Source organism: Nyctereutes procyonoides, unplaced genomic scaffold (genome assembly GCF_905146905.1).
Source record: "Nyctereutes procyonoides isolate TBG_1078 unplaced genomic scaffold, NYPRO_anot_genome, whole genome shotgun sequence".
Classification (NCBI taxonomy): Eukaryota; Metazoa; Chordata; class Mammalia; order Carnivora; family Canidae; genus Nyctereutes; species Nyctereutes procyonoides.
The window spans coordinates 8217170-8361348 of NW_026575043.1; the positions used below are offsets into that span (position 1 = coordinate 8217170).

Sequence of the window (144179 nt, forward strand, 5' to 3'; positions counted from 1 at the left end):
AAAAGGAAGTTCTAGAATTGAAAATACAATATCTAAAAACAAAAATTCCCTAGATGGGCTTAATATTGGAAGAGACAGGGATCCCTGGGTGGCACAGCGGTTTGGCGCCTGCCTTTGGCCCAGGGCGCGATCCTGAAGACCCGGGATCGAATCCCACATTGGGCTCCTGGTGCATGGAGCCTGCTTCTCCCTCTGCCTATGTCTCTGCCTCTCTCTCTCTCTCTGTGAGTATCATAAATAAAAAAAATTAAAAAATTAAAAAAATATTGGAAGAGACATTGCAGAAAAAAGGATTCATGCAATGAAACTAGGCAAGTGGAAATTATGTAAACTATAGCAGAGAGACAATTAATTAATTAACTAATTAATTAAAAATAGTGTTCATGACCTACAGGACAGTATGAAAAAAATCTAAAAATAAGGCAAATGGAGTTCCAGAGAAAAAGGTACCTGAAAAATAATGGCTGACAGTCTGCCATATTTGACTTAAAAATATCATCCCATGAATGTGAGAATCTCATCAAATTCCTAGTGGGATGAAGGGCAGAGAAAATTAATTTTAAGCCATTATGGGAAGCTGCTAAAAACTAAGATAAAAGATAAAGAAATAGTTACATATTTTCCCTTTGTCTATGACATATATTAAATATTTTATCACCCCAAAGGTGCTTTAGACATCAGCAGGGAAGCCATTCCCACCACTGGCCCAGAGTCCTGTTTCAAAGAATTGGGCCTCTTCCTTTTTAGGGACCTGGATGCCACGGCCCAGGGCCATCCTCACAGAGTCTGGTTATGATGCTGCCACCCCAGCAGGCATGGAGGACAGAGCATCAAAGCAAAGAGGATTATTCTTGAGCCTTACAATCCAATGGAAATCTGCCTTGCTAGATTTTTTCTTCTTCCCAATTTCTTCCTTTTGTAATGTGAATGTCCTGCCATTGGAGTTTGGAGGCATATGACTCATCTAGTTTCACAGGCTCACAGCTGTCAAGGAGTTTTGCCTCAGGATGGATCATGTGTTCAGACTCATGCATAGCTGGTTTAAATATTTAGATGATATTTTGACCTTTAGACTTTAAAATTGATGCAGGAATAAATTAAAATTGTTGGGACTATTGGGATAGAATGAATGTATTTTGCATGTGAGAAGGACATGAATTTAAGGGGGGGCCTGGGGTAGAATGTTATAAACCAAATATATATGTTCTCCCAAATTCATATATAAAGCCCTCACCCATGGTGTGGGTGTATTTGAAGTAAGGAAGTAATTAAGGTTAGATAAGGTCATACCAGTGGGGCCCTGACAAATAGGATTAGTGTCCTTAGAAGAAAACAACACCAGAGAGCTCTGTATCTCTCTCTCTCCATGCATACTCAGAGGATGTGAGGACAAAGCAGTCGTCTGCAAGATAGGAAGAGAGCTGTGACCCCAAACAGAGCCCAGCCAGATCTTGATCTTGGATTTCCAGCCTCCAGAAGTAGGAGATACACATTTCTATTGTGTAAGCCACCTGCATGAGGTATTTTGTTATGGCTATCTGAGCAGGGTAAGGGCACAATCTTGGCTAGAATTTTCCTAGTTATGTAGTTGTTTCCTTACATACTGGGAAGGAAACTGGGGAGATCGATTACTACACAGGCGCCATTGTCTTTAGCTATGGAAGAGATATTTGTTAAATTCACTGTGATTTCTTTTTTAAAAAAAAATTCTAATATAACCCATTTGGTTATCCTGATTTCTTGGAACTTTTTCAATTACTTTCTTCTTGTGTTATTTTTCTTTTCCCTTACCAATTTTGGATTTAATATTTTTTATATTTCCTTTTCTTTTTTCTTATATATATTTTCTTCCTCAACTTTTTTCTGTCCTTCAAATGTAGACATTCCACTTTTAATACCTTATTTATGGCCACTGAAATTTTATCATGCCTATCTAAATTAACAAAATCCAAACATAAAAATACCTTTTATCTTCATGCTAAACAAGATACGATCTTGTCTTTTCTCTCTGGCTGTTCAAGATATTTTCTTTGTCCTTGGAGTCTTCTGGTTTTACAAAGATATGTCATAAGGAATTTTTCTTGATTTATCCCTTTTGGGGCAAGTTGTGCTTATTACATCTACAGATCCATGCTTTTCTGAGATTAGATGCTACTTTTCCTCCGTTCCCTCCATGCTGTCCTCAAGGGGCTAAGAGTAAACTCACGTTGGTCCTTGTCATTCTATGTTCCAACATCTCTTAACTTCTCATGTTTTCTTAAATCCTTATTCCTCTTTTATTGTATTTTGAAGATCTATCTATCCATCCATCCACCTGTCCATCTATCTATATATTTCTTAAAGATTTTATTTATTTATTCATGAGAGACACAGAGAGAAAGACAGAGACATAGAGGGAGAAGCAGGCTCCTCAGAGAGAGCCCGATGTAGGACTTGATCCCTGGACCCAGGATCAAACCCTGAGCCAAAAGCAGACATTCAACTGCTGAGCCACCCAGGTGTCCTATCTATTTATATATTTTTTTGTAGCTATATCCTCTGGTTACCAGTTTTCTTTTCAGTGTGTAAAACTGCTGTATCACTCATCCACCAAATCTTTTATTTCTATGAATACATTTTTCAGTCCTGGAAGACTTTTCTTCTAAATCTTTCTTTTTATTGTCAATAATTTCTTGGTGAAAGCAAATTATATCGAATATATATTGAATTACATATTGAATTTATATTGACTATTTCACTCAATCATTTCATGTAGCCATAAAATATATGCATCAAGTTAAACATCTGTAGTTTTTGTCAGTCAAAATCTGTTACTTCTTGTTTATAATTACTGATGCTAATAGTAGTGGTTTTGGTGATTTTGTCCATAAATTATTTACTTGGTCTTCACTGGGGTGAGTCCTTCAGGACTAACATATTGATTAAATACAGTGTGATTTTCTTTTTCCTCAAACCTGAGTTTAGTCCATTTGGTAGTCTTCATTGTTGTTATAGGCAACTATTTCTACTAATTTCTACCTGCTCCATTTTTCTCTTAGCATTTTTAGATTGAATATGTTTTAAAGATTTATTTATTTATTTTAGAGAGAGAGAGCATGGGGGGAGGGCAGAGACAGAGAGAAGAGAATCTCAAGCAGACTCCTCACAGAGCCCAGAGCCCAATGCAGGGCTTGATCTCACAACCCTGAGATCATGACTTAGGCCAAAATCAAGAGTTGGATGCTTAACTGCGTCACCCAGGTGCCCCGGGTTGAATTTTTTTTAATCTTTTTTTTTCTTCCTCAATTTTTTTCTCTCATTCAAAATTATACATTTTATTTTATTTTTTTTAAAGATTTTATTTAGGGATCCCTGGGTGGCGCAGCGGTTTAGCGCCTGCCTTTGGCCCAGGGCGCGATCCTGGAGATCTGGGATCGAATCCCATGTCGGGCTCCCAGTGCATGGAGCCTGCTTCTCCCTCTTCCTATGTCTCTGCCTCTCTCTCTCTCTCTCTCTGTGACTATCATAAATAAATAAAAATTAAAAAAAAAAAGAAATGCCTTTAAAAAAAATAAAGATTTTATTTATTTATTCATGAGAGACACACACACACACACACACACAGAGGCAGAGACATAGGCAGAGAGAGAAGCAGGCTCCACGCAGGGAGCTCAATGTGGGACTCAATCCTGGGACTCCAGGATCATGCCCCGGGCCAAAGGCAGGCACTAAACCACTGAGCCATTCAGGGATCCCCATACATTTTATTTTTTATCTCTTTCAGGTTATTGAGCTTTATGGTGCATGTTTAACATAGTAAAATCTAAAGTTAAACAATACCTTTATCTGTATCCTAAACTATATGAAATTTAGAACATTTTACATCTGATTGTCTTCCCTCACACTTACATCTTATAAATTTCCATTTTACTAGTTCCTCTCTGGCTCCATGATAATTCAGCACCTTTCCACTCTAGCACATTTCCTCAATGCTGGCCTCAGCTCCTGTATTCCTATCCTGACTCCTGAGCTCTTCTATCTCAGTTAACAACTGACCCTAGACCCAGATTGACCGACGGTGTTTATGTTTCTTTCTCTGAATGTTTCCCCCTTTTGTAAGATCAATGATACCTCCAAGAATAAGTTTTTCTTCCCCCAGGGTTTAGTTACTGTGAGAAAGTAAATCCCCCATAGCAATGTCCATTTATGATACATTGATTATGAATCTTTTATTTCAACAATTATTCCAGTCACATCTCTGATCCCTAATTAGTTCCTATAAATAGTTGTTATTTCATAACTACTACTTTTGTTTAATAACTTATATTTGGGATCCCTGGGTGGCACAGCGGTTTAGCGCCTGCCTTTGGCCCAGGGCGCGATCCTGGAGACCCGGGATCGAATCCCACATCAGGCTCCCGGTGCATGGAGCCTGCTTCTCCCTCTGCCTATGTCTCTGCCTCTCTCTCTCTCTCACTGTGTGCCCATCATAAATAAATAAAATAAAATAAAATTAAAAAAAAATAATAACATATTTTACACACCTAATTTCTTCTTTTTTAAAAAAGATTTATTTAAAAGAGAGAGACAGAAAAAGAGTGTGGCAGGAGAGGCAGAGGAAGAGGGAGAGAAGCAGACTCCCTGATGAGCTTGGAGCCCAATGTGGCGCTCAATCCCATGACCCTGAGATCATGACCTGAGCCAAAAAAAAAAAAAAAAAAAAAAAAGACCTGAGCTGAGATCAAGAGCTGGCTGCTTAAATGCCTGAGCCACTCCAGTGCCCCTGTTTTGTTTTGTTTGTTTGTTTTTAATTAAAAGTCCCCTCTACCTTTTTGGCATATGTTGACATTATCTCATTTTCCAAAGCATTTTCTTGTATTGTTATAAGTACTAACGTACAGTTCAGTAAGTAAAGCCATTAAAAGTCTTCATAATTAAATTTCTATTTGGAGAGGAATAGTAGCTGAGAAAAATTTCACATTCTATCATCCTATGATTTTTATTTTTTTATTTTTTAAAAAATTTTATTTATTTAATTTTACTTTTTAAAATTTTTATAAATCTATTTTTTATTGGTGTTCAATTTGCCAATATATAGAATAACACCCAGTGCTCATCCCGTCAAGTGCCCACCTCAGTGCCTGCACAGCAGGTCCCTCCCCCAGAAGACCAGCTAGACCAACAGGGGAAAAGCTGAGAAAAAAATTCAAGATTGCTACGTGCTAACAGAGATGTCACAACTTTGCAGTATATACATCATTGTTCCTGCTTGTTTTTTTTATTCTGTTTATGTTATTTAAACCCTTGAACACTTACCATGGTGTCATTGTGAAATGGACTTTGCATCATACCATGACTCCTCAAATATTTTTAGTATTAAACGAACAGGAAGGAAATGGTAAAATGATTTTATCCCAGCTACCATTTGAGTTCCATTAAATGCCAGAAGCATAGAGCATGCTGATTCAAGGACCTTTATCCCAATTATTTTGTGATAGAATGAAATCCACTCAGCACAGGCTTCCTCTGAAGTAGGATGAATACCATCAAATTCTTCAGTGGATCCTTAAACACGTTTTCATGTCCCTCACATAGATAATGAAAAATATACAGACCCCTGTGGAGTGCCACTTATCTTCTGTTCCTTCTTTACCTGAAGACGCCTTTCTATGAATTTATGCTCTGAATAGGAACCTCCAGTTCACTAAGTAGCCACCTCATAGTCGTGCATTATTCCAACTGTGCAAGCAACAGCTGTGAACGAGAGAAATGCATCTCATCATAGAGCTTATGGAGCTCAATATGTTAGTTCTGTTTATTCAAAAGACCACCTGTGTTTCTGGGGAAATTGGAGAAGTTCCAAAGGAGAATGAAGACACAGCAGACAGTAATGAAACCTTCCTAGTTGTAAGGCGAAGCATCATAGCTCTGGGTTAAAAACAATGTGACAGTCCTATGGGAAACTTGATTTCTGATATCTATAGCAGAGCATTTTGGGCTAGAATATTAATTAGCAAGTAGATGGCTGAAATGCCCAGTTCCCTTTTCTCACATATAAAATGAATATGAAATCACAAACACATACAACACACACACACACACACACACACTCGTTTCTCTTGAATAGATAATTCCTCTATCTCCTTCAAGTTGTTGAGGGAAATTGAATTACCTGGTGGCTCTTCAGCAAACTTTCCCCATCAGTAATATTATTGTCATGATGATGATTCCTGATGTAAGAGAAGAATAGTGGAGGGAAGGTTGAGTAGTGAATGAATGATTGAACCATGTACTGTGATACCTGGCATTCTTATACTACAGGCTGCTGAAGAAGGGCAAGTGCAGGATTTGGCTGACAGGAGTATCTGAATTGAGTATAGCCTCAGGATAGGAAAAATGCAAGTAGTTCCTTCTTCCGCTTTCCCAGCTGTGTCCATTAGGAGCCTAAGTTTGGAAGATACCTTGTTGTAATCACGCAGAGATGCTCTGGTTGAACAGTGTTGTTATTGTTGGTGGATCTTTCTCCAACTTTCTCCTGCCCCCTTCAAAGCTCTACAGCAATAATGACGGTATTTCTCCACCTCTTCAAAACTTTTGTGTCCACCCTCGCTAGCCTGGGCATTGTGGGAACGTTTTTCAGGTTGTCTGTTTATATATCCTCAAGTGCAACTTAAGCTCCCCAGAGCAGCTTAAGGTTATTTTACATTAGAGAAAGCTGTGACTTGGGACTGAATTGATTCGCAAGTTGCTTCTTTTGGGTACCTCCAGAACACACTTTTCATCCTGGTTTGCCTAGCTTTGATATGAAAGCATAGATCCATGGTGGGGAAGAGAAAACTTTTCAAATAATGGGACATGCTCTCTGTTCAGGTTCTTTATTTCTTTGCACATCTTCTATAGCATTTCTTGCATGACTCATGAACCATTTTTGTTTTAAATGAGGTTTGGTAAAAGTTCAGGTTATGAAAGGAGGCAACAGATATAAATGTGTTTTTTTTTCCAGGCTACTTCTTGCCAAAAGCCAGCACATCAAAGAAAACAGAATATAGTCTCAGCAGAATATTGTAGTGGAAGGCAGAGGGCAAACATACGCAGGATTAGAGTGTAATGCAGAAAAAAAAGTGTGAAAAATGCACGATGGCAAGGCAAAGCTCTTGGTGTTTGAAACGTGTTGTACATATATGTGTAAGTGTATACATATATATATATTCATTTCTTTTGCTTCCCCTTGTATTTGCAATATGAAATTCTTGATGCTGCCAGAGACACGGTCTGCCACACAATGAGTATTTGTGTGGATTGCATTCTGGGCCAGGGCGCCTGAGCATTCTAGTTGTGGCTAGTTAATTGGTAGTGCAAAGGAAATGCCTAGACTTGTCTGGGAGAAATTTCTCAACGGCTCCTCTTGCAGCTGGTCTACCTCAGAGTGGGTTTATAAGGCAAGATCTGGGGTGGGGTGGCAACCCCTGTTACAAGCTCTCACCACTGAAATCCCTCTCCACCACGCCTGTTTCAGGAAATATAATTTCCTTTGCCATTTTCTCTCTCTTCTGTCTTTACCAGTGTAACAGTGTGAGTTACTGAAAAATTAATTGGGGGGCACCTGGGTCGCTCAGTGGTTGAGCATCTGCCTTTGCTCAAGTTGTGATCCCAGGGTCCTGGATCGAGTCCGGCATCAAGTTCCCCATGGGAGCCTGCCTCTCCCTCTGCCTATGTCTCTGCCTCTCTCTTTGTGTCTCTCATGAATAAGTAAATAAAATCTTAAAAAAATTAATTGGGGTCCTATCCTTTTTGTTGCCCTATACCCTTTCACAAAAAGAATGAGAAGATAAATTTGTATCCCTTTTAAGCAAAAGTAACATAAATCGTGTTACTCAAAGGGTGGTCTAGGGACCAGCAGCATTAGCACCACCCAGGAGCTTGTTAGAAAAGTGTATTCTTTGGCCCTACCTCAGGCCTACTGAATCAAAATCCCTGAGGTGGAGACCAGCAATCTGTGTCCTAATAAATTCTCTAAGTGAGTTTTATGAACTCTGAAGTTGGAGAAGGTGTGGAGAGAGAGGAGATAACCTTTGTGTTTTGAACCCATCCAAGTATGTCTTCCTGGATTATTCTCAGAGAGAAGAGGGCACTTGGCAAATGGTGCCCATTTACACAGAACGTCCCAGTAGGTGTCAGAATGTTTGAGGAGAGGCCTGGAGACCAATCACCAGGTGTTCAGCCTTCAGAGTGGCAGTGAAGATCTTGGTTTATGAGTTTGGCTTAGAACGTACAGACACTGCTACCAGAGCCACCCAGTTATTTGTGTGCCATGTGAGCTTGGGCAGTGAGCATCTCTGGGGAGGCTATCAAGAATAGAAAGCCTAAAAAAAAAAAAAAAAGAAAGAAAAAAAAAAGAAAGAAAGCCTGGGATCTCTGGGTGGCTCAGCAGTTTAGCACCTGCCTTCAGCCCAGGGCATGATCCTGTAGTCCCAGGATCGAGTCCCACATCGGGGTCCCTGCGTGGAGCCTGCTTCTCCTTCTGCCTGTGTCTCTGCCTCTCTCTCTGTGTGTGTGTCTCTCATGAATAAATAATAAAATCTTTTTTAAAAAAGAGAGAAAAGAATAGAGAGCCAGAGGTCCCTCCCCATGGCTCCTGGACTGTGTTAGCCCAGGGCTTCAGATAATCTCAGGAAAGTAGGGATATAAGTATGGATTTCCTTCAATTTTTGGCTTGTATGGAACACACATTATTTAGTTTGCTTTCAAAAACAAATTAGATATACATTTGAGTATACATAAAAAACCTTTTATTAGACTTAAGAGTAAGAAGAAATACTATTCAGGAACGCATATCAAGTATGGGAATATCTTTTTCCCCCTCCGTTTTTAGTAAAAATAGGGCATTCTACTATTTGACATCTTCTGAGAACTGCCCCACTGAAGTGTTTAGTAAATTCTCTTTGGTTAACGTAGCTGGCTAAGGAAAACATGTATTGTCCTTATTTGTTTCTATATGAAAATTGTTTTTGAACGCACTTGCGGATAAAAGAAAATGAAAATGACGTGGCTGATTGGTTTGCAGTTGACCTGCAGAAACCCATACGTGTTGTAGTAGAAAGAGGGCAGAGCTTAGAGACTTGGCTTTGACTCCCCCACTCTGCTGCTTATTAGCTATGTGACCTCAGGCAAGGCGATTTCTCATTTCTATGGTTTGGTTTCATCATAATCTTGTAAGGCTTCATTTTCTTGAGATTCATATAGCTTGCTCTTTCTTATCATAGAGGTTTCTGCTTAGACATCACCTGCTGAGAATGGGCCTCCCTGACCTCCATATTTAAAATAGTCTCCATCTCCAGTGCCATTCTGTCGTCCTGTTCTACTTGGTTTCCTTCTTTGTGTTCACTTGGATATTGTGTTATTTATTCATACAACAACTTGCTTATAGCTTGTTTGCTCCCTAGAAAGTAAGCTCCATGAAGACAGGAACTTTATGTATCTTGTTCATCCATGACCAGAAGGGTGCTTGGCAACAGTAGGCACCCATATATATTTGTTGAATGAATGATCGATAAGATGGCTACAGTAGCATAGACCTTCTGGTGGTTTTGCAGCAATTAGATAACCTAATCTAGGTGGATACATACTCATGCCATTGCAGAGATCACCCTGCAATATGGTTAAGAACTAACTCTCTCAGAATTAGAGAGATTTGGGTTTGATAGCTGGTTCTCCTATTGACTAGTAACAGTAAACTGGGGCAGATTACATTATTTCTGTTGGCCTGTTTCTTGTCTATAAAATGGACTAGTATCACCTAACACCTCCTCATAGGCCTAATATGTGAATTAAATAAAACAGTATCCAGAAAGGCTTAGAGTGCGTAGTACATAGGAAGAAGTAGCTGGGTGAATGAGTGAATGGATGAAGCTCAGGAAAGTACTTTAAAAAAGGCATAAACCTATAGCAATATAAAGTATTAGTATTCATAGGATTAATAATAAGCCCCAAAAAGCTTTTTTGTATGAGGTCCCCATGCCAATCTCCCACTGGAGGAGAAACATACCCAGTGTGGTCACAAGAGTTACCACATAATGTACTGGGAAACACTGAAGGGACCTTTCCCAGCTTCTTTGTCCTAGGAAAACATTGATTACAACCTGTTTCACATGGGGAAAGAACAGCATCAAACCAGAGTGCATGTCAAGCGACCTCTATTCTGGTTCTGGTTCTATCACGAGTAAACTTTATAATTCCTGCCAAGAATAACCTTTGGATTCCAGGTTATTTATCTTAAAATGAGAATGAAAATGTAGAAACAGATGATCTTGAAGGCTTTTATCAATTGTGAACATGCCATTCACTTATTTCGTTTCTTATCTCTTATCTGTAAGGATTTTTGATTTCCTGAGCCACCATCTAACTATGGTGTGCAAAGTCTTCCCAGTCCTGACACATCAGTTAGCACCTCCCCACACAGCATATCTCAGGTCTTCATTCCCTATGCCATGATTTCTAGTAACATGTCTTATTGAAATTGTATGTTGTAGGGGCACCTGGGTGATTTGGTCAGCTGAGTGTCAGACTCTTGATTTAAACTCATGTCATGGGGCAGCCTGGGTGGCTCAGCGGTTTAGCGCTGCCTTCAGCCCAGGACCTGATCTTGGAGACCAGGGATCGAGTCCCATGTCAGGCTCCCTGCATAGAGCCTGCTTCTCCCTTTGCCTATGTCTCTGCCTCTCTCTCTTTCTCTCTCTGTCTCTCATAAATAAATAAAAATCTTTAAAAAAAATAAAAAAATAAACGCATTTTGCAATCTTGAGGTCCTGAGATTGAGCCCCTGACAGGCTCTATACTGGGTGTGGAGACACCTTAAGATTCTCTCACCCTCTCCCTCTGCTCCTCCCCCCCCACCCCCCGCCGGCTGCCCCTACTTTCATGCACAGGCTCTCCCTCAAGAAAACCCCAAAAAAACAAAAAAGGAATTGTGCATTGTAAGTACTGAAACTGTCATCATTCTGTTGCCAGTTTTACTTACATTAGGAGGACATTGAAATACCTTTGTCAGGAGGACAAAGAGGGGTTGTCTTTTTTTCTTTTGTTTCTTTTGTCTATTCCATGAGAAAAAAATTTAAATAGATATATAAAATATAAAAATATAAAATTTATATTTTATAAATATTATAAATTTACAAGTAAATGTATATAAATAAAATACATAAATATGTAAAATATATAAAATATATATATTCTGTAAAAGGAATTATAAGAACTAGGAAGTCAGAGTGAGAGATGCTGCCCAAATGGACTTCAAATCAACCCTTGAGTTTGTATCAAATGCTTCTTCTGTACTATCTGAGTGGGAATAAAATGAAGTTAATAGAGTGCCTATAACATGCCTTATAAAATAAGGTTTTGAAAAGGAGAAACTTTGAAAGTATCTCCTTAAGCTCCCCATCTGCCTAGTTTCAATTCAGAACACAAAGCGCTCTGCAGAAAAGGCTACCTCGCTGACCATGATGCAGAAATCCTATGGAATCCAGGGCCTCCAGGCCTTCTAAGATGCAAGTCTCAGTTCCTTGAGAGTTTGGCTGACACCCTCCACTGGGGTTACCATGTTCACTCCTGAGCCATAACAATACTGAGCTTCTCCATGGCTTTGTGGAAACAGATAAGTTACTTCCTTGAATTGATTTTTCCCTTCCAGTCCTCCAGCTCAATAATTGCCTGAACCACATAAACTGGTACTTCATTACCCCAGAGCACAATCCCAATATTCGTACAAAATGAGGCCTGATTTATTATTTATGCAATCCTATCCTTTCACCTACATCAGAATTTCTGACATTTCATTTGTCTTTCCATTCACATCAAAAGTTGTTATATTTTCTTCCCCCCACCCACCCAGAATCTTGAGTTTGTGATCATAAGAGGTTGTGGAAGGGGGGGAAACACTTCAAAAGCAGGTTGATGAAGTGATTGTATCTGTAAAGAACCAGCATAATGTTCCATGTCGCATGGTTACCCAATGTTAATGTGTACTGATGAGCACCAAGGTGATAGAGGTCTTTTTTTAAAATGAGATAGGAGACTCAATAGAGCATTTTAATGCAGCCTCATCTCACTCATCCTCAATTATTAGGGCTACATTCACTACTGTTTTTTAAAATGTGCATGCAAATGGCATCATTAGTCTATAATTAATGCTGCTTGTCCCTGGGAGCTCTGCAGTGGCCTCTGGGTGATGTGAAGGACACTGTCTGTGTGGGCTGCCCTGTGTTCTCACTACTGTTATTTACTATGTGCGGTGAGCGTGGGCATTACACGGGCTTCTGTTCCATGTCATGCTTCAGTGCTCCCTTCCGGTGAGCAGGCAATAAAGTCAAATTTAAAGGAATCGTGGTCTTCCAAAGAGGTCAAAATAAGAGCTGAGAGCATTTTACACTTTTCCTGTGCGTACCAGATGCCTTGCTAAGTGCCTTCCCATATAGAATTGAATCAGGGCCCTTGTCCATTTGGGGGGGAAAGCGTCCATCCACAAACAAAGGCTCACACTTGTTAGCATATGATTTTGCATATGATTTGCATGTTAATGGTCTAATGTCAAAACACTCAGTTATCTACCTGTCCCTGTTCCTTCCCCTCTATTGTCAAGATGGGCTGATGAGTCTTATTAAAATTAACTCTTAGGTTTCTCCAGCCTCAACTGCAGCAAAATGAAAAGCCACTATGATGACAGAAGAGGTTGTAGATTGTTCTGATTCTACCAGAAGCTCTGTCATGGTGGGAACAGGCTTAAGTGAAGAAGTCAGTTGCATGGATGAAATTCTCTGTTTGCAAGATGGGAGATTGATGGTTATTCATCTTGGTCTCCAAGCCCAGAAAGCTTTTTCCTTCTCATAGCCCTGAAGCTCCAAGCAACAGCTATTTGAATGCTCTGTCACTTATCTCCACCAAATGGACTTATTTTAAACAAACAAACAAACAAATAAGTCTGTGATCACATATATAAGAGGTGCTCATATTTCTATACAACTATTTCAGATGCTTAGGAATAAAAAGAAACAAAATGAAGCACATATCAAGTAGAAAATTTTAATGAAGAGCATATTTGTTCAAGGATGGCATTCTAGACATCATTTTGATGGGTAGAATGAAGGTTTGTTAACAAAAGGTATTTTCCTCAAATTAGTAGGAAAGAGAGACACTGCATCTGGAAATACTTGCTAATAAGGATGAGATTTCGGAGTCCAATTAACTCAAAAGTGAGTGCAGTTCTCTGGTCTAGTTAGAACTGGTACATACAACCACACACACACACACACACACACACACTCCTTTCTGATAATTTAAAGAATTATTTAGGGAAAATGGCAATGTTTGTATGTTATTGCTAAGATATTTAAGGTTATTGTTAAGTCTAAGCACACTGTAAGAAACACAAAGAGATATAATGGAATCCCTGCCTTCAATTCAACTATGATCTAGCCAGGAAGACAAGTCAAATTCATATGAAAATATAGCTAAAATTTTACAGACCACAAATGCATAAGAGTCCAAGGAAGGAAGTAATGGTGATAGGGAAGTTCTTCATGAGTCTCAGGAGACAGCAGAGACAATTATATTATCATTCATTTGTCCATTTATTCAGCTAATATTTATTAAGGGCCTAGGTATTAGGCACTATGCCTGGTGCTAGATATAAACCAATGAGCGGGGCACAGTTCCTGTTTCCTGATTCAATAATAAGTAATACATCCTTTAATTTGTGTAGTATGGAAGAGTTTATGGAATGCTTCTGGTATTTGATATTTACCTGCATAATCAACACAACCTTAAGATGATGATATTTGTTACCCCTACTTTAATGAATAATATTTTCAGAGAGGGAAATGAATGTTTAATGCCCCACAGAAATATGGTGGCTGAGGCAGGCTTGAACTCTCCTCTTCTGATTTCAGATCTTTTACCACCTCAAACTATATCAGAGTAGAATGATTTAATGGAGTGATGGTTTCATGTATAGGAAAAGTAGGAAAGATATCTAGAGAATTTGCTAAGACTGAGACTTCACAAACTCTTCACAAGTAGGCTAAGAAATTTGACAATGGGAACCAGTAAATTTTGAATGAAGAAATCTTAGTAAAGGGAGTAATACCTTCATAAAAATGAATCCTATGATCCTACGCAGACCTAGGGCAAGATGGAGAAATTGTTGGCAACAGATTAGCCACTATCCCACCACCAAGTAACAACCCAGTTTACTCCAAAATAGATTGAGCGAGCTCGCTTTCAGGGCTAGAGGCTGCCAGAGAATGGGGAAAGGGGCAAATATGAGAATGTTTACTGAAAAATAATTGGCATATTGATGACTGCTTTGATATGAAATTAGAGAAAAGGATAAGAATAAAGTCAGTCTCCATCATATACAGATATAAATTCAAAATGAATTAAAGACCTAAATATGAGACCCGAAAACATAAAAATCCTAGAGGAGAGCATGGGCAGTAACTATTTTGACATCAGCCATAGCAACTTCTTTCTGGATATGTCTCCTGAGAAACAAAAACAAAAATAAATTATGGGGACACTTTAAAATAAAAAGCTTCTGCAGAGCCAAGGAAACAATCAACAAAACTAAAAGGGAAGCCATGGAATGAGAGAAGATATTTGCAAATGATATATCTGATAAAGGGTTAGTATCCAAAATATGTAAAGAACTTATAAAGCTCTCACACCAAAAACAAGCCAATTTTTTAAAATTGGGCAGAAGACATGAATAGACATTTCTGCAAAGAAGACATACAGATGGTCAAAAGACACATGAAAAGATACTCAACATCACTCATTGTCAGGAAAATGCAAATCAAAACTACAATGATCTATCACCTCATATCTGTCGGAATGACTAAAATTAACAACACAAGAAACAACAAGTATTGGCAAGGATGTGGAGAAAAAGGATTTCCGCTGCACTTATACACTGTTGGTGGGAATGCAAACTGGTTGAGCCAATGTGGAAAACAGTATGGAAGTTCTCCTCAAAAGGTGAAAAATAGAACTACCTTATGATCCAGTCACACTACTGGATATGTAGTCGACTACAAAAACACTAATTCAAAGGGCTACACGAGCACTGAGGGGGGCACTTGACGGGATGAGCACTGGGTGTTATTCTGTATGTTGGTAAATTGAACACCAATAAAAATTAAATTTATTATTTAAAAAAAAACAAAGGGCTACATGCACCACTATGTTTATGGAAGCATTATTTACAATAGCCAAGACATGGAAGCAGCCCAAGTGTGCATCAGCCAAGTGACGAATGGATAAAGCAGAGTGGTGTATATATAATGGAATATTATTCAGCCATAAAAAGACTGAAATCTCACCATTTGCAACAACATGGATGGAGCTGGAGTATTATGGTAAGTGAAATAAGTCCTAGAAAGACAAATACCATATGATTTCACTCGTGTGTAATTTAAGAAACAAAACAAGCAAAGGGGAAAAAAGAGAGGGAGACAAATCAAGAAACAGACTCTTAACCATAGAGAGCAAATTGGTGATTACCAGAGAGGATATGGGTTGAGGGATGGTTTGAACAGGTGTTGGGGATTAAGGAGTGCTCTTATCCTGATGAGCCCTGGGTGCTGTGTGGAAGGGTTGAGTCGCTATATTGTACACCTGAAACTAATATTACACTATATGTTAACTAACTGGAATTAAAAACTTAAAAAAGTCAGTGTCTAAATTTTGAATTTGATAAGTTGAGAATCATAGTTGTCCTACTATGAAAAAAAAGAGAAAAAGTAGGAGCAATTGGTAGGAATCTTATCTCAAGGGACATGATATGTTTCATTTTAGAGTGTGGAGAAGGAAATGATATTGTAATACTCAATGAATAACTCACAGTTGTCAGCTGATGTTGAAGCCTGGGGTTTAAGAGACAGATTAGAAATACGGATTTGAGCAACTTTTTCAAAGAAAGCATCATTTCCACAGTGGAAACCTTGCTGCTAGGTGAGATCTATAGGAAATGTGGACAGTGAAATGAGCAGAGGACTAACGATTGAATGAACGTTGTCCAAACACCTGGCTTCTTGACGAAAAATTTTCCTTTTTTTGATTGATCCTCAATCTTTTAGAAATGCCAATTTAGCTGTTGTTACATCTCTGTATACTTCAAGTAGTTAATGAATATAGTTCTGGACAGAGGGATCCCCATAAGCAATATAATTTCTCCTGAAAAAAAAATTTCTCCTGGTTCATCCTGGGCTTACCTCTGGGCCAAAAGCAGTAAATGCTGATTTAAGGACCTGGAGGTAAAATCAGGATGTGTCCTGATAATATTAAATAGTGTGAGCATGGTATAGTAAGAATTAACATTTGATTTTTTACCTCAGTTCCTGTCACAGATCTCCTAAAATGTTTGAAATCCCCTGAGTAGTAACAATTTTTTTTGTGTATGTGCTAATGAGATGCCTCCTGGCTGGGACCCCTAGATAGCTTCTGAAGGAAGACCGATTCCCAGAAAGACCAAGCTGTGACTAGAAGTTTGGAAACTTTAGCACCCCCCCCCCACATCTCTGGGGAGAAGAGGGGGCTGGAGATTGAATTCAATCACCAATGACCAGTGATTTAATTAATTGTGCTACATAATGAAACTTCCATAAAAACTCATGAACATGGAGTTTGGAAGCTCAGTTGGTAAACACATCGATCAAACAGCTGGGCAGATGGGGCATTTGGAGAGGGCTCAAAAGTGTTATGCCCTCCTCCACCCTCATACTTGTGAGGGGTATCTCTTCCTTCTGGCTGTTCCAGGGTTGAATCCTTTATAGTACAATATGCAGAGAATTCACATAGAATGGTGATTAGAATATTACCTCCAAATGTCTGAAAATAGATTCTGGTAAAATGTGTGGTGGCGGAAGTACATTTGAGGTTAAGGAACAAAACTACAGTTTGAGGATATGGAGACCGGGGAGACCAATCACTTGTCTGAAAGCATTGGCAGAAAAGAAAGGAGCTATATGGCTAAAGAGTGTGTGGACACCCTTGATTCGGCCAACTGTTACTGGGGCATCCTCTGTAGGGAGCCTGTAACCCTGCCTCAAGGATGTGGTTGTGAGCAACATTCTAAGTTTGATTGCTATGAAAGATTTGATCCAGCATGGAAAACAAATATCAATGAGGAATTGTAATAGGTATGGAGGAGACTGGGAAGGTGTGCCAAGATTTTTTTTAAAAAGAGAAAAAGAAAGAAAAAGAAAAAAAAATATTTTTAAGCCTGGGAAATGGTAGACCTCAATTCCAATCCGCAGGATTTGTGTATGTGTGGGAAGGGCATAGGGACTGTCCAAATAAACCTGTTCATTTTTACATGAAAGCTGAGGTGGCTCTTCTAGATCTCAGACTAGTTACCAGCAGGGCAGGGGCAGAGCCCTGGGGCCTCAGTCCCCGACTTACTTCCTTCTCCTTCTCCCCACTGCCCTCCTGATTTTGTACACGGCCACCACGCTGCAGGCTTATATTCTCAAAAACTTGCCATCCGTCTGCTTTCTGCCGTGGTGTTTCTTACGCTTGTTGGACTCCTTCTCTTACGTCTCTGTGTTGCATGCTATCCTTCCCTTGAGATTTGCTACAAATGTCATTCCCCCCATGAAGACTTCCTTGAAGACCTTCCTATAGTTTTCGCTCCTGCTGAGCTAGTAGAGCTTACTGACTCATCCTTGTATTGTCCTTACGTACGGGCTGTTCTGAATGTCTGGCCAGATCAACAGTGCCGTAGAAGGAATATGCCTTATACATTTACTCTATCCATATGCTCTATTGCATCTTTCCATCTGATCTTTGATGTTTTTGGTCTAACTGGACCAAAGATTTTAGCACCAGTGAGCTGGAGTGGCCTTTTTCCGCCTTTGTACTCATATTCCTAAATCACCATCCTCATAGATCTGTGTTACAGAAAGTATAATATATGTGGGTAATCGTAACAGGAAGTGAAGAGTAAATATCAATAGTTTGAATTGAAGACTAAAGTTAATTTAAAACCTAATTATCAGAGACTTCCTCAAGACAGAGTGTGTGACTTAAGTTAATAAACTTCTCATAACAGGAATTCCTGAAATGGAAGTCTTTTTCTCACACAGAACATACTTTATTGACTCTTCTGTGGGCTGAATTTATAGTTAGGACTAAAAAATTCAGTAGGCTTAATTCACAGGAGTGTCTCAACACTGGAAACAACCTTTCATCAAGGAGGAAGAATGCTACTAATCCAGTGCAGTTCTAGGAGCACCAGGAAGGCCCTCTCCCCACCCATTCCCTCCAGCCCCAAAATACCAGTTCTCACTTGACTATTAATAATACAAACAGTATTGGCTTAGGTGGTTGTACGTAACTCTTGGTTTCAGCTCAGGTCATTATCAGCGTCGTGAGATCGAGCACCATGTCTGCTTGAGATTCTCTCCTTCTGCCCTTCCCCTGGGCATATTCTCTCTCTCTCTCTCTCTCTCTCTCTCTCTCTCACACACACACACACACACACACACGCATAAATAAATAAACCTTAAGAAGGTAATAATAATACAAATAGCTTTAAGCAGTTGTAATAGTCTCACAAAGGCCTAAAACTTTACACAGAAAATCATAGAGAAAACTTGCATTAAATACGGTCCTAGAAGTAATGCATTGACTTAAGTTAAAGCTATTTTAAAATAGAGGGTAGGAGAGAACAAAAAGGAGCTCTGTAACTTTGAAAGCTGGTGGGGGAGGAAGAAGCATGATCTAAAGAAGATGGGATGGGCAGGGCTGCTGAAAGCTCCAGAGACAATTCAACACACTTGACAGGGTTTCCCTGCTTAGTGAGGCACACCGAGGTTGAGATAAGGATTCTTGGTCTCCAACTCTCAGTTCCAAATTTCTTACAAGAAGTAAATAAATGTAATTCACAGAAACTGACTCTTTGTAGAACCTGGCCCAATTATTTTGCAACCACTTATTTCTAGGCTCAGAAAGCTTTCCCCAATACAAGTTGGTTATCTTGAGACTGTAATCTGATTTTCAACCATGAGAGTGAAAACGTATTTTCCTATTCTTAATTTCTAGATTGTTTGACTAAGTCACTTAAAAGTGATGCACTGGGTAAACTCTTTAAAAGATAAGTGACAAAGACTCCTTTTTTAAATTTCCAGTCTCAATAAAGCATTTAAAATCCCAATTTAAATCCATAGATAATGTAGATACTCAGGGATTCCAAAAGTAAAAAAGATGTCCCATTCTCACATGTTACTCCATGGTAAGCAGCCTCATCACAATACTCGCTGATGTGAGCACTGACTTTGCAGCTCAGCCACCTCTGGATAGGAGGAAGCAGTGCAAAGCTCAAATATAGGAGGGCCACGTGGAAGGACACACAGAACCACACCACAGCTCTTAGGAGTTTGGGCCATCTCTGTTTACAAATTTTGTGACATAAGAACAATTTTGGCCAATATTGACTATTTTTTCTTAAACAGCTGTGAAGCTACGATCCCTCTGGGAGTAGGCTACAACATCTCTCTGACTTGACAAGCTCAAGCAATTTTCAGGAAGATCCCTCATATTAATGCTTTCATAACAATTACATTTTTAAAAAGATATAAAGTCGAAAAATCTTATTCTTAAAGACAAGCTTCGGTTCTTTCAAAAAAATGTTCAAATTTCTCTTTCTTTCCAGCAAGTATCCTTAGTCATATTTTGAATTGCTGTTGAATAGATTTTTTTTTCCAAAAAATTAGAACATTGTAATTTCTTTCTCTGACTGGGCTTTACACATTTCGTCTGTACCCTGACAAAGAGCAGAATCTTGGGTTTTCCTCCCCTCCTCTGCCTTCTGGGAGACACATTTGTGGGTGCTCCATCCTTTAAAACTGTGTACCAACTGAGCCTTCCTCTGAAGGAGTTATCCGCCTCCAACTCCACATTCTTCCTCAGTGGTTGACTATGACGGGGAAAATAGGCGTACAAAGCATTTTGCATTCTCTGGATGTACCACACAGTAATTCTGCTGTCTGAAAACTCTGTAATGTCAATAATTGATGCACTTGAGAAGTGGTAATTAAATTAGTTAATTATGCTGGTAAAATTACATGCAATTATGTGACTGCAGGGTATGTTTAGTAAATTAGGCTTTCCCATACTCACTACATATTGTGGTGCCAATTTTGTTCCTTGATGATTAGGTAGCTTTTGATACTTCTTAATTGATTTAATACCTGGATCTTCATTAGACCTTGATTGCTATGCTATGTATGTCTGACATTTTTTTCTCTCTGATATTTTACTGAGATCGTACATCAGGGGAAAATATACGTACATGCTTGGGAATGATACATGTATCTATGTGAGTATCTTCACATGTTTCTCATTTAAAATGTTTGGATGTTGAAATATCACCTCCCCCATGGCCCTCCCACTGTCTGAGAAAGGGCTAATCCTAAAAGTTGACTCAAATAAAATCCAGGAGCTTAACTCTTCTTGGACACTCAAAAAAAAAAAGCAAAAATGATATTTAATTATTTTGCTTCTGAGATAACAATATAACTAGTATTAGGCAGTAATAGAAAGAAGCAGAACAGCAGAATTTTTAGGAAGGTTAATCATTTTATGTCTCAACACTTAAAATTTAAAGAAGATCCTTTATCTATGAGGAGTTAATTGAAAGGTTATACATAATAGAAATTACAAAGAAGTCCAGAGAAGCCCATTATAGGCTTCTCACGTGCATTAGTATATCCTCATAGAGCAATGAGAGTGAAGTCAGTGCTAAGGGTGGAGCTCATGGATGGAGCTTCTTGGTTCAAGATTTTAAATGACCAAGAACCAGAAGGAAGCCTGGGAATTGCTAGGTTGATTCCCTATATGTAATAGGTGAAGAAATGAAGATCCCATTGAATGCTTTGTGGGTGTTCTCACAGCGAAGCAGTGACTAGGGTTGGGTCCAGAATTCAGGTCTTCTGCCCCTCTGGCCAGTTGTAATATACCACATACTATCACTGTATTTTTCGATTTTGCCAATTCCCTGCCACTCTACACCTTTGTATTGTCTTTACTCAGAGACTAGGCACATTTTCAGAAGAGCTCCTTCTTTAACTATAACCTGAGTGTCAGGAGACAATTTTAGTTAGAAGAAAACATACCAATTGTAATTATCTATTTATATTGGGGAATCAGAAATTTAGTCTTTTCTGTTTGCTTGTTTCTTAAGAAGTCAGCTCAGCTGTCAGCATCTGCAACTTCTATATTTTGTATCCCACCCATAATGTAAACAATAAGGCACCCCTAATGGGGAGGAAGTTTCTGGAGAAGAAAATAGTCTTACCAGTGCTGGAAGGAATGGGCAGGTTTGCCCACTACTGGGGGCTTCTATCATCCCTCTGAGGACAGGGAGGTGGACAGATGGCCACAAAGCTTCTACTGGTCCCAAGTTAGAGTCCATGGCTATCTGGACAACTTCATTTCTGAAGTAGATAAGCAAAGACTACTTTGCATATCTATATTATATATATATATATTTGTGGGTTTTTTTTCTTTTCCTTCTTGATCCTTCAGTAGATGAAAAGGCATATTAAAAATAAATGATAATAATTTTAATTTATACAATGCTGTACCCTTCCTTTATGCATATGGATTTTTACATACATCCTGTGGTGACAGAGGACAAGAATTAATCCCATTCCATAGATTCTTGTTAATCTAACCCAGAAATTTAGCCATATTTGAATAGTGAATAGATACATAGAATCAACCAACCTTTTTTTTTTCAACCAACCTTTTTAAGTAAGGACAAGTGATATCTATTTCTTTTTGTGTTTTATGAATTCACGCTCTTAAGGAAACCTGCCTCTGATGTCTTCCAGGAAGTTTTCCTTAATTCCCTCCAGGCTGGAGGAAGTAGTCTCATAATACTTATTGTGTCCCCATCACTGCATTTCTGCTTTATTTTATGTTTGTCTGGTCACACATACACACACAATACTAGATGGTGAAATTCTTATTTTAAAAAATATTTATTTTTTAAATTTCAGATAGAGAGCAGGTGTGTGCATATGTGTGAGTGAGGGTGGGGCAGAGAGAGTGGGGGACAAGCAGATTCCCAGCTGAGTGTGGAGCCCAATGTGTAGCTCCATCCCAGGACCCTGAGAGCATGACCTGAGCCAAAACCAAAAGTTAGATGCTTAGTGGACTGAGCCACCCAGGCACTCCTGCATGGTGAAATTCTTGACTGGGGGTGTTCTGGTTGATTTGCTTTCTTATCATTAACCTTAAGCCCAATGCGTTGTCCTATGCTCAATGCCTAGTCCATAGTTGTTAAATGATGAATAAGTGAATATTGGCCTTTTATAAAATCAACATTCTTATCATCATCAGGTGACATTTAAACTCTTGCTTCTGCCCTTTCTCCTTAACAGGCACAAATATCTATGAAGACGAGCTACGGTGTTTTTGTTGTACTTATTACCACATATTCTAGATATTTGAGTACATTTCTCTATTTTTTTTTCTAAAAGCTAGTATCTACTAGAATATAAACTGAAAATGCCTTGGTCATTAGGTTGAAAATTTTTCTTTCATTAACTTCAAATTGACATTTATTCTTCTGCTTCTATCAGCTCCAAACGATATATGATCTTTAATGTAATTATAAAATATGTTCTAGTCACACAGAGGCATTGGTTTAAAACTCCAAATGTATTTACATATCTTTCTCTGTGTCTTATAAGAATAACTTCTATATATGTTTTTTTCATGTTTTACATTTAAACGAACGTGGACACATGTGGAAGACAAGTAAAACAAAGAAATCTTTGCTAATTCTTACAGAGAATGTAAGGATCGGGGAAACAGAGAGGTATCATGGAGGAAAAGGGGGAGCGTTGGGGAATTAGAGGAGGCAGTAGCAGAGTATTGATGGAAATCCTGCTGCTTCCCATTAGCCCTGCCAAGAAGCAGGCAATAACACCACCTGTCTGTTTGGCAGCCACAGGTACCTACACATGGTTGGTGTTTTTTTCCTCTCCAGATTTCAAGATTTAGATTGGAGACCCAACTAGTTAAATCAACAGGTAAAACAAAATGTCATGGAGAAAAAAATCACCCTCAGCATTGCTGTGTGGGGAGAAGGAGAGGCAACCAGGAGTTCTCTCCAGGCGCACTTGTGAGTTTCATAAGGGCTTCTTGTTGAAAACCTTTTCTTGGCCCTTGGGCTTCTGCAAAGCCAGCAAGCTATCCTGTAAGCTGGCATCCTGCCATTATAGCAGATGGCTGGCAGCGTAGGCAGCAAAGAGACCATGTAGGAGCATCACAAGTGAGTACTGAGGGCGAGCTCTCTAGGCATGAATCTGCAGTCTGTCTGTCCATTAGTTAGCCCTGAGCTTCTGAACAAAGTGGGGATGGGGAATATTTTCATCTAGATCTTTGTCCATGACTAACTTCAGGCAGAAATGCTGGCATTTCTTATTTGTGTTTTAGTATTGAGTTTTCTACTCCAGCCCTGGTGTGAGTGCATGGGATATTGCAAGCAGGCGATGGAAAAGATGGAGATGTTCTAAATGAAATCTTAGCATTTCTAGTTTGCTTGCCCTCTCCAGTTCATTCTGAGCACTCCTGTCAAATTCATCTCCTATAGTGCAGCTTGGATCCTATCTCATCTTCCCCAAAACTTTGTATGATAACAGTGATGATGATGATGAGGAGGAGGATTTTGACAATGATGATGGTATTGATAATGACAGTGGTAATGGCTACTATTTGTTAAACACTTACTATGTGCATGATTTTCTTATTTCATAGGCAGCCAGGGCTCAGAACTTAACTTCCCAGGAAAGATCACATAGCTATAAAATGTCAGAGCTGAGATCTGTACCTATATTTTTCTGACTCCAGGCGAAGCACCATAACTGCTGTACCCAGTATTTGCAAATATAAGCAAACTCATCCAAATATTCTCTGAAAATTTCTTGATTGTCACCACCTTACAATTTAAGAAGATAAAAACTCTTAATTTAACTCAAAGTTTAGTTTAAAAGATTTTCTTTTATTTTTGATATATGTCTCTATTTTTTAACTTATGAGAACATCTGCTCTGAGAAACTGTGTTTAAGGTAATGAGAACCAATTAAACCATATGACTTAGGAAAGTACTAGAGTAACTCTCTGTAACATGGTACAGTAGGTCGGCATAAAGGAAATGTTTGTTATCTATTTCAAGAAACTACCAGAGAATCTGTTTTAAATCAGGTGGAATTTCTGTTTTCTATTGGCTTATCTGTAATTTTATGTTTGGGATCAAATAAGAAAGAAGAAACAGAGATCAGTTGGTTTGTTTCTTCTAGAGGGTAATTGAGGTTCCGGCACGTGTCTTTCTCATTCCCAAACCCCTTTTTTAAAACAGGTGTTGATGATACTAACTTCCTTATTTTTGACCCGAATCTCTTTTTAGTAGCTTATTTCCAGGAAAGAAAGGAAATTTCTTCATATACTTGAACATAATTACTCTCTAACAGTTAGCTAGTGCTGCATGACAAATAACCATAGAAATCTAAGTGACTTACAAAGTAAGCATTCTTTCTTCCAGAGCAGAGGGTAGGCAAGAGGTATGACCATGGCCACTGTAAGCAAATATAGCCTCCTATTATCTCTTTTCCTCCAGCTGGAGTCAGTGGTTAGTTTGGGCAAGTACTTCTTCTTCTTCTTCTTCTTTTTTTTTTATTAGTTCTCTTAACAATGGCAGAAGTGCAAAAAGACAGCCCAATTGCTCAAACCTTGTTAAAAAACTTTGGTTCTATCACTTCCATTAGCATTCCATTGGTAAAGGTAAGTCCCACAATCAAACCCAAAGTGAGTAAGTATCTTCGCTTCTTTCTTTGGGTGGGGAGAAGGAAATGTAGTTCACATGGTTCGAAGTCAAGAGTGAAGAATTGGTACCATCTGTCCAATTTCTGTTCATTCCTTATTGCATGCCCTTGTGCTACTCTTGCTCTATCCAGCTGTGTGCTGAGGCAGTTATACTCTTCTATCATACCTTTCATTACTAGTTCCGCAAAATTGCAAGACTCAGCTTTTGCATCTGCTCAAAGTCCATTATTAATATTTTTTGAATGGTATTTTCCTCTTTCAGGACCATGTGATAAAATCCTTTTCCAGGAAGTACTTGTCACCATGGAGATTGCACTCTTCTTTTCTGCTCTAGCTCTCTGGAATCTAAGTGCACTTTGTGTTCTACTCTGCCATGTATAAAACATGCTCTTGTGGTGTGAAGAACAACTTGATTGAAATTGATCTGCAAATGGCTCCTCCTCTGGGCAGAATCATGAACAACCTCAGACTTCTGTGAACTACATTGACATCTTCTCTGGCTGAATCACCTTGAGGTTTTGCTTTGTAATCAACTTCTTAAGCACTTTTTGTGCTCTCATTTTTCTTTATTAAGAATCCAGTGAGGTGTGGGTGGGGAGAAGGGCAGGGCCTATAAACTTGTATGTATGAACCTACATGTATGTACTATTAAGCAGAATGTATTTCTTTTACAATTAAACAGACTACCTTTTTCTATAATGGCAGTACTGTTATACACTTCCTATGCCCCTCAATAGATATTTGAAATACTAGTTTGTGCTTTTGTTACCTTTTAAAGTGAACACACACACACACACACACACACACATTTATGACCACTGCTTATGTTTCAGCAAATGCATGTTTAAAATTCCAGATCTGAGGACCTGTGAGAAAAGTTATAATTTAAGATCTCTGTGCACATCTTATTTTCATGTTAACCAGGCAGAATGGGCTGATTCAGATGTTTGGGAGCATGAGAGCACTTAATCTGTTACCACTGCTTTGCATCATATCATGTTCTAGACTTCTTAGGAGCAATCTTTATTTATTTTTGGAGCTCACAGATTGCATTTCAACGAGTCAGGAATATTTTCCAGCTTATTTTAGTGAACTTACGCATATTTTGCCCAAATGGAAAAAAAAAAAAAACAACACTATTCTCCAAAGAGTTGCTATTAGTGCTATTCTAGTGCTAGCCTGTCATTCTATTTGATCACCCCAGGGAAAAAAGAAATTCACCTGCTTGTCTGGTTTTGTACACGCATGTGAGCAAAGGGGTGGACATGCCAAAAGAGCACATTTCTGTTGGTTAGATAAATCCAGGAGAAGTTATCACTAAAACCTGATGTTTTAATTGTGCTCCTCAAACACAAATAGTTTGTGTTGTTAGATAATCTTTCTTCCCTGAGCCCCTTAGTAGGCCCCTAAGCATTACTTCACCTTTAAGAGCTACTTAGGGCAATAAATATGCATATTTGACTCAAACCTGGCAGTCCCAGTGATGGTGGGGTTAGTTGCCTGGTTATTTGTGGTTATTTTTGCAATGCTTGCAGATTCCAAGATTGATGGTTTGTTTCATCAGAAGCATGCAGCATGCCTTTTTAGTAACTCACTGAACACAGGTGTTTCCTGATTATCTATTTGATTAACATAGTGACCAAAATTAAAGCAGAATAAATAAACCTTGCTATATCTACTTTCTCTTTCCGTACCTATTTGCACTGTTTAAAGTAGAGGAAAATTGTCGCCCCCCCCCCCCCAGTCTCATTTTCATTTAGTAGAACCTAAAATCATTGCAAACTCTTCCCAGGACCAAGTATTATTCCTGGTGCAGTCTGTTTGTTGAAAGAATAAATAAGTATATGACTGAACAATCTGTTGAATGAATAAATGAGTATATGACTGAACATATACATGCTTGTATGAATACATTTCATGTCAATGGTCGCCACAAATACCACGATCATGGATAAACCACCCCCCTTTTACTCTTATTTTAAATCCCCTTTGCCATTATGATTCTCAAGGATTCAGAGACTATTGGAAGCATCATGCATCAGGAAGGAATAGAGATAAGGAAACTTAAAAGGACCAAATCTTTCAGCCCATTAATCAAACCCATAATTCCCACTAAAGCAGGTAAAACAATGAATCGTGCTAAGAAAAAAAAATTACTCTATATTATGAGCATATTTAAAAGCTAAAATCAGAGACTGTTGTCCCAGGGCACAGGGGAGACATTTCTAAAAGGCAGGGAAATTTGAAGACCCTCATTAAGAAGATGTCGCCTGCAAGCTCAGATAAAACAGGAAAGAAAAATGTATCTGAAGTTCTAACGAAATGTAGCTCATATTCTTCCTCCCACTCTGTTTCTCTGAATGATTCTCTAAGTTACAATATGAGCAAAATGGAGCTTGAAATAGACAAAATGGGACTAGAGCTTTTTTTTTTTCATGTAATATCTTAATGGAATTGCTACTCCCTGCCTTCTGTGCAAAGATTATTTGGTTTTTCCATATACTTAGGAAGGAAAAATTTAAGTTTCCAGTTAATGTACTTATTTTCAGTAAGTACCACCACTATGTTTCTAGATACCTCATAATTAGGGTATTTAGGGGATATATTTATTTGGTTGTGCCTTATCCAGTTAGATTAGGTACCATTAGTATTTGCATGGTTTAATGGAAATGATAGCTAAAATGTGAATGAGTGCCTCCTTTGTGGGTTAAACTAAGCCTAGAAGCCAACAGCTAAAGCAGTTAAATGTGTGCCAGTTCTCATAAAAAGAGCAGCCACAGGCGATGAAGGCTGCGCTGAATGCACAGGATCAGAAAAAAAGCCTCCATGAGTCTCCTTCCCTGCAATCTGTATGCCTGCCTAACCCTTTACTAACACACCACCCTTCACCCCATTAACAGATGCAGGCACCCACGCACATCCTATAGCCAAAATCAGAGAAGATTTTTGCTTTTTCTCTCCTTTCCTCTCTAGCAAAAATATGAGCTCCCCCCCCTTTTAACTACAGTTTTGAAGAATTATGCACCACTATTTGGAATTCTCTAAATCACCATATTTCAGATTTCAGAGAAGAGCAATGCTTAGAATGATTTGCACTTTAAGCATGAAGGGTGACAGCCAAATGGCTCACGAACCCAGTTAACCACGTTAACTTCCAGTTTTTAAGGCTCCTAAAACCATAACTCATTAAAAACCAAAACCCAACCCAAACCCAACCAAAAAGACAAACAAAAAAATGCTATATATTTTTTTTTTTTATCATTGAGTTGATGGATGCAAAACCTTCTTGAGTTACGTGGATTTAGCCATTCTCCTGAAGGGATTCTGAAAGGAGCCAGAAGCTCTTTGTGTTTTACTTAGATCCTGCACCTTGTTCAGCTTTGTCTCTGATAATGCAAGGTGACCTCCAAGCAACATACAGTTGCTCATTTTTGTATTGATTCACTGAGAAGTTACCAGGTCCTGTGTTGGCTTACGAAGACTACAGAATGAATTAGGGTAAGATACAGTCTTTCTCTTCAAGGAGTTCATGATACAAGCAGATAAAAGTATAAAATGATGGATATATATATAATGTTATATGTAATATATTTATTATAATATGTATTATAATATGTATAATATATAATACATTATCATATCATATATAATAATATAGTGAAAAATTAATTGTGGAAAGACAGAAGTGGAAACAGATCATTTAACCTTAGTTGTTGGGAAGACTTTTCAGAGGAGGTAGTAGTTGAGTCCTAGGGACAGTTACCTACCCACTGGAAAGACATATCGTGTGCATAGCAAGAAGTTTGTTAGAATGAACTACCCATAAGGTAGAGGGGATTTGAGATTTGCAGCATTTCATAAGGTAGCCAGGACCTCACATGGCTACTTGAATTTATTAAAAAGAAAAAAATGAAAAACCACATTTCAAGTGTTCAGTAGCCATGTATGCTTAGTGGCTACTGTGTTAGACAGTGTGGCTATTGAACATGACAGCAGAAGTTTCCATTGGACGGTGCTGTTGTGGGTGTTAGGCAAGAAGTCGGGGTGGAGTAAAAGATAGGATTTAGTGAACGCAAAGCTGGAGGTGAAGCTCTATGAGTGGATAGCTTCATCTAGAGAGTAAAAAGTGAGCAGACAAAGTCCTGTGGTGTACACCACCATTCAAGAAGTGGATGGTGGGAGAGATGGTACAAGCAAATGTCCTTGGAATGGTCAGAAGAAGAATGGAAACTGGAAATCCTAGAGCACCAGGGTAGCTCAGTGGTTGAGCATCTGCCTTGGGCAAAGGGCCTGATTCTGGGGTCCTGGGATAGAGTCCCACATTGGGCTCCCTGCAGGGGGCCTGCTTCTCCCTCTGCCTGTGTCTCTGCCTCTCTCTGTGTGTGTCTCTCATGAATACATAAATAAAACCTTTTAAAATAATCTTTAGGATCTGGAAATCCTAAAAGTTCAGCAAGGAGAGTGTTTAGAGAAGTCCATAGCTGCTGAGGATGCCTGATACTATAGAAAATCTCATGAAAATTGGCAATTGATTGTGAGATCTACAAAATGGGAGGTCATCCATCCATGCTGTTAGTGACAATTGGTTAAGAGGAGTCGTGTGTGTGTTTATGTTGGAGTAAATGTAGGTAGAAGGTAGGCTGAGGAGTGTAGTGAACTGAATGGTGTCTCCAAAGATATGTCCACATGGCAGCCCTCAGAGGTTCAAAGAGGCAAAACCCCCAGTTCTCTCCTAGAGCCTCCAGAAGGACTGTTGCCCTGTTGACACCTTGATTTCTGACTTCTCTCATCCAGCACTGTGGGAGAATCAGCTTCTGGTGTTTTAGCCCCCCAGTGTGTGTGGATTTGTTACAACTGCCACAGGAAACCAAAACAAGGGCATTCATGAGCAAACGGGAAGTAAAAGAATGGAGATAGAAAGTTTTGACGAATGGTTAGACACACAAACATTCACAAGGAACAGACAGGTAAAGTCAGTGGTGAAAAATGAAAATGGAAGAAGTGCTAAAAACCTGATGAATTTGAGCTTATATGTCCAGCCACCAAATGGACACATGGGCTGTCCCTGTGTGTCCCTCCTGCTTCCCACACTGCCTGGCCCCACTGGCCATATTACTGCAATCTTTCTTTCTTCTCATTCTTTCCTACATATATCAGACTTTATGTTTTAGCCGTTTCAGCTAACTTCTCATGTCATGTTAAAATCCCTCTCATTCTTTTGACGTGGGAGCATATGTTTCTTGTTAGTCCTGAAACCCACTCAAATTCTTCTATTTCTCAGCTCTGGGGAGAAATTCTGGTGGCTCTGATGATTTCCCACCATAGGTTCAATTTGTCTGAGCAACACTTATGTTCTTGCTGCAGGTCAGATACATTTTTTATGTCTTCTAACCTTCCCCCAGTAGCTGTCCCCAGATGTTACTTTTGAGAACATAAGACACCTCTTTCCTTTTTCATTCATGAGAATGTTGGGATCATCCAACAAGCAAGTTATCAGCTCTTGCATGTCACAGTCTCTTTCTGCCTTTACTATCCTGTTTGACTCTTACCTTTGAGCAAAAGTATGATCTTTCTCCATTTGGAAGGCTAATCTTTCCACTTTGTCAAGGGGCTTGGCTTTTTCCCTTTTTCTGAATATACGCGTTCTTTCCCCACTCTCCATGTTTTCCTGAGATTCTGGCCATTCCCCATTTACTGTCAGTCTTTTCCTTGGCCAATCCCCGCCGGTGACCTGTGGTAACTAATCCTGATTCTCAGCCTCCTTCCTGAGCACTGTCTGCTGATCACCTCCACCTTCATAATTCACACACGTTCAGCGAGCTTAAGACTACGTTTACCATCTTTCTCTCCAAACCCACTTCTTCCCAGGAACCCACCCTCCTCCACTTTTTTTTGTTAATGCAGGAGAAATCCTCCCTCTTTGTGTAGATTTGAAACCCTGGAATCCGCTTCAAACCTGCCCTTTCCCTGATTCACTGCCATCTTTGTAGAATCATTATAGGTCATAGTGCTTCCCACACTGTAATTGTTTATAGGACACTTTTAGTTTCTGAGATAGACTCTGGAATAGAGGGAAGAACACTGGATCTGGAAAGGAAGACTAGAACTTGAACTTGAACCAGGCTTTACCTCTGTGAGGTAAAGTGCCTCTGGGACCTCTGGCGAATCACTGACCTACTTTTCACCTCAGGGTCCCTGTCTTTAAAAAGATGATAACAATATCTTTCTCAAAAGATTGTTATAAAGATTGCAGAGATTAATATGCATGAAAGTTCTATACAAATTCTGAAGTGACATACTGTGATTTAATCTTCGAGGTGGCCAGCTGTTCTCGCTCTCAGAGAGAGGAAGCTTGAACAAAAAGTAGAATCAGTAGATCAGTTTAGAACCTCTCATTTGCAATAAGCAAACTATTCTCAATGGATCAACCTCTGTACTTCTATGAACTATCAGTTTTAATCCATATGACATTGCAATTCTTAACAGGCTTCTAAAGGCAATTACTGAAAGTGCATATGGTCCAAACTAATAGTGGTTATTCCCACTTTACCTCCCTTTCATGGCTCCAGGAGAATCCAGACATTGGAAGGGCATATGGCACCCTTGACTTTGCATTTGCGAATCTTTTGCTAATGCTATTGGGGTGGAGGCAAAGGTTATGCCAACCTCTGTCTCTGGGTCTTCATTACCAGTATTTCTGTCCATCAGGTACCTAGCTTCCTCTGTGTCCTATCGTGAATGTGAGGGCGGGAGTACCTGGCCTACATACTTTAGTTACTTGGTCTCATCAAAGTACAAAACAAATAAGGTAAAACTAGCTTTATTATTGTCCTTATTAGGTTTGTTATCAATCCCATGACCTACAGTGTTTGGTTGACTCGGAAGTCTTTGACTTGATGAATCAAAATGATATTTTATATAAATTGTTAAGTTACCCCTTTGCTGTTTCTTGGTCCTAAGTGCTTAAGAACTGTTGTGGTTTTCTTTTAGCTGACAACAGGTAATCCATCTTTTAAAAAGTCACTATTATGTAGTAGCCTCATGAGTATCAACAAAATAAAATGAGATAACATATCCCTTAACTAAAATATTTTTGCTATGAAGGTTGGCCTGATAGAATCACCCTGGAGTAGAGCTATCTACCTCACAAAATGCCACTCTGCTTACACAATGTCAACTTTTGTGTGCAAAATATGAAACCATAAAAAAGAATCCCGTTTTCATATTGTGTATTGATATATATGTATGTATATGAGTACACTCAAAGAACCGATTTTTTTTTCAGTATGGAAAGCTTTTTATTTAATAAGATAGTGCAAGTAACCTTCACTGTACGATGTTAAGGCACATAACCACTTCAGATTCTGCATCTTCCTGATTCCATACTCAGTTAGGTGCCAAACACAAACTCTAATTCTTATGCTCTTATGCAGTGTTTAATTGTACAGATTCCATAAAAAATCACTTAATATAAAGAAAACAAATACTCTCTTTTATTGCCACTCTAAATACTTTTGCCAGCAAATGCTTTTGGGGGTGCTTTTTATTTATGGATTTTTCACAATGCCGGAGAGCTTTTGTCTTTTTTAGTGCTTTATATTTATAGTTGTGGGATGATCATTTTCTGGTTGGTTTCACATTGAGCTCTTTTAGAACTAGTTGGAGTAGTAATAGTTTCACACAGTTTATACTTTCTCCCCCTGAGTCCTATGTTAAATCTTTTTCACTCTCTCAGTGACACTGCAATATATTATGCTATACATTCTTAGGCTATTAACTTTGGGCATTGCTAATGATTTCTTTTTTATATATATACAGCACATAAAACATGTAAATGTTTCTTATTAAAACAAGAAAACTCAAAACACAATCAACCCTATCAGAAAAAAAAAAGAAAAGAAAAGGAAAAGAAAGAAAGAAAGAAAGAAAAAGAGAGAGAGCTGGAGATTTTTTTTAAAGTTATATTGTGAGAGAAACAGGTTTGTAAAATCTCAGTGTTGGAAAACAAAGTAAATTATAAAAGACCCCTAAAGGGAGAGATTTCGTTTTCTTAAAAAACAGCTTGTTTGGCATGCCATTCCTGTACTTAATTTATTTTTTAAGTAACACATTTGAAAAATCAATAATAGGAACATAACAGGTTTTTTGGGTTTTGTTTTTGTTTTTGTTTTGTTATGTTTTTGCCTAGAAGAAAATGTCTGAGTCTTTGTGAGAAGGCAGGAAGAAGAAAAGGAAGGAATTTCAAAGTCACCTTGACCCCCACGTCATCAGCCCTCAATACGTGTAAAGGAGCCCTGGAGGGTAGAGAGCTCACTGTAAATTCTAGCAGCTCAAAGCCTATGAGGATTTAACTGGTGGGTGTATGTATTAAGTAGCTGGGAAACAAGTAGCCTTAGGTGCAAAGCTTAACACCAAAAGATTTAAGGGAACAGGATGATTCAGAAAGAGCACTCACCCCTACCCCACCCAAAAGCAAGAAATAGAATTGATGAGAGCAACAGCAACCAATATTTGCACCTTCACAAGGGAGATTGCCTACTCCTAAAATAAAAGTCTGTGGAAGCCACTGGACTCCTCACTTACTTTACACTTTGGCTTTCTTGATGATACAACAGGATGGTTCAGAAAACACCTTTCACAGAGGTTTAAACACCCCAATTGGCCATCTTCAGGCCAAGCAGTGAATGGCTGAAGAATGGAATAAGGGTAGATGGGATGGAGGAGGGAGAACAAAGAGGAGTAGGAGAAGATGGGGGTCCCAGGTGAGGAGAAGGAAGGGGGAGTGATAGGGAAAGAAATAACTGGCTGGGCTGCAGGGTGGGACTGTACAGCGCAGGGGATGGTGGTGTAGGTAAATGGAATCAAGGAAAAGAAAGCTAGATGAGCAGGGGAGGTCAGATTTCATTAAAGCCTGATCCAAAAAAAAAAAAAAAAAAAAAAGCCTGATCGATGCCTAAACGGCAAAGCTCGTAGTATGGTGCATAGAAAAGTGAGAACAGATTCTTTTTTTTTCCTTGATGCACTAAGAGGGATTGAAGAAACGTTTACAAAATGTTTACTGAGGTTGCCCCAGCAGCATGCAGACAACCACATCTGGCTGGGTTCTTCCCTGCCCTTACTCCCCTTGGGCAATGGAAGGAAGAAGCACTGGAAGCAGCCTCAATCTCTGTGCTTACAGATGTTCCTCTGCTTCCAGAAAACGGAGACCATCAGATAGGCCAGTCCCAGAGCCACTACCTCGACTCTCTCCCAGAATTTTGACACCATGAGCCCCTTCTGGTGGAAAGAGGCTAGAGAGAAACAGATAAAAGCAAAAAAAAGACAAACACACAGAAACAAAAAAACACACCAAAAGAAAAAAAAAAAGCAAAAACAACTCCCCCATCATTGTTATATAACTTTTAGTTCTTTTTATTTTATTTTTTTATGATTTTTATTTATTCATCAATGAGAGACAGAGAGAGAGAAGCAGAGACACAGGCAGAGGGAGAAACAGGCTCCATCCCAGGACCTGGGAATCACACCTGGCTGGAGCCAATGGTGGATGCTCAGCCACTGAGCCCCCCAGGTGCCCCTGGTTCTCTTTTTATTTTTTAAAGATTTTATTTATTTATTCATGATAGACATAGAGAGAGAGGCAGAGACCCAGGCAGAGGGAGATGCAGGCTCCGTGCCGGGAGCCCGACACGGGACTCGATCCCGGGTCTCCAGGATCGCGCCCTGGGCCAAAGGCAGGCGCCAAACCGCTGGGTCACCCAGGGATCCCTGGTTCTCTTTTTAAATAAATTTCTGATAACTGTTCAGAGTTCTTTACTTTCTCTCCCAAGTAAAGGATCTGGCTTACGGGTACAGGTGTATTTCCCAAAATAAGACCGGACCCTTGCTGAAAAGCCACGTGTTGGAGGCTAACGCCCTGGTGTCTTATTCCTTGGCCTTTCCGGACACGCGGCGGAGAGCTCGTCAGTGGATCTGCGGTCTCCTGGAAACCGAGAAGGAAAACAGTCAGTTCTGCTCTCTTCCCCGGGCGGGGAGTGAGCGTAATGCGGGAGCCCGCAGGCCGGAGCACACAGGTGAGCAGCACACAGGTGAGCCGACCGAGCGCTCAGGTGCGCGGGTGCCAGGTGACGCGGGGCCGGGGGCTCTGGGAGGCGGCGGCGCGGGGCCGGGCGGGGCCGGGCGGGGCCGGGCGGGGCGGGGCGGGGCGAGGGGCTCCCGGGGCCGCGGGCCGCGCCACCGCCTGTCACCTCGGCGGCAGGTGGGAGCAGGTGCGCCCCCTCCCCGCCTGGGCTCCCATCGTGCAGAACGGAGGAAGCCAAAACCGTGCCGTGCAGTATGTAACGCACGTTTTTATTCTTCCATGTATAATATGTAAAAACCCAACTCCCGCCCCTTATAAAGTTAGCCTAAAAAAATTTCCGCCCCGTCTTGGGCAAGGGGATAGAGCACATTTTCACATAGGCGAAGGGCAAAGGGATCTTTGGAAAAGAGCCAGCGACTGGTTGCAAACACAGTGAATCTAGCCCCACGACCTATGTATTGTGGGAAACCCAGCATTCCTTTCAATTTCTCTAGGGATTCTTGAGGATTTACAGTTAAATCCTCTAGGATTTACCTCCTAGGACCCCTACTTTCTCCTTGCACAGATTTAATTGGATCATGAGTTACAAAGTCCCTTGTATGCGGTCTGCATATAGAATCTACCATTTCCCAAACCATTTGTCTAGCAAATTCGTAAATCTGAACTGCCTTGTTCCCTAATAATGCCAGATGTGAAAGGACCTGCTTGGTCCTAAGCTAATGTTGGTTTGTCTTTTAGTGGGTAACAATGGGTCAATTTGAGCGCTCTGAGGGATCTGTGTTTCATTCCACTTGAGCAAGAGAGCTTTTGGTGAATGGGCAGGTGTGACATGACCATGCACAGCAGAATTTGTTGGTGGTTCTTGCCTGCAATCCATTTGCAAAGACAGGTCCAATGGGTAAGAGCCAGTGTCTTTCCAAGTCTGCGTCGGTGAGCTAGTTAGGTTCAGAGAAGGGTGAAAATTGGGAATCAGCCGGCTTTTCCTGGTGCATGGCCTGTCTTGACAGCTATGTCTTTACCAAGCAGAGTCTTACTTTTTCACCTTGGTATATCCATCTGTTCCTGAATCTGTTTAGGGTGAAGAAAAGATGAGTTATCTAATAAGGCTCTAGGAAAGCTTAGAACTAGAGGCTGAAGCAGAGGCAGCCAAGCTGCTTTGTCACCACCTGGAATCAGGCAGGCAAACGGGGAGATCACGCAGGCCAACCTTCCTAGCCCAGGGGCTATCATTCCATTTTATATGTTTGAGTCATTGTGAAGAGAGAAAGATTTATAGGCATTCTTTCAACACTTACTCAACAAATATTTACTGAACACCTACCCTATTCTGAGCTCTGCAGTGTATTCAGAAACCGGGGCTGGAATCAAGTCATTCTTTCTTAGCATTCTCAAACACTACTCTTTTTGACTGCTGTGGATCACATCCTCAGGATCAACCCATATATTGATTGAATGCTTACATGTGTAAAGGATATTACAGGGTTGATATTGTCAATCTAGATATATTTTAAAAAGCCAAAAGTAGACAAACTATTACATACACAGAGCCGAAGACTGGGGAAAAGATGATATGAGGCCCTTATAAGAAGCCAATCCAACCTATTGCTCTGAATTCTGATATCATCGGGTCTCCTCATCCAAAGTGTATTGGAAAAGATGTCTTTTAAAGAAAACTGCAAGCATTTGCATCGTGGTGTTAATAGTTCAGTAAATGTCATTTGTCCTATTTGATCATAATCAACTTCAGGATCTGATATGAGTAGAGAGGCCTACCTAGTTCATTAAGGAGATGCCATATTTGGCAGGTGAAAATGTGGTCTTTGGTAATAGTCATCACTCATGAAGTTATATCTGAAATGTGTGAACAAGAAAAATACAACCTTTTTTTAAAGCCTTTGGCACCCATCCAGAGGTTCATACAATGCCAAAGATGAAGAGTTTTCTTTCTCCATGTGTCACGTCTCTTCAGGAGTGCCCCTTATCCCACTGAAGTGAGGAGACACGGCTTCAAGTGCAGCTCACAGAGCTTGGTAGACTCTCAGAAAGAATTTTGCTGTGCTGATTCTAGAACAGAGTTACTCAGCTTTTCAATGTTCAAAACTCCTGCACTGCTTTTTCATTCTATCTTCCAGAGAAGCCAAACCAGGCAAATAGATGTTGACCACCCGTAGATCTCTGTTATAAAGGCAGTAGGTATATTGAATATGCTTTATGAAACTGCTTATTACCCTTTATGCCAACCTTTTGGAAATTCTAGCAGTTTTCTTAACTTGGGGACTCATAATCCCGTTTGCTTTGCATAGTCCCAGTTTACTCTTGCCTTAGTGTAAATATTACTGTTTTTATTTTTCTCTCTCATACATGTCCTAGTTTGAAGGATAAAGTATATGGTGACATTATTCTTAACCTGGATCCTAACCCCCCCTCCCCCATTTAAGAGTAACTCTCCCAGGATAGTTCCAACTTTGTCTCTGTAAAGCTATATGAATTTGGATAAGTCATCTAATTTTCCTATGGTTTTGTATGATCCTTAAAGTAATATGATTTTGTGGACAGATATCATCTACTTCCTCTGTAGTTCCAATGCTCACATTGAGTGTGAATCGTGTCAATCACATTACTTTGGTTACCTTTGGAGAAGCCCATTTTTCTCTCTGGATGAGGTGGGATAACTGGATGTTGGAGGATCTTCCATAATCCATAACTCAATGGTGGAGGATCCTTCATGCCATTGTAGGAAGTTTGGGTTTCCTTCTAGAGAAAGGAGAGTAACAAGGTTTGCCAAAAGGTGGAGGATATGACCAAATATTTGCTTCAGAAATGTGTATTATAATAGTCCGGGGAGAAGAAATGGGAACTCCAGCAAGTGCTTTGAAGAGTTATATCTCGGTTTCTGGAAAGTCATGAAATTAACATCTTCCTGAGCTCCAGTAGCATAGAAGAACTTCTATCCTGAGTGAATTTCAATCAAGTTTCTCTCCCCTCTACTCAAATGTCTCAAATCTGTGCCACTGGTATAATATATCCTTGGTTCTCATCTTTCAATATGGTTTTGTATGTGCTATTAAAAAAATACCACCGCATCCTAGGACAGGATGTCTTTCAGTGATGAATCAAGTGATTCCCATGTGTGTTAGTTTATAAATTGTTAACTGCTTTGGGATTCATAGGGATGAAAGATGCTTTATTTATTGTCCTTTGAGATGAAAGATGCATAATTTATAACACTAGGATTACTATTTTATTTACTCTTGTGACACTGCAATCGCATTCTTTTCTAGTGATGGAATTGCAGAAGAATCTTGTTTAATTTGTGGGCAAGTGGCTTATTAAAAGCTTCGGTGTTGGAGGGTCTGGCTACACAAAAGTGGGTGTTGTATGAAGGAAGCAGTATGATCCTTTTGTTGTTACACAAAGGCTTTATTCTCCTGCTCACAAGCGTTAGTAAGATATTAAACATATGTGCATGATGTAAAGATGTTGGCTCGGATGTGTGTTCATGCAAGGTTATGATGACATAATTAGGTACGTTCTGTAAAAGTATCTTAAAATACTACAGCTGTAGACTTTACAGGGTCTTCTCTTCCAGTGGGCCTAGGACTTGGTATAGCATTATTGTACATTTCCAGGTAATCACATGTTTTTAGTATCCAAAAATATCAATAAGTGTATGTTTAGGACAATGTCGGCTTCCTGGTAGATAGATCCTTTAGAATTTCCTTGGCTGAAAATCTTCACTTTGCAGCCTTGTAGGGAAGGTTAGTTTTGTTTGTTTGCTTGCTTGCTTTTAAATAAAAAGGTGTGGCTCACTCCTTGGCAGTCAGATTTGGGATGATTTCTCTAATTTTTAAAAAATATTTGTCTTGTGTCATCTAGGCATCAGATGAATTGCAGAGAGCCATGGATTTGCGTGTGGATTGGGATGATGCAGGAATATTGAAGTTGTTTACCTGGTTATTCCACCAAGCCATCCTTCCTTTTGAATGACAGATGTCATGTATGTGATTTAGGGATAACAGTAATGGTGGAACTTTTGAGAATGAGAGAGCAGAGGCAGGGTAGATATCAGCTTCTTCTTTTTCCAGCTTTTCATTTTTATCAGAGGAAAAGCACTTGCCCTTTGACTATTGGCCAAATAGCAATAGTAAGAAAGAAAAGAGATCTATAGGATGAATGGCCCCAGAGGCCGTAGGGTAGCATTACACAGAGAAGCTGCCATGAACTTTAGAGAATAACCCAGGAAATAGATGAACCCAAGCCAGAATTTTCCCTCTTAAAATGTTCTTACCAATTTGGTTGCATGATTCCATTTTATTAGATTATGTATTTGCTTTCTTACTGTAGTCAGCTTGACATGTCTAAGAATGTTCTTTTGGAAATGCAGAAGGTATTTCTAGAAACTGTAATTCCCCTGGACTCCATCCCCTTCCACAGTCAAATAAAAAGAAGCAAAGAAAGGAAACTAAGACACAACTAATAACTCTCTTGGTGTCTGTGGAAAACCCTGGCATAAGATGAAGAGGACTAGAATTGTGTCTTCTTCAGGGACAGAAATGGACTTCAGCTAAAGCAAAGGATTAGAATGAGGTATAAAAAAGTCCTTTCCACCTGAGTCAGTCTACAATGGGTGCTGGGTTTTGTACAAAATGTTTCTCTGGGTGCCTGTTTCTCCTGTTGTCAACATTATTAAAGTTATAGTTGTTTTAGCAAAGGGAAGGTATCCACCTATCTGGAATAATTAAGAGAATATGTGATTTGGAGCATTCAAACATGCTGCTTTGCAGACCAGTGATGACTTCTGATTCACGCTCAGGGTCAAGCCCGAGCCCCATATTTCCCATGATGACTTGGGGCTTGCTCAGGTGGATCTCAAAGTAGCAGCCCATATGGGAACAGCTATCACTCTGAGTATAAGGGGGCATGGGACGTAGATATGCCGAGCTTCCTGGTGGTTGGCCCAGAGCTGTTGGACACTGCAGTCAAGGATTCTGTACCCCAAGAATGCCCCTCCCCTCACTGTCCCACCTCCTGCCTGCCCTTGACTACCTGGAGGACTTGTCCCTGGGACTTTGAGTCTGATGAGGGAAGTGGCAGGGCTTTGCTGGAGATAGGGAGCCCCTTCCTTCCTGAGGACTTCTGATCCTCTCCAAGCAGCATCCCAAAACATTCTGACATATAGCCATGAATGTGGAGCTTTCAGCCCTGTGCCACCAACCTGTAAACAACCTAGGCTGATACAAAGACAAGAACCCCCATTCTTCAGCAGCAGCAGAAGGACATTTTCTGTTCTACAAACTCAGACCATTTTCAGAGAAACAAAATTAAACTAAAGAATTTTGTAGGTTTCTTCTTACTACGGACAGCTGAACCTAAAAAATAAACAAGCCACCCTCTACCTTTGCAAAACTTGAAATCGTATTTATTAAATCAAAAAGAATTTTCTTATTTCTTCCTTCTTCAAACCGTGTATGTCATGATCAATTGTTTCACGTTTTTTTTTTCCTTGAGGGTTTAAAAACATTTATCTAGTGATGTGTGCTTACCTTTGTTTCTTTCCCTTTCTGTTATTCTTATTTTTGCATTAAACCAGCCTCTGGAGGATAAAGTGAAAGTGTTTGCTTGTTGCTTTGAGAACTTACTCTTGTTCAGAATGGTTCCAAGTCACTGCAGGGTTAAAAGAGCTGCTTTAAATATAGCCATAGATTATTAAGGCTGTGACAAATACATTTGTGTTTTATCACTTGTGATAAATGTTTCATTTCATTGAAATCAATTCTAATTCTGGAAAATAAATGCTCACCCAAGAGAGGCACATGGCATCTTTCTGAACCTCACAAAAAGGAAAAGAAAAAAACATTTTGTTCCATTAAGAGAGGAAATCTGCTCCCCAAAGGTCTACTGGTCATCTCAGGAATACAGATCTATGTTCTTTTTCTTTTCTTTTTAAAAATGTCTGCAGGGTATAGGCAGTGCATACCACTAGCCCACAACTCTGCTTATCTGAGGCATGTGACTTTCAGATGATAGAATCCTAGGACACTAGAACTTTATCTCTATTTTATAGATATCACTATTTTATAAATAGGAAATACAAGGCTTAGAGAAATAAGGTAACATGCCAGGGTCATATAGCTATTTAATTGAAGAAATAAGACTTGAAAATTGTTTCTCTTCTCCTTCATTACTATGTTTTATTCATGTACATTTGCTTTGTTTCTAAAGCATGTTCTCTGTATACCACATGTTCTAGAGCCTAGAAAAAAATATTGTTTCCATTAGGCAGAAGCAAAGCAGACACACTGTGTGATCCAGGTCAAAAGATACTCAGTAGCAGAACCTATAATATGTGTATATATATAATATATATATTATATTATATATATTATATTAATATATATTATATAACCTATATATATACAGTGAGAAAAGCAGTGTATAAATCACTGTAGATACATCTGTGTTGCAAGTATGGATTTTTAGTACCATCATAGATCGAGACAATCACTAATTGTTGTATTCTCCCCAACATTGTGCCTTTAGCCTTGAGCCATATTGTAAAATGAGCTCTGCAAAACCTACATCAAATTGTAAAGGAGATGGACATGCATTTTTCCACTTGTGTATAGAAGACCCCGCAAGTACCTGATTGTAACCTACAGAAGCGAAGATAATGTTCTCCCCTAGCTTTGCTGAGCTGCCTGCCTGCTTATTGCTATGATTTTGCAGTATTTACTTGGCAGCTCTAATAAAATGAGAGAGAAGCACACATGAGATCTGGTCAGTTGGAAGAGTTGCTCTCCTATGTCCAGACAGCCATGATATACACTCAGCACAGACGGAGGAAAAGATGACATGGGCAAAGGGATCGCCTATAATGTTCAGACCCAAGAACTTACAAATTGCTTTTGGTGTTTCATTCAAACATAAAGCTATTCCCCAGGGCGTCTGCTGTTGTCTGGCTTTGCATCTGAGATACCTCCCTTAGGATGACCTCTGATTCCAAGGCAGAGCCTGCAGTGTTCTGTGACCATTGCAGAAACTGATGGTATGTTCGGCCTCCTTGGCAGACTGAAAAGCCTGAAGAATGGCCTCACACAGTACAGTCCTCAAGTTCTTTCCCAAACTTCTAAAGGTCTTGATTACTCGTGTGGTCTCTGCTTTCAGTTGAGGAGTGTGTATTGATGACATAAGACCCAAATTGGAATTGGGACAGACCCTGGATTTTTTAGATTAGTGATTCATCAATAATATGTGTTGTCTACAGCAGATCAGGAATTTCACCTAGCTTGCTTTCTTGTTGTTTAATTAAACAAAAAACTCTCTACAACTCTGTGGTAGAGATTAATATCCCATTTAAGTGGAGGCTCAGAAAGCAGGTGCAGTCACATTCCCACAGATGAGATATAAGATCACCATTCGTCCCGGTTGCCGTGGATAATTACTGATAGAGCTTCATTTGACTGTCAATACCTGGTGTGGTCCATGCATCATATGATCACCCTAGTTAATTCTCACCAGGATTGATCTGATGCAAAATTGTGAAGTGGGGAGAGTCCTTCTCTGGGTCTTTCTTACATCATTGATCAGACCTCCTCCATTCCTCCCTCCTGGCAGCATAATTTCCCAGAGTCACCTCTGTGTGATCCTAACTCATTCTGTCACAGCTGGTTAGTAACTGGTTACTGTTAAATGTCCCATCTGCATCCTTCATCCACAAACCAGCCAAGAGCTCCCCACTGTTCTGCTCTACAAACTTCAGTCCAGCCACAATCTCCACATTCATAGACCAATGTGAAAGCTTCTGGTTGTGAAGCGGTTACCAGGACTATCCCTTGTCACTGTGTTCTTGTATCATTTCTTCTCTGTGCTTCCACAGAACTCTGTATATGGCTTTTCCTCTCTGATTTATAACATTGCAAGGTGATTCCTGGGTAATCTATCTTTCCTACAATATTATGAAATTGTAAAGAGCCAAGATAGTATGATATTGATGCATTCCCAGTACTTAGCAGAGTGTCTGAAATAAAATAAAATGTAATAAAATAGAAAATTAAGTTAAAATAAAAATAAAATAAAAGAGAAAGCTTGACAAATAAGTAGAAGAATCTGTTTTTCGGCTGCTTTCCTTTGTTCTCCCAATTCTGTTTTTGTTTTGTTTGTTTGCTTAACACAAACGAGTTTAGTGTCTCAAAGTTCTAGGGCCTAGAAGTGTCGAATCTAGGTGTTAGCAGCGTCAAATTTTCTCTGAAACCTGTATAGGAAAATCCTTCTGTGTCTTTTCCTAGCTTGCAGAGATGGCAGGCAAGCACATGGCCTTCTCCAGGGTGCACGCGTACATGCTGTGATGTGTACATGCTGTGTGTAACTTTCTGAGTGCTGACCCTTTTCCAAGACTTTTGGTTATCAACTTTGTTTCTGCCCCTCAATTTCCAAGGGTTCCCTGATTCCCCACTATTTACTGAGTCTTCTCTTTCACTACATTTCCTGGTATTTATATTGTTATGAAGTTTGTCTTTCTTCCTTGCTGTGAGTCTACTTTGTGGGCCTGACTTTGCAGCAGGTCCAACTGCTTGACTACCCAGACTTGAGTGGAGATAGGCACGGCTTGCCTGTGTGGCCTCTTCTCAAGAATGAACGAGATAAAATATGTAGAAGGACTTTGCAAATCAACACCAAGCTGCTTTGCGCTAGTTGAAAGAGAGTTCTTAAACACAGAAAATCCCCCTCAAACCATAATAACAAGACTCTCCTAAAGCCAAGAATGAACACATTAAGATTTGGCATATCACCTTGGAAAGATAGCCAACTCTGGACTAGATCATCTTTGGAACCGGTGAGAACTGCTGTTTTATAGTTTGCTAAATTTAGATCTGTGAGACATATCGAGCTAAAGGTTGAATGGTCTCTAAACTTAGAATCATTTCTGTAAATTATTTTTAAATTAGCTTCTTAGAATTCTAAGCAATTCTGGATGTTTCAGCCTAACAATATGTTTGTTACATCAGTGCAGAAATCACAAACAATGTGCTTACAAACATTAGTGTTAGTCTGCAACAGCCTTTAGAAACAGGAAAAAAAATATGACTTAAAGAATTAAGCCAGACACAGCAGTGCCTATCTCGAGTAAAGTCTTGGTATTAAAATTTCATATGCACAGGCAGAGATTTCTGCTCAGTGGAATTTGGAACTATTTTACAAATTTTATTTCTTTTGTACTCAAATTATTCCAACCAATTTCTGCTTTGTAAAACTTAGAGCTTACAGCATTGATATTTTCTGTAAAAGAAGAATGCTATTTTTAAGAATGTAACTCTTTTCTACTTCGTGGGAAGGTTTCAGAGATGGTAGTCAAGGGAACTGCTTATAGAAAATATTAAATGAATAAGAAAGTCTGACACTCCCAAGTATAATTATGGATATTATTAAAATGCTGTATTAATACTAATTTTATGATTTTATAAATAGTAAGTTATAAAATAAATAAATCCCAGAGATGAAAAGTACAGTATTGGGAATAGTCAATAATATAATAATTTTGTAAGGTGACAGATGGCAACTAAGTTTAACACAGTGAGCATTTTATAATCTATAGAATTGTTGAATCACTACATTAGACATCTGAAACCAGTATATGTTAACTATATTTAAGCTAAAAATCTTTATCTTTAAAAAAAAAAGATTTATTTATTTATTTATTTATTTACTTACTTATTTATGAGAGACACACACAGAGACACAGACAGAGAGGTGAGACATAAGCAGAGGGAGAAGCAGACTCTGTGCAGGGAGCCCAACGTGGGACTCGATCCCAGGACCCCAGGATCACTCCCTGAGCCAAAGGCAGATGCTTAACCACTGAGCCACCCAGGTGTTCCAAACTAAACACCTTTAAAAAGAGTTTGAATTTTTTTCTAACTGATATGTTTTAAAGTACTCATGAACATTGGTCTTCAGTTGACAATGCACTGGAAATGCACACTAAGCTAAAGTTGTTTAAAAGGTTTTGAAATTTGGGGGCCAGTGAGGGTTGTGTTGTAAATACCTCTCATAGTGCAGATGTGACTTACACCTTTTGCATTGCTGCACTATTCATAAACTATAATCCTTTCTCGTGATAACAGTGTGTTGCTTCAAGCTTATTAAATAATAGTTGAAAACCTTTGAAGAGCTCATGAAATGTTTAGAATGTGCTCCACTAAAGATCCGTACACTTTTGGAAGCCCTGTGCTCTGTTCAGAATGGTCAAGGGGAGTGAGAGGATCACTGTGCTGACTGTGTCACATGCAAGTGTAAGGATACTTCAAATATTTATTTTAACTCCAAGCTTCAGCTAGTTCCCGTGCTATTCAGATTCTTGCAGCACTAAACCAGTTAAGCATGATTGATGGACTATACACATTTAAGGAGGCTATAACCAGCAGAGGTAATGCCACAGTCCTGAGCTGGGAAGCTTTTTCTAGAAAGGTTTCGATAGTTAATATATATATATATTTTATTTTAAAGGCCATATGATCTCCTTTGCAACCACTCGATTCCGCTGTCGTGGTGTGAAGTCAGCCATACACAGTGTGTAAATGAATTAGCTTCTCTGTGTTCCAATTAAACTTTAAAAAAGAGACAACAGGGCAGATTTGGGCTGTAGGTTGTGATTTGCTCACACCTGTTCTAAGCAGTAGCTTTGTCACTGCTTATAATTTTTTAACCTCTTTTCCTCCACAGAGAGGCTTCAGACCAACATAGAAAACTAGAGAGATGTTAATAATCATCGAAACTAAAGATGAGGCCTCCGACTTATTGCTGTAGCTGAAAGAGCTGCTTTGGGAGAGAGTAAGTGATTGCCTTTCTGATCCTATAGGCCTTATTCAGAACAAATCAATAGCTGAGGTGAGAAATTAAACTGAGACAAGGTGCCCCTCTCCTTGGATGAGTCTCAGAGCCCCTCCTCTGCAGCATTACTGAGGAGTTGGCTCTACATGGATAGATTGTCTATGAACCAGAGATGTGAGCCAAAATCCAGGGAAAATGGGGACAGTTTCTAGGATTGAGGCATCATAGTGCTGAGTGGCTGATGACTCACACTCTCGGTCTCACCTTCCCCTCCTATGGTTTAAATGTAACCCTTTTCCTGCTTCTTTTCACATCCAGATAAAGAACAAAAGGGGTGGGGAGGGGTGGCTAAAACAAATAATAGAAGATATCCTTGGAAGAATAAAGGGTGGAGTGGCAGAAATGGTACACACACCAAAAGAAAAGATTAGGAAATAGTTTGAGACAAATCTGGCTCGAAGCAGAGATTCTGCATAAGTGAAATTATTTTGGGCACTACCACTTTTGCCTCCTTTTGCTCTGCCCCACAACTTTCAGCACCCAGGACATTAGTGCCAATTAATAGACCCCAATATCTTCTCCCGCCTTGGGCAGGGCTTGTACCTCCAGGCTTCTCTTCTCTTTCCCCTCTTTCCTCTCTTAGAAATTTTCAGATAACCTCAGATAGCTTCTAAAAGGAAAGGCAGTCATTTTTATACTAACGTGGAATAATTAATCTGCAACTGATGGGATTCAGGAAGCATAGCAAGACCATTTTAAGCAGGGTTGAGTTCCATGAAATGCCTTCAGTGACACCAAGGAAAACATGAGTGCTTGCTTTGGGGTCAGTTCAAGCAGTTGTTTCCAATTTTGGTTACAGAAAACCCCCCACAAATTGTGAAACTCTTATAGCCCAAGAGTCATCTGCTTCTTTAGATTCCAAAGATCATCCTTCCTTGTAATATCCAAATATGGTGACTTGAGACTCCACCTCGTCCCAGGATGAAAATATCCTTGATGTTCCTACAGACTTGAGGGGGATAGAAATCTTGATTGGCCCACTTAGCCATTTCCTTCTTAAACATCACTTGCCATACCTAGAGATTCCTTTCCTCTTGCTGGCCCAGTCTCCCCCATGGTGAACACCACCCTGATTTCTTCATTCCCTTATGAATAACTGGCAGTAATGGTCTTGTGTAAGGGCAGACTTTTTCCAAGGTTGGCAGTAAGACAGTAAGTACCACGTGGACATTAATTTAAATTTAAGTTTAGAGATTACAGTCTCAATAATCATTTCTTCTTTTTTTTAAGATTTATTTATTTGAGAGAGAGAGAAAGGAAGAGAGTGTGTGTGCATGAGCAGGGGGAAGGGCAGAGGGAGCAGGAGAGAGAATCTCAAGCAGACTGTGTTGAGTGGGAAGCCTGATACAGGGCTTAATCTTATGCTCTGAGATTATGACCTGAGCTGAAATCCAAAAGTTCAATGTTAACTGACTGAGCCACCCAGGTGCCCCTCACTAGTCATTTCTGATAATAGGAGGTGAGCTTCCTCTTTTCTCAGGACCCCTACCTTGGCACTACATCTCTTCTTTCCTTCCTTCCTGGCTCATTCTCCCATGCCTGATTATTTCTTTTATTCCATGCCTCTTTATCTTCTCTTTCTACAGTATTTTTTCCATCTTTGGTACAGAGCAATTTCATTCTTTGTTTTTCAAACCCTCTTTTAAAGGCAGAAATGGGCTTTTTGTTCTCACAGATACACAAAAAGATTATCGAAGTAATTCTTTAAATATAGAGCTTTCTCTCAAATGTGAATTATGCCATCATCCTAGAATTAAAAAAAAAGATGCAATCAGTTCTTGTATAATGGTAATAGCAATTTTAATTATTGACTCTCCAATAATCTAATCACAAATGCAATCATCTTTTTATTAGTTCTACTTTTTGAAATCTTCAGGATCTCGAAATCTTAAACAGTGCAACTGTTTTCCACTCACTTCTTCAAGTTCTTACATATTTTGGTTTCCATGGCATTGCACTTGCTTGGCTTTTTAAAACTCATTGAGCATTTTCTCTTCTATTTCATTTCTTAGCTTTTTATTTCCTGGTAACCAAAACTAAGGATTGTAGGTTAAAATATAAGCTCCAGGGGACACTTGGATGGCTCAGTTGCTTAAGCCCCTGTCTCTTGATTTTGGCTCAGGTCATGATCTCAGGGTCATAAGATCAAGCCCCATGGGAGGCTCCATGCTCAGTGGAGTCCACTTGGGATTCTCTCTCTCCCTCTCCTTCTGGTCTTCCCACTGCTCCCTTGTGCTCCAGGGCTCTCTCTCTCTCTCGCTCAGTGAATAAATAAAATCTTAAAAAAATACAGGCTGCAGGGGATCCCTGGGTGGCTCAGCGGTTCAGTGCCTGCCTTTGGCCCAGGGTGTGATCCTGGAGTCCTGGTATCGAGTCCCACATCAGGCTCCCTGTATGGAGCCACTTCTCCCTCTGCCTGTGTCTCTGCCTCTCTCTCTCTCTCCTCTCTCTCTCTCTCTCTCTCTGTCTATCATGAATAAATTTAAAAAAATACAGGCTGCAGTCTGAGAGTGTCAGATCAGTTCATGGAAGTCAGAGAGGGTCCTGATAGGTAAAATTATCAAACCCATTCTTTCATCTCTGACCACTCCCACATTAATTAATATGTACAACTAAGTGTATATCTGGCTATTTTATTTATCAAATGATAGGCTCTATTAATGCCTTTCATGCTTTATATCCTCTTCTTGTCTATTTGCCAGTGGTTATAAAGCATTTATAGTCATTCAAGCTGGTAATACTGCATTATCATTGAAACATCTGTGCCCCTGTCCCTGAGATTCAGATGAAAACGAGGGTCCTTGTCACATTTTATTCTCACTGTCCTCATTTCTGTCTCTTCCTTTCTATTTTCATTGCCAGCACCATGTTCCAGCCCTGCATTATCTTCATCTTCCCCAGTTACCCATGGAAATACCAAAGTCTTCTATTTTCCCAGTAATGAGCAAATAGAGCAAATCTTTGAAACTCAGTGAACATAGTGTTGTTTCACTACAGAATTTTCCATATCACACAATCATTCTGTCACTTTTGATACAATTGAATCCAATAAGTGTTTTTCATGGGATAAAGCAAAATTTATCCGAATTCCTCTCCCAATGGATTGGCCAGTCGAGAGTTGTATCCTGGCTGGACTTCAGAAAGCTCAGTCTAGTGTGGAAGTGGACAGGGAGGACTCTGAGTTGCCAGATATTAGAATGAACTGAAAATAAAACAGGAATCTGGATGAACGGAAGCTATGGAACTTGCCTTGTGTGGGAGAGGGCTCCAGCAGCAGGATGTGGTGGCAGATGGCCCTCTGCTCAAAGTCATACACATGTGCATGATGTTCTCTGGTGGCAAGGAACAGAAGTATAAATCAATTTAAAGAAAATGAGGATGATTATAGGAACACATGTGGCCGGAAACTGAAGCCAGAAACCCAACACGTATATGGCAGATTTAGGATCTCACTAACTTAATGTCATTTTACTACATTAATTCTATTAATAATTAATAAACACTGTCATTCACTGTTTCAGTCAATGAAGATGCAACAATAAGTAAGACAGTCAAAGACTCTTCCTCTCTCATGGAACTATATTCTGGTGGGAGGAAGTAGATAACGAAACAGAAAATAACCAAATAACAGAGGAGGGGATACAAGGAAGGAATGAAACACCAGCCAGTAGGGTAGAGAATGATTAGAAGAATCTTACCGTAGATTGGATGCTAAGAGGACAAGTACTCTTTAAGCTGAGTTCTGAGTAATGAGAAGAAGGAGCCAGCATGCATGGGAGTTAATCCTAGATAAAAGGAATAGGAAGCACAGCAGCCTGAGACAGGAACAAAAACATCAGCAAAAACAAAATACAAAATATAGTATGATTGGAGTGTAGGGAGCAACTGTGAGAATAGACAGAGATGAGATGTAAGAGAGAGGCAAATGGCAGAGGATTGGAGCCTTTTGGCAGGAGAACCATGTGTGAGTTTAGTTTAAATGGAAAACCATTGATAAATTGTAAGGGGAGGACTGACACTCTAATTTTTTCACCTCCTTTCATGGCCCATAGCATCACTCTGGTAACAGTTCTGCTCATCACTGCTCATCTTCTCTATTTCCCTTCTCTTTATGAATGGCTGTATTTTTCACTTTAAGTTCCAGAAGAAACCAAGTAATTGACTACAATTATATAATTGTAATATTTTATATATTATATTATTAATACGGTATATATTTTACATACACAAGATAATTATATTATATAAAATTATTTACTTTCTGATCTACAGAACATATTTTCCTTGAAAACAGGGATGATGGTTTATGTTAAATCAGACCAAGTTTTCTTGGCCCTAGATGCATGTCTGGCAACTTGGCTAAAAGAGATTAGCTCACGGTTTGTAGTCCTTGATGGAAGTGTCTTTGTGCATCTTTTTGGCAGCTCTGCAGATAATCTGCCCATATACATCTGGTGTAATGCTGTGAAATGTTGTGCTCATAGCATCTAAAACACCTGTTCCTTGTTACTTTCCTTGCTGAGAAATAAGCAGTTTACATTTTATCTTACCCACATACTTTTGATGTGTCTCAGAGATCCTGGATCAATCTACTCAGTCATAGGTTAATCTAACTCCCATGGAATAAAAATATGTCCCTAAAATACCAAGCAAGACATTGGAAAAGCCCAGAATAGATTCTGTGTATTCCATTTTCTATTTCAATAATTCTTATAATTGTGTCTGGGGTTGGAAAGTGAGTGGGAAAAATAAAATAATGCAACATGTGGGAAAACTAAAATGTAGGAATTGACTTTGGTTGGGGAAAGGCAGTGGTGAGGATAATTAAGGGGGAAGTAGCACACTGAGAAAAAGAGACAATGGGATGCAAAATGATTATAAGAAGAAGGAGGGGATCCCTGGGTGGCGCAGTGGTTTGGCGCCTGCCTTTGGCCCAGGGCGCGATCCTGGAGACCCGGGATCGAATCCCACGTCGGGCTCCCGGTGCATGGAGCCTGCTTCTCCCTCTGCCTGTGTCTCTGCGCCTCTCTCTCTCTCTCTCTCTCTCTGTGACTATCATAAATAAATAAAATTTAAAAAAAAAGAAGAAGGAAATGACCAATGTAGAAAAGTAGACATTATGACCTATACACCATTTTGAAGTCAGTATAATCCCTCTAAATCTTAAGAGATTTTTTTATATGACCATATTTTAACTAGCTTGATTTCTTTGAAGGGCTTTCTCATGAAAGTGAGAAGTAATCAAGGATTTTATTGGCTATGGTTCTTATCTGATTTAAGTGGAATGGCTTGACTCATCCATAATTGCTTGATGGTTTCCCAAAGGTAGTAGATGCAGAGTAGAGCCGGCTTATTGACCAAAAGAGCTTTAAGCCTTGAGTCAGCATCTGTCTAGGTCCTGTTGGATGATCAAACTCAGCAGAGCCTTGAGGATTCTCTTTTCTTCTTCTCTACTATGCTTTAAGCATTTCTTCCTATAGGGCTTTGCTTTGAGGACTAAAGAAGCAGAATCCTTTGAGTGTTTATACTCTATAAAAAATATTATGTGTTTTATAGATATGATATGCTCTAGGCAGGAATTGGCAAGCTTCTTCTATAAAGAGTAATATATATATATATATATATATATATATATATATATATATACTATTTACCATAGCATCAAAAAGAATAAGTACTTAGGAACAAACTTAGTCAGAGGCAAAAGACTTGTATACTGAAAACTCTAAAATGTTCCTGGAAGAAGTTAAAGAAGATGGAAATAAATGGAAAGGCATCCTATGCTCATGATTGGAAGACTTAATATTGTTAAAATGTCCATATTACTAAAAGTGACCTACAGAGTCAGTGCAATCCCTATCAAAATCCGGATGGCATTTTTTTTTCAGAAACAACAAAAATCCTAAGATTTATATTGAATCTCAAAGGACATGAATAGCTAAACCAATCTTGAAAAGGAGAACAGAATTAAAGGCCTAATACTTCCTGATTTCATTACAAAACTATAGTATGAAAATAGGTAGAACTGATATATGGACAGACATAAACTAATGGAACAATACAAATCCCAGAAATAAGCCCTTACATGTATAGTCAAATGATCTTCAACAGAGTGCCAAGGCCACTCAGCGGGAAAAGCATAGTCTTCAACAAATGGTGTTGGAAAAACTGTATTTCTGCATGCAAAAGATGGAATTAGACCTTACCTTCTACTATATACAAAAATAATTAAAAACAGATATAAAGACCTAAAATATAAAACTCAAAGAAGAAAATATAGGAGAAAATCTTTATGATATTGCCTTTGGCAATAATTTCTTGGCTATGATACCAAAAGCACAGGTGAAAAGCAAAATAGACAAATGGGTCTACATCAATCTTAAAAACATACCAAAGGAAGCAATCAACAGAGTGAAAATGCAACCTACAGAATGAGAGAAAATATTTGCAAATCATATATCTAATAAGGGGTTAAAATCTAAAATGTATAAAAAAACTGCAATTCAACAACAACAGCAATATAATGGGCAAACTTGAATTGACATTTTCCAAAGAAAAAAAATGCAAATCTCTAATAAGTTTGTGAAAAGATGCTAACATCACTAATCATCAGAACTGCAAAAGATATCACATCAGACCCATTAGGTTGGCCATGATAGAAAAACAAAATAAACAAAAAAAATAAAATAAAATAACTGGTGCTGGTGAGGATGAGGATAAGTGGAACCCTTGTGCACTTGGTGAGATTATAAAATGCTATAGCCATTATGGACAACAATACAGAGGTTTCTCAAAAACTTAAAAATTGAACTATCATATGATCCAGCAGTTCTATTTCTGCATATATAGCTACAGGAATTGAAAGAGTCTGAAAGAGATATTGATACACTCACATTCACTGGAGGATTATTCACAGTAGCCAAAAGGAAAATGCAGCCCAAATGTCCATGGCTGGGTGGATTAAAAAAATATATGATATGTACATACAATGGCATATCATTCAGCCTTAAAAACGGAAATTTTGTCACATGCTAGAACATGGATGAATCTTAAGATCATTATGTTAAGTGAAATAAGCCAGTCACAAAGAGACAAAAACTATGTTACTCTGCTCATATGAAGTATCTAAGTTAGTTGAATTCATAACAGTAGAAAGTAGAATGATTATTACCAAGACTAGGGAACACAGAATGGGGAGTTGGTGTTCAACAGATATAGAGTTTTGGTTTTTCTCTTTTTTTTTTCTTGAGAGAGAAAGAGAGCTTGCATATGAGTTGGGGGAGGGGTAGAGGGGTAGAGAATCTCAGGCAGACTCCCCACTAAGCGTGGAACCTGACAGGGGCTCGATCTTATGACCCTGAGATCATAACCTGAGTCCAAACCAAGAGTTGGTCATTCAGCTGACTGAACCACCCAGGCACCCATAGAGTTTTGGTTTTTTAAGATAAAAAAATTCTAGAGACCTGTTGCATAGCCATGTAGATATATTTATCACTACTAAACCACACACTTAAAAATTTAAGAAGATAAATTTTGTGTGCCTTCTAAAAAATGTCTCCGTTTTACCTCTTTCTTGTAGTATATTTGATTTTATTTTTCAAGTAGGCTCCACACCAAATATGGGGCTCAAACTCTGGTCCTTGCAGAGAAGCAAACATTTCTGAAGAGAAGGGAAAAATGAAAGAAGAGTGCTTTCTGTGTTTCCCAGGGACCTTGGAGCAAGGCATTGTCTTGTAAAATCTCTTAAGTTGTGTTAGGGTTAAAAATGGGGCATTCGACTAAATATTCTGTATTCAGGAAAGAATATTTTTTATTTTTAAAGATTTTATTTATTTATTCATGAGAGACACACACAGAGAGAGAGAGAGAGAGAGTCAGAGACACAGGCAGAGGGAGAAGCAGGCTCTACGCAGGGAGCCCGACATGGGACTCGATCCCAGGATTCCAGGATCAAGCCCTGGGCCAAAGGCAGGCGTCAAACCATTGAGCCACCCACAGATCCCCTGTATTAAGGAAGGAATATTCTGGGGAGAAAGTACTTTGGGCCTGGGAGTTGGAGGAGGTAATGACTTGCTATTGAGAATGAAGTAAACAGAGAGAAAATGATTAAATGTGGCTTCTGTTTCCTAAGTCCCTGTAGTATAAAGGGACTACGTGACTTTGCAACATGGAAACAAATAATAATTTTAAAAAATATATGCAATTGAATTTTTCTTGGGATGAGGTTGGTGATAGAGTCCTACGTACTCTAACAGAACTTCCTTCCAATTTTTCCTAATGAAAGTGGCTATTTTAACAAAGGTTGGGTTCCATAAGAAATATGTTGATAATTTTGGGGGGGCAATGTAGTTCGATCCCTTGTACGTTTTATTTGCCTAAATTGGATAGTAAAATCTTTGGCATGGAAACCAGGTCTCTTATTTGCTCAGGAACAAAACTGTACAGATACAGTGCCCTGTACATCATAGTTACCACAAACATAGCATTGGATGGACATAGTCATCTGAGGGAGGAGTTGAAAGTAATAGGATAAATAATATTTAAAAGAGACCTATAAAAGAAGATGTCAGTTTTTTTTTATTTTTTTTTTATTGATAGTCACAGAGAGAGAGAGAGAGAGAGAGAGAGAGAGAGAGAGAGGCAGAGACACAGGCAGAGGGAGAAGCAGTCTCCATGCACCGGGAGCCTGACGTGGGATTTGATCCCGGGTCTCCGGGATCGCGCCCTGGGCCAAAGGCAGGCGCCAAACCGCTGCGCCACCCAGGGATCCCGAAGATGTCAGTTTTAAAATGGAATCAAACTGGACTATCAGAGATGCTGCATCCCATTCCCATGGGACATCAAATAATATGAAAGTGGTTCATTTCTTGTTTCCACCTTTTCTGCAGTTACTTTTGATTGCCTTGGAGACTTGTTACTATATACATATATATAGTAACTATACATATATATGTGTATATATATTGAATAGTATGTGTTGTATATTGAATAGTACTTACTGCCCAGTGGCAAAAATATTCCTATTAATTTGTAACTTCTAACTGTGGATTTTTCTCGGATGTCAGGTCAAATTTCTCTGGAAATTTATGGGAGAAAAAGTTGTTACTTTGGTCATTTAAAAACCCATATTTCTCTCATTTTCCCTAAATACAGCACTTGACACATCCTGGTCCACAGAGGCTCTGTGATCCATCAGATCTCTCCATTACATAGAAAGGACCCCTTTAGGATAAAAAAAAGGCACAGGCTTCACCCCATCAAAGTTTTGAGATTATGGGAAGCTCAGTGTTTGCACATATTAAAATGATCAGTATTTTCATAAATGAATACATGCAAATTGCACTGCCATAAATATTATTTGAAGGCTCTTATATACCACCAGAAATATTCCTTGAGAGTAAATTCCTGGAGATGGAATTTTTTTGATAACATCTTTTTATGCATATTGCCGACTTCCTCAGAATGGTTGTACCAATAGATTCTCAACATTATTGTAGGGATGTGGTTGCTTCCCAGAAAATATTCCCTCTACTTCTAGCATAACAATTAATCCAGACTAGTTAGTTTTGAAACAATGGTACAGTTCTCTGGTGAAGCCACACATTCGGTACTTTGATGCCTGTTAAGTAGGTACACTGAAGCTCCCATGGCAGAAGCAGGGGACAATTTATGAAATGGTGCCCCAGTGGTCCTCAAAATCTTCTTCTGCTTAAACAGATTGGTCCACTGAATTAGAAAGGCGATTTATTAAATGTACCTTCTTATGAAGAAAGTATCTTGGAGAGGTAGAGAGCATAGCTTTAACAAAAACAGTGCAATGAACACTGTGGTCTTCAAAGATACCATGGAACTTACTTCATGACTAATTTAGATACCCAGTCAATAACTTTTTTGTGCATTGCATTGGCAGGAACTATGCTAGGAGTTTAGAGTATAGGCAAGAGTAAAACATTCACTTTGACTTAAGAGCTCGCAGCCTCATGGGGTATGACATGTGAAGAGTGGTAGCTGGTGACACTTGGGGACCTGGCCACAGAATCCTCATCCCATGTGTTAGGCTCTTGCCTGCACATACGACCTGGTGGAAATGTGCTCTGTGCTCTTGTGAGCACAGAAAAAAAAGGAAAACATCAGGTGCCTTATATACTGTTTACTTCTTCTCCATGGCCAGCTATTAGAATGACTGATGGTAGTCATTTAGCATTCTTTTCCATTAAAAACTGGTACATATGGACACCTATGTCAATTAAGTCTCAAATGTCAAATATTTCTGCAGATCTATGAAAAAACAGCACCAAATAGCAGAATGACTGTGATCACAAAATCCCTAATAAGAGCAAAGAATGAGGAGAATTTTGTCTTTAGCCAAAAGACCAATTTGCCTCTTGCTACTCACATCTTCTCTTTGAAAATCAGCACCATATTTTTTAGGGGCTTTAATCCATGATTACTGATTTTGGATTGTCAATAAAAGCTAGATTTAAAGCAAAAGGAATAATTTCCCCAATCCCATAGTGATTTAGAATACCCGGGCTTGAACAGAACATTTTCAGGTAGCTGCGGGTCTTTCAAGGGTGTCTTTTCCTTAGCATCTTTACCCTGAACACATCTTGTCGGAATGGCACGCTAATTAGAATGTTTACAACATGGTGCTAAAGTGATAAAACAGAACTCAAAATTACAGTTATGCCTCGATAACATCTGTGTTAAAATATGTACGCATGTGAGAAAACCTGGAAGGGAATAACCCTAAGGTAAAATTACTTATTATGTAGAAGCAGGAAATTGATGTGATTTATTTTTCACCTTTAAAACTTTTTTAATATTGCCATCCAGACTGCCTCTATCATTTTGAAAGTTTCATGATAATAACATCAACAGTAAACACCTTATCTGCGACAGGATCAAAGTTATCACCAAGCCCTGCCAAGGTTGTGCTCTGATTTTGAAATTCCTCTGGTCAGTGAAATCATAAACAAAACTGTGAGCAGCTGGCATGGGGTGGCCGGCTTTTACATTTGCAAGAAAAGAAATGTATCCACTGTGCACAGTCACAATCTTTTTCAAAAAGAAAGACCATTTCAACACCAGAAAACTATACTTAATGAAGTGCAGAGGCTTCACTGGAGTGTGAGTGATGAGCACAAATAATCACCGAGTGCCTGAGGGGACTGTCTTTTGGTGCTGTTGGTGCTAAACCCCAACACTCCATCTAAACTCATGGGGCCAGTAGGGTTTTACCAATGCCTCTTGTAAACAACGCTGTCAGTTGCATGTGACTGGGTGATGGGCACTGAGGGGGACACTTGGCAGAATGAGCACTGGGTGTTATGCTATATGTTGGCAAATTGAACTCCAATAAAAAATAATTTAAAAAAAGAAACACTCCTTTCATCTCCTTTTTCTTTCCTACTAGTGTTCTTTTTCATTTTAAAAATTAACAATCCATTCTGTTTCCAGTTGTAGGATGGAATCCAAATTTAGTAGAAGTCAGTTATGTTATGGTATTCCCCATAGCTGTTCATATATACATGTACGCATACACACACCACTGACAGACATGTGACCTAACGTGACTGAATGGAAAGATTCATAGATTTTATATGTAGGGTGATCAGTGACTGTATGTCTCGGTTTGTCTGACAGTCTATGTTTATGCTCATTTTCTTGGTGTGGCTCTTCCTAGTTCCTCCTTCATTGTTAGAAGCCTGGTGGTTTAGGAAACAAATCATATGTTCATCCTTACAGTGAACCATACTTGGGGAGATATTTTTTCTCTCTCTCCCACTAAATATAAACAAAAATTATGTAGTCTGGTTTACAGTTATCTTGAAATCTGAGGGACACCTGTTTTAGATGATTCTGACCCTGAGATCTGAGAAGTCAAGGGAAGAATGTTAAAGAACTCAATATTTGATGACACCGTTGAGTTGCTGATTTTTATAAAGCCTGGATCCTACCCGCCCCCCCCCCACCCCTGGTCTTGTATGAATCAACAAACAGTATTCTTGTGTATGACTGCTTAGCCTGTTACTCTTTTACTTGAGACCAGATGACCCTAGTGATATATATCCCCATGAAGAAGTTCTAACCTCTTTCTATAACAAATCTCCATGTGGTTCATATAAATCTCCATGTGATATGTGCATGTCAGATAAGATACGTTTTCTTTTCTTTTTTCTTTTTTTAAGATTTTATTTATTTATTCCGAGACAGAGAGAGAGAGAGAGAGAGAGAGAGAGAGAGGCAAAGACACAGGCAGAGGGAGAAGCAGGCTCCATGCACCAGGAGCCCGACGTGGGACTCAGTCCCGGGACTCCAGGATCACACCCTGGGCTGAAGGCAGGCGCTAAACTGCTGAGCCACCCAGGGAAGGATGCATTTTCTTTTGGAATATTCATGCCCTTGTAAGAACTTAGCTAGTTCTATAGAAAGCACTGTATTTTCCCAAAAGAAACAACAATTTCCTATCATTAAAGACAAATGGAAAACTCCTAAAGCAATACTTCTCAAACTTCACTGTGCATAAGAATATGAAAATCTTATTAAAACGCAGATTCTGATCAGTAGGTCTGGGTGGGGTCTGAGAGTTTGCATTTTTAAAGAGCTCCCAGATAAAGTTAATGCTGCCTGCACCACTGACCACACTCAGTCTAACAAGGTCCTAGAGGACTTGCAGTTTTAAAATATTAATATCATTTTATAATCTCTGTGGATTTTAGCTTCCTAAATTAAGAATTATTTGGCCTCCTGGTTTCCTTTCAATTCACAAAATCTGTTTAGCTTTGTTTCTAGTAGATAATTTCCCAAGACTGTCCAAAATAGACAGATGTTTAATGGCAGGCCTGGAAGATACATGAGAGATATTATTAGATGGAATAAATATTCCTGTTTGTTTAGGATATAAAAGAATATTGACTTTTTTTCCTGAAAAAAAGAATTTGAAAGACTCTCATTCTGTCTTTTTGCTTGTTGGACAATAGAGTGTAGTATAAACTAGTGGGCTGACCCCTCTCCTCAGACCAGATTCTGGATGACAATGAGACCCTGTCACATCATTTCACCGTGCTGAGGGTCTTTTTCTTATCTTTAACCATGTTGAAGTCAGATCATTTCCAAATTGCATTTCAGAACTAAATCTGTGCAAACACAATAAACAACTTTCTGTCGGTGGTTTCTAAACCATTTGAAACCATGACCGTTGTGGCAAGACCAGCTCTTTAACCATTGAATGGTCCCTTCAGTCCTCTGGCTTCAATGTCTGCAGCCCAAACCAGTGTGGATGCACCTAATTCCCAGTGATTGGCTTGTGAAGCCGGGAGGTTTCTTGTGTCAGCAAGACCAGTGATCCCCAAATTCCAGTATGCATCAGATGCACCCTGAGGCTTGTTAAAACAGGATTTCCTGGGTCCCGCCCTCAGGGTGTCTGATTCATTAAGTCTGGGGTGGGGCCTGAGAATTTGCATTTTAAGTCCTCAGGTAATCCTGATGCTCCTGGTCCGTGGACCACTGAGCAAGGCTGTAAACTGCAATGGAAAACCTCAAGTTCTTCCTCTCTTCACAGCTCCTCTATAAATGCTCAGGGTTCCATAGGTGGGGGCCTGTGTGTGTCCTGGAAGCCCCCACGCTGTCTCTCTTGGGGGCTGCATCATGGGTCAATTGTATATGCCCACACCTCTTGTTCAGTGGATTTTCAAGTAATTTTCAAGGACACAACTTTTAAAAACAGAAAGAAGTATCACAATGAACATGCAAATTACTTGCAATTCTCCCACAAGGGGTAAGAAAATATTACATGTTGATGTATTTTCTCTCCGTTTTTCTTTTCTTTTTGGAATTATGCTATTTATGTCATCTGGACCCCTGGTTAGTTTTCTTTCCTCTTCACACTACAGCACCATTGCATTCTAATTTATTTGAAATCATGATATTAAATGGTTTCATAATACTTTGACATAATTATCAGTATGTGTCTATCCTATTATGTGTCTATCCTATTATGGAAGATCCGTTTCAGATTTTTCATAATTTTAAATGCCCAAATGGCATACAGCTTTACCCATAACTGTGATGACTTTCTTAAGATGTCACTTAAGATGAAAGTGAAGTTATTGGCCCAAATTTGAGTGTTTTTAAAGTTGGTAACTCCTGCTGAATAGTTTTCCACGCGGGCACCACCAAAATATTCTTCCCTGCGTAATACAGGAGGAATCTTTCATTTCTCACTCCCAGTGAGTTTTCTCTTAAAGATCTTTGCCAGTTTTAATAGTGAAATTTTGCTTGTCTTTATTGCTTTAAATTTATATATCCTTGGTTTTCCTAAAATGTAAACCTTTTTGTTTGTTTCTTGGGCATTTCTATTTTTATTACTTTGATTGTCAGTTTCTATATATCTGTTTTTTAAAAAAGATTTCATTTATCTTTTCAGGCTGTATATGCCTTCTGAGGAAAAAATAGAATTAACATTAAACAAAAAGAGAAAAAAACACTCCTAATCCAACAATACAAAATTAACCACTCTTAACATGCTGCCAGACATTTTTCTTTGCATATGTGTATACATTTGTCTGTATTCATTCATATATTTTGCTTACAAACATAAGCAATATTTTTAGGAGTTGTTTGCCAAAGTGACGTTACACTTTACATACAGTTTATATTCTATCTAAATGTTAAAAACATATTATAAACATATTTTAATTTTTTTAACGATTTATTTATCTCAGAGAGAGAGAGAGAGAGAGCATGAGTGGGGGGGGAGGGAAGGAGGGGTAGAGGGAGAGAGAAAAGCAGGCTCCCCAATGCAGGGAGCCAGCCCTTCATGAGACAGGGTCCCAGGACCCTGAGATCATGACCTAGGCCAAAGGCAGATGCTTAACCTACTGAGCCATCCTGGTGCCCCAAACATTTTAATTTTTAAAAAATATAACTAAAATATAATTTCAATGTACTGAATATAATTTAATGTTTTATTTACATACTATGCCAAACCCATTCTCTGTTTAAATCATCATTTATAATGGGAACATGTTAATTATGATTAGGAAAAAGTTCTAGAAATAGAATTTCTGCACATATACACATATATTTATTTTTCTCTTGATTATAAGTAGGATTTTCTAAAATTTAATGTTACAGGAAAGATATGCTACTCTATATTACTAATATTAAGTTCTTAAAAACAGATTATAGTTAGCATACTGCTGCGTGATTTACTTTTTATCTTTCCACTTATCATATATTGGACAACTTTCCCATCGATGTACTCATTATATCTCCATTTAATAGTGGCTGCCTGCTATTCCATCTTATGGATGAACTAAAGTTTAATTTAACACTTCCTCTACTGAGAGTTGTTGAAACTGTTATCACATCTTCTCCCCTATGTATCTATGCACATTTATGAATATTTCTTTTTTTTAACATTTTATTTATTTATTCATGAGAGGCACACAGAGAGAGGTAGAGACACCAGTGGAGGGAGAAGCAGGCTCCCTTGCAGGAAGCCGGATGTCGGACTCAATCCCAGGACCCTGGGATCATGACCTGAGCCAAAGGCAGATGCTCAACCACTGAGCCACCCAGGCGTCCCTGTGAGTATTTCTTTTAGAGAAACAGATAGAAGAGGGGGAATGATCAGTCATAAACATTTTAAATAGTAAATGCATATTTCCAAACTGTCCTTCAGAAAGTTTTACAAGTTATGTTCATGTTAATAGTGTATTAGAATGCCCATTTTCATATGATGTATGGACACTTAAAAGCTCTGACTCTATGTTGCTCAATGATTTGTTTTTGTTTTTGTTTTTTTAAGATTTTATTTATTTATTCATGAGAGACACACAGAGAGAAAGAGAGAGAGGCAGAGACGCAGGCAGAGGGAGAAGCAGGCTCAATGCAGGAAGCCTGATGTGGGACTCGATCCTGGGTTTCCAGGATCAGGCCCTGGGCCAAAAGCAACGCTAAACCGCTGAACTGCCTGGGCTGCCCTTGCTCAACGATTTGAATCAAACTTAGGAAATTTGAATCAGCCTAGGTTCCCTTTACCAATACAACAATGAAGAAAAGAAAATAACAGGAGGAAGCCAAAAAGAGCATTAAAAGATGAAAAAAGGAAAAATTGGCCATTTTTTCTTTCATAATTATAACCTTAATGTTTCTGCAATTTTGATTAGTAGTAAAAATGATTATGTTTCATTTTACATGTAACTCCTACACAGAAAAATACTATGGAAATGATATTGCATATTTTATTTCTGAGTAATTGATCCATTAACAGTTACCCTTTGCCCGTCTTCCTCCTGAAGTGCTGGTGTCATTCTTACAGATTTAAAGGAGCTGTTTGAAGCTTAAAGTCTTTAAATCACTAATATTGCAGCCTGTGATAGACTCCTAACAAGTAAAAAAATATATTTTTATTACACATATATTAGAGTAGATATTTACTAATAAATTATTTCTAAAATAGCTGATTGGGACACACTTTGAAGTGAGCCCATTGGTCCATCTTTCATGTCAGCAATGCGTTCCCAGTAAATAGGAGCCACAGAGGTGTTCTGAAGCTTCAGAGAAAGAGAGTAGCAAGATACAGAATGCAGTGATCAAAAAGCGTGGGGCAAACTCTTTTAAAAACAGAACACATTGAGATGATTCAGTGCAAGGTAGGTGTTAGAATAGGTTATATTAGTTGCTTCCTCTTGCTGATCCATTCTTTTAGCTAATCATATCTTGACCTAGCATGTAACAAGAGCCATGCTAGTCATTCATACACCATGAAAGTGTAAAGATATTAGATGACTTGCCCCAGAGTGGCATGGATCTTAACAGTGTAATGACATCTAATTAATGAAATGCTGTTTAGGGTTCAGATCAGCTGTGATAAGGCCTGGCTAACAGAAGGATTACTCCGTTTGATGCTAACTGGTCCTGTTGTTTTATTTTCTTTCTTTCTTTCTTTCTTTCTTTCTTTCTTTCTTCTTTCTTTCTTCTTCTTCTCTTTCTTCTCTTTCTTCTTTTCTTTCTCTCTTCTTTCTTTCTTTTTTTAAAAAAATTGTTTTTATGTATTCATGAGAGACATACAGAGAGAGGCAGAGACATAGGCAGAGGGAGAAGCAGGCTCCCCAAGGGGGGCCCAATGCGGGACTCAATCCCAGGACCCTGGGATCATGACCTGAGCCGAAGACAGATGTGCAACAACTGAGCCACCCAGGCGTCTCCCTCCATATTTCAAAGAACAGAAAAATGCATTATGTATTCATGGCCTTCAGAGTTCTTAAAGACCATAGTAGTGTCATATAATTAAATGTAAGTACTGTTTAAAGGAAGCTAAAATAACACATCAGGCTAGTGGTCACGATTGGCTTTGGCCTTCCAAGTTTTGGGGATAGTGTGTGATGCCTGTTGTATGAGATAAATTCACGTTGCAAACGTTAACTTCAGATGGAAGTTGTCACATGTGCTCCTTTGTTCCTGTTGCATTAGCATTTATGAAGAATTGGATCACATGTTCATTTGGAAAACAAAACAAGACAAACCCCAGTAAATTTGTTAAATAAAATTAAGTCATCTGAATTATGAACACTCTAATATTTTCCCTTTGATGTTTACGTGTTTGAGGTCTGAAGTATAGTATTTATTTGCAATGGTTCTTTATTTTGAAAAAATATATCTATTGTTTGCCATCCTCTGAAATTTCAAAAGGCCAATCACAAATTATAATTTATCAGATGAAATAACATGGGGATATTTGACAAAAATCAGTGGATTTGATGACCTTTGATGAAGCCTGCAGCTATGAGATAATATAGAAAAAATATCTCTGGGAAAAAAACCCAGTGGACGAGTTCAGAAAATAGCGCTCAACATTCAAGCAAATACATTTTATTTTTTAAATGGATGTCAATGCTTTAGAGAAGTCTTGTTTGCAAAAGCAGATTCTTTTTAAGGTGAAATGATAAATTAAAGACTTCAGAAATTCATCATCACACATTTTCTCTGGAACCAACAAACAGAAATAGTCTATTTTCTTTCATTAAAATTGATTTGATTTTAATTTTGACAGTCACTGGAAGTTAATCTATCATCTTTACTTTTGACTGGGAAGCAAGAAAATGGGTTCTGTGAATAGGATTTTTCTATGATTTGGGTGGTTGTCATTACTAGAAGGATTTTTGCAAATAATAGATGCCGAACTTGGCTTGACTCCTCATTTCCAGCCCTCTTTGCTTCTTTTGTATCGAATTGCTAATAACTAGCTTCATCTTTTGTCACCAAAACAGAATGGCTTTTTTGTTTGCCCACAGAACTGTATTGCTCAGTGTTGGGCAATGAGTTATCACAAGATGATAATCCACTTCTCTGGAAACAGGTCTGTGAATCCACAAGCACTTCCACAAATAACAGACTGCAAGCTTTTGAGCAGACACTTTTATACCCCTTTTGAAAGCTGTTTATTAAATCTAGGGAGAAACTGGCTGGCTGGGAGAAAGCTACACCAAAATAGGCCTAGTTCCCTGATGGCAGAAACGTTTTCTCCTGCCTCGGAGGGAATGGTCCATGAGAAACCTGATAACTCGTATGCATTTTAGACAGCCTATCCATACACGTATGGTTCCTTCCCGAGCCTTCTCTCATATTAAGGAAAGGATTTACAGAGCAACAGTGTAGGATCTTAAAAACAGAACTGATTAACGACAGATACTTTGGTTCTCATTTGATGTCCCCACAAGGAAGTCATTTACCAAAAAATGCTGGATAATCATTTTTTATGTTTCCTTTGTCACTTGGGATGTCTATGCATTTACTTACTTGGATCTGTCGGGAGAGCAGAACCACTGTGAATTATGGGACAAGGGATTCATTACAGGAATTAGGGCTTCCACAGCGTGGTGTGGTGGGAGCTGGGCTGGTGCTAGGGATCAGGGTGGTGGGGGGTAGTGGGAGGTTCAGTAAGTCAGAAGCCAAGCACAGTGGATGGTGAAGGGGAAGATCTTGGAGGCTTTGGGGAGCTGGGCCTCTATGTAGAGGCTGCCTCTGTGGATTCACTGCCACCAATTTGGTCAACAGTAGGGTCAGTTTGTAAAGAGTTGCTAGAAGCAGCATGGAGGAGAGTGAGGATAACCTGGTACCTGCTGGCATCTCTGCGTCTTCTGTCCTCCCTTCTAATCATGACAACCTTCATTCAGAGAGTAGTGATGCTGCTTCACTTGTGCTTCCAGATCACATGGGCGTTCCTCCCTGGGCTTTAACTCAGAACCACGCAGGAAGGGCATTCTAGGAAATGAAGTTCCAGCTTATCCAAGTTGACTTATTGTAAACTCATGAGTATTTAACAGAGAGAACAGAGAAATTCTATAGGAAAGTTATCTCCCTACCCTGTATTATTATCTGTATACCAAAAAAGAATGTCTTGCAAAGATTTATCTTAGAAAGAAATATGGTTAAGGTTGTATAATATTTTTAATAGCTTTTAAAGAATACATTGCCTGAAATCTTTTAGCTTTCAGCCTTGTATATCGTGCTACCTCATTGATGGATGGCACTCAAAATATCAAAAACTATAGTTAAATAAATACTTCCAGGTCAAATTTTCATGTGGGTGATTCTGAGTAGACTATATTACATGCTCCAAGACATCTCTTCTTCTAGGGGCCTCCTACATAAAGAAACATGATTTCTCAAGGTTGGAAATGTCTCTTTCATATACTACAATTTTACAGAATCACCAGTTTTTAAAAGATGAGGAAAGAAGATATTTTTTCTAAGTTCTAATTCATCAAGCAAAAAAGGAGACACGCTGGTTGAATGTATTTTCCATCAATTTTAAACTAGAAAATAAATATGTTTTCAATGTAAATATGCAACAAATAAAAATTTCCCATATTATGCTAGGTCAGTTTTTGCTGACTTGTGAGAAATATTGAGCACTATTTGTGAGTACCGTCTACTGAATTTATTCAGTATATATTCCCATTGGAGGAGAGTGGTGGTTCTAGGTACAGTATGGTGATTGACAAATACAATTTTTCTGGCTCAGCCATTCTGAGAGCATTTTGCACCCCAGAGACAAAATTACCGTGTAACTAAGCTTTCTGTAATGCTTTGTGGCTAGAGCAGCATTTTCTAGGCCCCCTACTAATTATAATAGAAGAAATACACCTTATTTTACAAAAGCAAAGAGACAGCTCTCTCTCGTTCAGCTCCCTAATGCTAAGTTGCGGTGATGTCTGACTCATCACGACCTTGAAGCTTTTGGAGTGAGGTTCATCAGCTACAGTGGTGATAACCGTCTAGCTTCTTCTCACTTACCCAAACATGCTGATGGCACTTCAGACAGTGAGGGAAGCATCCTGGTGCAGCCCAGCCTTCTTGGGAGACTCCTGTAGCCCAAGGCAGCAGAGCCCTGACCTGGCCCGCCAGAGCTATGCACAGAAGTCTGATGCATGACTCACAGACCCCTAGGAGATCCCTAGAAACACATTAGGAAATATCTATAAAGACTATATCATTAAATACTGCCTTCCTTAAGGAAAGGAAAGCTCAGAGGCATTATCTGCGGATAAATTTAGTCATGGGTTGGTGATGTTTGAGATCTTTGGTTCCATTTCTAGTCTTCTGCATCTTGTTTCAGGAGCCATGAGTATGTATCCCCCTCAGCACATGCTGTTCCTATCCTGTGCTGCCAGGGTAGAGCAGAGCTCTCTTCTACCTGTGCTTACAAGAGTGTGAAAGCACAGATAGATTGCCACGGTGGGCAGACTCACTTGTGTGAAGGTATCTTGGGTCAAATTCAAAAGCAATTTCCTTTTAGGTTGTGCATACATGAGTTGTTCCTAATGTGATGCAAGTTGCCCACCCAAACAGAAGCTGAGCAACTCTTTGTCTTCCTTCTTGAAGTTGACAGGTTACTTCTGGGTCATCTCAGATGCAGTGATTAGTCACAAAGTCATGGTCATCACTACTCCCAGGAGGCTTTGGGGGGCTTTGTGTAAGTAAGAATCTTGACTGCCCACACTGATAGTTAAGAATCCCCCTGGATTTCATCTCAACCTCTCCCAAAGTTAGAAATAACATATCTAAACATCCCTAAAGTCTCATTTTCTCCATGAAATCTTTCACGATGAAGAATTCTCAATTCCAGTGACTCTAATCACTTAATAAACCCTCTTATCTTTTTTTTTTTTTTTTTTTTTTTTTTTTTTTTTTTTTTTTTGCTGTTTCACCTTCTGAATTCCTTATGGAGCCAGCCAACATAAAGTGCTCCTTGATGGGATGTTTGAATGGAAACAGATGCAGACTCAGGTTTGCATGCCAACACAGAAAAGTAGCATCCACACTTGTTACGATCCAATTTGAAGATTTCAGTTAATTAATTTTGGCCTAAATAACTGCAACAATGTGGAAAATTCATTATGCAGTTTATCAGAAGAGATACATATGCTACTCCTTAGGAACATTCCTTAAAATTTTCGTTTTTCTCTTAAGTATTAAATCTCAGAGTAACCTTTCATATCTTTACACTAGAATGCAAGTAGAAGAACACTATGGCAGATTAGAGCTAAAGTACTTATCCAGAACAGACGTTTTTGAATCTTTATAAGACTGTGTGTAATTCCCAGTGGAATTAATATTTTTCATGGTTTTGTACGAAATTAGATGAAAGCATGGTTTGAAAGTGAAGGTGATCCCTAGATCTGGAAAGCCGTGCCTAGATTTATGGCATTGGGATAGTTCTTATAAAATTTTGTTTTAAATGATATGTTATTTTAATGTTATTGTAGGTGATTTAATGTTATTGTAAAGGATTTAAGAGTAGGAATTCTTGTTGAGTTGTTAGATATTCCCAAATATCAGGACTCTTGGGTGGCTCAGTGGTTGAGCATTTGCCTTCGACTCAGGGCAGGATCCCAGGGTTCTGGGATGGAGTCCCACTCTGGGCCCCCCATAGGGAGCCTGCTTCTCTCTCTGTCTATGTCTCTGCCACTCTCTCTCTGTGTCTCTCATGAGTAAATACATGAAATATTTTTTTTAAAAAAGATATTTCCAAATATCTGTACTGAGTGATTGGATTTTTGTATAATAGGTCTGTATAAAGCAGGGAACTCTCTCTCTCTCTCTCTCTCTCTCTTTCTCTCTCTCTCTCTCTAACACACACACACACACACACAAACACACACATACACATTGCCTCAGTGTGCACATATTCACTCTGCACTTGGCCCAAACCATACAAGCAAGAGAAGCTGAAATGACACGTTCCTGAGGAGAATTATAAGTTTATAATCATTGTGGATGTGATTTCCATGGATTTTTTTTGTATTTTCTACCTTGATGAGGGAAGAAGGGAGGATGCTAGACAAATTTGAGAAAGTTCAAGACAGCTTTTATAAAATTACAATCCATGAAAATGAAAATAAGGAGTCAGTATGTTTACTATGAAGACAGTGATCACAGGTAAATCCCCATGGGGACGATGGAAACCAACCTGAGACCTGAATGGGGGTGGGGGGAAAGGCAGCACAGAGCAGATGCTTGATAAGAAAGAAAGGGAAGTCTGGAGTAAGAAGACATCAAAGGATAATGTAAATATATTGATTCTTTGGGGGAGAGACTCACATCCTATCAATTACAAATAAGCATGCTAAAGAAAAAGGATCAAGGATGGTGGTCTATACCTGTTATTCCCCAGATAACCTGCTTGCGAGACAGAGGCTCTCCAAATATCAAATGACTTCATTTCCAGAAAAGTTATTACACTTTATTTTTAAATACTTATATCATACGATGTCTCAATTTTTTCCATGAAGAAATAAATGTCTTCAAAAGTGTTCTGATGTGATTTCCAAAGTCTGTGATGGGTTTCTCATTTCAGTTAAAAATGGGGGATTTCTGGAAAGTAAAAAAAAAAATGCTAGTGATAATATAGCACATATTCACACATTCTAATTACCAAATTATTCCCTTCGTTGCCACTGAATAGACTGGAACTTATTTTTCCCATTGATGTTGGTTTCAAATAGAAAACTTCAGGCAGTATTGCTCAACATGGGCTAATGGGCTTTTAAAACACGTAATTCATGAGTACCCGGGAAGGGAACTTTGACCTCTGTGAGGAGGGATTTGCAGATGGCAATACTGTGATCGATGATATTTCATGTGCTTGTGTTGTTTAAATATAATGATTATACAGGGCAAGGGTGGTCTATAGCAATGCAATAGTCTCAGCGGCAATTCATGTTCTGTAGCATATGCTATACTCTCTTCCCATCCTTACCCTCTCCCCTGATAATCATGTGTCTGGGCAAGACACACCACAGTCCCTCCTGGGACTGGACCTTGATGAGTAGTGACAGAGGGCCGAGGGGTGGCTGGGATTTAGGACTGGACAAGTGTGAGGTCAGGAGAAACGGTGGGTAAAGGACAGAGCTGATAAGCAGCCGTGACAACAGGTGACAGTGATGAGCACTCAGCTGTGCCTGTATGGGGAACAGAAGGCATCTGGCACTATTCTTTGAACGACCTCTCTGCTTTAATCTCCCTAATGGAATTTCCACATGCCTATGTGCAGCTTTCTCCCTAAATTCATGCTGTTGGAATAGCCTTGTTTGGATTTCCTTCTCCTCCCATTTTCCTACTGCCAGATGATGATTTTCATTACCTGCCCCTAACTCACCTCTGAGATCCTGGATTGACCCCAAGGATCCCATTCCCCACCCAAGAACCTCTCATCCTATACCCAAAGCATCCCTCTTGTGCACATTTGTCTCATTTTCCTGTGCCAGGCTGGCTGAGAAGTCTGCACTTACAAAAATATTATGATAAGGCTAAGAGGTGAATCAGCTCTCAAGAAGACAATTAGATGAGTATCAAGGAGACAGAAAGGGCCAAGTCAAGGCAATTAGACAGAGAACACCCCGCACAAGTCAGGAGTTAGGTAATCTACACATTCTGAGGTTAGGAACATGATAGGAGAATATAAGCATTCTTCTGCAAACATTTATTAAACATTTACAGTGTTCCAGGCAACTTGATTATCAAGTCTGATCAGTTAATGATTGTTTATATGCTTTTTGCAAGGGCAGGAATTAATTCAGGGCATTAACAATCCAAAGCCCAACTATGTAGACAGGTAGTATAAGCATGCCTGCATGAAGAAGAAATGCTAATTAGATTAAGGGAATAGTCTAGAAGTAGCCTTAGGACTGCAATTCCTCACTTCTGACCTACAAAGCAAGGCTGGCTACATTGAGCACAGTATGGATGGACTCAGGCCTCTGTACCTTTAAAAGGTACATTCCGAGTGGTTCTGATGTGCAGCCAAATTTTGAATTACTGATTTAGCAAACCATATTGATTCATACAACAGACATTTGTTAAACATTTGCTACAAGTTTACATGCAAGGATAAATTAGAAAAGAATCCTGTTCCCAATGTACTTTATAGTCTAATAATACACAAATGTCTTTAAAGTAGGCTGAAATTTAAATGGCGTAAAATAGATATAGATAGAATTGAGAAAAAGAAGAATTTACTGATGAAGTTTCTGGGAAAGCATTAGATGGTAGAAAGAGCATTTGAGCTGGAGTTTGAAAAATGATTCACATTGAAGTTATTTTAATACAAAGACAATCCATGTGTACTTAAAAAAAGATTTTATTTATTTATTTATTTATTTATTTATTTATTATTTATTTATTTATTCATGAGAGACACACAGAGAGAGGCAGAGACAAAGGCAGGGGGAGAAGCAGAAAACCTGATGCGAGACTCGATCCCAGGACTCCAGTATCACGACCTAAGCTAAAGGCAGATGCTCAACCACTGAGCCACACAGGCATCCCCCAAGCATACTTTTTAAAAAAGATTTTTTATTATTTGGCAGGGAGAGAGAGCACAAGTTGGGGGAGTAACAAGCAGAGGAAGAGGGAGAAACAGGCTCCCTGATGAGCAGGGAGCCCAATGTGGGGCTTGATCCCATGCTCTGGGATCATGACCTAAGCTGAAGGCAGATACTTAACCAACTGAGCCACCCAGGTGCCCTGATGTGTACTTTTGCAAGTTTATATAATACATACATTCACACACAGAATAGCTCCCTGATCCACAGATAACACACATGTATACATAGGTGTGTATTTCCAGACTCTCCCTTAATATAAATACGAGTATAGATATAAACATAGGTATAATTAAAAAGATACATACATAATTGGATATGTTTAGTTTTACGAAAACAGAACCAACTTGTATCGGATGGTTTATGACTTAATATTTTTTTCAGCAAACATACATGGATTTCATTCATGATCTGTGGCATCGTTTTTTTTTTGTTGCCTGAATACTATCTTGTAGATAGATGTATGATGATTTATTCAACTAATCCTATAATGTTGGTAATTTGGGGTTGTTGTCTTTTTCTTTTATGTTATGTTTTATGCTGGAACAAAATCCTTAAAATGAATTCATTTCCTTGATGATAAATGTCTAGAAGTGGAATTTTTAAGTCAACGCATGTGCATATTTTTAACAGATCTGTAGAAGGCTGAGCTATATCCCAGGGGTGGAATAATGTAAACAGTAGCCAAGGCATAGGAAAGTCTGGGCCACTAGGGATAGAGTATAATGGGTATGATGTTTTGCCTGAAGAACCTAGGGTAAAAGGGGATGTCCTGGTCCATTCCAGCTGCTATAACAAGAATACCAAAAGCTGAGTGGCTGACAAACAACAGACTTTTATTTGTCACCATTCTGGAGGCTGGGAGGTCCAGGATCAATGCGCCCACAGCAGATTCAGTAGCTGGTGAAAGGCCCCTCCCGGGTTCCTAGCTGGCAGCTCCCAGTGTCCTCACCTAGTGGAAGGGACAAGAGAGCTTTCTGGGGTCTCTTTCATAGGGCACTAATCCTGTTCATGAGGGCTCTACCCTCATGACCTGATCACCTCCCAAAGGCCCCATCTCCAAATATCATGTCATTGAAGGTTCAAACTTCAACACACACATTATGAGGTGGGGGGTTGGGAGGAGACACATTTAGTCCGAAGTTTATTTACTCCCTTGAGTAACAAAAGATAAAGCAGTATGGCTGAAAAGTTGGGCTAGGACCAGAATTTGCAGTCTTCAATGGTTGATCAAAGAATGTAGGCATATCAGCATTCGGTGTTCAGTGGCTTTTAATCTGAGACGATGGATAGATGGTCTCTGCACATTCCCTTCCCTCAGAATGGCTAAGGACTTGGGATAATTCCAGAGTTTTTGACACTATTGCTTCAATGCTTTATATTGTGGAAAAGTCTCGTAAATGCTTTAGGGAAACAAGACTATCGAGCTTTCATAAACTATCAATGCTTGACTAAATGGCCTCAAATAGTGGCTGCTCTCAACATGACAGTGAGGTACTCATGTCCAGGAAGTCAGCAGAAAGTGGCTGTCATTCCACTAGTCCTTCTACTTCCAGCTCAACCTCCATGGCGGGCTGACAGTGACTTACTTCAGTGGAAAAAGGAACTCCCCATCATGTTCTTCTTTTCTCATGTGCCCTGAAAGAGCCTTCCAAAAATGGCAGCACCAGAAAGCTTCTTAAACTATAACAGGAAGGAAAAGGAAGATCCACGGGGATGATTAGAGTGGCCGTTTTCATCTGGGAAGAAGTTTCATTATCCTTCTTGTAATGTCCTCTCACACTGGGAAGTCATTATTATTCTGGCATTCCTCCTGACGTTTTTATGACTTTGTTTTAATACATGGTTCATTATTTGTTTTGGAACAGCCCTCAAAACAATGCCCCCAAATGCCACTTTAGTGTCACCAATGAGATGCTTCCTCACTCATGCCCTCAATCCTTACTTCCCTACTTTGATCTTGGATGAGGGTAGAAAACTCTGTGAGAGCCCTTGAGGACCATGACGTTGACATGCCTCTTCTTTGGACGGTTAGGCAAATTATCTCTGCATAGAGATTTGTATTGTGCCCACCCCCACCCCCACTCTCCATAGGGGAAAAACAGGATGTTTCCCCCTCAACTTAAAAAAAAAAAAAAAAAGACTGTTAAATTCAATTAAGTAATAACTACCAGAGGCAGAAGCAGGCCACTAAAAGGCATTTCTTTCTCTCTGAGTTCTTTTCCTTTCCAGCAGCAGAAGGGCTTCTGTGCAGCTAAGAGTCACATGTTTGATTGACTCGCTCCCAAGCTGATGTTCACACTGCTGTATTCATCTTGCTCCGATGACTGTGACATGCCACCCGGACGCGGCGAGGCTGACAGGGGATGTGAGGGAGACCAGACAGATGACAACGTCTCCGTTCTTCAGAGCCAGTGCAGGATGATCTGTCACCTGATGATAGGCCACAGCCTGTCATTTATTTACTTACAGCTTTAATGTGGGTAAAATGAGCAGGAGAGGGGGGAAATGTGACAAGAGGGAAAGAGAAAGTGAGTGGTTACAGGCAAGAAAAATCTGACAGACCCTTTTCGGCATCAAAATATCAACAAGAGCTATTTCATACCTCTCAATGGGCATGCCAGCCCAGGAGCCAATTATGAGCAGCATTCTGGGCAAGAAATCAGGTTTGCAAAGCAGGAGTGGGGTTAGCCATTTAGTCCGCGGGAGTGGGGTGGGCAAACCACACGGCCTCTTGATTATATTAAGTGCTTTGAATTTCTCGCACATTTAATTTCTGCAAATATTCAGTGATCGTTTTAGCAAGCATGTTTTCTTCTTAGTTTTTTTCTTTTTTTTTTTTAAAGATTTTATTTATTTATTCATAAGAGGCACAGAGAGAGAGAGAGAGAGAGAGAGAGAGAGAGACAGGCAGAGGGAGAATCAGGGTCCATGCAGGGAGCCCGATGTGGGACTCGATCCCAGGTCTCCAGGATCAGGCCCTGGGCTGAAGGCAGCGCTAAACCACTGAGCCACCCGGGCTGCCCCTTCTTAGTTTTTTTTTCATCCGTTCACATTTTACAGGATAACTTTTATGTGCTCTGGAAATCACTATCCAAGTGTCCTTTTGGCTTTTTTAAAGGCTGCTGGAAATCTGGTCTTGAAGACAAAACTTTTGAAAGCCATTGACCTGGATGTTTTCTGAGATGTCATCCCGGTTACAGGAAAGAAATGCCTGAAAGTAGGGCGGAAAACAAAAATAGGTATTTGAACTATTAAGTCTGTTCTGCAGGAATTCTGCAGAAGCCTACCAAAATGGTGACTATTCATATTTTAAGAAATTATGGTGAACCAAGACATTTGTCTTCTCCTGTATCTAAATGAATAAAATATTCCTGAGTGAAACATTTAATGAACGAAGAATTTAGTGAACAGAACATGCATAAATGTTTACATTTATACAAATGTGTAAATATTGCATACAGGGACAGATCTGAGCCATGGTAACAGTTTCTGAAAGACGTCTAGAGTTTGGACATTCTTTTCTTATTTTGCAGCACCAGGTCTTATTTTGTCACATGGCACTTGGCAGGAAGGCCTCAGGAATTTCCCACACACGGATAACCTTGAGCTGAGGGTGTGAAGTGTACAAGGAGAATGTGACTAGAAGTCCACCTTCACATGCCCCAAGACCACAAAGCATTCACAGACCATCGCTAACAATGGACTTGATGAGGCCCAGGTATGGGGTCCAGCATTGTGTCCATAAAATCCACCCTGCAAAAATAGCAAGGACCTGACATATTTCCTAGGGAACATCGCCTCTGGAAAATCATAACTGTAACCCGGAGGAGTCAGAGCCCAACAACCCAAGACTGAGTGTTCTGGCTCTTTGCATGTTTTTCCAAATGCCTCTCTCGACATGTCTAGGTTTGCTGTGCATTCTCTGTAGATTAAAGAAATTATCCCCTTTTAGGTTCTCAAATTTGTAGCATCAAGGCAACCACTCAGCAGGCATCCCGAGATAGAAAAAATTTACACCTTTGCCCAGTGAAGGCAAAAATCTCTAAGGAAGCTAGGCGAATAAATGTGACTTTCCAGAGTGTGGAATATTGCATTTTTTATAGAATGTGTCTGCTTTGGGAGAGGGAATAGTTTCTGTGGATGCTGAGAAGTTTGTTGGAGAAGATTAGACACCATTCACTCTGTGGATCCATTAGCACATCTTCCCTAAATGTCTCCTCTACTCTTAGTCATTCGTGCGCTTTACCATTTCAGGCTCTAAGCTGTGATCAGAAAAGAGGAGGTTTTGCCACGGTTCCATGTGGGGGCCCCTTACTGAATTTAGCAATCTGAGGTGCACTGGATCTGTCACTTCTCCTAGATCTGTTGCCCAAGGAAGGGAGATACTACCGTGGACCCCGATGATCCAAGGGTCCTCTGAAATACATGAGTCTCAACCAACACTTTCTGTGCTGTTTCTGGAGCTGGTGGTGTGCTCAATTCCTGGCATGTATATAATTTGGCCTATTCTGGCAAATTAGCCAAGTAGTGAAGTAGAGTCAGTTGAACTCGGAGCTGTTTGATATTTTCAATGCACCTTTGGAGGTTTCATTTTGTATTGGCCAAGATGCCTCATTTTTTTCTCCTGAAGAATTTCAGGAGGGAAGAGAATTTTGTCCCCTTTCCTGTATTTAGCAGCATGTCTCTAATGCTTAAAAGGGCCAAATTACCTGTTCTTGTTTTCTTGCCTTGGCAGCAGAATGTGATGAATCCTATAACCTCGCTCAGGACTTAGCTGGATACTGTTTGCATTGGATTTATGTGGACACAGGTGGTGCCCTAAGGGCCCAGGCCTTTATGGGGAACACCTGTGTCCATTTCTTTTGCCTGCATTATTGCTGGGTATGACATTTGTGGGGTGGGGCCTTAAGTTGTATTTGCAAGATCAGCGAGGTGAAGAGTGTTAAACATTATGATTTTATTACAGCTAAGCTTTATTGTTCTTCTCAAGAGCACCTCATGGTTCTTTAGCCTTTTTATGTCTCTAGATGTTAGATATTGCTAATAATGGTGACATGGGAGGAATCAGAACCAGAGGGAAGAAGAGCAGATGTCTGGAGCTGACCCTACCTAAGAAATCTCCATGCCAACACCCCTATATACTAATAAATGTTTTCTAATTTACTAAATATTTCAGTCCCTATGATTACACACCACAGGATAACCTATAAGCATTTTAATAAGGTAAGAGTTATGTAAAAAAAATATTTTTTGTTTGTTCTTCCATGGAGCCCTCTGTAAATTCCTTGAACCATCGCCCTGATCTCAATCCCTCTAATATGTAAATGGATTGTTTTTCGGTTTTTGTTTTAATTTATATCCTCTTTCCTTTTATAAACTGAAACCGTGCTTTCCCATTTCCTGTCTTTCACATTCTTTTTGCAGCAAAGGTGAAAAGTGAAAGTAATTTCCGTCCTTTGAGGGAGAAGAAATGTGTGGGAGATATCAGAAAGGGAGACAGAACATAAAGACTTCTAACTCTGGGAAATGAACTAGGGGTGGTGGAGGAGGAGGAGGGCGGGGGGTGGGGGTGAATGGGTGACGGGCACGGAGGGGGACACTTGACGGGATGAGCACTGGGTGTTATTCTGTATGTTGGTAAATTGAACACCAATAAAAATTAATTTATAAAAAAAAAATTTCCGTCCTTTGAGACCTCTTCCCCTGAGACCATAAGCTATATCCAAATGTTCAATGTATAATTTTTATCAGTAACATTTTTATTCTTTTCCCAGCTAGGTTGCTGGTTTCTTTTTTTTTTTTTAAAGATTTTATTTATTTATTCATGAGAGACACAGGGAGGAAGAGAGAGAAGAGAGAGAGAGAGAGAGAGAGAGAGAGAGAGAGAGGCAGAGACACAAGCAGAGGGAGAAGCAGGCTCCATGCAGGGAGCCCGATGTGGGACTCAGTCCCGGGTCTCCAGGATTATGCCCTGGGCGGAAGGTGGCACTAAACAGCTGAGCCACCCAGGCTGCCCAGGTTGCTGGTTTCTTCCAGCATCAGTTTATTTTCATGAAAAGCTCTGAACACAAAATTATATCGTGTAATAATAGATGAGAGGCTAGACCAAGTCATATATTTGTAAGTGAATATTGTTTCCCTATAAAACCTGTGAGCGGGATAATATTTAAGATATTTATTCTATCTAACAGCCAAGCACTGATTAGTGAGTGCAGGTTGACTATAAACAACTGGCACAGCCTGACCAATGCCATCCCCCGGAAGCTCCCCTATACATCTCAAGGTGGGAATGCAGGAAAGGTGGTCTCCTTGGTGACATAGGAGGCAGGAAGGCACATTGCTCTCCATATTAGTTTCCTAGAGCTGCTATAACAAATAACCACAAACGAGGTGGTTTAAAACAAAAGACATTTATTCTCTTGCCGTTATGGAGGTTAGAAGTCCAAAATCAAGGTGTCATCGGGGCCATGCTCCCTCTGAAGCCTCTAGGGCAGGATCCTTGTGTCTTCCAGGTTCTGGTGGTTCCTGGCATCCCAGGCTTGTGCCATATCACTCCCGTCTCCGTCTCTACCCTCACATGATCCTCTCTCCTGTGTGTCCCTGTGTCTTCTCTTCTCCTTCAAAAGACACCAGTCATTGGTTCTGTGAACATCCACAATGATGATTTCATCTCAAGATCTATACTCTGCAAAGATCCTATTTCCAAATCAGGAAATATTCTGAGATCCTGAATGGACATAATTCAACCCACTACACTCTCACTCACTTTCACTGCTTCTTGGATGATATAAATGGCAGAGGATTCTCAGATGGCAGGTAAATCTTTTCAGTGATTTTCTCCCTGAGCAGCATGGTGGGAGATGTGTTCATTTTTTAGTTTTGTATTGATTCATCTATCAACTTAGTGGTTTCTCCATTTAATAAAGGTGAATGCAGAGTTTTGAAACACTTTCCACAGTGCTTAGAATTTAAAATGGTAATTCTCTGATAAATGCTCAGAATTATTTTCCTATTTATCTTTCTCACTGGATCCTCTCAGCAGCCGAGTCAAGGAGGTGGAGTGGATCTGAGTCCTGGCTTCAGCGAGCAGGATGCTGAGGTCCAGAAGGGCTGATTTTTGCCAATTTTCCCTCCATTAGCAACTGACAGAACAGGGCTAGGGGTTCTCTGTCTAGATTATATTTTCTCCCATTACTTCAAGAAACAGCCTGATTTTCACAATTTTTTCTTGTCACAGTCCTCAAGGAAACCCCTTCCTTCATTTCCATATACAGATTTTCATTTGATTTAGAGATTTAAAGATGTAGTGATAGCTTAGCCATTATGGCTTTGCAGACAGCCTGAACTGTGATGCATCCAGGTTTTGCCAGCTTTGTAACACCGGGTGTGTTATGTGACCTTTCTGAGCCTCAGTTCTCTCATCTAAATGGAGGGAATAATAATGATATTGTAGGGAGATAATGAGGAAAATTAATTTAATACATTTAAAGCATCTAGCAAAGTGCCTCGAAAATAGAGGTATATTTTCTTATAGCCCAGAAGAAAGAGCAGATAGTATGAGGAATCCAGGTGTGTGTTGGGTCTGCAGAACCAGCTGCATGATCTTGGGCAAATATCAGGCATTAGTTCTCATTTTCACCGTGTATGAAATGATGGGAGTCTCCACATACATTCAGTTCCATGATTGATGACAGAAGACTGGGAGAAAACTGCAAACTGAAGAGTCTCTAGTTTCTCTCGTTTACTGAGGGCAATTCACACTTCATGCGAAACTTCAAGTTCCATTTATGAAACTTCTTTTTTTTTAATAAATTAATTTTTATTGGTGTTCAATTTACCAACATACAGAATAACACCCAGTGCTCATCCCGTCATGTGTCCCCCTCAGTGCCCGTCACCCATTCACCCCCACCCCCCGCCCTCCTCCCCCTCCACCACCCCTAGTTCGTTTCCCAGAGTTAGGAGTCTTTATGTTCTGTCTCCCTTTCTGATATTTCCCACACATTTCTTCTCCCTTCCCTTATATGAAACTTCTAAATACAGCATGAGGAGCAGAGAATTGCTATAAGAGGCCTAGAGAATTGTTGGTGTTGCTTCCATGTGTTGGATAAAGAAGTGACAAATGAAGCATGTCTTGTACAATTGACCCTTGACCAAGTTGAGGGTTAGAGGCACTGACCTCCCTGGCCCCTGGACAGTCAAGGATCCACTTACAATTTTTGACTCTTCAAAAACTTAACTACAAATAGCCTACTGTTGACAGGAAGCCTTACCAAGAACATAAACAGTCAATGAACACATATTTTTTATGTCATACGTATTACATACTGTGTTCTTATGATAAAGCCAGCTAGAAATAAGGAAATGTTATTCAGAAATTCATAAGGAGGAAAAAATACACTTACAGTGATGGGTTGTAAAAAACCCCACATATAAGTGGACCTGCACAGTTCAAACCTGTGTCATTTAATGGCCAGCTATCTATGTAAGGTTGAACAGGGACCATCCTTTTTTAAAAAAATTACCATAGGGGCATCTGCGTGGCTCAGTGGTTGAGCGTCTACCTTTGGCTCAGGGCGTGATCCCAGGGTCCTGGGATCGAGTCCCACATCGGGCTCCCTGCAGGGAGTCTGCTTCTCCCTCTGCCTATGTCTCTGCCTCTCTCTTTGTCTCTCACGAATAAATAAATAAAATCGTTTTAAAAAGATTTACTTTTACTTTCCATTCTTGCAAAAGATAATTGAGCAAGACTGCCATTCCTTGGAGCAGTTTGAAGGCAACATTGGAATTTAAAATGTCAGTGTTTCCAAAGGAATTAAGAGGCATAGGATGATGTGAGGGTCCAAACAAATAAAAATAGCTGTTTAGGATTCCATCTACTAAAAATGTGTGTCTTGCTTTAAAGTATTTTTTTTTCCACAGCAGTTCCACACAGGCAGAGCAGAGTTTGAAACTTCTTAACTACCAGTTTCCATGACCTCAAAGCCAAAATTTTCTGGTTGCCTCCTACCTGCATGTTGCTCCTTGGATAAGCATCCCAAGGAAGCAAAGGAACCAAGGGCAGATAGAGGCATCAGGCCTTTCTTGTTCAGATGAATGCATTACATTCTTTTGTCCAGAAATGTAGATATTTGTGAGAAAAAAATCTACTGGGGGATAGCCCTGTCCACCACTGCGATCCTTCATGTAGTTGGCAGATGACGATCTTCTAGGCCTTTTGCAAAAACAGAACAAAACAAAACAAAACAACCCGAACACTTAAAGTAACATTTACATGGAGTTGTTCTAAGTCCTGGTACCACCGGGATCTTTTTGTGTTCTATTCTGGGTCTCTTAAGGGTTTGGGGCCAGTTACTAGACTTCTTTCTTGTTGGGACACACTTTGTCTTATGTTTGGCTTTTTTTTTTTTTCTTTTAAAAAGTCAAACCAGAGCGATGTGGACCTTTTCCTGGAATTTGTTCTATCAAAAATCAGAGCATGGTATAGCATCTTTTGTTAGGAAAGCACTCTTGCTTCTTACTTAACCCAGAATAGACAGGAAGCAATGCACGAGCATGCTTTAGTAGCTTGCTTTACTGTCAGCATTCTTGCTATCTTGATGATTCCGTTCGGTTGCCAGGACCTGCTGGTGACGTTCCGTGTGACAGCTCCAGGCTCCTGGGAGAACAAGGAATAGATGCAGTCTCTTCCTTCAACCAGGTTACCATCTATGGACAGGGTCATATAGACAAAGTATCTACTGAGAGGCAAGAAGCTTCTGTTCCAACTCAGAGTTTTATCCTAGATTGATGAAAGACAAGGCCATAAAACTCCATCCTCTTTGTTTTCTTTGTTCACAAAATAAGTCAATGTGATTAGGCCAGGAAATGACTTCTGCTCAATTATCCTATATTGGTTGAGTGATAAAGTCTAATGTTGGTGTCCTCGCAGTCCAGTTTGATTTTCCTGGGGTGGTGATATTCGGTGTCCCTTAGGGGAACTACAAAGGAGAAAGGCAGGCAGGAAGGAAGGCAAAGAACGAGAATTAAAATCTGAGCACCATACTCAACTTTTCTGTATTTTTCTAGTCCAGGGAGTAGAAAGAATGAACCAAGTCAGCACGAACTCCCAGTTTCTCAAAGCAGGCTCTTTGAATGCTCTGCCTTTGAAAGTCCAATCAAGAAAATCTCTTCTCTGCCTTCCCATCTTCACTGTGATTAGATTCAGTAACTGTGGTGGGTGAAATGTTGCTCTCCAGGCTTCGATCTAGAAACAGATGCCCTTTTGCAAGCTCCTCCACTGTGAATTTACATGTTCACAAAGTGGAAACGGTGTCTTAAAGGCAGGGATCCTCTTTGATACTTGCTCACTGTCGGGCAGTGAGTAAAGAAGTGTCCATACAAGGACGGCATCTCAGTGGCGGCATTCCCCCAAGACATACTGTGACTTCACAGTGGTTCACAGGGTGTTTCAAAAGCCTTGGCTTACTTTGAGGCTGTTATTAACTTCAGAAGTTAAATGTACTGCTTTATCATAATCTTTTGAAACAGTAATCATTTATGTTCCTTTTATAAGTATGTAATCTTGCGAATCTGGTATCAGTTTTAATTTTTTTCATCAGTCTGTACCATTTCCACAAAAGAGACTGGAAAGAAATTAAAATTTTTTAAAAAAATCTAAAAATTCCCCAAACTGCCTATGTGTAGATCAAAGGTAACCATAACTATTACAAAGAGTGTACTTTGTGAGTTTGTAGCATTTTTGCTTTTGAAGTCATTAAAGCTTGAAATTGCACCCAGACATCTGGGAGAGCCTGTGACAGGTGGTAGATCATTTTGGAACTCAGAGTGTCACTAGTTTTTAAAATATTGGAATTAAAATTTATTTATTTTTATGATTTTATTTATTTATTCATGAGAGGCACAGAGAGAGGCTGAGATACGGGCAGAGGGAGAAGCAGGCTCCCTGTAGGGATCCCAACACGAGACTCAATTCCACGATCCTGGGATCACGTCCTGAGTCGAAGGCAGATGTTCAACCATTGAGCCACCCAGGTGCCCTAGAATCAAAATTAAAAAAAAAAAAAAAAAGAATAGAAAACATGCAATTTCAATACAATGACTACAACTTTTGAGTTCAAAACTGAATAAAATTGGCATCAGAAGACTTCTATGGCTGCTCAAAAATCAGTTGACTTGCTCACACAGATTCTGTAATTATGAAGTACAACCAGCAATATGTTTTGAAATTCAGAGCGAGGCCATAGACCTCTATCAGTTCTGGAGGTTAGTTGGAGCTCCTCTTAGAGAGGAGGGGTGGTGAGGGATGTAGGGGTGTGGGGGGATCAGAGTGCTCCATCACTTTGTGAAGCACCCCTAAGGAGCCACACCCCGGAGTTCTCTTGATGTAGCTTCTACTCAGAATACAATGCAGACTTAGTCACTGCTAAGTTTTCATTGTAGGCATAATGGATATAAAATATGAGACGATATGAGCAAGTCTTCCATTTCCTTCTAGAAATGAAGGAGTTACATTCTCCCATCCTGTCTGACATTTGGTTTACAGAGGGCAGTGAACTGCTCAGGAGGGAGGCATCTGGCTAAGAGCGGCACTGTGTGTCTATAGAATAGACTAAAGTGTGTTCCTAATCTGTTTGCTTTGAGAACAAACATTTTCCCTGAAGTTAAGTCTGTGTGGCTAGAGGTGCAGTGTGGGCATGGGAAGTGGGGCACCATGCCTGGTCATGTCCATCAGAAACCCTGCCCTTTAAGGAAGCCTGGCGTTCTGGCGGGCCAGTCACTCTTTAGCCCATCCTTGTGTCCTCCCTTCACCCTACGTGGGAATTATTATTATTACTCATTCCCTCCTGTGCTCCTCACCCCCTTTGTGGTAATTCACAGAGTCACTGCATACCCAGACTCGCTGCCTTGCCCAGTTCTGAACTTTGGTTCAGTTGGGTGCTGGGTGCATCTTTGCCAACACAACCCCGATTGAGCTGGTACAAAAAAATGCAAATGATTTTGTAATGTGCGATGCCCTTGGTTCTTTGGTACATTTTAGTTAAGGTTGTGCACTATAAATGAGCTGGCTGTCAGAGTTTACTGGCCTTGACACAACTGATGGAAACAGATCCAAACGTTGGGACACCACTTACAGAACTAATTGTGCTGCCCTTTGAGCTGTACTTTACCTTTCACGGTTTACAGTGAAACAGTAGTCCCTTTTAATGATCAAGGGATAGAGGGCTTCATATGACTTGTTGTAAAAGCAATTATTTGAGGTGACAGCAACTCTGATTTCAGCTTCATCTAAGGGTGTCCTTTCTTTTTCTTTTTCTAAAGATTGTGTTTATTTATTCATGAGAGACACAGCATGAGAGGGAGAGACATAGGCAGAGGGAGAAGTAAGTTCCCTCTGGGGAGCCTGATGTGGGACTGGATCCCAGGAACCTGGGATCATGCCCTTGGCCAAAGACAGATAGATGCTCAATCACTGGGCCACCCAGATATCTCTAAGGGTGTTCTTTCTAAAAATTCAAATTATCCAATGTTGGAATGGAGCTTTCTGGTAGGTAGTAAGCACCCCATCCCTGGAAGTGTTTAAGCACAGACTACATGGCCACATGTCACAAACTCTCTAGAGGCTCTTCCCAATCTCAAGGTCTCTGTACCAAGTCTCAGACTAACAAGATTGCAGTGATTCTGATTACGGAGGCTCACCATTCACTTCCAGCTTTAATTCGTTTGGTCAACTCTCTCTCTTTCCATGATTTACTTGGGCATTTGCCAAGCAACAGCACTCTTGAGGTGGTTCTGCCCTTTTTATTTTATGGCGACAGTGACTCAGAAATAGGTGACGGCCAGAAGTAGGGAAAGCAGGGAGGTGCTGAGGCTCAGTCCTCAGCCACGCAGCCCAGCTCTGGTGCAGCGGGTGGTTTGACATGAGCGAGGTCCCTCAATCCAAAACCTTAGGCTGCTTATCGGACAGTTTTAAAGCATAACCAGTACCTACCTCCCAGGGCTGCTGAAAAGGTGAAGAAAACAGCTATGGAGGATTTAGTGCAAGGCACTTCTAGTGAAGACAATTATGAAGATTCAGTATTTGTTGGCCGTGGTGGTTTTGGTTACTCACCTGGGTTGTCTGTTTTCAATTAGTCAGCAGATCTGTCACTCGTCTGCCACAGATGGATGATGGATTTGATTTTGAGACTTTTGCTAATTATTAGCATTAAAAAAAAAGATGAGTAAGTATAATCATGATTGCGATTTCCATCCTTCTACCTAGAGTACCTTCATTTCTGTAATTCTCTTAATGAAGTTATTTTTAAGAATGGCTTTATTTATTTTAAGATTTTATGTATTTATTCATGAAAGACAAAGAGAGAGAAGCAGAGACACAGGCAGAGGGAGAAGCAGGCTCCCCAAGGGGACCCCAATGTGGGACTCGATCCCAGGACCCCGGGATCATGACCTGAGCCAAAGGCAGACATCCCATGTCTTTAAATAAATTTTGAATTTGCCACTTTTTAAGAGGATAGCCAGTTTAAAGGTCTTTAAACAGCTCCTAATTTCAGTGTGCCTCCCCTAAATTCCAATTTTAAAAGCCTGTGTTCCCTACAGCCTCCCATTCTTACCATTGTCATTGGGAAGCTTGTTCTATTTATCTGTCCAAGAATGTTTGGACTTAAACATTTTTCAGATTTTTGTTTTGTTTACAGAGCGCTGATTCACACAAAAGTGGTAGCTGCCGTCTAACATATGAATTATGCTTGCGCGTGCGGCTCTCCTTTCCCATTGAGACAGAAACGATCCCAGGGAGCGAAGAGCAAAGATAAGCTGAGAACGGAGTTGCGATCTTAGTTTGTGCAGGTGCTGTTTTGTTAATGTGCTGGTGCACGGGCATTGTATTTTTTGCACACACAGTAATAGTCAATTTTTTTTTTTAAGAACATGCATTGCAGTGTTCAGCTCATTACAAGTCATGACAAAGCCCTATTGGAACCAAAGAGAGGACTTACGCTCTTTATATACTAAGAAGCTGTTCCCATTGTAACTCAAAGAATTTTAGTTCAGGAAATATCAACTGGCAATTTGCTTTGTGGGTTGTTTACAGACCAGCCACTTTTGCCTTACATTTCTTATGTGCAGTACTGAGACAAGTCTCACCCTTTGAGATTAGTCTCCTCAAATGTGTTTTAAAGATAAAAATCACACTAGGCCCCAACTGGATCTTTATGTCACGAAACTGCCCCTTATTCCTCTCTCCCTCTCTTCCTCCAATTCAGAGCTAAAACAAACCACTTCATAAGAACCTCATAAATTTTTCCCTCTGTGCACTTCAGTTAAAAGACCCTCCTGTGCTGTGCATTCCGCTCTGTGGGGACCCTGTGTCACAATCCGCTTGTTGGGAGATTAAAGTGGAACATTCGCAGCTCACAGATAGCCTGATGTGTCCCTGTAATGCATCTAGCGGGCCTTCTGAGTGCACTCACTTTCAAAAGGCTAAGGGGAAAGGGACATTTTATCACAATACATAATACATTCAAATTTCGATACAGTTTGTAGAATCAAAAGTAATTATACCTTCCACAGATTAATGGCTTGGGAGCTTTCTCTGAGGCCACCGCCACATTAGAAACTGTCAAGCTCTCTTTTTTGGCATGGAGTAATTCAGTCTCTTCTTCCAATCAGAAAATTTCTAACTTGATTTGTCAATAGTGAATATGATTTCTTGATCTTTTAAAACATTACAGTTGACAAAACATGATACACACCTGACTCTGGGAAAAGAACAAGGGGTAGTGGTAGGGGAGGTGGGCGGGGGGGTGGGGTGGGGTGACTGGGTGATGGGCATTGAGGGGGGCACTTGGCGGATGAGCACTGGGTGTTATGCTATATGGTGGCAAATTGAACTCCAATAAAAAGAAATTTAAAAACAAAACAAACATTACAGTATATGCAGTTCTTTTCTGGGCTCCTCTGTCTTCTCCCCTTTTTTGGAGCTCAGTCTTGTCCTCAGCTAAGCTGCTTTGTACCTGTTCACTTTGAGCGACAGCTTAGTTTTCTCTCATTATCATTCTTCAATAACAATTCACATCCTTTACCAAGTAATCTTTGCCAAGAATCCACAAAACGGTGGAGTAGGTATCAAGGGCAGGAGAAGCTTTAAGAAATCACCTGCATTTAGTGGTGGCCCCTACTTTTTATAGAATAGGAATCTGAAATTCATCCAAGAGCACACATTTGCAATGTGCTATATTTTATCTAGTCTCTGACACCAAAGATTTATAAAATATACCATTGCTTCATGGAACCATAAGACCGAAAAAGAAACATTGCTGATTTAAATTATGAATTCACTTTGCCAGTGAAACACATCCGGATCTCAGAGAGATTGCAAGTGTCAGACTACTGCATGAACACAAACATATCTCTCATTTGTGGAATGTATAATTTGTACTCTTGTTTTTCATAAATAGAACAAATATTGTGGGGAATAGGCACATGTCTCCTTCTAAAGAGAAATCAAGATAGCTGTTGAGGTTGGGGAGAGGGCAGCCCCCAGAAGAGGAAAGGGAAGATGGGAGTACCAAGATTTAAAACATTCTTTGGCTAGAGGCCGTCCTAAAATTAGAAACTGAGGGGGGCACTTGACGGGATGAGCACTGGGTGATATGCTATATGTTGGCAAATTGAACGCCAATAAAAAAATAATAATTAAAAAAAAAAAGAAACCTATTACTTATGCCCCTGCGAGGCACAAGTTTCCAATATCCTCATCTGATTACAGATATTTCTTTCTCTGCAGCTTGTGGTTCTTTTTTTCTTATTTTTTTCTTTCTTCCTCTCCTCCTCCTTCTACTTCTTCTATTTTGCAAGGCACTACCTAAATGATAGCCATTGTGCGAAGCTCCTAAGCCTTTAAGACAGCCACACGGGTGGCTGCTCCCGTGTTCCCCACTGCTGATAGCTATGCCCTTAACCACCTGGGAGAGGAGTGCGTCTGGGAGCTGTCTTTTCTGCCCCCTCAGGGCTTGACTTGATTGTCTCCAGCAAACCAGAGCCACCTCTGGGGCTCTGGAGAGTGATGCTAGCTTCTTCTCAGGGAATAGCTGGATCCTTGGCCTAAGAACGACAGATACTTATTAGAAATAAACAGGCTGAGAACCTCAAAACTAATGACATGGCTGCTGTAAAAAAAAGTTATTTATTTATTTGACAGAAGGAGAGAAAGCATAAGCAGGGGGAGCAGGCAGGCAGAGGGAGACCTCAGAGGGTCTCCGCTGAGCAGAGAGCCCGATGCGGGGCTCAGTCCCAGAGCCCTGAGATCGTGACAGGAGCCAAAGGCAGATGCTTAACCAACTGAGCCACCCAGGTGCCCCTGGCTTTTGTTTTGAAGTATGTACCCAATGGCAAAGTCTGAGTGTAAAATAAAAACAATGTGATCATTTGCACTTGATACTTCCTCCCTAGACCATGTGTTGTCTGTAGGTACAGCCTTTGAGGAGATCTGGTGTTTGTCTTTCAGGTGCTATTTGATTACTAACTTGCTTTAAAATTTTTCTTTCCTTATATAGATGATGACTTTTGCCCGGAGATGAAATGTAACGTTCCAGTCTCCAATGAAAAGGAAAGATGTGGTATGTGTGTCAACACAAGTCTCAGAAATCACCAGCATTTAGTTAACATCTTGCTTTTGTTACTCAATATTTTTCATTCTATTCAAAATACCACAAAATTAAGATAATAGATTCACGAAACTGATTCAGAGATATTAATTACTTCTTAGCTTGTTTCCAGACTTATTACAATTCATTACTTTCTCCTGATGTGGTTAATGTTGTCATACTTTGGAGCTGGTATGCTGTGCCATTATCAATTTTTATAAAGCTCCACTTACACGATTATATCACTTTGATTTTTAAAATGTCTTCATTTATTTCCTGGAAGTTATTGAGCTGACATAAAAAAAAAAGCCATTCTCTAATGGGAGTGAATTTTCATAAGCTATTTCCATCAAATCTCATCCTCAGATGCCGCATTTGGCCCCGTGTCAGGCATTCGATTTCTTTGTTGGCGTTGTCTTTCTTATATGAGTGTTTGCAGGTAATCCTCGTGCCAGTTAACGGTCTAATAAATTATATTGAGTGCATTACAGATTGTAATATATTATACGTATTGTTGATTGTTTTCATAAATGTTTTCCAACCAAAATCTGAGACAGTAGAAGCAAGTGTTTTAAAGCAAAGTCTATAGATCACAAAGCAAAAAAAAAAAAAAAAAAAAAACTGGACGGTTTTCCTATTACACTGTGAGGCAATCGCTGCATAATCTCTACCAAAAGATCCCCTTGGGCAATGGAATTTAATCTCTTAGGAGGGACATCCGCAGGATTGTCAGCTCCCTCCTTGCTCTGAGCTGCGTTGGTTGGCCAGTTTGCTGGCTGCTTGTCTGTTGACTCTCAGGTCCGTTCCCAGGCATCTGTGTTCTTTTACAAGCAGGGTGGAAGTCTGCAAACTTTATTTAACAGACTCCCTTACCACGCGGCTTCCTTCTGTTCTTCTAGCAGGAGGCCTTAGCAGGAGATTGGAAGGTGGGAATAAGAGAGAGGACATTTTCTCTCCTTTTTTTGCTTCAGGCGGCTCTTCTGGTGGCAGCAGCCAAAGAATGAGCTTAATCCCCTGGTCTTGGAGAGAAGTGGCAGTGGCAGTGGCTTCCCCAGCAGCGGGAGATTATCCAGCAGGTGCCACAGCAGTGACCATGGGCTCTTGGATAGTACTTTTTCTTTTCCTCCTGCCAGTGGAGTGGAAGTGCTGTCTTGTATATTCAAACCCTCCTGCCTTAGTCCTTTAACCTCTCCAATATTTAGTGACCAATTTCCTGTCCTGTTAGCTCCATTTGAAATTCTTAAAGTTGTTTCTGTTTTCCTGACTGAGCCCTGACCAGTGAATTTTGTAAAACCATGCAGAATCTGAGAATACAGATGGGAAATACCCAAACGGGGACTCACGGGACTTTGATCGTGCATACAGGTCTCAGTGAGCAAATATTATTAAACTTCCATTGGCAACATGTTGTACTAAGTTCTAACAAGGAACAGAGAGTATAAGAGTATAAAGATTGTATATTCAGGCTACAGAGGCTGCTAATTTATGATGCAAGAATTTTGTTCAGACTCTAATCATTTATCTTTATTCTGTTCATATAAACAGATGGTAAAAATAAACAGCTGACATGTCTCATCTCTTCCCTATTAGCCTGGCACTCCGGTTATGGTCCCTCCCCATTTCCCACCATCATATTCCATCAAATACATTAAAACTCATGGAAAGCAGGACTCTGATGACACGAAGCCCCTTCCTACTTCCCTCATTGTACTGTAGCTGCAGATTCTGGAAAGCTATCTTTTCTGGTCATCTCTGTTCTGTTAGAAGAATCCCAAATAGATAAAGCATCCATCACTCCAATCTGTTATGGAAATTTTTGTAACATCTCTATTTCAAGTTTGACTTTTTATTGCAACTCCTCCCTTGGGTTGAAGGTGGTGGTTATATGAGTCACAGGCACACAGTGTACTCAAAACACTCTCCCCCTAGACTGGCTCTTTGCTTAAATGTCTCAGCGTGTTCTCCCTCAAGATGCCTTCTTACCAAAGAGCCTTCTTAGATCTTACCTTGTCCCTCCCACATCCCCACCAAATCAAATGTGTCGGCATCCTGTAGTGAGTTCAACCTAGGCCCAAGCTGGACCCTTAGCTATATAAAATATTCTCCATTCATCAAAGAGTTCAAGTTTCCATGGCATTGTCTGTGCCTATGTTGGGCACCATTGTTTGCGATTTGGATCAATTGATTTCTCTGTGCCTGAATTTCCTTACCATGTTTTTTTTTTTTAAGATTTTATTTATTGATTCATCACACACACACACACACACACACACACACACACACACATAGAGGCAGAGACATAGGCAGAGGGAGAAGTAGGCTCCATGCCGGGAGCCTGATGTGGGACTCGATTCCAGGACCCTGGGATCAAGACCTGAGCCAAAGGCAGATGCTCAACCACTGAGCCACCCAGGCATCCCTCCTGACCATGTTTAAAAGAACAAAGACAAGAACGAGGAGAAATATCCGTGGAATGGTGCCAGTCCACTCCTGATAGCATTTGATTTCAAAATACTTTCTGTAAATACTTGCTACATAAATGCTTTAATTAATGATAATAAGATTCCTTTCACGGTTTTGCTTCAATAACATGGAGTCTCAATGCCCCGTGGTCCCATTTCCTCATCTGTTTCTTCGAAGTCACCTAATATCATAGTGGCATGGGATTCAAGCCCCTTTAGTGTTAATTTAAGGAAACAATTATTTTGACTAACCTTGCAAGCTTCTAGCTCTTTTAATTTGCAAACCAAGGTTAAAGAGATTCTTACTAAAAGTCACGTCAAGTAATGTTTAAAAGTAAAACACCCTCAGCTTTTTTTAAGGTTATATAGTACTAAGTAAAGTTTAACTAGGAAAGATTAATATTAAGTAATGAACATGTACTGTCCATGTACTCTCTCCTGTGCTGATTATTCAGGAATCATTCTTTGCTCTTAACTAAAGTGTGCCTGTGTGTTTGTGTGTGTTGTGGGTTAAAGTCCCATTTTTTATGTCATTCACTCATGTGTGCCAGTGGGGACTTTTGAGGGATCACAATGCAGGGATCAGAGAAACTGGAAAAGAAGCTCATTTTTTTCCAACCATTTTATTGTTGCTTTTGTGCCTGCAAGTGCAGCCTGTATAATAGCACAGGGCTTTAGGGTGAGGCTCACTGCAATACCTTTCTCTTCTATTCTAAGTCCGTCTCAGGGTTAATCATTTCCTCCTAGGAGGTGATGCTATAATAAAGATAATTAAATTGAAATTTAATATAGTGGGGCTTGCACTATAGCTTTATATCAGTTGAGGGTTCTGAGAGAAACCAGCACTGTGAGGGTGGAGTGTATGCTACGTAATTAACAATTACGTTTGTCAGGTTTATGAAACAGAAAATTAATAACACGGAGACTGTGAAACAGTGAACAAAGCTGAAATTCTGAATTAAGGTGACTGGGCTGTCATTTACCCTTGTAGCAATGGGTGTCTTTCTCTTTTGGTGATAGAACATTGGATCGTGTTGATTTACTCATATGTAACTCCTCTCACTCCTAGCCTTGGTTTTTGTTTTTGTTTTCCTCCAAAGAGCAGTGATTCTCAATCTTGGCTGTGCATCACTTGAGGGAGTTTTTAAAAAATCCTCATACCCAGGCTCACCCCAGACCAATCAAAGCAAAACCTCTGGGGGTTGGCCCCAGGCACCGGTATTTTGAAAAATTCTCCAGGGGATCCAAAGTGTTTGGATCACATTCATCAGTGTTTAGTGTGTCCTGTTTCTCTAGAGGAAGGTGTTAGGCTAAAAGAAAAAAGGGAAGAAAAGAATAGGAATGAATTATTGCATATAATTAAGTGTTCAAGGACTGTATTCACCTTGACAAAAAGTGGCAAAGGCGTTATTAAGACTGAATGGCCCTTGCTAATGTTTAGATACCTGTGCTTCCTGGGAGAGAAGCTCTGAGAAATCTCAACCCCTCCCTACCCTTCACTCCCTGGCCCCCCAGAAGCCATGAGTGTTTGGGTTTTTTGTTTGTTTGTTTGTTTTTAAGATTTTATTTATTTATTGATAAGAGACACAGAGAGAAGCAGAGAAAAAGGCAGAGGGAGAAGCAGGCTCCCTGCAGGGACTCGATCCCAGGACCCTGGGATCACAAGCTGAGCCAAAGGCAGATGCTCAACCACTGAGGCACCCAGGTGCCCAGCCATGAATGTTTTAAGGTTTCTGAGTGAGGCCAAGAATCTCCCAAATTATTGTGGACAAATGCTGGCTCCTCCCTTGCTTCTCAGGTCTCGGGTAAGCTCTCTGGCAGAATGAGGGGGAAACATGGCCAGAGTGATAATCCCTTAACTGCGAAACAAACATGGATGCTTGGCAAATCCACATTTTAACCATGCCTTAGGGCGGAGAGGCAGCACATGGGGATCTCCTTGGAAAGTGAGTGCTTCTAACATCAAATTAGGCAATTCTTTTTTTTTTTAAGATTTTATTTTTTTTATTCATGAGAGACACAGAAAGGCAGAGACATAGGAAGAGGGAGAAGCAGTCTCCATGCAAGGAGCCTGATGTGGGACTCGATCCCAGGACCCTGGGATCATGACCTGATCCAAAGGCAGATGCTCAACCACTGAGCCACCAACGCATCCCCAAATTAGACAATTCTTGCCCTGAGGTGTAGGGTGAAAGGCTGATTTATACACACACACACACACACACACACACATGTAACACACAAGTACAAAATAATCCTGGATAAATAGTTTTTCTTCATTGTTCTCTTTAATTAGTTGTCCTCTAGAGAAGATTAGGAGTGAGTTTATTATTTATTTATGTGCCTAATTTTTCTGTGGTAAAAGATGTATTTTGAAGCTACTCTTCATGCTCTTATTGAGAATGTCTAAATTTGACAACAGTAGCAAACTGTCTAAATATGCTTGCAAAGACTAATTACTAATTGAATTTTGCCTCTTTTCTAGGACTGGAGCATACCCTGTACTTAAGAAGAAGTGGGGAGGGGGAGATTGTTGTGTAGGAGTCAGCCTGCATCATGGGATTTATATGCTGAAAACTTTCTTCTTTTTTTCCTGTTTCAATTTTGACACAAACCACTGGAGTTAAAGACGAACTGGATAAACTTTGTTTTGCTCCAGCATAATCATACTTGAAGAAAACAATGTATTTCCTTCTCACCATAGCCAGCGTGATTATAAATGCTTCTTTTTACAGTCGGCCATATATTAACATAACCGCAGAACTTTGATAACAATTATACTCACTCAGATCAGTTTTTCCGACTGTGTATTTTTCTACAGAGATTATTGAGATTTTTCTGCTATTAATTCAAAGGAATGAGAAAAAGTAATTATGCATGTGACTGAGAACAAAAGACTTAAGTCTATTAAAATATTAAAGCCTTGAAATTGAAATTGGGTTAATCACATTTATCAATCCAACTCATTTTTAATTTGCTTTCTCTTTTATTAAATACTACTGCTTATGTTACTTATGGATGTATCTAAGTAACCAAATAACTAGAGGGTAGCCTTATAGTTTGGGCTCTTTCAGCTCATTTTGGTCCCTGTAATGACCACTCAGACATGACAAGTAGTTCTCTAAAGATTTCAGCTTTGTCAGGCTGGATTAGATGTCCCCAAATTGTCCTGGTCTCATAGATCTTACCTAAAATCTCATACTGTCAAACTGGTCCTAATTTTTCTAGCAGCAGAGTATTTTAGGGCCCCTGAGTGGTTCTAGTCAGTTATGTATCTGACTTCGGCTCAGGTCGTGATCCCAGGGTCCTGGATTCAAGCCCTGTGTTGGGCTCCTTGTTCAGCAGAGAGTCTGCTTCTCCCTCTCCCTCTGTCCCTCCCCCTGCTCGTGCTCTCTCTCTCTCTCTCTTTCTTAAAATAAATAAATAAAGTATTTTTTAAAAAGAAATTTTTAAGCTTCTGAAGAATGGAGACTGTTTTTAACAAGTAGTTTACATATATTAATGATTATTTAAAAAACACTAAAAAACAAATTCTTGCAATTGGAATTGTAAATGATCTAATCTTTACCTGATGCAAAACATACTTTTTAAATGTCTAATTCTAATAAATATAACACATTGACTAAGGCCAAAGTGAAACTTCTATGAACAGTCTCTGGGTAAAGTGACATTTAGACAGATATAATTCATAGACGGTTCTTGACTTACGATGGTTCAACTTAACGATTTTTTGACTTTTTGTGATATGAAAATTATATGTTCAGTAGGAACTGTACTTTGAATTTTGAATGTTGATCTTTTCCGGGGCTAGAGATATACAGTATGATCCTCTCCCCTGATGCAGGGCAGTGGCAGCCACAGCCCCCAGTTAGCCAGGAGATCAGGAGGTTTAACAATGGACATACCCATACCCATACCCATTCTGTACCCAGCCCACCATTCTGTTTTTTACTTTCAGCACAAGAGTCCATAAATTGCATAAAATACTCGACACTTTATTATCACTTAGGCTTTGTGTTAGATGATTTTGCCCAATTATAAGCTAATGTGAGTATTCTGAGAATGTTAAGGTAAACCAGGCTAATATGATGTTTGGTAGCTTAGGTTGATAAGTGCATCAATTTATGTACTTTCAACTTACAATGGGTTGTCAGGATGTAACCCCATCATAAGTCAAGGAAGATCTGCATTTAAGAGATATTTTTGAGTTCTTCATAATATAATGATAAGCTTACAGTTTCTATAATGTTAGTAAATCAGAACAAAAATCCCTTTATATACAAGAAAACATTTTCCAGTCATTAGCAATGTGTAAAAATGAACAAACAAGCTTAATCTGGGGCTTTAGCTTGTGTATGTGATGTTGATCAAGCTGTTTTTTGTTTCCACAATTGCCCCATGATCAGGATAAGCAGGTGAAAAAACCCAGGAATAAACAACCATACCTTCCTTGGTTGAGAGTATGATCAACATAAATAATTTGCAATGTAATTGCTGATAAGGAGTCGGCTCCCTCCTACATGGAAAGGACTCTTAGTTCCAGGGCTGCCCAGAAAGCCTTTGCTTTATCATTAATGTTGATTGCTTGGTTGGTAGCACATCTTTTTTTATAGAGACTTTCAGTAACTTGCAGACCCTCAGAATCTCATTATACCTGAGGATAGAAAGGGGTATTCCAGACTGGTGATTGGTTCTTTTGCTTGGGAGGTTGGAAAGTTGAGAGGGACCTAAGTGTAGCCTTGGCCAGGGCTGGGTAAGCATATGCCACTTGTTTCCTTGGGCCTTCTTGTAGGCTGTTTAAAGGCCACTCAAAGAGCCCACAGTAAAAGAAGACCATGAGCAACATGGTACCCTTGCCTACTGTGATAGCTGAGCTTAGCCAAGAAGATGTTTAAGCTCCCAGACATATGCATCTCTACCAGCCACATAGTCTGTGGTTGCTCATTACTGACCAGGGGACCATGGTTTTCTAGAGTTTATGTATCAAGTGTACAAAATATATGGCATTCATTCCAAAATGTGTCCTGTTGGTGGGAAATGGGGAATCGGCTGAAAGGGGAGGAGCTACTGGTTGGTGCATACCTAAAGAGACCCTGAATTCTTAAAAATGTATATTGTATACTCATGTCCATTTGCTGAATATACCTTTTGTTGACATATAAGCTACCATAGAGTGACTACCTTAACAGATGTGGCATGGTTTGCAAATTAGTGCTTCATTTTTACTAAAATAATTGATACAGAAAAAGTTCACTTGGATTTGAAATCCAAAGACATTATCTCAAGAAATTTCAATATAATTGGTAATTTAAGAAAAACAGGTCCTTCCAAAAGATCCATAGGATGTGAGGGTGATCTGGCTGTGACATCTGTCACCCTGTTGATTGCCAGGGTTGATTTGGCTGATCTGGCTGGCTAGACAGGTGTCCCTTCCTCTCTCATTGCTCTGTGTGCATCCCTCCTGAGGCTGCATACTTGGTCCAAGTGGAGGAGCTTCCTAGACGAGAAGGGGATCATTCTTGGGTCGAGGGTATAAAAGTAGGTGTGCTCCTCTGCTAGAATCTCCAAGCAAGCTCTCAAGATCCATTTATAGGAGAACGTAGGGTAGTCAAGCTTCCAAGACTCCAGACACATCCAAATGAGGCACTGCATGTGGCAGTCTGCCCTTCTTTAAAAATTTAAAAAAAAAAAAAGGATCCTTAGAGCCTTTTAAAAAGTCAACTGCTGTAACTGAAAGGTTTTAAAGATGTTTTAGGGGTGCCTGGGTGGCACAGTTGGTTAAAGCCTCAGACTCTTGGTTTTGACTCATGTCTTGATATCGGGGTCATGATCTCAGGTTATGATCTCAGGGTTGTGATCTCAAGTAGTGAAATCCACAGAGTCAGGATCCGTGCTCAGTGGGGAGTCTGCTTAAGACTTTCCTTCTCCCTCTGTCCCTTCCTCTGAATGCAATCCCTCTCCCTCTAAAAATAAATAAATAAAATCTTTTAAATAAATACATTATGTACTCATTTAGATGTATTTAATAGATCACAAATACCAAGAATTTGAAGGAACCATCATTGCAAAGCATTGGCTAGGAAGTAGGCATAGCCCTTTCAAGATTACAACCTGGTAAGAAAAGAGACATATTTGCAGAAGCAAACTCAAATTTCTCTTTAAATATTTTGACATAATTGTATTGGAAGTTTGACTTAAAAAGGGTATCTTTTCTAATACTTTCCATTTCATTTCTCTTACCACAATTTTACAATATAAGTAAAATAAAAGAATATTGGTAACCAATCCCCAAATAGATATTCTCAAACTCTTTCTGGTTTACCATGGCGAATTTAAATAATATTATCATTTTTTTGTGTGCTTCATGAAAAAAAAAGATTGGGAAGACTTATTTATCAAGCTTCAAATACATATCTCTATGTTTAAGGGATGTATTGAGATTCTATCATTATCTATCTATCTATCTATCTATCATCTATCTATCTATCTATCATCATCTATCTAGATTACAAGAGTAAAATCATCTCTCCTCTGCAGATCATGTGTTTCTTTTTCCTTTCCTCCCTTATCCACTCACCTAGTGCATTAATATGCATTTCCCCTTCAAAGGGTTGTGCAGAATGGAATATTCATTATGAGACAAGATATATTAATGCCATTCTAATGAAAGAATGTCCCACAGACTGCTATGTGTACATATACAAACCCCAGGGCTGAGAATGTTCTTCAACTATGGATTGTAGGCAAGTATAAAACTACTAGGAATGTAAAGACAAGCCCAGCATTTCATGTTTTTAGGTTAACTCCATGATGTCATAAAACCAGCCAAAGCATAAGGAAAATGAGGATGATAAAAGCTGATTGACCTCCTGTATCTAAAATCCAAAAAATGAAAAGTATCCCCCCACATATATGTGGCTAGTCCCTCATCCCGTTTCTTCCATGTCCTCACTAATTTACCTGCTCAAGTACAATTTTTCTGAAATCATCTATCAGTTGGGCAATCAGCACCTATTATGTTAGATCTGAGAGACCCAAATACCTGCTAGTTCTTGTGGCACAGGTACGGTTTGAGTGTTGTAAGTGCCTCGCAATTAACCAGGCCTTTTTATTATTTTGGACTCTCCACGTCACTGCCTTCTTTCACCATAGACGATGAAATGACAAGGTTTTGAAAGTGCATTTTCTTATTTTCTATAATATGTATTTTTAAATCACACTGACGGTTTTACTCCACAGCACACGAGCAATTGCTCAACTTTTTATGAATATCTTTATCCCAACAAAATCACTCAGGGAAGAGATGTTTAAGGAGATAGATTTCAGCTTCATGCTTCAGAGGGGTGGTTGTAAATCATGGCATGGGAGGAGGAAAACAAATATAAAAATGATGAAATGTACCTGGATAGGAGTGTGTTTTTAATCACTATTTTTATAGGCAGGTGCAATTCTCAAAACTTTTTCTCAGTGGGGCCATACTATGTGAAGTTCAGCTGCCAGCCTTTCTGTAGAATCAACGGCTACTCTCTGTTCTGTTCATGACCATGCCTACTTCACTTTGTGGGAAGCAGAATTCCAAGTCTGGACTGTTTCAGGGGACACCTAACCTTTCCAAGATGGGGCTTCTCCCAATCTTTCTGCCTTGTGAAGGATTTGCTTGTAAATAGATGTCAGCCTTGAAGCAATGGGACTGCTTCCTGAATTGCTTAGAGCTAGCTACAATTTACCAGCCTCTGAAGTGGCATTAAAGCAATGTTCATTTTTTAATGAGTATTAAATTTACTTTTAGCCAAACCCTCTAGCTGACAATGAAGTGTTCGTTGGGCTTGCTATTGGCTCTCTCTTTGCTAATTGCTCTGCTGCCTGTGATTACTCTCTCTCTCTCTCTTTGGATGCTAAAGCTTAATGTTTGAGTCTTATACTTAATTTCAAGTAGGAACAGCAGTAAAACTCTCCAGATTTCAAGTCTCTGAGTAGGGTCCCTCCTCAATTATGAAACAAAGCCACATAGCGAGGGTGGAAAAAACATGAGTTGTCAGAGAAGGTCTAGATTTGAGTCCTGACCCTACCGCTCTATCGGGGATTGGTTAACTACACCTGTGCACCAAATCCAGCTCACTACCCCATTGAGCCTGAACTTCAAACTAAGAATGGGTTTTGCATTTTTTTAATGGCTGGGGGAAAATAAAAAGAACAGTATTTCAAGGCAAAAATTATATGAAATTCAAATTTCAGTGTCCGTAAATAAAATTTCCTGGAATATAGCCATACTCATTCATTTATGCATGGTCTATGGCTGCTTTCCTGCAACAGCAGCAGACTTGAATTGTTGCAACAGCAACCATATGGCCCACAAAGCCTAAAATATTCACTATCTGGCCCTTTACAGAAGCACTTTACTGATCCCTGATTCACACAGTTGATTGATCACGGGCTGGTTAATCTACTCTCAGGGCCTCAGTGGCTTCATCTGTAGACAGGGATCAATAACCATGGCGACATCACAGAGCGATGGTGAAGAACAAATGAGGTCATTATCTCTCAGCATCTAGAAATCTCATTGTTTCCAAAAAAATCAAAACAGAATTAGTGGCTGTTAGCCGTTGGAAAGTAAAAACAGAATTATTGATTATTGGTTGTTTCATTCTGATCATTGGACTTATCCTTCTACCAGTTTGACTCAATTTATTTTTAAATAGATGATGTATGGTCTATGTAATACATTTATTCAGATTAGACATGATTTAGAACTAGGCAATTTAAAGGAGTCTAAACACATACTTATTGAATGCCTGTAATGAACCTGGTGCTCATCCTTGAAGATGGATTATATAGGAATGAAGCTGCTTCATTCTCGCAAAATACCTTTTGGAAAAAGTTCTCAAAAGCATATCTATGTGCATAATTTTTGCCACTTGATCCTATTTATGATGTGTCTATAGGTTCCCTTTCATTGTGCCTAGATCACCAAAAGAAGACAGCGTAAACCCACATCCGTCAAACATCTTTGGGCTCTGGGCTACAGTTACATAGAAAATAAAGGGAATAATAAAAGTATTTATTCTTCTTGTCTGACATACATTAGGTTTACCCCTAGGACAAACTTAAATAAGTTAGAAGGTTGCTTACATTTTCCACCTCAAATTCTACGTCCCAAACAGGTTTTTGAATGAAAATCCAATACGATTTCTCATCTGATAGGAGGAAGGCATTTGCCATGTTACTAATGAAGGAAAAAAATAGAGGAAATCCATTTGGTTCTTTCCTGATTCTTGTCCAAAGCAATTGCCTCCCACTGCGGACTGCTCTCACTGTTCAAACAGTGCTGGTTTAGGCCAGGCCTTCAGTCTATTTTGATCTAGGAGAGCTAACTTCTTTGATGTGTATCAGTGGCTTCTAAAATGCTCTGCCAGGTTTAATCAAAGGTACATAACTTCAACAAAAATAAATGGCAAGAAATGATCACAGAGTCGCGTGCAGGGTTTGTAAGCAGCCTCCGGACTTTGCTGGGCCGGGCCCCCTCCTCAGAGGACAAATGTGGAAGCGTAGAGAGTCTTTCTCAGGTGAAATAATTGCAGAGAAACACAACAAAGGGAGGCAGGCCAATATTCTCAGGCCTTCTGATTTCACCGTGCAGCTGATATTCCTCTCGCCTAGTGGCTGGGGCCCACCAAGGCTCTCCAGGGTGCCCCCAGTGAGTGTGTGACCCGGGCATGGAGTCCAAGCCCAGGCCAGGGTCTCCAGAGCCTGGGCCGGGAGGTGGGGAAAGTACTAGATATGAACATTAGTGCTGACATGAGGGACCTTCCCCCGCTGGGGCCACTTGGGTGGTCACTTGCTGGCCTCTTAACCCACGGATCCAAATATGAGGATGGCATTGTGCATCCAGATGCTCCATAACACAAATAAACAGCGGAAATATCCTTTCAGCTTGGCACTGATCCTATCACTACAGTAAAAGTGTTTTCCAAGCATTTTAAACCTCTTGCCTCAAAAATGGTTTCAGATGTGCATATATATGCACGTATATCACTGTCAATTCACATAAAGCACACAATCTAAAGTTTTATTATTTTTTTAAGATTTTATTTATTTATTTATTCATGAGAGATACAGAGAGAGAGTGAGAGGCAGAGACAGAGGCAGAGGGAGAAGCAGGCTCCGTGAAGGGAGCCTGATGTGGGACTCAATCCCAGGTCCCCAGGATCACACCCTGGGCTGAAAGGCGGCGCTAAACCGCTGAACCACCCAGGGATCACCAATCTAATGTTATTATTATTACAAGATATCTTAGACTTTAACTTCTTGTAAGGATGATGTCTGATGCTTTCTTTCTGATCCTCAGTGTGTATTATTTGAGGCACCTGCCAGAGGTCTCTACACCATATTTGGAAACCACTATGTCATCTAGATAGCTTCGAGTGACTTTCCGAAAAGTCCATCAAAATATTAAAAATCCAGAACTACAGGATGTTTCTTTCTTTTAGGCTAGCCTTGTGATTGGATAAAATCCTACCTGACCACTATCCCTGATCTTCTGTTGTTAATCACTCCTATGCATTTCTCTTTTTCCTCTTTTCCCAAAAGAAACTCCCCTTCAACCCACCTGTCATTTCATCCTATTACATGGCCTTAAATACTGAAAATATTCTGGCAATTATCAGAGCTTTATCTCCTATTGGACCACTCCCCTCAACTGTAGATTCACACATCAGTTTTAACTTAGCATGGCTAAAACTGAATTAGATGCCCCCACCACACATACCTATCCTGCCCTGAGTCCTTATCATCTCAGAAAATGCAAAAACATTCTACTAGATGCTGAGACCAAAGGTGGATTCACCTTTAACTTTCCACTTTCTCTCACTCCCTCCATTAGTACATCCTGTTGTCTGGACTTTCCAAAGGCAGGCATATACTTTATATCACCTTTACCACTAATTCTCTAGTCCAGCCCACCATCATCTCTTACACAGACGATCACAACAGACTCCTTCAAGTCCTCTGTATGTGGAGATTCCAGAATGGACTTTTCATTATTTTTTATTATTATTTTTAGAATGAAGAAAGAGAATGTACATGGGAGTTGTGGGAAGAGAGAGAGAAAGGGTCTTAAGCAGGCCCCACCCCCAGGGCAGAGCCCAACATGAGGCTCCTGAGATCATGACCTGAGCCAAAATCAAGAGTCAGGCACTTAACTAACTGAGCCCCCAGAATGCACTGTTTAAAACATAAGCTAGGTCAGGGCAATTCTTTGCTCAACATTCTCCAGTGGCTTCCCATCTCATTTAGAGAAAAAGAAAGAGGATCTAACTGCCCCTGCCCTTTATAAAGATTTCAACTTATACACTCTCAGTTCTTTATGCTCTGTCCTCTTGCTATTCCTAGAATTCACTGGCACCTTTTACCTCAGGACCTTTGCACTTGCTCTTCTGCCAAATAGTCATCTTCCTATTCCCCTACCTTCTCCTTTTTTTCTGTGTTTTTCAAATGTTCTCATCTCAGTGAATTCTCTTCTGACCAGCCTATTTTAAATTGCAAGCCATCCTACTTACCCTGTGTCTTCTTTTCCTCTCATCATCAGACAGACGGCACACTTAATTAATTTATTTTCTGTTCAACTTGCCTAGAATGTAAAGCTCTGTGAGGACAAGGATTTTTGTTTCATCCATTGCTGTATTTGTAGTATAAAGAACAGAGCCTGGAACATAACAGGTTCCCCGGAAATGTATCTGAATGGATGGCTGGATGTATGTGGACTATGGGTGAAAGTGATCTACACCAGATGTGGTTAACTCCATTGTCATAGAATTAATGGCAACTTTTAAATCTTCCTTATAGAAATTCCCGTAGTTTTTAAACAAAATAATGAACATATTTATGATCAGAAAAAAATTTAAAAGTCTTATTAAATATATTTTAATGTTTAAACATAAAGGGTATGAAAGAAACAAAAGGAAGAAAACAAAATCATGTGCGCATACAGATGAATATATCATAAATATGCACAAATATATGCACATAAAGAAAACAAAGCAGGCCACACTATTTGCAATGTTTTCACGTGCCAAAACTATGAATCATATTTTTTTTCTTATTCTCCTTTATTTCTTTTCATTAATGAGTAGGCATTCTTTTACAGCAAAACAAATCAGCCTTTAAAATAGAGATTAGGGGATCCCCGGGTGGCTCAGCGGTTTAGCGCCGCCTTCAGCCCAGGGCGTGATCCTGGACACCTGGGATCCGGTCCCACAACGGGCTGCTTGGAGACTGCTTCTCCCTCTGCCTGTGTCTCTGCCTCTCTCTCTCACTCTCTGTGTCTCTCATGAATAAATAAATAAAATCTTTAAAAAAATAAAATAAAGGTTAAATGAATTGTCATACACACACATATAAATGGAAGAATAAGTCAATATATAATCTTAGCTCTCAGTTACTCATGAGCAGTCCTAATTAAGTTGCTAACGATTTTGTTATTTACATTTTTAAAATTTTTATTAAATCCTTTATCTTCCTGTCTTTCTATTCAGAGATAAAATTTGACTAAGAGAAGTAAAATACATCTTTTTGCCTCAAGTTTATTTCTTACTTTTGTTGAGAACGTTTCACAAACGTGTATTCCTGGATAGTTATATTAAAATCTTCAGTAGAATGTAGTAGGATCACTTTATGTTCTCAATTCTTGAGTTCTTTCTTTTATATATATAAATATTTTATTTATTTATTCAGGAGAGAGAGAGAGAGAGAAAGAGAGAGGGGCAGAGGGAGAAGCAGGCTCCTTGCAGGGAGCCCAACGTGGGACTCGATTCCAGGTCTTCAGGATCAGACCCTGGGCTGAAGGCAGGTGCTAAACCACTGAGCCACTGGGGCTGCCCCTCAACTCTTGAGTTCTTTAAGGAGTAACAGTGATCCGATGATTCCATCGTTAAAAACTATTTTGATTAATTCTATATTTTCAAAATATTCTAGAACATTTTAATAAAATACACTTAAATAATAGTCCTTTAAAAGATTGTTCTGCTGCCATCAGGAAGGATATTTGCTAAAATGAAGGACTCTTCTTTCACCCTTGGCATTGATAGCGATTAATCAGTACAACAATGATCAAAACCTTTTCTGGTTGGCCTCTTGCTGGGCTTTATTTTGCATTTGTTGCTGGCTATTGCCTTTTGAGACATAAGCTTGTATGTTTATTTTGCAGGACTCATTTTACTGTTACAAAGGAGGATGATTTATGTTTCCTTCCCTATGTGAAATCAAGCAAACAACATCCCTCTCAGATCTGGGGGAAATGGCTTACCTCCTCTCCCTCCTTTCTAGGCATGGGATTCATCTTCCAATCCCAAACCCAAGGACGTCCAAGGGGATACTCACCATGGACTTTGCTCGGAGTTAGTCCAGATCACCGCTCATGGATGAGAAACAGTAATGTCTGGGGAGTGTATTTACCCAGCACCTCCCTGACATCATGGTGGCCCCTTTGTGAGAGGAGGGAAGCCACACTTCTGCATCCTCAGGCTGTCTGTGGTCATCTGTAAGGTCCTCAACTTCTGTTGCTTCTGTTAATTACACCAAAGTCTATTATTAGATACCTTGTAATATTAAATCATTTGTACAATATCTTCAATGGTCATATACTTTGTACACTTTATAGTATATATACTTTATAGTATTCACATTTCCTTAGACAGAAAATAGGGAGGAGCTAAGAAATGTGCTTTTAGTAGTAGATGTTCATCTCTTTCGTAAGAAAACCCATACAATTTAAATACAACTCAATAGTAAATAGTTTTTACTCTTATTGAAGCAAACCTAACAGAAACTTAATGACTGCTGTGGATTTCTTGTGTGCTCCCCAGGAAAAAGGAGAGTTCTCTCAACAAAGTCCATCTTTGTAATATCCACATCAGCACTATATAGTTCATAGAAACCCCCATTACCTTTCTGCCTCTAGTATAATGTTTGGGTTTGGTTTCTTTTTTTAAGATGGAAGAGGTAAATGTTAATTACATTCAGGGCAGGGGCAAGGAGAGGGTATGGGTTATAAGAAATTGTCTTCTCCCAGCTTATTATTTAAAAAAATGTCTCAAATGGTTTAATATATATATATATATATATATATATATATATATATATATATATATATATAAAATGTTCTAAAATGTGACCTATGCATGGCAGTACAGTTGGTCACAGTGTATAATAAGTTGGCTATAATAAGAGAAGAATAAAAAAAGCCTGGACTACAGCTCTTCCTACTATACCCTTCAGAAGAGAAAAGACAAACTGCTCGCATGGTGGCACCCAGCCAATCTCTAACTAGAATCAATTGCTTTGCCAACAAGGAACACAAAAGATGTTCATTGTTTGCAAACCGAATTTCCTGCAAAGGCACCTTTTCTTCAGGCTAGCAAAACGGAGAACAAGACAATTCCTTCTGCTGTATCTTGCTCTTTCTGTTCTCCCTGTGATGGGAAACCCTTCTGAAGAAGGCAAATCTAAATCTAATCCCACAGGATAAGGAGACTTTTCACTTCACAGCGTGATCTCTTCATTACAGCTGTGTGACCGCAGCAGGCAACTGTTCTGGAAGACAGTGGCCAATATTATAATTATCTACATAAAACAATTCACTGGGTAGCCTTTGTTCTTGAAGATTTTTTTTTTTTAATTTGTATATAGTCTTTCCTCTTACCATGATGTGGCCCAGTTGGGAGAAGGGGTAGCTCCAAGAGCCAGTTCTGGGAGGGGATATGGGGGGAAAGGGAGAAAGAGGTTCATCCCTCCTGCATGCCAGGTCTCAGGATCCCAAACCACCTGCCTTCTGGTTTTGCAGTGCTGGGAGCTCTGACCACATGGCAAGTCAGCATTTGTGCCTCACCCCAGGGAAGCTCTCAAACATTTCCAGCATTGTTTCTATGGTGAAGATATATTGTGTGCCACACTGCCTCCCCACACTTCTAGGACACAACGAGGTTATCATTTGGAGGTGGGCGACCTATATTTAAAGGACCCCCATACAAGACCTAGACACGCGGTATGGAAATTGCAAAGACGTATGTAAGTCATTGGAGAAATAATGTCAAAAGCCCAAAGAGGCATTTGAAACCAATGATCATTTCATTATTTGTGACTAAGATTGAGATGTGTTGAGTGGGTCATATCTCCCCTTACAGGGTTTATGTTCAGATCTCAGATAGGAGTTTCAGACACTGTCATAGTCACTGTGTACATTTGAAATTATATTTCCTATTATTTTTGTATATTTTGATATGAGCCATAATTATTATCTGTAGAAACTTGGAGTGGATTTATAAATTTCTGGAAGGAATTCTGAAGCCATAAAGCTCTTTTGTATGGAAGAAGGGGAGATTGTAAGAGAGCACATACTGATTACACTGGCAAATAAAAGGACATTCATGTTATGCTAAAATTAAATCTATATAAAAAAACCTATATAATAGAGGACATTGTTCACTAGAGTGCATTTTTGGAAAGGCACTGTAATTTGGCATTTGAGAAATTACTAATCTCAATCCAGAGTATAACTAGTCTGGGAGTTTAAATAATATGCTTTTCAAACTATATACAATAATGTTTAAAGTAAAATTTGCAAGCACTTTTAAGATCCTCTTTATATTCCATTTACAAGCGTTTAGTATTAAATGCATTTAATTAAATTGGAATTCTTTGAGGTTGCAAGATGTCAACAGATTGTCACCAAATTTCTGCCAATGAATATAATAACAAAATATGTTTAGGTGCTATTTTTGTTTCTCTCTCTGTTGGCTAGTGGACCAACCTTATTGTGCATTTTTTCTGCGTCACCGTCCCATAAGCAACTCAAACGCAATGTCACTGGAACACAGCAGCCCCTCACAATCTTAATGCCTATTGTGCATGCCGGTGACCAACACCTACTTCTATCTGCTCAATCCCAACACCAGGAAGTGGCTCTTCATATTGTTGCTTAATCTCACGTCCAATCATGTTTGTCTCCTCCTCCTAATTCTCTCACACTGTCTTCATCATTTTTATCTGTTTTACTCTGCAAGGTTATCTGCTCTTTCTCCTGAACCTTAAGCCTCTTCATCTGTAAAAAGCACAGCTGCTGGAGTGACTTTTCTCAAGGAATCTCATCACTCCACTCCCTGCTTAAAATTCTTCATCACTGAGTCCCCTTTACCTTTGGACTAAAATCCAAATTACTTAACATGATGTGTAAAACTCTTCAACAACTCTGCCCCCCCGTTTCAGCACTCAGAATCTATAGGTGTGCTGTCTGGTAGGAGAGCCACTAGCCATAGGTGGATACTCAAAAATGTTTTTTAATGAGTTAAAATGGAATAAAATTTAAAATTCCATTTCTCAGTCATACTTGCCAAATTTCAAAGGATTAAGGTGTGGCTAGTGGCCCTGCATTGGTGAGAGGGGAACAGGCACCTTTGGATCCATGCTGAGAGTCCCTTTCAGCGGCACTAGTTGGAGGTCACATAGCCAGCATGTAGGCCCTCTGCCTTGAAGTTCTCCAACCACGTCCACTCCCCTCTCTTCCATAGTGTTACCCAGCCTCTCGTCTCCGTCCAGCGTCCTAGTTATCTTTGTCTTGTCACATCCTACTGACCTTCTCCTAATCCCCATCCAAACCCAGGGCAGGTGCTCTTCCTGTGGATTTTGTAGCCTGCTAAATGGACCTTTTTTGCAGAACACTCACTGTATGTGTTTTCTTGCCTGTCTTCCCACCAGTGTGAACTCTTTGCTATCAATATCAGTCTTTTTACATCTAGTACTCTTTCTGACTCATAGCAGGCAATTGAAACTATATCTAAGGATAAATCAAACATTAAATATCAACTTAAATTGTTTCCTTTGGCATCAGGTCTGATGCTCATATTAAACATTCAATGTTTATAGTGAGGGCAGTGGAACTATAAGTTACAACCTTCTCTTTCAATTTCTTTGTGCTTCACTGATCGATTGACCCTGAAGTACTTATTTATCTTAATCTGTAACTTAAAACTCAATTCAAAATTAAAACATTAAATTATTGAGAAGTAAATGACATAAATTTCCAAGTTGTAGTAACACATACTTAATGTTTTGAAAGATCTCTTGGTGTTGGATGAATCAGGTATAAAATGTGCAATAGTTATTTCGATGGTACTAATTATGTAAATTTTGACATGCTGTGTTGTAGATGTCCCCTACTTAAAATAGAAGAACTTATTTTTTTAAAAAAAAAGATTTATTTATTTGAGGGGCACCTGGGTGGCTCAGTAGCAGACACCTGAGTGTCTACCTTTGGCTCAGGTCATGATCCTATGGTCCTGGGATCAAGTCCCGCATCAGGCTTCCGGCAGAGAGCCTGCTTCTCCCTCTACCTATATATATGTCTCTGCCTCTCTCTCTGTGTCTCTCATGAATAAATAAATAAAATCTTTTTAAAAAATACTTATTTATTTGAGAGAGAGAGAATGCACACATGCAAGCAAGAGAAGGGGCAGAGGTAAATGTAGAGAATCCTCAAGCAGACTCCCCATTGGGCATGGAGCCTAAGGTGGGGCTTGGGCTTGTCTCATGACTCTGAGATCATGACCTGAGATATGAAATCAAGAGTCAGATGCTTAACCAACTGAGCCATCCAGGTGCCCCAAATAGGAAAAATTTTAATTAGTGAAATTTTCTCATTCTGAACAGTTGAGTTACTTATATTTCTAAACCAGTATGTAGACCACTAAATCACTCTAATTTATTTAATAGGTGGATGGTATGAGTAGACAAAAATGAAAACCAATTTGCTTTCTTTTTCTACCTTCAGCATATTTTTAAGTTTATGATTCACAATTAGTGACAACATGAAGCATTGCTTTAGTGGTTAAATTTTTATCTTTTAACTTACTGAAAGAACTACCTTGTGAGTCATCTCAAATGTCACTCGAGAAATTTGCTGCTTTGAGTGTTCACTTATTCATGACAGTTTTATGTTGTATTCAGAGTTTCAGAGTTAAATAAAAAGGCAGGCTGATCCTGCCTGTGTCTACTTTACTCTCATTTTTTCATGTCTTCTCCACATAGTTGTCTTTCCCTGCAACAAGCCCCCACTAACATAACTGGAGAATAAAACAGTCAAGACTTGTAATTTCATAATCTGTGTATTGAAGTGACTGGTGATACGTGTGTGATTGTGGAGATCACAGAGCAGCAAGGGGGTATAGATGTACATTGGGAAAATGGGGTTAAGGAACTCAGCTTCACATTGAAGAACTTTATCTGGAATAACACCATACGGCAAATCAGGTGAGCTTATTGGAGCTTATTTTTCTGATTAGTAAGAGCTAGCCCAATATCAAGACAGTCACAGGCCATCCCTATTCCTACCTAAAAGATATCTGATCTTTTTCTGAATGGTACTGTCTACAGAAAATGTAATATTCACATATGTAGTGTTATGCTGTATTTTCTCATCTACATATACAAGATTTATAAATGACCCCAGGACTAATTCTGCATGACAACTGTAAAGAGATAGATTTCCAATTCTTGTTTTCTTTTTAATGCTGAGAAAGCACAAAAACAGAAAGCCCGCAAGTGCCTCGGGATCACTGTATCATGGAGGATTGGCTAAATTATGCCGGTGTAACAAACAAGCTCTGAAATCTTGGTGACATAACCAATGCTTTTCTTTCTCGTGCTGTATCCCAATGTAGTTGTGTGTGTGGAGAGAGGTGGAATGAGGTTCTTCTACTCTTGGAAACTTAAGGACACAGCTAATGCAGCCTCTACCATATTGAAAGAGTACAGATGAAGAATTCACACCTCTTCTTCTGTACTTTGACCTAAAAGTGACCCATGCCAATTCTACTCACAACCCAACATCCAGAGCCAGTCTCATGCCCTGCTGTATCCAAAGAGGACTGGGACATGAAGGGTAGCAAATGATATACAGCTGATGAGCACTATAATTCTGTCATAATCAACTAGAGAAAAAGTCAAACCCAAGATTCTTCAATTCTCACTTGTGTCAATTAAAATAACTTGGAAATAAATATTAACTGAGACAACTCTATTTTTATATTAAATGAAAGGTGAATTAACCTTTAGTCAGGCCAGTTTCCATCCTTTTAAATACTAGCTTACTCTTACTACCTTTGATTCTATATATCAGATCAGATGATGGGTCAATTTGAGTGAAAAGTTTATTATTAACTTTTCTTATTATTCTTCTCTCTATAAAAATATTCAACTATTGGAGGCCATAGTTCAACCAAGGGTCACAATGGAAAATAGTATCAAAACATGAATTATCTCTTTTTCCATAGATCAGTTACACAAAGTAAAATTGGAGCTAGCCGTGTTATAGGGCAGTCATCTCCAAAATGGGTACATATATATTTATTTAATAAATGGATTGATATACCAATTTATCCACTAGATCTGTACATCAATGTCTCTCATCATATATGGCTTGAGAGGAAATCTTAGAAAAAGAGTGGGACCTCCATATCATGGAGAGGTTAAGGATGGTGATATTGTTTATTTATTGCATCCTTTATGTCTTCTAAATGAAAAAAGGTTCAAGTTTATATGGATTTGAACAAATTTGTTTTTCCCTAGGCTTTCTGCTTTTATGTTTATATTACCCATCTTTTCTTGCAAGTTGTCCACCTTTTTCATCAGAGCTTTTAACACATGCTATTTTTAAATTCTTTGACAATTCCAAACACTATGTCATAACTGAGTCTGATTCTGATTATTTTGCCTCTTGAAATCTGTGTTGTATTTTTTTAAATTTCTCATTGTCTTTTAGTGTGCCTTGGATCTTTTTTGTTTTGTTTTGTTTTGTTTTAAATCAGACATTGAGTAGAAGGAACTGAAGCAATTAGTGTGAAGATTTATGGTAATGGCTACAGTTGTGCTGTTGAATATTTGTTGTAGATGTAGGCAGTAACAACCTTAAATTTCTATAGTGTTTATTTTTTGAACCCCCTTGGGCTTCCCTAAGACCGCCCCCCTCATGTAGAGTCTATGCTTCGCTGCTCTTTCAGCTGTGATCAACTGTGGCTATACTTGAGTCCTGTGGGTATAGGGGTAAGGTGAGAAAGTGGAAGTTTTCTATCATCTTATGATTAAACCTTAGCCATACAGTGGTCCCGAGTTCCTGGGCTTTGACCTTCACAAATATTTTTTAGTTTTTGTTCCCCTCTTACATGATTTAGGAAGGCTAAAGGAGGATAAACTGGAGAAATGTCCTTCCCCCAGATGGATAAGGCCCTACGAAAGTTTTATTCCCCCTTGGAGAGTAGGCCTTTGTTACAGAGAACACACTGAGTATATTTCATGAAAGGTTCTTTCTTGGCTCTCCATCTTGAGCAGTTGGAGTTCTCACGTGTAAAAGTAAGGGGTCCCCCGAGAATTCAGCTGCCAGAAGTTTCTCACCCTCCAGGCAGTCCACATTTAGCCCCCCACTTAAGTATTTCTACTGGTGGCTTCAGTGACCTCTGCTCCAGACAAGGGATCTCAGCTATGAGACTTCAGTCACAGTTTGCCTCATGACATCAGTTCTCTCATAGATACAAAAAAGGTCATTGATTTTTAGTTCGTTCAATTTTATCTTGTTGAACAGATGACAGTGATGACTTCTAAGTGACATGCCAGAGACGAAACTGGAAGTCCAAGCCCATTTGCTAATAATACGAAATAGCAGTATCTTAATATCTTCTGCTTAGTTTGAAAGAATAATTAGCTCAAATCAGACAAGAGGAAAATTTTGAACAGAATTTTAATAGAAAACTTTGCATAATTGGTAGTTGGACTTGAAAATGATTTCCACAGTTTAGTCAGTATGATCAACAACATACTTCTATTTTATTTACATATTAATGATGAGTGACTTTCCATTTTAATCTTAATCTGGTTATAACATCAAGTACCCAAATAAATTAGCCAAAAAACAGAAATTCAAATTGCTAAATTATGAGAAACCAGAATTTTGAAAAATAATAAACCATATGGAACTCTATTTTTCTCACTCAAAATGTCATTAATACTATTTTCTGTGTTAGCACAAACTTTTATTTCATATATAACTTAAACAATTCTTGGTTATTTTATCTTCTTCTCATCCTTAAAATTCCCATTTTTAGAGTAGGTTTTCTAACATAGTCAACTTATTAACAGAGTATCATGTATGTACAATTTATAAATAAACATGAAATACACATGAAAATGAATATTTAGATTTTTACCAACAGTGTACAAGATTACAAGTGTTTGCTAATTGCCTCTTTGAATAACCTTGGCCAAGTTATGTAACTTCACTGAGTGTTAGTTTCTTATGTGCAAAATGGTAACAATGATTTCTGCTTTTATGGTTGTTGCTACCATCAGATAAGAGAATGTATATGAAAAGGACTTTCTAAACTGTCAAGTGCTGAGCAAATGTAGCTATCTATGCTTCACTGTTTCTGGGTTTCCATTCTGTATTCCACATTACTGTAAAATGAAATAATGTTTTTTTTTAAAAATTCAGATAAATAACAAACTGGGAGTCAATTTATAAACTATAATAAATGTATCTATAAAGTATTGCTATGGACCTATTCTGAGTATATGAAAAAATATGCTTTCCAATCAGGAGCATAGCAGTGCCACACAGTATCTGACTCCTGTGCTGCTTTTAGTGTGGAAAAGACTAAAAAGCAGAGGTTCAGGAAGGCAGAAGACAGCCAACTTAGACCTCTGAAAGGTTGGTCAGAGCCAAGGAAACAGGATTGTTAACTCATTGGTTCTTGGATAACAACTTTCTCTCCTTTCCCAGAAATCACCAGGGACATTAAAAAGTCCATGAGGCTTATAGCACATTTTGATGCAGAGGAAAGAACCATAGGTCAAAAGCCTAGAAGACTTACGTTCTATTTCCACTTCTGCATCAAACCAGTGGCTACCTTGGGAAACCCACTCAACTTTACTAAACTTGAATTTCCTTCTCTACAAAATGAGTCTCTTATAACCCAGATCTAGATATTCTCTTAACCCATGAAGGGTACACTTGGGCAAAAGGGAAATCTCCTGACATGGGCTAATAGTTTGGATTCTTCATGGACCTCAACTGAAAATGTAGGCACTTGGTACAATATTTCTATGGATAACAATATTTGTGTGTGACTAGAGCTTGTTCTGTAAAAGCCAAAAATCTCTTGCCTCCATAGATAGCTTAATGTAACACTTCAGAGTGACATGGAGTCAGAGGATTCCCTAGTCCTGTTCTTGGACTGGTTCATTGAGATCAAAGGTGTTAGGGGTCATGCAGAGCTCATAATGCAGTAAAATCATACTTTTAGTGGACAGAGACAAGATGGTTGATTTGGAAGGGAATTGATTAGCTTTAATAACATTTTTATTAGTTACGTACCATACAGACATCAATAAAATCAATGTGATCTTCTAACCAAATGGCTAGTTAGTGAAGATATGTCCAAGAAAACACATCAAACTTTTAAGAAAGACTAAGAAAAGAATGCATTTGGGGCATACAGGCAAGAAAGCGATGTTCAAAACAAAAATGATGAACTATGGGAAGGAAGAGAAATGCAGGCTGAGTTGTGAAAATTTCACTCATCTGTTCCTCACGCAAATTTTCATATCTCTCTGGAGATGAAATTTATTTCAGGACTGTAACTACCAAATATAAAATAAAAAATGAACTTTCAGAAAACGACTCAAGTCTTCATAATTTTAAAAAGAAATCATATGATCCAGCATATCACTAATTAAGATGGATGCCGTTTTCAAAAGCAAAATCTGTTATTTTTTTTTCCAGAGGTTCAGGCAAAAGAAAGACAAGGAGAGAATGGGAGAAGCTGAGTGGGAAATTCTCTGAGGAGACCATAAAGTGTCTCTTGAGTATACATCATCCAGCCCAGCCGGGCAAGCCCTTTTCTTAGTATCACAATAGCACCACCTTGGGAAGTCAAGACATCTCTAGATATATTATTATTTTCCTAACAATCTCCTCAGGGCCTCCTGTTCGGGAGGATGACAACAATCAGATATGCACCGAGGGAAGTTGATTTTCACATGACCAGAACAATTGTGTGCTGAAGTTGTTATTTGTCAACTGATTCCAAGCATTCTTACCCACAAATACATGTTTAGAAAAACATCAACAGCAGTGCCTACTATATATGGAAGAAAAGAAAAACAAAAAATATTAAGAAACCAAAGAGTGCCAGGCATTATGTTAGGCAGTTTAGATGTAATAAAGTATTGTTTATTCATAATGCTTTGTTTGATGTCATCTCCATGTTCTAGAATACTAAGCTAAAGCTTAAGACATTTAAGACAGTAGTTTGTCAAGTCCCCAACTGGTATGCAGTTGAGACCAGCTTTGAATCCAGGCTCATCTCTGCAGAGACTATTCAAAGGCCCTCATAAGTCCTGATACTCTTACTTTTGGGGTCCCCAGCCCACATTTTTCAAATATGTTAAAATAAATAGAATAAACAGCCCACTTCAAACATTATTTACATATTGCCAGATCTACTGAGTTGCATTTGGAAAATTAGAACAACTTTGTTGCTTTACAACAAATGACTATAATTTTTGACTAGACTATTTTCTTTTTTTGCTTTTGTCTTTTTCAGGGTGCAAACATTTTTGTAAACTCTTGAGAAGTTCATAATTCTCCTGTTGCAGGTGTGATACCCACCAGACACAGCAGCCTGAGAATGCATCTGAAGATACTACTTCCACTTGAGCCGGCTGGATAGGCCTTCACAGTTTACCCAGAACTTTATCTTCAGGGGCGTATTTGCATCATCACTGAGGTGCTCCGGTTGAAGGAGCCCTGTGGTATTTCCTCTGACAGCAAGGAATGTAGTGCAAGAATGTGATTCCCTCTGCTCCCATAACACCAGGTGCATGTTGCAACCATAAGCTAAAGACCAACAAATATCTGTTACGTAGGCAAGCAGGTATTTGAGGTCACTGGCCAGTTTTTAAGGAATTCGTGCAATCCAGAACTTACTATTTTTGGTTCACGCATAGTAATATGCATTTCTTTTTTATTCATTCATTCATTCATTCATTCATTTAATATGTTTTTTTTATTGGAGTTCGATTTGCCAACATATAGTGTAACACCCAGTGCTTGTAATAAGCATTTCAAGAAAAATGTATTGAAGGAGCACGAAGAAGGATGGATGCATATGATCAAGTGACTGTGACCTGGTCTCCTCGTAAGGAAGTGGCAGCCCTCACTACAACCTGCTTCTGGCACTAGCCCAGTCATCTCCAAACTGGATCATAGCCATAAATCAGAGTCCACTTCGCTGAATGCGGGTAGTCTTTAGAATAGTCTTCTTGCTATTCATCTGGCTGCCAAAACACATAAATCACATACACTTAAAGAATTTCCCCTCCATTCTTGAATGTATGTCTCTTTTGGGGTTTGAGAGCTTAACAGCTTCATACCAGCAGGTCATTCAAAATGATCTATTTGGGGCAACCTGGGTGGCTCGGCTTTTAGCACCGCCTACAGCCCAGGGCATGATCCTAGACACCTGGGATCGAGTCCCACATCAGGATCCCTGCATGGAACCTGCTTCTCCCTCCGCCTGTGTCTCTGCCTCTGTGTGTGTATGTGTGTCTCTCATGAATAAGTAAATAAAATCTTTTTTAAAAATTATCTATTTGGCTATTTTTGTGCTATAGGTTTTTTCTCTGATTTTTTTATCCTAATAAGTCACAGAATCCTTTCCATTCACCATTCTGGTGATTTCTATCCTTTACTTTCACATTCCTCTTACTTTGGCTTGCGAACGATACAATACTGTGTGTACATCTTTGGAGAGTTAATGTCAGCGAGTGAAAGGAAAAAAAATTAGTCACTTAATTTATGGAAATAGGAATAAGTGGAATAGATTTCAGAAAATAATAAATGACTGATCCAGCATCTTTCTCAAGTAGTCCCCTTACATTATCAGAGTAGCATGGTGGAGTTTTTTTGGTTTGTTTTTTGTTTGTTTTTTGTTTGATGGCTAGGAATCTTAAAATATTGTATTGAAACATTAGCAATCATCCATTTCTACTAATTTAAAAAACATTACTTAAAACATTTTCCCCTTCCTTCGAAATAGATGGTTAGTAAAAGTCAACCCGGGCCAGCCTTGTATAGAAACTCAAATTGGTTTGTGCATTCATTTTTAAAGTATTAGGTCCTACACATGGAGCTATTGTTTCTTTTATTTTTTTTCTTTCTTTTTTTTTTAATAAAATTTGTATTGGTGTTCAATTTACCAACATACAGAATAACACCCAGTGCTCATCCCGTCAAGTGCCCCCCTCAGTGCCCGTCACCCATTCACTCCCACCCCCCACCCTCCTCCCCTTCCACCACCCCTAGTTCGTTTCCCAGAGTTAGGAGTCTTTATGTTCTGTCTCCCTTTCTGATATTTCCCACACATTTCTTCTCCCTTCCTTTATATTCCCTTTCACTATTATTTATATTCCCCAAATGAATGAGAACATACACTGTTTGTCCTTCTCTGATTGACTTACTTCACTCAGCATAATACCCTCCAGTTCCATCCACGTTGAAGCAAATGGTGGGTATTTGTCATTTCTAATGGCTGAGTAATGTTCCATTGTATACATAAACCACATCTTCTTTATCCATTCATCTTTCGATGGACACCGAGGCTCCTTCCACAGTTTGACTATTGTGGACTTTTAAAATAAATGATAAACATTAACTAATAAGCCCTCACAGAACCTACACGTCTAAAATGAATGAACCTTGCTTTTACACAGTGGTTTGTTTAGCTGAATGTGAGATACTTATTTTTTTGTCTTCATTTTCAAGGCTTGAGGGGCACCATGGAATTCTTTCTTAGGATGGAAGAGAGAAGAGATTTTCTTGCAATTTGTAGAATTCACTGCAGAAGTTCTACTCCAACCACGAGTCCCAGCATCAGTGTGGAGGACCTGGGAAATAAACCACATTTGTTGAACTGAAACTGTATGACTAGGCTTTGGACTGATTAGAGTCAGGTGAACTTTTCCTCTCTGTGGGAAGCCACAGAGAAGAATAGCCTGCTGTCTTTGAGGAGGTGAATCCAGCTCATGGTGCCTTAGGTAAGGAGAAAGAAGAGAAGGTGTAGGAAAGGTCTGAGTACTGGTCCTTTTCCTTGGAAACAAGGGGAAAATACCTATCATGACCACAGCTGCTTTCTAAAAAGGAAAAGAGCCATATGAAGGTCCTTTAGTTCTGCAGATGTCCTAGTAGGTCTTAGGGCTAGATTTGAGGGTACGGGTTAGAGAAGTCTTCATTGCTAATATGATGTAGAAGAATTTGGAAGTTTGAGGAAGATGAGAGAAAGTAGATGAAAGAGTGTGGAAGAGATGTGAAGAGAGAAAAGCAAAGCAGGAGATAGTATGAGTATGAGCCTGATGTGGTGTGAGGTTGGGGTATTACAAGTGTGATGTGATCAAGGGACAGAGACTACAATGACTTTTCAGAGCTGGGTGCCTAATATTCCATTTGATATTGTTTAGGTTGTGATACAAGCAAGCCCCACTTTCCAGCTCTGGAAGGAAACCTTCAGTTAACTCTCCAAATACACATGACTGTGAGGCATTTTAATGCTTCATTTCACGTTTGTGAAATTGAGGAGAGTCTGGGTATATATAATGCAGAGGGGAATTGATTTTTGGGAGTGTGTAAAAAAATTATTCACATGGGATAGTTCAATGGAATTAGAAACTAAGAACCAGAGGCAAACTCCACTATTAAGAATTAGTACAAATCTTGGAAAGAAGTTTCAACTTCCACCAGATTTGGAATAGGAATTCAAACAATCTTTTGAAAATCTTAGCAGGTACAGAGATACCAGATAAACACCTGGACTAGATATTTGTACTAAATCAGTGCTTTCCTTGTTATCCATGTAATACATTTTATAAGCTCTTGGAGTAAAATAGCAAAATTGTACATTTCTGTACACTTAAAAAAAATGTGGTGAACTCTCTCACACCATACACAAAAATAAACTCAAAATGCTTTAAAGACCTAAATGTGAGACCTAAAACCGTAACAAGCTTAGAATAGAGTACAGGCAGTAATTTCTCTGACATCAGCCATAGCAACACTCTTCTAGTATGTCTCTTGAGGAAGGGGAAATAAAAGCAAAAATAAACTATTAGGACCATATCAAAATAAAAGCTTTTGCACAGTAAAAGAAACAATCAACAAGACAAAAAGACAGTTTATGGAATGGGACAAGATATTTGCAAATGACACATTCAATAAGGAGCTAATATCCAAAATTTATAAAGAACTTATACAACTTAACACCAAAACAGGAATAACAACAATAAAACAATATGATTTTAAAAATGAGCAGAGGACCTGAAAAGACATTTCTCCAAAGAAGACTTACAGATGACCAACAGACACATGAAAACATGTCCAACATCACTAATGACCAGGGAAAAGCAGATTAACCACGATGAGATATCATCTTAGACCTGTGAGAATGGCTAAAATAAAAAAAGATAAGAAACAATAAGTGTTGGTGAGGGTGTGGGGAAAAAGAGCCCTTGTGCACTGTTGGTGGGGATACAAATTGGTGCCGCCATTGTGGAAAACAGTATAGAGGTTCCTCAAAAAAATTAAAAAGAGAAATACCACATGATCAAATAATTCCACTACTGGGTATTCACCCAAAGAAATCCAAAAAGATAAATGCACCTCCATATTTATTATGCCATTATTTATAATTGCCAAGATATGGACATGGCCCAAGTGTCCATTGAATGGATAAAGAAGATGTGAGATACACACACAGAGACTGGAATATTACACAGGCATAAAAAGATTCAATCTTTTCTTGTGACAACATAAATGGACGTAGAGGGTATTATACTATGTAAGTCACATAAAGACAAATATCATTTTATTTCACTCAGATGTGGAATCTGAAGAACAAATGAAAAAACAAACAAACAAAAAGTAGAATCTGACCTATAAATACAGAGAACAAGCTGGTAGTTGCCAGAGAGATGGGGATGGAGGGCTGGAAAATGGGTGAAGGAAGGTAGGAGAAGCAGGCTTCCAGTTATGAAATGAGTAAGTCACAGGAATAAAAGAGCATAGGGAATATAGTCAACGATATTGTAATAGGGAAGCACGAGGACACTTGTGGTGAGCACAGCATAATGTATAGAGATGTTGAATCACTATGCTGTCCGCCTGAAAGTAATGTAACATTGTGTGTCAAGTATACTCACGTAAAGTTTAAAAAAAATAAAAAATAAAATACATGCAGAAAATGCACTCAGCTAAGCTGATGGGTCCTATTTAGAAGTGACAATTGAGTAATAGAAAATAAAGACTAGAAGAATGATTGAAGCATTACTGAGAAAGAAAGAAGAACTGCAGAGAGGGGTTTTTAATTTATAGTCTAGGACAGACTTTAAGGAGCCATGTAACGGCTCTAAAATGTAGATAAATTTTATGCATTTGTGGATGGATAATATATGACATTTTAACTAATGTAGTCTCTTCCTGGTAGTTCTTCCCTATTCATTTGTTCAAGCTGCAAAAATGGAAAATAGATTTTGGTCTCTGCCTCCAGTTCCTGGCACAGAGCTCCTAAAACCTTTATAATTTCCTGGACAATAGGGGTGCATATTGTTCTAAGGAGGTAACTCTGGGTAGGCTCCTGGGTGGCTAATGGATGGGGGGCTAGTCCCTGGGAAGACACAACCATGATCAGAAACTTAGAGTTTTTAGTCCCCTCCTCCTTCCCACCATTCTCTTAGGAAGGGAGAGGGACTGGAAATGGAATTAATGATCAAACATGCCTATCTGATAAAGCATCCATAAAAATCCCAATAGCATGGGACTCAGAGAGCTTCCAGGTAGGTGAATGCATCCATGTATCTGGGAGGGTGATGTATTTCAACTCCATGGGGAGAGAAGCTCCTGTGTTCTTGACCTTTCTAGACTTGTCCTATGTGTCTCTTCATCTGGTTGTTCATCTGTATCTCTTATTAAATCCTTTAATAAGCTGGTACATGTTTAAAAAAACTGTGGTAAAATATGCATAACACAGAATTTACTATCTTAACCATTCTTAACTGTGCAGTTTAGTAGCATTAGGGCATTTACATTGTGATACAATTATCACCACCACCCATCTCCAGAACTTTTTCCATCTTCCCAACTGAAATTCTGTACAACCCCAAACAATAACTCCACATTCTGCCTTCTGTAGCCCTTGGGAACCAAAGAAGGAAGGAGCCAAAATACCAGTTTATTTTCTGCGGCTATAAATTCAACTACTCTAGGTACCTGATACTAAGTAGAATCATATACAACATTTGTTTTTCTGTAATTGGTTTATTTCACTTGTCATAATATCCTCAATTTCATCCGTGTAGTAGCATGTGACAAAATGTTCTTCCTTTTTAAGGCTGAGAATATTTCATTGTATGTATATACCACATCTTCTTTATCCATTTATCTGTTGATGGACACTTGGGTTGCTTCTACCTTTTAGTAGTTGCAGTAATACTGCTATGAACATGAGTGTACAAATACCTCTTTGAGATCCTTCTTTCAATTATTTTGGGTATATACCTAGGAGTAGAATTGCTTGACTTACGGTAAGTCAGTTTTAATTTTTTGAGCAATCACTATACTGTTTTCCATAGCAGTGGCACTATTTTATGTTCCTACTAATAGCAATAGGTGTTTCAGTTTCTCCTCATTCTTGTCAATACTTGTTATTGTGTGCATTTGTTTTTGTTTGTTTGTTTGCTTTCCACCATCTTAATGGAGGTGAGATGGTTTCTCATTGTGGTTTTGATTTTCATTTCCCTAATGATTAGTGATGTTGAGCTTCTTTTTGTGTGCTTATTGGCCATTTGGAGAAGTGTCTAATCATGTCCTTTGCATATTTTAAAATCAAGGTGTTTGGCTTTTTGTTGTTGTTGAGTTGCAGTTCTTTATAGACCCTATATATTAATCCTTTATCAGATATATCATTTGCAAAGATTTCATTTCTGTGGGTTACCTTTTCATTCTGCTGATTTTGCCTTTGCTGAACATAAGGTTTTTTGTTTTGTTTTGTTTTGTTTTTGTCCAGTTGCCTATTTTTTTCTTTTTTTGCCTGTGGTGTCATAATCACGAAATCATTGCCAAATTCAATGTCATGAATATTTTTTCCTTCAGCTCTTACATGTAGAGCTTTATTGATTTTGAGTTAATTTTTGTCTACTGTGTAGGGTAAAATTACAATTCCATTCTTTTGTGTACATGTTATTTTTTAAACCTGCTTTTCTTCACTTAAAATATAAAAATCTTTCTACCTATTCAAAATTCTTCTCTCAGTGTCATGTTTTATACTTATGCCTTGGACCATTCCTGCTTGTATTATATTTTTCATAATTTAAAATGTCATAACTTTAAAAATCTACCTTCAGAAATCTACCTTAAGCAAGTAAATTGGGTTGTAGTCACCAAGTGAGCCATATTCTCTCCATGAAATCTGTTTTGAAGAATTTCAGGATAGTTCTGTGGGAAGATAAACCAGTTCCCTTTGAATAAAATACAATTTTAAAACACTTTCCAGTATATTTGTAAAAATGTGGTATTTTTAAGTGATTTCCCACTGTTGATTGCCTACTCATCCTTTATTCTCTCCCCATATATCCTCTTCCAAGAACCACAGTTTTGTACATGTGTCTTCATGTCCCTCACCTATCCCTTGCACCTCATGAGCATATCCTCCTATCTTAGCTTCCTGAAGAGATCCTTTTAGGAATCCAGGTATCAATCAATCATAGCATCATTTGCGGATCATTGATACTGGTCCAGAAATATGTATAAGGCCTGGAGTTAAATATTTCAATTTTTTCTTTGGATATAAATAAAAGAAGCAAGGATTTCCTTACAACAATGAGTAGTAAAACAAACCCATGGGTTAAGCCAAATCTGTGAACAACAGAAAAGAGTCTTGGAAGAACATGTGTAGCTAATGACATCATGGGGTTTTTGTAGCAGTCTACCTTCAAGTTGGCTATTCCTCTGAAAGTCACGTGACAAGAAATTATCTGACTTTTCAAGTAAGTTTGGTTGCCTCAAAGCAGCTCAAAGCATCCCATTTGACTTGCAAGTATATTTTGCTAGTTTTTCATAAAATAGCTCTGTGAAGCAGGTAGGATAGGTACAATTATTATCATTTAAAAATGAGGATTCAAACTCAGAAATGTGAGCTGATTTACTGAGATTACTAATTGGGATAAATTTTAGAAACTGCTCTGGAACCCAGCTAAGTGTTCTGTGAATCTGTATATTATTTCCTTTTGCCTTGTGGCCACTAGGAAAAAACATTTATAGTTATTCCAGCCTGGCTAAAAGATGCAACTGTACATTCTTGCCAAACAAAAGAGCAAAACCCACATCCACTTTGATATTCTATTTTTTCATTTATATAGTATTCTATCAAACTGCCTCAAATTTATAGATTTCCACTTCAGTTTTTCTTTTGGATTTCAAAGAGAATTGGTTTTCATGTATTTCAAGGGAGTATTTCTATATATCTGATAGGCCTATTGACATGCTGCAAAAATTGAGTAATACAGAGACTTTATCTGAAGGAAAGTAAAACTTTGGTCATCTTGCATGCAGATAAGCTTTGGACAATGCCTTGACTACTATAGGCTGCCTATCCTTGTGTCATTTGCATATTGAAATAGGTCTTATTTTTTCTGGACACCTTAGCAAAAACGCTCATAAATTACTCAAAGTCAATTTCACTTTTTAAATTACATTATTGGATCTAACCTGGAAGACAGAAGGAAAGTAATATAGATAGGCATAGAGTTGTTAGTAGCACTAGCTCAGAGCCTGAAGCCACAGAAATAAAAGTGGATTTATAAATGTCTCCTCAAGGATCAAAATGAGATTTTTCTTTCAGCTCTAATAAAGTCTTTCTGGAGTCCTTAATTCTGAGAAAATTGTTTCTGTTCGTTATTTGAATCATCTTCCCAAGGTCAGTCATAGGTCACCTGTTGCTCACAAAGAAGGAAATGTATTAACATGGAACAGCCAAGGTGATTCATCTGGGCATGTACTAAATACAAATTAATAGAGGAACCAGCCCAACTCCCATTAGAACAGGGTTTTTATTTCCTCCTTAGTATATGAACTTAAGTAGCTATTGCATTCTGTTCCAGATGTTATCTTCTTGCTTTTTCAGAGTTCTTTAGAATTTTAATATAGAAGAAAGAAAACTAGAAGTAAATATTTTTAATAAACAACCTTACCTAAAGCTGCTTTTTGTGATAGCACATTGTGGCAAATTATAGATAGGCACAAGTCCTTAGACTTACTTCTCATTAAGAGGTAGAGTTCATAATTCCTCCTTTGCATTTGGGTGGGCTTTGTGACTGCTTGGTGAGTAGAATATAATGGAAGAGCAATGATGCTCTGCCAGTATCTAAGTCCAGGCCTTAAGACATTGGGACCTATCTGTGTCCTAAAATGTCCTTCAAAATTTGTACCCCCTAGATCAAATGCCCTGTACTATACCTCCTCTTGATTTGAGGTGGCACCTGTGCCTGTGATGGATGTCACTCTGGTAAATGTGCTATCTTATGTGGCAAGGGTGAATGGATTTGTAGATGTAATTAAGGTCCTTAATACGTTGACTTTGAGTCAATCAAAAGTTTATTATCCTGATTAGGTCAGTTTTACTCCGGTGAACTTAGTTTTCCTAACAAATGGTGCTGGGATAGTTATAAAAAAGAATGAAGTTGAACCTCTCTTCATACAATACACAAAAATTAACTCAGAGTGGATAGTAGGCCTAAATGTATACATTAAAAGTATAATATTCTTTGAAAACATAAGGGTAAATCTTTATGAATTTGAGTTAGGCAAAATTTCTTGGATAAAACTTTAAAAGTATAAGTGGCAAAAGACAAAATAGACAAACTATACATCATTAAAATTAAACTTGTGATTCAAAGGACATAAGAAAGTGAAAAGTCAACCCATCCCTCCCTTCCCTCCTCCCAATATACACTTAACCTGTGCTCTCAGGTTTTTATGATATGGCTTAGGGTTTTTTTCCTTTATTAATCTACCACTAATTTCTGGGTTTCAGTCGAGAAACTTGCCTTTATAATTAATAAAATAGAAAAGCAAAAACCAGAGAAAAAAAGGATGAAAATATTTGCAAGTCATATATCTGGTAAAAGACTTGTATCTATTAGATGTAAAGAGCTCTACAACACAATAATGAAAATATACATAACTCAATTAAAAATATGGGCAAAGACTCTGAGTAGACAGATTCCCAATGAAGATATACAAATGGCACCTGAAAAGATGTTCAGCATCACTAGTCATTAGGAAAATAAAATTAAAAAGTACAATGATATACAAAACTACAATGAGATAATAAACACCCACTAAGATAATTATAATAAAAAAGATACTAATAAATATTGATGAGGATAAGGAGAAGTAGGAACTCTTATAAATTGCTGATGGCTATAGAAAATGATACAGAGACTTTGAAAAATGGTTGGCTATTTCTGACCTATGAATTCCACCCCCTGTATAAAACCAAGAGGAACAAAATACATAGCCACAGAAAAACTTCTACATGAGCATTCATAGCAGTATTATTCACAATACTCCAAGGTAGAAGCAACCTAAATGTCCATCAGTTGATAAACAGATGAATGGAATGTGATGCATCTATAAAAAGGAGTAGTATTCAGCAATAAAAAGGAATGAACCACTAATACAAGGGACAATGTGGCTGAACCTTGAAAACATTATGCTAAGTTCAAGAAGCCAGGCATAAAAACCTTCATATTGCATGATTTCGTGAATATGGCTAGAACAGTAAAATCCATACACAAGAACAGATTAACAGTCACCAGAGCTGGGGGATAGGGGGCAAGGTGTAGAATGTAGAGTAACTGCTCATGTTTCTTTCGGCATAATGAAAACGCTCCATAATCAGATTGTGCTGGTAGTTGAATAAGTGAATATACCAAAAAATGTTGAATCACACATCTTTAATGAGTGAACTGCATGAGATGTGAATTATATATCCATAAAGCTATTCCTTTTTTTTAAGGTCAGACCCTCCCTGTCGACCTTGAAGAAGCAAGCTGCCATTAGTTCTGCGGCTGCAAGGAAATGGATTTTATTGACAACCATCGAACTTGGAAAATGACCTTACATTTCAGATGAGACTGTAATCCTGGCTGATACATTGTGTGCAGTCTTGTGAGATCCTGAGTGGAGGACCCAACTAAGTAACTTGTGCCCAGACTTCTGACCTACAGAAACGATGAGACGATAAATAGATGTTGTTTTATACCACCAAATTTATGGTCCTTTGTTACACAGCAGTAGACAACTAATCTACTTTTTTTCTCTTGTACAACTTGCTTTTTTTAAAGATTTTATTATTTTTTTTATTTTTTATTTTTTTAAGATTTTATTTTTATTTATTCATTAGAGACACACAGAGAGAGGCAGAGACATAGGCAGAGGGAGAAGCAGGTTCCCTGTAGGAAGCCTGATGCAGGACTTTATCCCAGGACCCCAAGATCACAACCTGAGTCAAAGGCAGACACTCAACCACTGAACCACCCAGTCACCCCAGACTACTTGCTTTTGGAACCCAGCTGCCATGATGTGAGAAGTCCCAAGTCACATGGAGAAGCCTACCTGTGCTCCCAGCAATTGCCAGTCATGGGTGTGTGACATGTTGGCCATCCAGCCCAACTGGATTTGACCACAAATCACACACAAGAACCATCTGGTTGTGCTCAGCCAGCTCAGAGAAATGTGAGAGATAACAATAAATCTAAATTGTAGGATTATTATATAACTATAGATTACAGGAATTTTTAAATGCCTATTTTATTTATTCAAACAGATCTTTTATCTTTTTTTAATCTTAGGAGAGAAATTCTGCTTTCAATTTTCTCCATTTTGCTCCTGGCCTTCTGACGGTATGGAAGGTCAACAGATGACTTCTCTCAAGAATGGAAAGACATTGTTAGATATCTTTTCAATTCAAAATGAAACATTGATTTTAGGGAGAGAAGATGGGATTCCTGCTATATTTAAAAGGGAACTATAACGAGGACTACACGGGGTGGGTGGGTGCTATAATTAATTGAAGAATGCATTCTCATTCTAGATATAGGTAGGTATAGATATAGAATCAAGTATGAATACGGATATAGATATATAGATATATAGGTATGGATATTTATATTAAGAAAGAAAAAATGCAGACACATTGAATCTAAATTAAAAATGTATAATAAATACCATAAAAACATTTATTACCATGACATTATTAGTATGGAGAAATGGCAGTAGCAAATGAATTCCTTATGTTTTTATAGTTCTGGCTGCTTAGTATTTCTATACTAAATAAAAAGTACTGTGTAGTAACATTTTAGTCTCTTGTGCCTATATGTATTATTCATTGTAGCTAAAGCCAATTTGTTCACAAGTATGATAATTATCTAATTCTGCTTGGGAAAAGCTTTTCTCATTACTGGAATAAAGTTTCTAATTCCAGTAAAAAGAATTTTCAAATCTTCTTGGGGAAAAGTCAGTACATCAGCTTCAAATCTGCTTTGTTTTGTTAAAATCAGAATCAACAGTTTGAGAGCTACAGCTTCATAAGGAAGTAATCGTGTTAGTCACCCTCTTGGCACTACATGGGTATTAATCTTTTCTTTTCATCAGGCTCTCTGACTCTTTCACAATTTTATAAGGTCCCCCACAAAGCCAAATTAATAATGTTTCTTTCATCAAAACTCATGAATGTGCAATTAATAATCAATGATCTTGGGAGAATAAAAGAAACAACTTTACAATTTCTAGATCATTTTGATGGGCAATTATGTTACATGTGATATTTGAAAGAGTAGCCTCTTACTTGTTATACCTTTATTACAGATTGGACTGAATGTTTATTTAACATCCGGATTTAGTCATTACCTTATTAAGTTTTGTGAACATACTTGGGATTTTGTGCTTTTTTAAAAAAACCTATTCACTAGAGACAGAGAGAGAGAAAGAGAGAGGAAGAGAGAGAGAGAGGCAGAGACACAGGCAGAGGGAGAAGCAGGCTCCCTTCAGGGAGCCCAACGTGGGACTCTTACACCTCCCCCCCCCCCCCCCCCCGCCACGTCCCCCACCCCCATCTCCAGGATCAGGCCTTGGGCCGAAGGTGGCACTAAACCGCTGAGCCACTCAGGCTGTCCTGGGATTTTGTGATTTAAAAAAAAAATTATTTAGAATGTTTAATGATCTGTCCATTTGACTTATGTCTTTGCATAAGTTGATGGCAAGTCAAGGTACACGTCATTTGCAAAAAACGCAAAGGGATTTTTCAGCCTTTTATAGGTGATGTTCTCAAAATTTAAAGTGTATGTAAATCACCTGAGAGGCTTGTTTTCTTTGGAAGTAGTTCTGGCTAGAGATAATGAGGCAGCAGGAAACTGCTTCCCGGAATAATCAACTAAAATGCATTAGAATCACCCAAAAAAGATAATAGCACAGGTTATAAAGCCCTTTCCCCCCCCGACCCTGTCATGGCTGACTTTTTCTCTCATAGAGAGCTCTGCTAAAAAAGAATCTTACCAGACAGGTTGTCCTTGACCACACAACTGAAATTATCCACCTGCTCACACCCCTTCCTACCAACCCATTTTAGCTCTTGGATATTTTCCCTGTTAGTTGCTTATGTTATAATGAGTCACTCTTTTCTCTTCAACCACAATTTCTTCCAAAGCTCTATCTCCTGTGTCATAATTGCTGCTGAATCCCACAACGGTAGAGCTCAGTTATTGTGCCTTGAGTGAATAAATGTCTAGCTTGCTCCTTATTAACAATAATGTATGATGATGATGGTAATGTCCAGTTGGTCTTCATTAGTGGCAATCTAACGTGATTGATAATATTAAATACAAAATCGAATCGAACAATTTCTCCAGCTGAAGGAATGTGCCATGTCTGCTTCTCTAAGCCATATTTGATTTGTAGTTAGGATCACTGATTTCCTCTGCTGGGGTCAACCTTGCAGCATATCGCAAACCAAATTTCCAATTTATCCTATCCACTGAATTCAAATAAAGTGCCCCATTATGACCAGGAGCTGGTAGGAGGATATTCTTGGGTATCAAAATCCAGGTATGCAACCTGTTACTTTCTTAACTTCAAGACCAAACTCAATTCATCTTGAGCTTAATCTAGCCCCAATTATCATTAAGTTTTATTATGACTTAAGGTGAGAATTGGGCTAGGAGAGGCCACATGTAAGAAGTTTTTATGTGGAAAGCACTGCATAAACATGACATGGTATTTGTTAAGTGTATGGGATTTGGAAGCAGACAGACCTGAGCTTCAATCCCAGTTGTACCACTTAAACTCTATGACCTTGGGCAAGTTAATTAACATCTATAACCTTTGTTTGTGAAATGAGTTTAATACTAACTGCCTCCCAGGATCCTTTGAGAGATTAAATCAGATAACCCTATGAAAAATGGTTATCATAGCATCTGACATATAATAGCACTCAATTATTATTGTCATCACTATTATTTTGTTAAAGATTTTATTTATTTATTTATTTATTTATTTATTTATTTATTTATTTATTTTTGAGAGAGAGAGAGAGAACATGAGCTGGAGGAGGGGCAGAGTTAGAGTGAGAAGCAGACTCCCCGCTGAGCAAGGAGTCTGATATGGAGCTTGATACCAGGACACTGAGATCATGACTTGAGTCAAAAGCAAACACTTAACAGACTGAGCCACCCAGGTTCCCCTGTCATCACTATTTTCAATCAGTCATGAGAAAATGGCTAAAATAGCTGAAAGTTTATTTTCATTCTTTAAGCTTTCTTCATTACACTTCAAGTTCTCCTTTCCCCATCCTTTTTAGGGTTTATTCCTTCACACTGTCACTTTCTCTGATGATGTTACTCATCCAAAGGGGGAGGGGATCTTTTTTGAAAGATCTGATCATGGTTAGAAGTTCCTACTTATTATAATGTTAAATCAATATACTATTATCCACTCCATTCTCAGTTGGGTTTTATATCTTTCTCCAATTGTGAGAGAACTTGTGCCCTAAGCTGAAGGACTTAATATCACCAAGCCAACAGTGGAAAGATGTTGTCTTTGGCAGAGAGCACTATCTATGAACACTGAGAGGGTTGGCTCTAATGGGATCTGAGAGACTCCTTCCCCCTTCCAATCCCAATATTTCCAGTGAGCTGGTGCTTAGCAGTGGGCCCTATATCCTCAATGAAAGACACTAACCCTCTTCATATTGCTCATTCATTGAAATACAAAAAAAATGACTATGTAACTACTGAGTGCAATGCTCCTTTTCAGACCAGTTTCAGATCACATAGTAGAAGATTCTCACTAGGCACTCCTGAGGAAAGCATACAAATGTCTGATATTGAGATAAATGCTAGGCACTGGCTATGTTAGATATAGGATACCACAGGGCGCTAAGTAGAAGAGATAATGTAAGTGAGTTAAAATTGCAAAAGTGAAGCTATGAACCTTTGTTTTCTTTCTATATAGGCTGAATTCAAAGACCCTCTTCTCAGGCAAATGCACTCCTTCCAGTTTTTGAAAACCATTTAGTTTTAATTCTCTTAGACATGGAACCATCTTTAATCAGTTAATTTTACTGATGAGATAGATGAAATGTATCTATAATATATACATAAAATATAGCTACGTGTGTATCATGACATATTCTGTATGTATACCTACCTATTGTCACCTATGTAGAGGATTGTGGCACACTATACATAGAAGTTAAATAATTTTCAGAAAGAAAAGTAGAATGAAGGTTGCCTGTACCCCTCCTTCGGTGCTCAATTGTATTGACATAGCTTGAAGTCTGTGCCAAATCATTTTTTCACTTAACAGTGGGGTTAGAATTGTACCAGTTGTTACTTGCTACCACTTAGATAAACAACTGTAGCTAGCACTCAAGTGTGTCTCATGCTGAGCTCATCAGGGAACCTGTGTAGGTGGACTTCTTGGAAGCTTATGGTTCAAGGTCAGAAAGGTAAAAGTTGTCCAAGTAACTCTTCCAGACATAAAAACAAGCTTTTAACTGCTCTCTACCTGTCCCTTCTCTCAGCCTTTTGTCCTGTTCCATTGCAGACCCGGGTTTTTATAGTTGCAATGGTTTGATTGCTAGCTTTTTTGTTTGTTTGTTTTGTTTTTTATGGTTTCTTAAGTCTTCCAGAATTTTGGTGAACACATACTTCCACTTCCTATTTCATTCAGACATAGGATTTCTAGTCTCAATATTCCAGAAAAGGAGTTGCTTTGAAACCTATACTGAATGGCCACTCCTGCACTATGTGCTGGACAGCAGAGACAGAAAAAAAATTTAGTATGATTCCTCCTTTGAGAAACTCACAATGCAGCCAGCAAAATGACATGATAACTCTTTCAGACGGGGCTGAGCAAATTTCAGTGGACATGCAAGATAGGAAGAATTTATGGAACCTTCATAAAAGAGGTGACACTGAGTTTCTTGCCCTGAGACAAGGGCAGTGGAAGGGCATTCTGGGCAAAGAGAAGGGCATGAGCAAATCAATGGGGAATGGGAGAATGAGAATCATGTTTAAGAATGGAAGCAAGTCAGGGATGCCTGGGTGACTCAGTGATTGAGCCACCTGCCTTCAGCTCAGGACATGATCCCAGTCCTGGAATCGAGTCCCATGTTGGGTTCCCTGCAAGAATCCTGCTTCTCCCTCTATGTCTCTGCCTCTTCTCTGTGTGTCTCTTGTGAATAAATGAACAAAATCTTAAAAAAAGAAGAGTGGAGGTAAGTCCATTTGGGTAGAGTTTAAGGTTTTTAATAAGAAAATGGCAGAAGGTGAGAAGCTAGACCCTCATGCTGAAGACCATGTTAAAGGCCAACCGGAGTTTGCCCATGGTTCAATGGTATGATCAGACTTTTGTTTGGGGAAGATAACCCTTGTGGCACTGAGAAGGAAGAAATCATAAGAGGCAGAGACACTACAAATGGAGAAAAGAGGATGAGTTCCAACATTGGTTCTGGAATAGAGCTATGGCATCCAAAACAAAGTCTTTGCAGTCATGCAGCTCAGAGTCTAGGGGAGGAGACAGAAGGATCTCAAGTTTCTAGCTCAATATATGGATGAGATATAGATACTGTTATGTGCTTGGAAATATAGGAAGAGATAAAAGCTCAAGGTCAATGGGATTTTGAATTTGATTTGAGAGTGGTAAGAGGTAAGAATAAATATATAAATAAAAAATAAATAAGAATAAATCTGGAGACCATAAGACTACAGATGAGTGGGAGGTCTGGCCTAGAAAGGAGAATGGAATTGATCCTATGTATGTGAGAATCATGAGATTCAGTATTAGTCATGGAAGTAAATCAAATTATCCAAGGGGAGCAAATAGAAGAGAATCAATGGCAGAATGCTGGGGAATGATATCATATTTGAATAAGGAAAAGGAATCTAACATATGAGACTTAAAAACATGGCAGGATAAGTAAGAGGAGAACTCTGGAGGAAAAAAGGAAGAAAAAGTTGAAAAAAAAAAAAAGGTCAGGTGTGTCAGGTTTACTGAAAGCTTCTCTTATCCTTGCTTCTGGGTAAGAATGATCTCATTGGCTATAAATCACACCAAGACTCAGAGATATTTCTTCTGCCCTGGATTCCATTTGGTGCATCTTTGTTTTTTGTTATAAATAATCCTGTACTAGATGGGGATCCCTGGGTGGCTCAGTGGTTTAGCGCCTGCCTTTCGGCCCAGGGCGTGGTCCTGGAGTCCCGGGATCCAGTCCCACATCAGGCTCCCTGCATGAAGCCTGCTTCTCTCTCTGCCTGTGTCTCTGCCTCTTACTCTCTCTCTCTCTGTCTGTCATGAATGAAAAAATAAAATCTTAAAAAAAAATAATCCTCTACCAGAAGAAAAGTACACATAACTTAAAGATAAGATAAAACAAAACAAATAAACCTCTCCACGAATTTTCCCCATTCTTTCTATGAATTTACCCTAAATAAGTGGGTAGTTCTTGCTTTGTAGGCAATGGTAAAGCTCAGTGACACACATTCAGACATGACGCACTACTGGGATTGGCTAAATATTTTGCTCTGAAAAGATAGAAACGAACAGCTTTGGAAATCTAAATGCTATTTCCTTGTTCCAGAATTATCAGTTATTTCCCATCCAGGGTTCATTCGGACAAATATACTATATACTGGATGTAAAAAGTTCAAGAATGAGTATGTTTCCTCTTGCCAGTATTTATCAGCTATTATCTTTTGGAAAGATCATGAGTATCCCTAAGTGTCATTATTTGGCTGTCGCGTGGAACACCATTACTACTTTCCTGAATGCAAAATAAGAACATGATTTAAAGAGGACATGTGATCATTTCTCATTGCAAAGGGAACACTAGAAAATGGACTTTAGATACTTTAGGCATTTTCACTGTTTCTGGAGAGAGGGATGTGGTATTGTAATAGTGAAGAGCATAGACTGAGATAATAGGATGCAATATTTAAAACTAAGTTTGTCTTAGGAGATTTTGGCATTGGTCGAGATCTAGTAAATCTTGCTGTAATAATCACTTCCAAGTGAGACAGGGGAGCCTGATGCTGGGAATTGTACCTATTGCTTTGGCAAAGTGAGAATTATTCCAGTTTGCAAAGCCATCTTTGTGCCAGCCAGCCGAAACAAATTGGTACACTTATAGTGTTAAAGTGAGCCACTGAAGCCTCTTCTGCATTACTGGATTCGGATTCTTAGATGGTGATAACACCAAACAGGGACTCAGTTACCTTTAAAGCCCAAGATCATCTGAATGGTTTGAATGCAGTGCTTTAGCACTGGACCCAAGCAGGGTTACTTTCTAGATGTACATGAAGCCATGGATGATACTGTCTTGCAACCTGGTTCATTTCATCACGCTTGGGAACTAGACAGAAGGCTGGGGTTGTTCTACACAGTCATCCTCGCGTTTCTGTCTATGTGACAGTGACCAAATAGGAATATGAAGAAGAAAACATGGAATTATGTAAATGACTCAATTTGAATGTCAACAGGAAGTCAATAAATGAAAGCAAATTTCCATCCTTTTTAAATAGAGGAAGGTGTTTCTAGGAGGAAAGTGGGACCAATTTATTTTAATTAAAAATAGAAAGTGCATCTTTGAAATAACTAGCCATGATCTGGGGATGCGGGGTGAAAAATGAAAAGGAATTTGGTGTGAGATTGTACAGTCAGAATTCTTCCTCAACAGTGCTTTTAAACAAGGTAGAGATGTGATAGGGTCTTTGTATCTTAAATACGGAAGACTATTCTCAATGTTCTTCAAAATAGAATTGGGATGCTCACAAACTTAATGACTTTCCCCCTATTACCAGAGATTTATAGAATCATGATCTTTCCAGGGTCATCCATCTCTTTTGATTATTGCCGCAGGGACCTACTGAAAGGTTGTCTTGAGACAGCCAAAAAGGATCTGGCCCTAAACTTTTTTTCTCCACCCGCCCCCCCAAAAGTCTCCACTGTTCTCATCCTCCGCAAGTACTTGGAAACAACACATAAAAGTCAAGTTAGAACTTTTCTGTTTAATCAAGAATTAATCAAATGTCAGAGACTCAATGTTCTAGATCAACAATTTCCGGGATTGATACATCTTAATCAAGTAATTAGGTGACTTTTTCGGTGGTGTTTTCCACACCGGAGAGAGGAACAGATTTGCCGCTTTGCTCCGATGGCTGCTAGCAGCAGTGTTGGTTGTTAACAGAGACATTTACACCGAACCACCAGTTGGCAGGGGCTAACACTTTGTTACTTGCTATTCCCACATGCTGAGGATTGTGGGAAGGCTGCCAAGCTTTCTGTTTCATGTAGCTCTTCGGTGCAATAGCAACAAAAAGCCTTGGGAAAAAAAAAGAAGAAGAAGAAGAGAAAGGAATAAAGGAAACAATAAAACTAAGTCCCCAGCCTCTCCTATTAAACAGGATAGAATGGGAGATTCTTAGGGACACTTTTGTTTTCTTCTTTTCCCCTTTCTTTCATTCTCTCTCTCTTCATTCAAAAATCATTTTAAATTGAGGTTGATACCTCTTAAACTTTAAAGCACGTTTAAACTGCCTTGGGGTCCCGTCGAAATGCAGATTCTGACCTGAGGATTTTCACTTCCAACTGTCTCCCCTCCTGGTGATGCTGGTGCTGCCCTTCCTGGACTATTATCTAGATGATGCCAAAGGCTGAAGAGACAGCGGGAGGACTAACACATGACCACAACTGGTAGAGATGGTTGTGGGTGTCCACACACAAGGCCTCTCAAGTGACTGTGATGCCTTTCTGTTCCACCTCTTGTAGATACCTGGAATTGAGCCTTTTAAAAAATATATATATTATGATCCCAAACAGTAACCTCACTTATATTGGATAAAACAGTATGAGTTAGAAAATCTTGATCCTAATTCCAATTCTGTTACTAACTAGTTGTGTGACGATAAGCTGGTCCTGAATCCTCTCGGTGTCAGTTTGTTCATCTCTGTACTGAAGGGGATTGCTAGTTAATGTGTTTGATGGTTGTCTCAGTAACTAATTTGATGGGATGCCATGACCTACATATCGAAAAGGTAAAATCTGGGGTTGTTTCTGAAACCAGCAGCATCTGAATTGGTTTTGGGGTACTTTAAAATAACCAAAAATAAAAAATAAAATAGTAAGATCAGCTCCAAACAGTAAATAAGGCTTTTCTACTGTGTGTCTCTGACCACATGAATATTTGAGCCCAAGTAATTGAGGGCTGACCATGACACAGATCATGAGCTGGTGACTAAGCACACTCTAATGTGTGGAGGGAAATGATAACTAGCTGAAATAGGATGACTGGGAAGGTGGGGAACATGTTGGAATGATGCAAGAGAGTCAGAGGACCAGGTATTCGAGGACATCAGCCAAAGGGTAACAGGACTTGACAATAAGGACTGGCACTTCTGGTTCCTTTGGAGATTAGTAAGATCAAAACATGGCTCCTTCTAGATCAGTGAGACTAAAAGGCAAGAAATACCATGGAGAGATGGGAAGTACAGACTTCATAATCTGTAAACCCAGTGAAGAATGAAAATGCAGAGACCCTTCATCAGTAAAGTAGGAAATAAGTGCCATTGATATACTATAGAATAAAGCTTCTTCCTTTCTTCTATGATCTTTCTCAACTTATTATAGTGTTTACTTAATACCATTCTAAGTGAAGAAAAAGAAAAATTTTAAATTATTACCATGAATTTTGCCATCTAAAAATTGCACAAGGCCTGTTTCAGATGCAAATATGAGAGCACTTATTTCTATGCAGAATTGCCAAAATGACATATTTCATAGCTCATACATTCATATATATTTTGTTCTCACCACAGTGGAAACACTGCACAAAAATAATGCAACTATTTTTGACTTCTTGGTATGCACATATTCTATCAAAACTTTCTGCCTTTAATTTACTGGTGAGTAAGAAATGACTGAGAAAAAAGAAGAAGAAGAAAGAAAAGAAAGAAAGAAAGAAAGAAAGAAAGAAGAAAGAAAGAAGAAAGAAGAAAGAAAGAAAGAAAGAAAGAAAGAAAAGAAAAAAAGAAAAAAGAAAGGAAGACTGAATTATGGGTTGCCCTGATTTTCTCTTTTCTTCTGTCATTATTTTTTATCATAAGTGAGTAACTAATGCAAGAAAGTAACACAAGTAGGAAAGGACACAATAGAGTTCCTATGGATCCACTAGAATTCTGAGCCTGGGGGCATCAATGCTATATGTGAACAGAGAGGCATGGTAGACATACATATATCCTACATTCATATACAAGTTCCACTGTCCCAAAAGACTTCACGTACAAAATACAAGTTCAAGACTAAACTGTTAAGAATTTCAAGACTCTCACTGCAGAGCATTAAACCAAGTGTGGGACACTGCGAAACTGCACTAGTTGAATGTCCATAAAGCTGAGTCTAGGTACAGAAACAGGAAAAAATGAATTAGGCAATGATCGGTCCAGTCAAGAAAAGAATCTGGTAGCCAGAATTGCATTATAGGGACATAAGGAAAAGAGAGATAGGTTAATTCAATGTTGAACCTCTGAACTCAGGGAAATGTTACCAGATTAAGAAAAGCATTTATTTCAGAGTTAGGGATTATATAAATGATGACATTTGAAAATATGTGACATAACTGTATAACCTGATATATCTTCTCAATGACTTTCACTCCCACTAAAGTGTGTGATATTTTTCTTTCATTATAGAATGAGAGAATTGAAAGGGATATTGATTTTACAGATGGAGAAACAGATCTGGTGGGGTAAAGAGACTTGATCTAGGCAACAAAACTCATTAGAAACAGAATCGGGATTAGAACCTAAACTTTGAAAATCCTAATTCAATATCCCTTTGAGTTCCCCATGCTAGTTCCTTTTATAACTCATCAAAATGACAAGTGGTCTCTACTGGCAATGTTGAAATATTTTTCATGTCTGTAAAAACAATGAGAAGGAAATTGAGAAAATACACTGTTTTACCTTACTCCAATGTCGAAAGTGAATCTTCTCTCTCTGACTTTCATGAGATGGTTTTAAAGGAAGGACTTTTTTTTTAATTTATCTTATTTTTATTTATTTATGATAGTCACAGAGAGAGAGTCAGAGAGAGAGAGAGAGAGAGAGAGAGAGAGAGAGGCAGAGACACAGGCAGAGGGAGAAGCAGGCTCCATGCACCGGGAGCCCGATATGGGATTCGATCCCCGGTCTCCAGGATCGCGCCCTGGGCCAAAGGCGGGCGCCAAACCGCTGCGCCACCCAGGGATCCCTAAAGGAAGGATTTTTTTTAAAGACTTTATTTTTCTTTAAAAGAGAGAGACTATTGGGGTGGGGGGCAAACAGAGAGAGAGAGAGAGAGAGAGAGAGAGACTCTCAAGCAGATCCTGAACTGAGCATGGAACCTGATGTGGGACTCAATCCTATGACCCCAAGATCTTGATGTGAACTGATATCAAGAGTGGGACCCTTAACCGACTGAGGCAGCCAGATGCCCCTAAAGAAAGTATTTTCTCTATAATTTCTGCAGTGCTGAATTGGATTGTAAAGGATCAGAGGCTGGCTCATTTAGAAAGAGTGATTAATCATACTTACCACTGAAGAGATGAGTAAGGCAGGGTCACAAAGTCAAATGTTATGTAGGTGGTTGCTGACAGATTCATTTGAAATGAATGAATGGGGGTTTTAAATGGCAAAGAGAGGGATTCCAATGGCTTTTCAGTTTAAAGTGTTGCCTGACAAGCTGTCCATAATATAATATCTTTTATTTTCCCCCCAAATCCCAATAAAGATATCAGGAAAAAATGAAAACAAACAAATACCAAAACTTGTTGGTCCACTTTTACCAAATCCAAGAGCAAATCCAACTACTAAAATAACTATGGAGCTTAACAGAGAATGTAATGAACTCATCTTTTCTCCAGAAATCAAGAAAAACTGCCAGTCTAAAAGGGGAGGCTACTGATTCAGATCCTTTCATTGTATGCTAACTGAAATCAAGTTGCTTGCTTTGTGGGCACTGCACTTGAGACAATCAGAGTCCTCATACTTGTTCCCTCACCCCATTGGCACCTCCTCTTCTATATCTACCTTGAAATGAAACTCTCGGAGAACAAATCAAAGAGAATAGCAACTGGGGTGAATGAGAAATAAGATTGGTTGTGGCATATCATGTCCTGAGAAGTATAATTCCAAGAAGTAGACCATGGTTGGTTAGCACATAGACAAAATATGCATCAAGCACTGAACGTTTGGCACATTTGGTTTTGCTGGTTAGTTAGTTGGTTGTTTTTTTTGCTGTGTATTTAGTAGGTTCAGAGTGAGAAAGAAATAGTAGAGATAGATTTAACTCCAAACAATTTAGTAGAATAACTTGAGTTCAATACTTACTAGGTTCTGGAACTCCTGCGAGGAAGAGTGACCAAGAATATATTTTCCAGGTTCAAAATAAGAAAAAAGATTCTACCAATACCCAGGCAACACTGAATGAGGTCAGTAGAAAGTTGTGAACCATTTCTATTGAAAATAGTATTTCTGGTTAGAAGTATCTTCATTACAGAATGAAGGTTACAGAAATTCATTACAGAAATACAGTATATTTTTTAAAGGCAAATAAAGAGAAAGGAAATATCACTAACAGATTTAAAGTAATGGCATATATTTCATGTAGTTTCCTACAGAAACAGAGTAGTTTCAGATAACCGCTGGATGAGCTCAACAGAACACACAATGGCACATGAGAGAAATGTGAGGAATGCCAGAGAACTGAATAGAAGACACTGTGGTAAAAAAGAAGCTCAGTAACATGGAAATGCATAGCAAGGACACAATGCATAGAATGGCAGAAATGAAATCTTTGTCAAAGAGAGCAAGGGACCAAAAGAATACTTGGGAAAATTGGATTTTCTGATCTAGAAGATGAACCAGAGAAGCCACCTAAGAATGTAGATAATAAGACAGGTGGTTAGAAAGATGATGTTAGACATTGAGGAATAAGACTTTGTATCATATTTATAGAATATTGATGTTCCTGAAAAGGGAAGAATAAAAGGAAAAAATACACTAATCAATGATTTAACCAAAGAAGACACTTTGGGAAACCATAGCCCATGTTTTCAAAACAAAATGACTTCTTATATTTCAAGCAAAGTTAATTAAAAAGGAACTAAATTAGGGGCACCTGCATGGTTCAGTCAGTTAAGTGTCCAACTCTTGATTTCAGCTCGGATCATGATTTCAGGGTGGCTCCCCTAGGTGTGGAGCCCACTTAAGATTCTCTCTCTCTCTCTCTGCCTCTGCCTCTCCCTCCCCCACTCACACAAATTCTCTCTCAAAAAAAAAAAGGACCCAAACTAAAACTTATCTCAGCAAAACTTTGAAATAAAAAAAAAAATCAAGAGAACAAATGTTACACATATTCTGATAGAAATTTATAGATCTGTCAAAAAGTAATTATTGAAAGCATATATATTCATAGTGTACATAAAAATAACATTTAAAACCTTAGCTAATACATCCAAATACTGTAAAATGGAAGCATAGGAACTAAAAGTATGTTAAATTTTATGAAGTAGTGTGTTAAATTATAGATTCTATTTTTGCTGTTAACATTTAGACATACAATAATTTCAAAATAATTTTTTAAAAAACTAGTAAAAACTATGAAAGTAATACCAACAGATATCTATAAAAAATAAAAGCAGTCAATATAATCCATAGAAAAGTATTCAAAACTACCAAAAAGCACAAAAAAAAAAAACCCTGGAATCACTAAATCAAGACTGCATAAGACTGAGGAAATATTGCTTATTAAAAGTAATTTGAGGAATCTAATTAGAATCTATGAGATATGGCTAATGCAGCATGAAAAGGAAAATTTACATTAAATATCTATTACTAAAAAGAAAAAAATATACAAAGTCATTAGGACTTCAGCCTTCATTTTACAAAACTAAGAAAAGAACAACAAATTAAACCCAAAGAAAAAAGAAAAGAAGTGATAATGATTCTATGCAAACTCTTCCAGACAATGAAAAGGAAAGAGTATTTTGCAATCACTCTGTGAGTCCAGTAGTACTCTACTACCAAAGCCAGGTGAACCACTACAAGAAAAGAAAACTACAGACTATTATTTCTCATAAACTTAGGTATGGAATTTCTAAACAAAATGTTACCAAATCAAATTCAATAACACATAAAAAGGATATCAGTACATCATGAACAAGTGAAGTTTTTCCAGGAATGCAAGGTTGCTGTAACATTTTAAAATCAATTACTAAAATAAAATAAAATAAAATAAATTACTGAATGTACTTGATCATCACAGCAAACTATAAAAGAAAACCATATGATTATTTCATTATATATGGGAAAAACATTGGATAAAATACAACATTCATTTCTCATATAAACCTTCAGTAAACCAAGAATAGAAGAGAACCCCCTCAACCCGAGAAGAGCATCTAAGAAAAACAGACAACTAACATGATACCAAATGGTGAAAGACTGAAGGAGTTTCTCTTAAGATCAGAAAAAGACAAGAATGCTTACTATTCATTTCTACTCAACATTGTACTGGAGGGTCTAGCCAGTCAATTAGGAAAGAAAAATAAATACAAAGGAAAAGGTGAAGTAAAAGTCTCTTTATTCATAGATGACATGATTGTAGAAAACCCAATGGAATCTATATGAAGCCACTAGAATAATAAGCGAATTTAGCAAGCTTGCATGATGTAAGATCAATGTATAAAAATCAATCATATTTTTATACTATCAAGGAACCATTGAAAATTGAAATGACAAAAACAGTGCCATTTACAATAACATCAAAAACACGAAGGGGTAGATTTGACATAAGATTTGTGTGGTAAAAACAACAAAGAAAATTTTAAAAGGACCTAAATAAATATGTGGAAAGATACATCTTGTACATGGATGGATCAGAAGTCTCTGTATTTTATAAACTGTCGATTTTCCTTAAATTGGTCGTAGTATAAGTGCAGAACTAATAAAATCCCAGGACTTATTATTTTTTCCGTAGAAGTTGCCATTGACAAATTGATTCTATAATTCATATGGAACCCCAAGTATCTAGAATATTCAAAATACTTGGGAAAAGAATAAATTTGAAGGATTAACATTACACAAATTCAAAACTTATATTAAGCCAAAGTAATCAAGACAGTGTGGTGTTGGTATTGAGAGAGAAAAACGGAGAAATGTAACAAAATAGAGAGTTCAGGATTAGATTCACCCACATTTAGACAACTACATTTTGATCATCTAGTCTTTCAGAAGAAAGCAGAATATTTTTGTGACTTTGAGATGGGCAAAGATTTCTTAAATAAAATACGAAAAAAATCGATAAGTTGGAATTCATCTAAAGTAAACCATTTTTCTTATCACATTAAATAAGAAAATGCAAGCCTCCACGCATAAGAAGTATGGAGAAATGGCATACTCTTAATGTGTATATATCATAAGGAGTTTTATCTAAAACACATAAAGAACTCCTACAAAACAACAATGGAAGGCAAACAACCCAATATAAAATGATTAAAAGGCTTTGCACATACACTTCTCCAAAAAGACCAATGAACACATTAATAAATATCTAACATCGATTAGTCACAAGGGAAAAGCAAATGAGATCTATAATGGAGTACTATTTTACACCCATTGCATTGGCAAGAAAAGAATAAAAAGACTAGTGATATGATACCAAATATTTGCAAAGATGTCCAATACGTTTCTGGTAGGAGTGGTCCAATCATATTGGGAAACAGTTTGACAGTTTCTTTTGAAGCTAGACACATACTTATCATTAACTCAATAACTACGCCCCTGGATCTTTATCCAAGAAAACTAAAAACATGTGTCCACATAACATTTTTTTTGTAAAATATTGGTAATAGTTTTATTCTTAATAGCTATAAAAGAAAAACAAACCAAATATTCATCAGCAGGAGCACAGATAAACAATTTGCAGATTATCCATATACAAATAAAAAGGAACAATTTGTGATAAACTCACCAACATGAAATGATCTAAAATATATTCTATTGAGTGAAAGCAGCCAGATCCAAAAGAAAACACATTATTCCATTTGTTTGAATTCCAAGGACAGGGAAAACTCATCCTTAATGATAGAACTTAGATAGTCATTGTCTCTGGAGAATGGGAATTTGTAAAGTGAGTCCAGAGTGCTTTGTCCAGTGATGGAGATGTTCTATTATCTTGTTTGGATGGTATTTGCATGCTTGGCTACGATTGTCAAAAACATCAACTGTGAGATCAGTGATACGTATTGAATTTTTTTAAAAAAGTACTAAACTGCACTTTTGATATAAATTTCTCCTGCCATGTGGGTATATGTGAATATATGTATATATCTATTTAAATGTGAGTGCATAAGTGTGCACAAGTATGTATGCATAGGTGCATGCATACGCACACACATATCTAAACCTGAATATAATCTCGTATAATATTAAAATGGTTCTTTTTGCCAGATCAATTTTGTTAGTAAAGACAGGTGGAGGGGGCGCCTGGGTAGTGCAGTTGGTTAAACTTCTTATGCTTCGTTTTGGCTCAGGTTGTGATGTCAGGGTTGAGAGATCCACCCCCCCCCCATTAGGCTCCATGCTCAGAGTGGAGTCTGCTTAAGGCTCTCTCTCCCTTTCCCCTGGTCCCCTCTCCTTTTAAGTAAGCAAATATAAATATAAATATATATATATATATATATTTTATTTAAGGAAAGGTGGGTATAGCAGAAAGATCCCAGATACTTTGCTTTTATCATTAATACCCAGGCACCCCTGATTAGAAGATGATGCTATCTAATATACATATATGTTGCCCCCAGTAATATTAAGCACAGTGTTATTGCCGGAAGCAAATTGAAGAGACAGACAGTGGAGATTACAGCGTCTGAACCTAAGTTCACTTTACCTTAGGGGCTCAGTTGTTGATTTTAAGCCATGGGTTTGCCCACACAAATGGCTTGGGAGTTCATTTTCTACTTTTGTTCTCCCCAACCCTTCTTTTCTTTTCTTTCCTTTTTGCCAACCAATTTAAAACCAAGTAAATCAAACAAACAAAAAGTAGGTGTATTTTTCTCAGACAAGAATCTCAGTAAATTGTTCTCTAAGTAGTAAATTTTTTTTTAATTTTACTCTTTGCATTTTGTATAGAAGAAGCTACAAGGAAAGAGACAGAGACAGGGAGAGACAGAGAGAGAGATTGAGATTAAAAGGGACTAGTCACTTGTACATCCCGACCTCACTGAAGGAAGGATGAAGGGGAAGGAACGTTCCACATAGCAAGAAACACCAGGCTTTGGAAGTACTTTATCCTTTATGGCTAATGTTTATAAAGCATTTAATATGTGCCTATCATAGTTCTTATTTTATTTATTTATATATTTTTTTAAAGAGTTTTATCTATTTATTCATGAGAGACACACAGAGAGAGGCAGAGACATGGAGGGAGAAGCAGGTTCCCTGTGGGGACCCTGATGCTGGACTCAATCCCAGGACCTCGAGATCACTACCTGAACTGAAGGCAGATGCTCAACACTGAGCCACCCAGGTGCCCCTGTTTATTTATATTTCTATTCTAATTTTTTTCGTGTTGAGTATTTCAATGAATCTTAATTAGAGTCCCATGGGGTTCTTTGACTTTTTCAAATACCATAATGAATGTGGACCATACAAAGAAAGCAGTGTGTAAAATTCAGCTTTTGCTTTTATGAGAGAGGGATTAACTCCTGGAAGAACAATCACCATTACTTGTCATTCAGATAAGTTTCTTGGCAAAGCCCAATAATAATTACCCTAAAATGCTATGGAAAACCAAAACAAACAAACATATCACCACCATGATATCAACAGCAAAATATTTATTTCTAAACACTGCATCTCCAGGGCAAAGTTCTAGAAATACATTGTTGCAGTCTAGGGCTCAGATGTATTCTGTTCCATATTCGTAGACTGTTAGGTTGTCTTCTTCAGGCATGTAATGCATTTCTCACTGGTGTGATTTTTACTCTCCTTTTGTACATAACGCAATCACTCTGTAGACCCTCAAAAATAGCTGTTTCTTGCTCTGCTTGCAATAGAAAATGATGTGTTTGTACTTTCGGCAGTGCTGATATTGTGTGAGTAATGTCTGTATTTGATCATCTGGGTGCTTATTAGTGCAGGCAAAACATTCAAATTTCCTTTTAAATTTTTCATGGAGCGGCTGTCCCTTCATTAGAGGTGAGTGGGGAGAATGGGGAACATAGAAGACCCTGGTTTATCTCCTTACACAGTGACCTTTTTTGGAGTCTACCCAGAATTAAATTAGATGTTGCAGCTCAAAGAGTCAGTTCTTATGTCTTTGCTAGACATATAGGACATATATCTAGCTCTCAATTATGAACATGCAAAAGCCACCGATAATCTCAAACTCATTTCAGACACTCCTGATGAAATTGATTTCAAATACAGTTGATCCTTCTACCAAAACACTGAATAGCTTTTATTGTTCCTTTCTTCATTTGTGGTCAGAGTGCAGGGCTAAGGACGAGAAAATGGGAAGAAAGAATTAGGAGCAAAGGGAACGGAAAGGGTAGACAAATCTTGCACAGTACTCGCCATTATCCAGTGGATAATTGGTCCCTTCACATTTTAAATGAGGATGGAGTGAGGGCAGAACTTCACAAAAACTTGGTGTTTACCTTCCATAGGGAGGGCATGTCAGAAGGGACAGGGCTAAGTGACAACTCCATCTTAATGTGTATGCTAGACTCCAGGATTTTGGTGCTTCACCCTTTTGAGGAAAGAGGAAGGAAGGAAGTGGAAATCCCAGTCAAAAGAACAAAAATAAATCTGGAAACCGAATTTTCACTTTAAAGAAGAAAAGGTCTTAGTTTTTTTAAGTCATGTATTTTTTTCTTTTATCAAAATCTAATGAAGAAATATGTATACAAAATGCATCATTTCCTACTCACCAAATCCTTAGGATGCTCCCTGAAAATGTACTTTGTTCCAGATCTCAGGAAATGATCAATGAATTTCTTTTATCTTTAATTTCCACCCTGCCTCTCTCATTTCTATATTTCCAAGTCTGCATCTACACTAAGTCAACAAATAAGAAATGAAAAACTCACACTTGTGATGGTTTTCTTCTCATGCAGTTTGTGAAGCAACTTTTCTCATAGACGTCTTCACGGACCAGAATAGTTGTTTCCAAGGGATGATGTATTAGTCACAGGTTTTATGCCTTATAGACACCATCTTGTGTCATCTCGTGCCATCAATCTTCTCTCCCGACATGTGATGGCTCAGCAGAAATCCCAAAGTGAGAGGGCATTGGTGGAAACCTTGTACATGAACTTTCAGAAAAGTCCTATCATTTGTGAATAGAGCCATCAGGTCATTCTTGAATCAAAACCTTCGGTGAGGGAGACAGGCCCAAAGTATTTTGCAAAAAGAGGAGAAGTGCTGCGTGGGCACAAAATGAACTCAAAAGAAATGAAGCAAACCCAAAAGAATGAATGAAAGAGATTCATTCAGTAGGAAAAATTAATGAGAGAAGCCACCCAGGTTTACATTCTACTCATACTTACCCTGAAACAAAGAAACAAAAGGTGTACCATTGATTTTTTTTCCTTATTGGATCACCTTAAAC

At 38.9% G+C, this 144179-nt stretch overlaps 1 long non-coding RNA gene across 3 annotated transcripts; it reads left to right on the forward strand.

The window, feature by feature from the left end:
* The first annotated feature begins 34823 nt into the window (after window positions 1-34823).
* On the forward strand, window positions 34824-114468 carry LOC129507532 (uncharacterized). 3 transcript variants are annotated; one of them, XR_008664023.1, is made up of 4 exons: window positions 34824-34946; window positions 45659-45766; window positions 87282-87344; window positions 113476-114468. It is a non-coding gene; the product is annotated as an uncharacterized LOC129507532 (long non-coding RNA). The 3 variants fall into 3 exon arrangements; XR_008664022.1 differs by having other exon boundaries at window positions 34824-34931; XR_008664024.1 differs by lacking the exon at window positions 113476-114468 and adding an exon at window positions 92319-93192 and having other exon boundaries at window positions 34824-34931.
* The last annotated feature ends 29711 nt before the right edge of the window (window positions 114469-144179 follow it).